Below are 144,179 nucleotides of genomic sequence, written 5' to 3'. Positions count from 1 at the left end.
GTGACATGTCTACAGTATGTCTCCATCCTCTATGCTGAAGCTGGATCTGCGGCTGGAGTCCACCGACTCTTCCGGGGACATTGCGGAGAGCAGTGGGTCTCCTCCCATAGGGGACAAGGGCTCATCCATCATCAGGAAGCCCAGCTCGCCTCTCCTGCCCTGGACGTCCAACCCGCCCAGGTCGCCCAGCCCCGACATGCCGTCTGAGAAGCCGGGTATCCCATCACACAAGTCCAGCGACTGGGTAAAGTCAAAGGGCTGGGAGCTGCCTACGGCCGGGTACTGGATGGGTGGCTGAGGCTGCTGCAGGTGATGGGGAAGCGGGGGCAGCAGCTGCTGCTGCTGCTGCTGCTGCTGCTGAACCTGGCCCTGGGGGTGAAGGTGGTTCTGTGGGAGGAAGTGGTGCTGCTGGGCCAGGGGGTGACCCTGGTTCTGGGGCATGTGCTGGGGCTGGTGGTGGGCTTGTGCCATTGTGTGAGCGAGGTTCTCCACGGGGCTGGTCTCTTGTTTTATATAAGAAGACATCAGGTCGGTGGGGTTCAGGGCTGATGGAGAGTTGTTGGGCAGGCCATGTAAACGAGCCTGCATCTCCAACTCCTGCAGACAGCGGGCGGAAGGCAATGTCATCAGTATCAACGTAGGTGCTATGATTGTGTTTCTTTGCATGTGTTTGTGGTTGTGTTACCTGAATGCGTAGCATCATTTGTTTGTTGGCCATCTCCATCCTTTTGAAGTTGTTCTCCACCTCTCTGGACCTGTGTGCGTCCTTCTGCATGCGTTTGATGTACTCGACAGACGCCCGCAGTATCGTGCCTTTATTCCAGCGCACGTCACTATGCACACAGTAGAGTATACACAGGCCATTTCCATAGATAAGTATCGGGCAGTAACAGATTTCATTCAAGACATTTGATCCATACTGAAAATACAGCATTATAAAAGCAACTCACAGGTCATTGGTTTTGGGGATCATTGTGCCCAGCTCTTTGATACGATCATTGATGTTGAATCTCCTCCTCCTTTCAACTATCAAGGAGAAAGAGAGAAATGTAAATACATGATGTAGATAATAGTACAGAGAAATCAAAAGCATGACACAAGTAGAACTTGTTCAAAGCTGTTTTAACCTATGACACTACAAGATTTGATATTAAGCGTGTCTCAAATCAACAAATACATGAATTAGGGTTGGTATTGTAGTGTTTATGAGAGAATAGATCAATGCATTATGGGTATATAAGATAAAAGGTCTAAAAAGGGACAATTGTTTAGGCACACAAACACGGTCACAGGTGATTACACTTAAGTGCCAGGACAGCAGAAATTACCAGGTTAACCATCCACCCGCTATGTCAGCTTAATCAGTGAGAGGTTTTATAAAACTGTTTTTGCAAGAGAGAAAATGATGGTGCGTGTGTGTATAAATATATGTGTGTGTGTGTGTGTGTGTGTGTGTGTGTGTGTGTGTGTGTGTGTGTGTGTGTGTGTGTGTGTGTGTGTGTGTGTGTGTGTGTGTGTGTGTGTGTGTGTGTGTGTGTGTGTGTGTGTGTGTGTGTGTGTGTGTGTGTGTGTGTGTGTGTGTGTGTGTGTGTGTGTGTGTGTGTGTGTGTGTGTCTTAGGGCAAGTGCAGTTTTGTCTATGAGAAAAAAGCAGGTATATCATATTAGATTTGGGTAGAGAGCATGCTAGGGAAAGACTTACTCAGATTGTGGTTGTCTTTCTTCTGTCTCTCCTTGGCCATCGCACGGGATTCTGTGTCTTTGCAAAAACAAAAAGCAATGAACTAGGGGCTAATATTCAACAATTTATCAGTGATCAGTCTTCTATATAATCTTCTACTAAAATGATTAGTTTAGAAAGTTTATGTATAACTTTGCCTTTCGCACCTGTCATTTCTCGTTTGACAGCGAGGTTGGCAGGACAGGAGTTGCTGGTCATAGCAATGGCTGGACCCTTCATTCCCGGCCCTGTATACACATCCAGGTGGCTGCTAGACAGGGGGAGCTGGGGAGGACACACATAATACACAGTTACACATTAACAACAATTATACACATTGAGAAAACCAACAGTCTACATAGTATCTTTTTGAAATCCCTTCATTATGAGAGCTGTGCAGAATGAATTAGCCAGTAGAGTGGAAATAAATGCTTTGGTGTCCAAGAACAGAGTAGTTGTGAATGAAAATTCCTCAAAAGCACTCAATTGATAAATTACTTATGTTTTAGTTCTGCTCGACTCAAAAGGAAAACCGTAAAAACACTTTAATCACTTTAAGACATCTTTGCCTGTTCCAAAGTCCACAATTTAACACAATGTCAGATTCCATAAAACTAGAAGGGCACACGGAGGGCACTGAATGTTTTGCAGCATTGACAAAAGTGAAAAATAATTGATGTATATGCTCCAAAGTTAAATGGCTTCCTCTATGCTCCATGCTTTACCGTTGACCAAGTTTCATGAAAATAGGGCAATAGGGTATCCTGGAAACAAACAAACCAATAAACCAAACCGAAAAACCTCCATGGGGAATGAATGTTGAACCTAATCAAAGTCAAATAGTAATTGTAGTAGCTCTAAAAGGACCACCTATTTAAAGCTCCTTACACCTAGTAAGTATCCTTATAAAGTTAGTGTTAACGTTTAGGGCGATGTAAAGAACAGATAGCAGGAGATAATGCAATAATATCACACCTCAGAGCAGCCTGCCAAACACACAGCAATGATTGACCATCATCCCATCTCCCTTATCTCTCTTTATGGCTTGATTCTCTCCTTTGCCTCAAGCAGCTCCTGAACTCACACTTGTCGTGGTCTCCTAACTCTTGAACTTTAGACGTGGCATAAAAGCTGAGATTTTGTTTTGCATGGTCTCCTAAAAAGACGTGATTTCCTTTTAATTGTTCCATATAGTTTGAGTGCGAAGGACTCGTTACAAATCGTGTACTACTCCCTGAAGTGAGGGCAAATGTGAACACTGCTAACGAGGGCTGGGAGATAAAGAACTTGAAGGAGAAGATACGTTATCTGCTGGCTACCGTGTGAGATGTGAGATTAAACACATTCACGTATAAACACACACACCTCCACAGGCTCACTTCTGTATGTAAATGATATGCTTCATTAAAAATCTAATCAAGTATAAGGAAATGGGTTGCTAAGTGTAATTGTATGTTAAGCTGTTTAGATATGAAAACGACATCTTCATTTGTCTTGTTGATTTTCATCATTTAAAATGATATAATACAGTTGGGAAAACATATTAACTGCTTCCTACTTAACTTAAACTGTGCATCAAGTCAATAGTCAGATTTGAACACCACAATGTCTTGTGCTTTATAGAGAAAACATGTATTCCCAGCATCCTCCGTGCTTCTGCCCTGACCTCCCATGTTCCTGGCAGCCTCACTCTCACAATAAGAGACCATCTAACTCAATTGAACAAGCAAGCGTGACTGAGACTCAGTATGGCTCAGTTTAACCACCCATACACACTCACACACACTTAGGAGTTGAACTGCTCACTTGTGCCTGGTATTCAGTGGTGTTCCCGGCTTTTACTAAACTTTGAGATTCCAAGAATTCCATGGATTTTGCCGCTTTAATCCCCATCAGGATTAGCAGGTGAGTTTTGCTCACTGGTCTGTCAATTGGGAACAAGGCTCTGAGCTTTGTCTCCAGTATTTTAACACAAAAACACTTTACACAAGAGCAGTGATTATGCTGTGAAGAGGCAGCACTACCAACATATTGATCTGAGTTTCGAGTTGCTCTCTGACTTTACACACTGATCCTGCTCAGGGTTGATCAATCGCCTAATCTAATCAATCAGTGTGAGGTTACAAAAACAAAAACACATACATAAGCATGCAGACCTAATTAAAAGAGTTACTAATACTAACTCATCAAACACAGAGAACATATAAGATAAAACTACAGGAGGCTGTAGTTTTCTCTCTCACACATTCACACACACATAGTTGTGAAGCAGGGAGTTAGATAGACGACCACACAGTGAGCTGAGCCTGCGTTAGTTTAACCTGCTAATATGTATACCCTAATTACACGGTTAACCTCAACATGGCGCTTAATATTAAATTGAACGTGCAAGAGTTCTGATTTCAGTCTTGCAGAAACACCCATCACGAGCACCAAAAACAAAATCGTAAACCTCACCCACCCTACTGCCTTGCTGCGTCTCATTTTATAATCAGGGACCCGAGGCTGAGAGTTAGAGCCCTCACTGCATCCTGTGGTTCTCTCAATGGGAAAGATAAACTCGAAACGCACCCAATTCATGTTAAACAGACTGACATACAACTGCGCTTCTGTGTCTTACCAGCTGAATCTGTTCTTCAAAAACGTCCACAATGGCATACGTTTTATTCATCTCCTTCATCCTCTACACCTTCCCACACTAGGCGTTTCTTCTTCTTCTTCTTCTTCTTCTCTCTCAGCCAGCAGTAGTACTCACAGCTCTCTCTGGCTCTGCCGCCCCTGTCCTGGCAGACTGACCTCAGCAGCACCGATCCTGTCTTTCTTCTACCTCCGCTCCCCACCAAACAAGAGTGAACTTTCCCCTAACTGGACTTTCAGCCTGTTTTCCCCTTGCACAAATTGCCCTTATCCCCCTCTCCCTCCTCCCCTCCCCCTCTCCTTCTCCACCTCCCTCTCTCTCTTTCTCCAAATATCTTGTAAACAAGTTGAACTGTAACTGCTGGCAGTTTAATTGTTAATTTTCTGAATTTGTTCCATCAGACACAAAGCACTGTACATGTCCTCTCTTTGGTTTCTAACTATGTTCAGCAAAGTCTAAAGATGGAATGTTTAGTGCTTAAGTCAATTATACACTTAAAATGTGTATAATGTGTATGTATGTTTGTGTGGTGCATGAAGACATATGAGGAAATACAGAAACAACTGACAACTCAAAAAAGCAGGTTCAAAGCAGATTCATTAAGACTTGTTGAGGTTTAACACAAGTTGCAACACCATCCCAATAACAGCAAAAAAGACAAATAACCACAAAAGGAAAGCAGTGACAGAGACAGAGAAAGACGGTACAGATGCAGGAACAGCAATACTGATGACTGCATTTCCAACCCCATAACTCTCTCAGAGCAGACTGGGCCCGAAGTATAGTGGGCCAGGGTTTCAGAGGACTTCCTACCCCGTGAATACTGTACAACCTTAGAGGATTCTAGTTCTGCATTTTTTTAAGGGTAAAACATTAAAGGTGTATGATCCATTTGGCCAGCAATAGGCTTACAGTATGCTGCACTGCAAATGTATTCCTTATTCCTTCCTAAATGTCATTATCCTACAAAAAATTGCAAAAGGAAAAGGTCTAATTTAGATAATTTGTATGTAACTAAATCTAATCTATATTTAATTAATGACCCAGAATAAGGTCAGGGGCTCCAATCCAGAGTTCAGTGCAAAAGCTTTTTTGTATATGGACAATAAAACTGCTATTGGAACACGATTCTAGAAATATTTGACTTAATAATAACAATAATAAATAATAATAACTTTATAAAGTTGCCATTAGGGTACCCATGTCAAGTCAAATCACTCATCTTTACATAATATAACTCACAATTACCTTTGCCTTTAAAGATTGTTTTATCTGTACGGCAAATGATATCCTCTATTCTTAGATCTCCGGTTCAAATAAGTTAAAACTGCCAACAACATGGGGTCAGTTAGTTTGCGAAAATACATAAAAATAGAGGATTACTGTAAACACACACGGTGTTGGTTGGTTGGTTGTACTCACTGTGTTTGGCATCTGGATTGGGTCAATGTAGGCCTGAATATCATCGTAATTGGACTGCATGCTGATGATGTCATCAATGACCTCATCCATCTGGAAAAACCAAACTGGGTGTCACTGTTGTGATTTTGATAAGCTTAATGACCCGTCTTGCTTAACTTTAAGACAAACACTGCAACTATGTCTACATCTCATCTTCATGTTTAGCAAATACCGTGCATGCTCGTTTGGTTGTTAGAGCACCTGAAACCTGCTCGATGTAGGCCTGCAGGAGAACTCACCAGCAGGTGCATGCCTCCCTCAAGAGAAGACCTTAAAGAGAACTTCTTTGTCATGAAGGCTAACTAGTAATAGTATATTTTTTTCCAGAGACACTCAAAGAAGCAAGAGGGTCAAGAGTTTGAGGAGGAGGAGGGTGGGTCAAAGTCTGCCAGGTTCAAAGGGCCCTACATTCTGCTGTCACTTGTTAAGCTGTAATTACTGTTGCTGGGCCATAATGGAGCATTTAAATTCCAATGATAGCCAGTCTCAGTTATTGCCAGTTAACCAACTCATTCACCCACACACCAACTGTACGCATGACACATTAACACCAATGCATTTGCTAACGCTGCTCCTGCCTACCAAAGAGCAAATAAATCATTACGATGCTTTCATAAAAGGTGGAGATAATGTCACTTTGGGGGCAATATTCAATCCTCATAAGGTATACAAGACTGTAATTAAGTCATATTTCAAGGATATTTGTTCAATCTGGGCTGCTGTAAACCCTACTTTAGGACATGTTTAATGTTCATTGCCACTTGAGGAACGCCTACCTCTGTCTCGTGGCTGGAGCCGATGTTGAGCATGGCCATGGGGCTGTTTGGGGCGCTGTTCCCTGACATGAGCTGCTCTGTGCGCATGTGTGGGGAGCATAGGGGTGGGGGGGCGGACGCTGAGCCACCTGTAGGACCCATGTTTGTGGGAGGAGAGGGCTGCACTGGCCCCACTACTGCGTGGACCATCTAGAGAGAGAGAGAGAGAAGGAGAGGGTGATGCTGTTAATGACTCAGATTGGCTTAGTGCAACACTGAGTGGATTGTTGGACAAACAAAACAAAAACTCAGGAACAGGCGAAACATACAGTGGATCAAGTGAGATAAACAGTGCACAGGAAAGGCATCCAGAAACGTACCTGTTTGGTGGCATAGGTGGTGGAGAGGTATTCTTTCACCTGTTGCCTCCGAGACTGACGGATGTGGTAATCCGTAGGGTTCTCCAGGTGGGTCTGTACCTGTATTAAGAGTAGGCAGTTAAATGTGAATGTGATCAAATCTCTCAACCCATTATTCATTTTGCACATTGGTCCAATTCTTTGTTGATCCTGTTAAGGTTTCTTTTTTGACTAAATTATAGGCAAAAACATTGTCTATGCATGATATAAAGTCGTCATTTAGCAATGTTTAGAGGCATGATCTCTCAACCAAATATAAACACAAGGGTTGAAAACTGCTGAAAACCCTTTATATACAAATATGAATCCTACAGAATTTGCTAGCTAAATCTGCATATATTACAAAGTGCACTTGTAAAATACCTCCTATTTTGGACTATTTTGTAACGTATACCAGGGCCAAACAACAACAAAGCAGACAGTGATGGCACTTGCGTAATACCCATCACCAGAATTAGATTTGAATTAAACACAAATGTGTTGTGAGTGATATAAGCTCAGCATGGTTTAACAATCACATTTAAAAAGGTAAAACATTGAGTATGTGCTTCAGATGTACACCTCATTATCCCTGTCCCATATAATGTGATGGCACATAGGAGCATTAAGTCAGTAGTAAAGCCTGCAGGAGTAAAGCCACTAAATCCTCTGGTGTGGCTACATAAAGCAAAGGGCTGGCCTCATTCCTTCACATCAAAGAGTAAAGCTCAGTAGAAAGCAGGCCTGCTCCCCATTACTACAGAAAAAGACTCAGCTCTCCAAACCCCCTCTGCTTTATAACCAACATCAGGATTATATCAAATGACCCAGAAACATTGCCGTAAATTCATGTTTTTTTCACCTTCGAGCTAATTTGCGTATGTTTTTTTTTTTACAGCAAATCTTGACATACTTGATGAACACACGTGATTGGTTGTCAACTTTAAGCGGCTCTGGGTCTCGTGAACAGCTATTCAGCCGTAGCTATTCAACCTTTTGTGGCTGAATGCTGTCAGCACAGAGGAAATCCAAACAAACACAGCAGCTCTGACGGCTCTGTGAGACTGATGGACAGACAGAAAGAAGTCCTTATCAGAAACATGAAAGGAAAGTCACTGACAACTCTAAACACTGAGATTTCATAAACACCATTCGACACGCGCATGCACAGAGTAAACTGTCGATACAGCAAATTGCCCCATACAGTTACTGGTTTACAGCTCAAAATACCATAAAGTCACACAAACACACACGCACATAATGGAGTATTGTGCAATCCAATATACACACAAACACACATCGTCAAAGATAAGGAACCACACAAGCATCTTTGGAATCCGGCAAAATGTCACTTCAGCTTTATCAGTCTCTGTCAGACTATCTACATCCTCCTGTCTGTCCTATCACTAAACACGTCAAACGTCTCTTATCGGCCCGTCCTTCTCCCCCCTCTGTCTCCCTACCTGCTTGCTGCTCCACCGCATTTTTCTTTCTCTGCCTTTTTTTCAAAATCTGTCCCTGTTTTCCCCTGCTGCTGCTGCTGCTGCTGCTGCTGCTGTGTGGAGGCCACAACGCCCAGTGAAGTCCTGAGCACCTTGGCTGCACACTGCTGCCCTGTCTGCTGCTCAGCAACATGTGAGTGGATTAATGGAAGTGCCACAGCCCCCTGGCCATTTGTAACCCCCCTTAACCAACATCTTTACTCTCTCCTGCCAATCCTCTCAATGAGATCTGTTTAGGGCTTTGTCTTTGTAGTTTGCTGGCATTTTGACCGGAGGTCTTACTACACTAATTATGTTTTGATCACTCGGTGGTCTAATACTAGTCTTAAAAGACAGTGGAGAGAAAGCATTCTGCGTTCAATAAATACTTTATCAAATCAAAACTTAAAATGTTATTTTAGTTTCTTTTCCTCTCAAATACTAAATTCCTTCTCATAAATAATTTTCAACTTTCAGATTATAATTGAGTCATTATCAAAAGCATAGACTCCATTCACAAACTAAAACAGTAATTCAATTAAGTGATGTCTGTCGAAAATAACTTAATTTGATCCTATTCATTGTTGTGAATTGTCATAATAATGATATATAGACTTTTTGCACTACTTTTTATTTTGTATTTTATATATGTCGTATTGTTGGAGGAACTCAGGTCAGAAGAACTCATTGCCATTTCTACACTGTAGCTTTGTGCATATGACAATAAAACCTTTGAATCTTTGAATATGAATAACATATTAATTTTGGACCTGTGGACTAACACTTGTTTTATGATGTCACAGTGACCCTGACGTTTAATCTCTAACCACTTTAATCTAATCAGTTCATCACTGACACCAAGTGGACGTTTGTGCCAAATTAAAATAAATTCTCCAGGCTAAGATATCAAGTTTACAAGAATGAAACGGACGGATACAATTCATAAAATAACCAACATTTACTTGTTCAATTTTCTCAAATAGTAAGGAATTGTTTTTTATCTGTTTTCATATCAATGTAAATGAAATACCTTTTTCTTTTTGACAAACAAAGTCAAACAAGCAACTTAGAGTCTTCACCATGAACTCTGAGAACCAGAAATTGTGATATGTCTGTTACAAATGTTTCCTACATGTTACTGGCTTATTAACCCTTGTGTGGTGTTCGGGTCAAATTGACCCGATTTCCATTTTCAATGAATAACAAAATATATAAGGATATTTCCGTTCAACCTGAAACTCAATGGCCGGGGTTTGTGGAATTGTTTTTATTTTTTTCCACTTATGAAAAAATGCCCACCCGCATTTATGTCCTTCATAAGAGGCTCGGGTCAATCTGATCCGGATACAATACCAGGACAGACAGACAGAGAGAAAAACACACACACACACACACACACACACACACACACACACACACACACACACACACACACACACACACACACACACACACACACACACACACACACACACACACACACACACACACACACACACACACACACACACACACACACACACACACACACACACACACACACACACACACACACACACACACACACACACACACACACACACACACACACACACACACACACACACACACACACACACACACACACACACACACACACACACACACACACACACACACACACACACACACACACACACACACACAGAAGCTGTTTGATCCTGTTTTCCCTTGATCTTTACCCTTTGTAGTGTGTACACAAAACTATCCTAGAACATTATAAACATTTTAGATCTTCCAGAGATGTATAAACATTTTACATTTTCTCGCACTGTCTCCCCTCGCACCTGCATGCCGGAGGAGGGACTAAACAGAGACATAACCTCAGTGTAGTAACAGTGTAGTGCAGAACTACAATTATCTACCAACAAAATGGCCAAAAGATATTCTGCCCAGAGCCTTGGAGCTAATAATGGATGAGAGTGAGTGGAATGCATTAGAAGAACACGGTGAAGTGGGACAGGAAGACATTTCTGAAGAAATATGTCCCGGGTCAATTTGACCCGAACATTACCAAAGGGTGTGAACATAACACAAGGGCAGTTGATTAGCAGTTGATTTGATAATAAATCAGTACAAGTAAAATCAATAAACACATTCATGTTGATCATTGTATTTCAGCCCTACTGACCTTAAGAACCTCCACAGGGACCTGCATGCTTTGGTGATGCTGCGGGGCGTTGATGGCTGGTGTGGGTGCAGGAGGCACAGCCATGCACTGCTGCATGTATTGCATTGCTGCATTCTGCTGCTGCTGCTGATGCTGCTGCTGTATCTGCTGTATCTGCTGCCTCTCCCGCTGCTCCTCTTGCTGCAGCTGGTCTCGCATCAGCTGGACACACAAACAACACACACACATAAACACAGAAATAATCATTAAAGCATTGTGACACATGAGTGGACTCAAAGAGCTGATAGGATGCAACAACTGGTGACTCCCATTCTATTCTATCTATTTAACTGGCCTTAATGGGAAGTATGTATGATACATGTGCTAATATATGCAACGGATGCGAAGCACGGCCAAGTGTATCAGTGGTTAGTGCGTGTACATGTCCTTCAATTAAATGGCACGTCCACAAAGCTCTGACATTGACCAGAATACCTTTGTCTCCAGGGGCCACTCGATCATACAACACTCCAGAAAGACATTGATATCCATAGCTATTAAAAGGCTTGCATATCGGATGGTGGCGTTGTACCTGCATCCGCATGCCAATGCGTGAGGCCATGGCTGGGGGGCGAGGGGGCAGGGGAGGGCGAGCCGACGTCAAGGCACCGCAGTCCAGCCCGAGAGGTAGAGGAAGCTGTGGAAGACAAAGGAAGAGAGGACAGTGAGAGTTGGGCCCAGAGGAAAGGAAAAGTGAAAACATAGACATCAGATTTGTATATGGATTCAAGTTTGAGGCAGCTTTTAAATAACCAAACCATTGAGCTTTTTGCAAACAATCAAGTGTATGTGAATAAACATTTATAAAGCAAATGTTATTATTTATATAAAGTGGTTGAACATTAATAGCAATGACTCCTCTATTCAAATTATGGTCAAAAATAATGTTGATATTACAGGGTATATGCAGGAATCCTGAAGTCAAATTGAATACATTTTAAGACCTCATCGCCACTTCGAGTTTTAACCGGTTACATTGGCGACACATTGACTATATACAGTATTGATCGTCCTTCCTCCTTATCTTCCAACCATTTGGACGCAGACTTGCAGTTCCCCATAACGATGTTGTTTAACAACCGGCGTAAACGGAGCTTCGCGCGCTATCAAGCAGTGAGCGTGCGATGTCCCGTTCAGATGATGTCAAATCCAACGGGATGCCATAAATAAACTACACAGAATCACACCACACACCTACGCAATGATTACATTCAGGCACACTGTAGGATACAACCTCTTTGGACCATTTATATACTTATTGAAAACAAGCTACAAAATGTAATACCTTGGAAAATGCCGTTTAATCCTTTTTAATAGCCTTAATTTTCACTAAATTGATTGATCAACTTTTAATACTTTTTAAGACCCCGCGGGCACCCTGTATAATTATCTTTGAAATCACAATCCAGATCATATTCTGAACCCTAACTACCCGTTGACATCCATTTCCTTAATTAAAAATAACGGCGAGTTAAATACTGTAGATAACCGTGGATTAAGCCAACTATAACAGTACTATGTCAACTCAAGCTATGCTAAATACATCCTGGTCCTTTCATTTTCGACAGAGAGGTGTCCGCTCAAAGACCTTGGCCTTTCCACTGGTGCCACTCTACCGACAGATATGGCTGCAAACATTGTCTTGTTGCATGACCAGTTTTCCACTCACATGCACTCTATTTGACAACTGAATCAAAGGCACCCAGTCGTCTTTACAAGTTGTTCAGAGACATGTTGTCAGACCCCTAACCTTATGTAACTATATACAGTGTTAATATCTTAGCATTTGCTACAGTGTCTCCTTCATGTCTGTCTGAGTCCTCACATAAATGGCTCTAGAATACATCTTGCTCTTTAAAGGATGTAAGTACTCGTCTATCTTGTATACGATAAACAAACCATAAGACTTTTCATCTCAAGGCATCACAATAGTTTGCAGCTTCTAATTTTCTTTTTGTGAAATAAGAACCCTGCCAATATAAAATACAGCGTATCATTGTAAAGTTATATGAAATAATACCTAATAAAGAAAAAATAGCAAACTAATAATCCTCCCAACCATTCACATGGTCTCATTCACACATCACAGGAAGCTGTTTTCACATTTCAATGGAGGGTTTTGTCTTGATGTAAAATCTTTAAACATGCAAAGAAATCCACAAATCAAGAATAAAGCAACATCGATACAGAATGTAATGTTCATCTTAATTAGCAAACCTATTTGTGTGATTTGACTTTGCTGAGTATTGCATTAGGCCCTGTAGAGCAAACTGAAACAAAACAAAGCACATCTCCAGGCCATCTAAGCTTGTTTATGTATTCTCATTTCGGTTTTAAGTGTATTCTCATGTTTAAAAGAGGGCACAGGGAAGGAGATAAGTGAGCACTAACACTTTCTGCCCAAACTCTTTCCCTCAAAAAAAGGGTGTATTGTAAGGTACTTCCTCGATTACCGTGGGGAAGTCATGTGAGAGTCATGTGGTCTTGTTGTTCTTGGGTGATCATGTGAGCAGAAGGACGATGGGGAACACCCATAAACCCCTTACAAAACCTCTGTCTTATTTCTCTCACGCAGACACACACACACACACACACACACACACACACACACACTCACAAATATTTAAGCATGCACACTCAGCGGGGAGTCCCAGGACTGACAGTTCCCCTTCTGCAATGACTTGTGTTCATCCCCTGCATGACTAAGCCCGACTGATCTCGCAAAGTTGTACAAAAACAGGTTTCAAATGAATTCAAAAGTCTCTGCTGATGGTAACGCAATGCGAGACAACTACATACAGACGAGTAGTGACAGAGACATCAGGGTCTAAACAACCAATCAAAATCCGATTCCTCCAGTCTCTCATCAGTAACACTGTCTGTATATGGTTATGAAGAGAGAAGGACACAGAAAGAAAGACAGAGGGAGAGAGAAAAGCTCATTGTGCATGAGGTACAATAAGAAGGGCAGCTCCTATTGAGGACTGAAGCCGCCTGTTGTCCGAAGTGTACATTTCAGCACCCGAGGGGGCACACACTGCCCGCTTTGTGCCCATTGGATGGCCCACAGGAAAAACACACTCCCATGCAGAGATACACATCGAAACACACACATTCCAACACAAACATGAACCAGAACTTAGATTCCAGGAGACCACAATGCAAAAATACTAAAATACTCTCCATGAACAAAAATGAAGGTAGAGGCACACTACTCACAGGACAGATAATCCTATAACGCCAACAACTACTGATGCCGTTTCATACCTACTGCTAACATCTGGAGCTGTGGACAGGCCCTCTAAAGATGTAGCATTAGTAGTTCTCTATTTTAACGTTACACAGACAAACAAGTGTGTTTGCACAGATACACACACACACACACACACAGAGGTGGAATGCTGCAAAGTGTATTTATAAAGTCTGACAAATGGGGTGATTACATCTCCAAACTCAATCGAGAAGGTATACTGCCAACCCCAGGAAGATGGCCTAAGGATAGACCTTCAGGCTGTATATACTGTAAAGGCCCTTGAGACTAAATTGAAAATGCTCATTAGTCAGCAACCTCCAAAATGCCTCCGGACACAACTGGATAGACCAACCAATGACACAAAGCAATGACACATGTGACATAGCCCTGAATGATGGAAAAAGGTATTATCACTTTGCTTGACAGACAGATCTGCGAGTTCATGTGTCATATTCCTTGGAAGATGCAAATCAATTTGGTCAGGTGATATTAGAAAACGCGATAGACTTCAACAGAAAATTCCACATCAGCTTCAGCCATCTTCGAAAGTGCATAAATGTCGCTCCTCTTGAAAGTCTTTTTTTCGAACCTGCAACATATCTCATAAACCAGGGGTGTCAAACTCAATTTCATCGCGGGCCACATCAGCATTATGGTTGCACTCAAAGGGCCGGTTGTAACTTTAAGACTATATAAAAATACATATATAAATATATCATATATAAAATAATGTACATCATTGCCTCTGCATTGGATTATCATCGGATAGGGTAATAACTTCATAATTAACTACGTCTGAAAGCAGAAGTCTTTTCAGTGCGTATGTCCCAAAATGATTTAAAAAGAAAAGCCAAATTCTGGAGAAAAAATAAATAGAAGTGACATTTTGAAATAAAAATCTAATTCTGAGAAAAAGGAATTCTATGAAAAAATGCATATTTTGAAGAAAAAAAGGCAAATTCGGAGAAAAAAGTCATATTTGAGATGCATTGTGGGACATGTAGTTTAAGGGCAACGTGCTTCTGCAGCATGTAAACGTATAATAAACATATTATATTCTTTGCAAGCTCTTGTGGGGCCACATAAGATGAAGTCGCGGGCCGAATGTGGCCCCCGGGCCTTGAGTTTGACACCCCTGTCATAAACAGTTGTGATTGGTCCGTCAGATCTTAAGTTGAGGGGGAATGTGTTGTTGCAAGGCAGATAAAATGTTTACTGTACATGCTAAGATTCAACACGACTTACACGTATCCTTATCTCCTCCTAACAACACAATAAAAAATGTTTTAAAAACACAGCAAAAGTGTGTTTTTCTGTTTGTAGGACACATACTGTATGTGTCACTCACAGTTTGACAGGAGACGTTGTGGCTACATTAGCACCATCTAACTTTCCAACACATCTGAAACTATAAGTGGCTATAAGTGGCTATATGTGTATCACACAGCCTCCAAGTGTCACTAAGCCATGATCCACAAATAATCACAGTGACAGGATATCACTTCTACATATCATATGGTGACACACTGCTACCAGGCAGCATGATCTCCCACATGGGCCTTCCCATTGCCTGGCATCCACCGGGGTAAGCAGCAGGCATCTGTGACGCAGTAAGAGCACACAGCGGTCATTGTGTTTCCAACGCTGTGATGTCACAGCCCCTTCACTTCAAACACCGACAGCCAGTGGGAGGATGTAGAGCGGAGGATGCCCGGGTTACAGGTCACCTCTGGATTGTGCAACAGATTAGTCACATCATCATATGTGCCAACAATATGACCACAATGGAAACATGGAATACATTAAACACGCTGTGCTTTGCAACGTTTCTATACCTACATGTGCAAAGTGTGACATAGAGAAGATCAAAGACCCAAACACACAAGTACCCACACTTGGGGGCAGTGTGGGGCCATAACACCTGTGCTCAGAGACATGGTGTTAATTTGTGGAGTGTTTATTTTTAGAGTGGACTGCGCCATGCCAGGAAAGGCCTTTTCAACGGGCAACTGTGAGCAGCTACATGTGGGATGTGAACATACACGCATGTACTGAGATGCTCTCTCACAACAAAGCATGTGTATATCCACATGCATGTGTATATCCACATGAATGTGTATATCCACATGAATGTGGCCACAGCTGCTTTACAGATTTCAAAGATAATTTACAGTCTTCATTGAAAAAAAAGTCTGCCTGCACTAAAGTTTGAACAAGTGTAAAGAAGACCCACAAGAGCATTTGCAGGGATTATTACCTACCTCTATCATTACAAGTATTGACTATGACTTTAGAATTTCACTTTGAAATAGCCATCTGCTTTTTTACTTTTTATGTATGTCTAACATAACTGCGTTACTTTATTTGAACAATTCACAGTCATATTGAAAAGGTGTGCGGGAAGTACAGAAACAAATATCATGCATGTAGCATTTCGGCACGGCAAGTAAGCATTGAAATAAATCCCTCAAGGTCACACAGGTGCTTTTACATTTGGAATAAAGTGCGTTTAACCTGGCTTGGCCTGCTCTGAGACGCAAACACATCAAAAAACTGTTCAAGAACTTAAACCTCGGGCATGGCTGGGTAAAGATGTGCAAGTAAAAAAGAAAGCCTTTGAATAAATCACTTTGGCTGCTTTACTACCTCTAAGTTTCAGGTTATTAAATGATAATTCAAGCTTCCTGGTAATATCATAACTTTCACAAGTGACACTGCTTTTGCACGTTACAAGCCATGTCATCACTGCACATGCGCACTCACACAACACACACCCTTCCCGCATTAAGCTGTCTGTCTGCCTCCTCTAATGACTAAAATAACCCCCTCGGCTCTCTGTTCTCCTTTTCAGGAACACCCTGTTCCCCTGAGCCACGGTGTGTTTTACTTGTTTTATTTTTGTGCGTGTTTGTGTGTATGTGAGTAGTTAGGGATGAAAGCAGGACATGAACAAAAAAGGTGTGCATGTGGGTTACCGCTCTACAGCGTCTGTCGGCTTTTGAGTAGAGCATGTAAACAGACCTCAAGTATCAATATTCCTAAACCAGCGCACACACTTACCGGGGAAGGTTGTCGGGATTATGTGACATGGCTGGCATGGCAAGTATGGAGTCCTTTACCCCTTCCTCTTTAAACTCACACACATGCACACACACACACTCACACGTGCACAGCTGTATCCCTTGGCGACAGAACACACCAAACTATTCGGACATGCAGACTGGTAGACGGACAGAAAGTCAGATCATTTTCAACACTCAGGATTGGAATTCTGCAGGGTCATTTGCTGCTTTAAATATATAAACGGTCAAGTTGACCATCTAACATCTGTACTAATTGCAAAAAACCACACAAGATTCAGTAACATCACACAGGGGTTGTGTTTGCACACCAGTGTATAAGGTTACTAGAAATTAAATAGAAAAGATTCCCATTTCTATTCACTTATAACATGCTGTGTGAATGCAGGGCTCCACAATCAGTATTTTGACATTATAATATAGCAGCACATTGGTGCACAGAGACAGACACACACAGACACATGTTGAATTACCTTTTTTAGAGGAAAAATAGTTCCCAACGGGGTGAATACACTCTGCTTATGCTGCCGACTACATGTCTTGATGCTGGAGAAAGGGGATTGCAATCTGCAGGGGAGGTCAGGGACGGCGGAGAGTGATGAAGAAAGGCGATGGAGGTGGAATGAAGATGATACAAACAAAACAGACAAAAAGAAAGAAAGAAAGGGTGGTTGGTTATCAAATGTAACAGTGCAAAATGGATGAATGGAATGAATAGCTTGAACACAAAATATAACGATGTGTAGAGTGGGGAAGTACAACAGAGGAGGCAGTGAAGTGTTCAATGGGGGCAGCAGCAGGTGTGCAACACACACTGAAGAACTTTGAGAATAGGAGTTTCCACAGCGGAAACGAAGGGAGCAACAGACCATGGTTAGACCTTAGTACGAACTCACTAGATGGTCGAAATAGAAGATACTCTCAAAAAGGAAAAAAGCTTATTCTTTAGATGGAGACAGCTTTGACTGTTGCAATTCTTTAACATCATGGTGTCAATTTTGTGGGCAAGTGTTAAAGCATTCTATGTGGTTTCTATATGTTTTTACACCTTCATTTGTCGGACAACGAGTACCCTCAAGTAATACATTACAAAGAATGACTCTTCTTGTTAGTAGCATGGTTGAGGTAAAGAGTCGGATGTATAGCAGCTGCTGTGCAATGACTGGTGTCCTTAGATTTCTGGTAAAACGTGTGAGTAATTGACAGGCATAAAGAGTCCACAGAGTAACATTTCTACACAGTCATTAACTTTCTGAAGGTCATCAGGATACATCACCATACCTTATCAACAATGTGTGTGAATCACTATGCCTGTTACATTGTAAACACTATCTAAAAATAGCTGACCAAGATAGACCCTTGCCCAGTGTGAATGTGTCCACTCTGCTTTCCTCAGGTCACTTTGCTCCACAGATCAGAGAAGAGAGCGATGTGAAATCAGTGCGGAAAGCAAAACAAAACATTGTCAGCACTAAAACACTTAGCCATATCCAATCAAAGTACAACACAATGAGATTGCAGGAAAGACAATAGACCTGCATCATCAATAATGACCACAATGCATCACTTCCCCTTTGTGTCCATACGTTTTCACAACTCCTAGTTTTGTCAGTGATGAAGAAACTTCCTCTGCAGGAAACCCAAGGAAAGAACCTAGCTGTTTCCCTTACATCATTTTCTTTAAATGCAAATTCATTGCTTTTTCATTCATCGATCATACAATACGTGAATAATTAAAAGTAAATGTTAAAGTACGCGAGGTTAACAGATCATAAGATGTAATCACATTCGGTCATCCTGTTTTGCCAGGTGTAGTGCTAATTCTGTCCTAAGGTAGCGGCACTCCAAACATCTCTCAACAATCTAACCTCAGTTTACATTTTCTATTCCTTAAATAGATGCATTATGTCCTACAACATGTGAACATTGGAGAACTGTTGTATTTCATGTCTTCACTTTTATTGTCTCCCCTCCAGACCGGCACACAATCAGTACCATCACTCTGACATTAGGCCTCCACTTAGCTGCGCATAATAAACAATTATCACATTGCTAAACAATGCAATGATGACTCGAGATCTCTGGATCCTATTTCTGTTTTTGAAAGGTCAAAACGCAACACTGTCAAAATCAATTCAAACAATACTGCGTCTGTTGCTGCTACTGCATTAGTTTGTGATTAAAAGGTACTACATGTTACTAAAACACATTATGCCCAGACATGTTTACTTTAATTTCTGATCTAACAAGTCGGTCTGAATTGAGCAGTGAGAAACACTCATACTTATACATAAAGTATAAAGAGACAGTATAAACAAAGATCCTTACCAGCAACTCTCCAACTATCCCAAAGACAACATAGTGTACCCAAGCGAGATCGGCTCCTCCACGTGTTAATACACACACTCTCTGACAAGGACACAGTTGTTTGCTGGCAGGGCTGAGTAACGAGAGCACTCAAATGCCGTTTCACTGGTTGTGAGGACACTCCTCCCTCCACGGGCAGAGCTGCAGTAAGCTTGGTGACAGACACTATTAGTCACCTTCCTTCCCTTCCTATAACCACCAGCTCAGCTTCCTCCTCCTCCTCCTCCTCCTCCTCCTCCTCCTCCTCCTCCTCCTCCTCCTCCTCCTCCTCCTCCTCCTCTAAATTAGCCTGAATGCCATGGTCTGGGGAAACAACAACAGGAGCCCTGTGTCCAGTGAACTCATCTCTCTCCTTTTACCCTCTTTCGTTTTAATGTGGAACTCCTCCTTCAGTCCAGTTCCCTTCTTAAAGCAGTGACCACAATTTAAATACAGGAACACACATGCATGCATAACCACCAATAGATAGGGGCAATTCCTGCATTTTTTTGCTAGGTCATTGTGCACGTGTTATCCTAAACGTTACGGCAGTGAATCAACATATTTACTTCTTTAAGTGCACACCCACACAGTCTGTCACTCAACCTTTCAACACACGCAACGCAAATACAAACCTGCATGCGTAGATGGTTATGTTATGAGACTCAACAGATAACCAAGTCTTCATACAATCCTAAGAACAGGAAATGGCTATTTATTATCTTCCATATTCAATGTAAATATTGTTATGTTTACTTCAATTTATTTTTGATCACCGTTTCATTTTGATGTATGTATGTTAATGTGAAAGGCACATTCCTCGTATGTGTTGCCTTGACAATTGACCGGTTTCTGATTCTGATCTGTATCTGTTCAGTATTAGTTGTAACACTCTTATGCCAAATCGTAATAAAAAGAGAGGTTTCGCACTAAGATATTTGTTATCGGATACTGAAAACCACGGTCCCTGGATTGGAGATTATTCAGCGGGCGTTTAAAATCACAGCATAAATAAAATGACTAACAGAAACAGATTTTAGTGAATTTCAAAAGTCACCGATTAGTTTCAACAAGGTGCAAGTGATTACATACGAGATTTAACTTTGGAACAATTTAGATGTTACAATGCAGTGTAGGTCACATTTAGAACTTAGTTTTACTTTAAGTATAATATTATATTAATAATAGAATATTTGTACAACTGTTATGAATCCAAGCTGTTCTAACATTCAAACAAAAAGTGACATCTTTATGCAGGTAACTACCGATTTCTAAGTGTGTTATATCCATCTGATGGTGTCTCTGAATCATTTTATAGTCACTGATGACAAGTTTTTACTCCTATATAAATTGTCATTTGCATCTAAAGTGGAGCTTCAGTAATGTGCGTTTACTTCTCAGAGATTTCCAGAGATTTCCTTTTGACCGGGTACTTGTGAGTTGATTGAAGTAAATCTTTCTCTGTGCTCACATCATTGACAGCATGAATCACTTCTCCCTATGATCTGCTCCATGCTTGTGCATCTATTTCTTATATAAGCACAGGCACAAACTCATACAAACACAGGTCAACATTCAACATACAATAAAGGTTTCAGAAGAGAAAAACACCCAGCAATTTCACAGGTTTCCTTATCATGTGTCATAATGCAAAAGCACACTGACTTCTACTGTTGGGCCAAACACTGTAAAACTGCAAAGCCATCGCCACTACGTCACAGTTGGCTAACTAAACCAGAACAAGGTGCCCAGCTAAAAAAAATGTACTTGCAAATCAATCTGCCTCGGGTTGGGTTGGCACACATGAAGGCCAAATGCAGAGCGTATGTGCAGCTGCTTGTTAGATGGATCGTTCGTGTGCAATCACTTAATAAAACTCTTCCATCACTATATCTAACCCAAGTATAAGATCCCTTCTAATTAGTTCCCTACCATCTAAACTCCCCTACACCATCCTGGATCTCTGAATGCAGGAACACAAACACTGGTATCAAAGTGCCACTCAGCTGGTTGTGCCTATCACAACAGAGGAGAACACTGACCAGCATGGTTCAGCAGCACCCGGCTCACAAGCTTTCCTTGTTTATACACAAAGCATTCAGAAGCGGGCCAGCTCCAGTTCTCATAGTGGCCGCAGTGTATTTACGGTGTTATTTTGGTCCAGGGGTAGGACTCCCCCCGGGCCCTCGTCTTATTGGTTGAAAAAGATGCGTTCCTGTGGCGTCAGGCCAATTATAAGGCATATGTGTAGGAGGGGAGATCATCGACCAAGACAGCCTTGTACTCTTTTGACAATGGCTTACCAAGACTCAAACACACACATACGTCCACAATCCACATGCACATTGCACACACACACACACTTCACCCAACACCCTCTTCAACTTGTCTGTAGGACACGTTTTCCTCAATTGACTCCCTATGGCTGCAAAGAGGTTGCACACAAACATAGACAGTTGTTGGGCGACTGTGATGATATGACTTAGTGAGGTTTAATCCAGCTGTGCTAAGGACAAACAGCAGCGTCGATATACCAAACACCTACAGTAAGAGTTCCTAAAGTTGCAGGAAAATTGTTCTACAATTTATATTATATTATACAGTATGTTTACCAAAAATGTTGTCTGTATAATAATTATACATATTGCAAATCATTTTATACACATTATCCTCTATATCAAACATATATATGTGCACCTTTTTAAAAGTTATTTAAGCTAAATCAACCCTTGGCCGTAAAATGACTATTAAACTTTCCTAAGTGCATCATGATATGACCTTAGGTGACCTCAAGTTGTGTGCTTGAGAATAAAGCCTGCTTCTGATTACATCAATCATAAACAAATACATTAACCTAAATATATAAACCATTTTTACATAAATCAAAATAAATATGTTATTTTTTCAAATGAGTTGGATCTTCTCATTGCATATGTTTTTATTAAACTTTGCATATATGTGTAGTTGATTAAACAAAACAAAAACACAAAAGTATCAAAAGGCTGCTGTGGCCGGATGCTTCAATCATAATGCACTGAGCCATTCGGTGTTTCTTTTTAGATAACATTAGTTCTATGTCATTAATACTGAGTAAACAAATGTGAGAATATATGTGTGTTTGCGTGCAATAGAGAGAAAGTAGAGCAATAACCAGCCAACCAGAAGTACAGCATTTCTGTTTTTGCATGAGTGAGAGTCGCCATGTGTGAAACGGAATGAAAGGCATTCGGGAGATAAGGTACACATCCACACAAAAATGTATTTCACTACGGCCGCCACACACCATAACCTGTTCTTAACTAAGCACACTCCTCGTCCCTCTTTCTGTCTCTGTCCTGTTTTCATTCTCAACTGGTAGGCAAGTTGAAAACTAATTACCATCAGTATGAAGAATGCGAATGTCTTTTAGCCCTTCAGACCTTTGAGTAGAAGCAAGTGAGAAAGAACTGCGCAGAGAGCGAGAGAGAGAGCGAGAGAGAGAGAGAGGAAATAAACAAGAAAACAAGAAAACAAAACAAAACAAGAAAACATGGCTGCCAAAAGAGGAGCGATCATGCCAACAATGTGTAGGAACTCACACAATGCCCAACTTTTTAACCTGTACGGAAACAATTCTTCCCAAAACTCAAACATAAGCATCCTCAATTATTTAAAAATGAAAAACTAAAACTACTTCTCGGGGAACATAAAGAGAGCTGCATTGTGGCAGGACAGTTTGTCTCTGCCTGCCACAGTATGAGGGAACCGGAATGAGCAGATACACCAGGTCTCACATCTTATATATCTTAAGTATATATATCATATTCTATTTTATATTAATGTATTATATGAATGAAATTAATCTGCATTCCTTGTTCTTTGAAGTTTGTTTATAACTGTTTATTTGTGTATAGATGTTACAACTATACAGAGCTTTGGCAATACTGTATGTAAATATGGTCATGCTAATAAAGCTATTGAATTGAATTGAGAGAGAGGGAGGCAAGAAGGTAAGAAACAATTGAAAACACGTGAAGCAAGAGTTCGAGGAGAGGTCAAGTGGACGTGTATCAATAAGATAAGTTTACAGGATACCTTCCTCTGTGATGTGTGTGTCTTTTTGTGTGATTGTGTGTCAGATCAGCATCCATTACTTGTCCTCTGACCAAATATGGGGCCATTTTTTGATTAAGCAGCGCAGACAAAGGAATGCTGTGTCTCTATACACAGACACACACATACAACCTTATACAGTAGATCACTACATTTCCTCCGAGAGGATTCTTCCACGGACTACAGCTAACACTAACAGAGAGGAGGAAGAGATTATCCAATAAATATGTCAATAGACTCGGGCAGGGGACAGTGCTGCTACTGAAGTTGCTTTGCATTTCAGCCCTTTAAAAATAAAGACGGCGCCAGCTATGGATTTTAGAAGGAGCATCCATTAAGTTCCTCAGCTATGCAGTTATATCACACCGGTTTATATAAGAGATCTCCACTAAGACCGCTTGAATCCTGAACTTATAATGTTACGATTGATCAATTAGTCACCTCTGGAAATAACTTATCTGAGCAAGATCACCAAATGAGTCATGCCACTTAATTCAAGAAGTATTACAACAGCACTAGTTGATTTTGAAAGTGCAAAAGTTCCTCTTTTTATACACAAAGACTTTATTGAAATGAATACCTGTTTAAATCACATGAATTCAAAGTAGAAAACAATATGGATTCTGGATTATTGACTAGATCCTGGGACGCTGCAGAGGGACCCTCAAATATGTCCTATTTCATCTTAAAACAAAAACAAGTGACAGAAATGTGATTCTTAAAAATAAGAATAATCTACAAGCTTTGGAGATATTGTGAAAGGTTGACAAATTGAAAATCCTGGCAGCTCAGTTAAGGCACAAAAATATGCATATTTCTAAATTCACCAGTGTGAACTAAAGGTAGAGGCATGTCGAGAGACTGGATTCAAGAGAGTAAATATTGTAGTCAGACTTAAAAAGGCCACAGCGAAGGTCTGATCTCCAGTTACCTTCAGCAAACAAACAGCTTCAGGATTAACTACATCCTGTAACATTAAGGGAACTTGGTGGTATAAGGCTTATGAGTCATAGGAAGGAGCCAACATTTTAAGAATCTTGTAAATGAATATTTAATTGCAAAATCAAAGACAAGTTTCATCAGCATAAATGGAAGAAAACACTGTCCTTTTGAATTATCATCAGGAAACACTTGTGACCTTCAATATGCCCAAGCTAGCTACTAGCAATGTGAAGTAGAACAATGGTCCATCTTAAAGGTAGGGTAGGTAATTCACTTCAGATACACTTTGTATTATATTCCATGGAATGCTCTTAACATCCCGATAGCAATGAATACATGAAATGCTTTGACAATAAATACAAAAAAAAAACATACAAAAATGTCATCTGTGGAAGCCGTAGCGATGTAAAAAGCACGACCAATTATCTGAGCCGGCCTGGCTAAAGTAACTGGCCTACCTGCCTGTCAGCCTTCCATCTGTGCACAAATTTATCTCGTGCCCCCATTGGTCATGTGCACGTTCGTGTGTGTTGGAGGAGGGGCTCTGTAAGGAAGTCTGAAGGAAGGGGCAGATTTTTTTCGGCTGCATACTTTCAAATTCCAGCGCACTCAAGCTGGTTTCTCCATTCTTACCTACCCTTTAACTGAATAGCTTGATGTTATAACAGGTACAAAACAAGTCTGAATATGCAACCAAAGACATCACATAGTCATGACATGAGTCATCAGTGGGTTTCTTTTAAATATCAACATATTAAACCAGACGAGATGTATCAATACTGAAATGTAATGTTGAAACAACCTTTCTGTTTTTATTCCCATTAGTCTACAACCACTGGAAAGAATACTAGGAATAAGCATAATGGGAAACCTGTTTGAGGAGCCCAGGGGGCATATTATTGAGGGAGCGCAGAGTTCATACAAGAGTGAGAGGCAGTGTTCAGTCGAACAACAGCAATGCCGACTGTTGAAAATACAAATCCTGTGGTTTGGGCGGTATTAAAAGCAGACAAAGAAATCAATCTTAAAATCTTCAACGCTGTATTGAGCCTTGAAAACACATTTTCCTGAAGCAAATCAGAATTATCTTAGGATATTCCACAAACCACAGGAACACTATCTTAAAAAGATGTGAAACTGCAAGTGAAGAGTGAGATTATTATATATATTATATTTGGTTTATATATGCTTATTTCGAAGAAAATCTTTTAAAAGGCAATTACAATACAATTTGAAAGCTTTGTTACACTATAGTCATACTTTCAACTTTAAGTGTGTTAATGTGGGAACAGTCGGGTCTTAAAAACATAGCTGAGATGATGAACATCTTTATACAGAGATAGCTATGAAATCACTGTGGGCCCCTGTTAGAGCTAAAGTTCCACAAAGCTACAACTGCCCACTGCGAGCTTCACCCCTGCAGTTCACACTAACAAGCAAATTGTCCAGCTGCACACAACAGGCCAGCTGCAGTTTGTTCACACAGATGCAGCAGACGCCATTCTTCAACAGAAAAGCGAGACTGCGTAAGACCCTCACTACTGTCTGTCAGTCAAAAGAGGATATGAAACAGTGGAGTGGAGATAAGATGAGGAAGTGGAGTCACACACTCAGCAGATGCCCCACCCACGCTCACATCTGATAAATCATGGGTCATGTTGTCATAATAACACATGCTAATTGTCCATCCTGTGGTTCAAAAGGTCTGAGCTTAAAAACGTATTCACTTTCAGTAATTCCTTAGGTCTTTTTTATTTTTCAGAGAAAACCAAAACACCATAAAGACACTTCCCCTATTCTTCTTTTCCTGCTCCAGACACAAAGTGGTGAAAACATTGTCCGGGTCACGGGAGATCTGTCCATAGGGCGTATGGAGGAAGCTGCATTTACACACACACCTGATGCTATATCCATTGCGCCTCCTCAGTGCGCCTGTGTGTGTCCCACTGCCTTTGTTTACCTGAAGAGAATGAAACCCATCTCCAACACTTTCAAGCGGGCTGAGTCCAATGAAGCTGAAAATATAACACGGACACAAGCACACTTTTCCATACACACAGGATGTAAAGCTTGTGCTTACGTGTGCATTTGTGGGACAAGATTGTTCACCTTCAAACACAGAAAGGTTACACAAGCTATGGAAAAGTTATGCACAAATCCAACCAGTAGTTTGGTTACGGCCCGTCCACACAGTGGCGTGCGTTGTCGCTTGCCGGCGGGCATGTCTGAAGCTAGACCAACAACCAATCACCTGAATCTCCCGCCCCGGACACACAAGCAGCAGTTTGATTGGCTAGAGCTTGGACTGGCATATGATTCGATTGGCTGACGCTTCCGTTGAAGCTTCAAAAGTTGAACATTGCTCAACTTTTACGCTTCGCTCCCACAATGCAGTTCGGCGAAGCGTGACGTCGCCCCATTCAAAGTGAATGGGCTGAAGCGTTGAAGCTTTAACGCACGCCGCTGTGTGGACGGGCCGTTATTCCAATATTTTAGATGGACAAAACGGTCCCCTCTGCGGACGGTTGTATTGCTTGAAACTGGACTCTCTTTTCCTTGCTTGTAATCTGAGCAGGTTGCTACTGTTCTTTTGGAGAGAGTGTGATTAGTCTGCCAGGCATCACTGCTGCTCAACATAGTGGCTGGTCACCTCTGACCTTGCTAACAATGACCTCACCGCTCAGTGTGTTAACTAACCCCTGACCCTTCGTACTTTGTGTGCACTCAATAACCCTAACGACTCCTCTATATGCATGTGTCCCATTTTCCCCTGTTTCTATTCTGTTCACATGCTTGTGTTGGCAAAGAGGGAGAGAGTGAGCAGGTAAATGTCTCAACAGCTACACAGACACCCTGCTTTATCATTTGTTCTCAACACAACTGGTTTTGACGTCCAACGTTTGTTTTATAAAGATGTTCTGATACTGTGTTGCAGGCAGCTTTTATTGTAAGTTATCTTCTGTGATCTTTTTAACAAGATTTTAGTTTAGAGGCATTCTTAAGAATATTATATAATTACCCCAAGAGGCACATGATAGAATAACGAGGATATAGTTAACTTGTTAATTGTTTTATTGATATGAAGCAGCACTACATTAGTGTCACAATAGAGTAGATTTATCTTTTTTACACAACGGAAATGTTTTCATTCATTCATGGATTCGCTGAAACGAGGAGAGGCTGCTAAAGGAGGTGAAAAGGAGAGACAGAGACAACCAAACAAAGATAGCTTGAGAAAGTTATTTTATCTGTCCAGGAGAACGATAATTCCAGTTTAAACCATGGGACTACATAACTGCTGAACTTCATTTTTATGTGGAACAAAATACACTCCGGTACTATGGCTTTAACTCACACCAACAACTCATTCACTCAGTGTCTGTGTGTGTTTATATTCATGAATGTTAATATGCATTTACTGTGGTTGCCTGAGCCAAATAAACTACTCTCATGCATCAAAAAACACATTATTTCCTGAGACCTGCAGCTGAACATGCCCCCATGCAGGGGCGCCGTATGGGGGTGAAAAGTTAGGACGATTCTAAGGGCCCGTGACTGACAGGGGCCCAAACTATTTTAGAACATTAAGAAAAAAAAATGTAAGTAACCAATTTGATATCTTTTCATGGGGCCCAAAATCCCTGGCGGCGCCCCTGACCCCATGCATGTGGATACCCATCTGTGTCTCCGTTACAGTGAACAACAAAGTGCTGGAAGTTCTTGTTTCCTTCAGTGTCACTATCTGTTTTGCTTTTATATCGAAACACATTAAGGAAAATGCACATGCCACCAATAAACTATATTTGTGAGTGTGGTTGACCTCAGTGATCCAGCGCAACTTCCCTGAAACACTTATTTTCCTAGAATCACCTGAAAGCAGAATTTAAAGGAACACCTTACTGTACCTAACAGGCATATTTCTACTAAGTCATTAAAAGGATTATTAATTGCTGATTGTTTGATTCGTGCCCTTTTTTTAAATGGTTATTGTGTGGTTTTCCATGGCTTCAGTTCCTTCAAAGCCCTATTTAACAATCTATGTCATAAATAATCATATACATAGTTTAATGGGATTGCTGTGCTCGAGATGTTCTATTTTGGGTATCTCACTTTATGAGCTGTCATCATAGCATCTCCTAACACAACATGGTCTCTAGATTAGCGCTCTCGCTAAAAGCTAAAGGGACATTTCTTAAGAAGTAAAAACAAAAGTACTCAAGTCATGAATATAAGTAGAAACTTAACAGTTAGAAACTATATTCAGACCTATTGAGGCTGTTCTGCTCTGACCATGATTTGGTTCCGTTAAGAGCTTAAGATGATCACAGAGGCCGATCGGAGAGGTCAGGGTGAAGTGTCAAACACTTGGTTGGTATGATTTAGATGGTACACATATCTAGAGCAGTGGTCCTTTTAAAGCCCAAGATCCCCGACCTTGGCCTTGGTGAAAGGCGATATCTACCTATTGCAGAATTGAGTGAAAAAGACGGCCCAGACAGTGCTTCCAATTACAGGCCTTTTATGCATCTGAATTACATCAAATCATTTGGTGCAACTTCCAATTTGATTAAACCAAGAACACAACATAACTAACATGTCAAAAAGGATAAATATATATATTTATATCATACCTATCATTTTAAGTTTCACATTCCTTCATTACAATCCTAAATATAAATGTATGTAGCTTATTTTCCATTTGTTAGAGTGAATGTATATTATTTTGTTGACAGCAACAACAACAAAGAAAAAAACACCATCTTGCAGTGAGCAGATAACATAAAGTGCCATTTTAACCAGGGACGTGCACAGGTACGGACTAATGTTGCCCGGGCTATGGCCCGTTTGGCCTTTTTGGCTGACCTGCCCCTCTGGAGAGAGCGAGAGTTTGTTTTTCTTTTTTCTGTTGTGGCCGAATCAACATGATAAGCCCACAATTAGTATTGTAGCGTCTCGCTGCGGGAAACACACTTTGTCAGCGCTGTCATCTGCCGATGCGTTAAGACCACCTCAGTGTCGGATTTTGGAAACTTGATTTTGAGTTGTCTCATGGGCATGGCAGTTAGGGTATAAGGGACAAACCAGGGGACTTTGTAGGATTTCTGCCATGTCTCTACTTTAGTTTGACCTTCGCTGTTATTAAGTTATGGAATACTAAATAAATAAGTAATTAGATACCTTACCGTTACAACGCTCATAAAGAATGTTAAGAATAATGCGTATTGAACTGGACTGCACAGCAGTTACAATGGTCTGGCAAACTACATTAGAACAGAATTGTCCCCATTTTGTCTTTAATAGTTAGCCTACTAACATTAGATATTTTAATGATATGGACCGCAAAACAAAAAATGTCCCTGGTCGCCCTAGCTTATTTTGTTATGAGATGATAATGTGAATTACTCTTCAAATTAGTTAATGTAAAAATCGTTTGGTTTCTTTTACATCAAAAACAAGTTAACATTTTCAAAAAGGTCTTGTGTTTTTTTCCGGGGGGAGGCCCTTTTTCCAGTTTAGAGCAATTGCCCCTCCAAATGTCTGTGCACGTCCCTGATTTTAACTGTGAGGCTTATCCACTGAAGCTGCATGCAGGTGCAACATTTAACACCTGCAAACGGGGTGGTGGATGATAGGCTTACATCTAAAAACGTTATTAAAATAAAAAACATTATTTTTGAACTTTTATTTTTTTTGTTACTCTTGTTTTTTTAACGGTGCGCGTTCTACCCGCATCACACTGGTTGTTGACCACTGAGACAGGCAATCGGACCTACAGACTTCCGACAGACGATGGAGGGGTTCAAGTTAGACCGTGGTAAATCTTCATATTTATATTTATCATGGGAGGTCATTATATATTGTAAGCGAGGGAAAAACACATAATATTGAGTTGGATTAATACACGTCACACTTTAATGCAGCAACTTTTGCTGAAATGGTTTGTCCATATTCTACAATAAAACGAGTAAGGTTCCTTTTAAAATAACAGCTAAACTCCCGGTATATGTAATGTAAAACATTAAAACTGGAATAAAACTTTGACATTGCATTACTGGAAAGCATCAGGCTAAATACATAATTCACTCTGCATGCAGGCACACTACAAATAAACACACAGTATGTAAATTATGCTGCAGAGGGGATGAAGGGAGCATAAATAGTCAGTGCTGCCTCCATTATTTTTATGTTTGCACCATGCAGGACTTTAAAGCAAATCACTTGAATACGCAGCAGAGTATGTCTGTACAGTTTACAGTCACAGCTTATACATAGAATCATACCCCGGGGCTGAGGTGTTGTTACTGATACCGGCTGGCCACTGCTTATAAATGGCAAGAGCTTTCTACTGATGACAGTATAAAGGGGAAAGTGGTGCATTAGTGTCTAACCTAGTGGGTCCAAAAGTGGTAGCAGTGTCCTCTTCCAAAAAGGCTAACAGCTAAATGTGAATGTGTGCTATTCTCATACTATTATGTGAGTTACTTTGTGCAATTCTTCATTTTTTTGTATTTTAAATAAACTTTTGAATGTCCAACAATTATTCAATTTGGATTCATAATAACATAACCATGACCTGTAAGCAAAGACTTGACGAATGATGCACTTTGATTTGTGATGCTCTGTTAAGTTTAAGGACAGTAGCTGTCAGCATGTTGCTAGCGTTACACGTCTAGTCTACAAAGCCTGAAGTGTTGTTTAACTATTTGTGTGATGATTTAGCAGAAAGACAGTGATGCCTTCAATTGCCTAAGGACTTACATTAGATCATTTTCATTTTAAACTAAATTATTCTCGATAGGCTATCGCTCTATTTTGCATTTCAATCTGGAAATACGCAATTTGAATTAATGCTCGCCGGGGTTTCTAGAGTTAGTAGTGTATTTGCAGAAGCTATTTTTCAGTTGTGGTGGTAAAATATCACTTACCAGCTCTGAAGGTCAGACAGACCGAAGTAAAGAAGTCAGGTTCACCAAAAGTGCGTGCCCACTTCTCTCATGCGCTCTGACAATACCGAACCCGGCCGCGACTATCGGGAGAGAAACACGTGTTAAAGAGGACAAGAAGCTCCTAAGAGTTTCAAGTTTCTATGTATTTCCACTGACTGCTACGGCGTGTACCACCCACCACCACTGGCACTTCGGAGGCTAATTTGTTTTCGTTTTGTCCGTCGAGATGTTGTCATAACTCAAAGCGTCTGCGGTCACCTGTGCCACCACCAATGGCAAAGCGCAGACGGGATTGTGGGAAATGTAGTTTTTCCTCATATCTTCGACAGTGGTATTTCGAGGCGATGACGTTGTGCCTGTTGACTGCAGAGTTTTATGAGGTCCTCTAACTTTAGCTGGAGTTCCAAGAACAACTCGGACGGAGACAACTTTATTGTTTTTAAACCGCCTGCAATTGAGACGCTTCTTTCAGTGATATTGTTTCATATTTATGACGCATTTTAGTTTAATTCCCGTTTCAGTGTGATGTGTCAGTGTTAGGATGCAGGGATGTGATGGAAACCATTTAAAATACATTAGTATCTCTTCAAATTCTTAAGTGTTCAACAATTTAGTGGAAACTGTCTTATTGACAGTATCTTTGTTTATTTGAGGCTAATTTGTTTATTATGTTAAACCTCTTAATAGGTCCCATATTCTGTTGATCCATGTCCAACTCCAAAACTCACATTTCTGTCTGTTTTATATATCCAGCATGTTGACAGGAGGCATGAGTTTATTTGTGGAGTTGTAAATACCATCTTGACGTCCCACAGCTGTAGTTCAGGAAATGTGCAGTCCAGGTTTCTGTATAAAGTGCTGTTTTGTTTCTGAAGGAAATATAGCATGTTACAGTGCAAGTACAATAATATTCTTAGAGCAATGTGAAGGAGAGCCTTATTTCATTCAGTTAATGTTAGAGCACACCGGTAGTACCCAATAGGACAACAAGAGGGAAGCAGATTCTAAAAAGAAATTGAATGTTTAGTTAATCAACATTTCCTAAAACATATGACTGAATGCATTTTGAATGGGCAGTTTGAGTTTTTATTTCAGTGTAGTTTATTTATCAATGCAACTCATGATAAAACAAACAACTGCTGCTAATCAGAACATTCAGCTATCTTGATTTTGTTTCCATCAGTGTGAAATGTTTGTGGTTAATTTTATATGTTTTCATGCACAAATAGATGCAAATCAATCCAGGTTAAATAGCTTCCACTATGCCTGATCCATGGATAGATGAATATAAAGGATAGCTCTCTCCCAATACAATTCAAGAATGTGATTGGTATGATTCAACTCGCATACAAGACTCATAAGACAGACCACTTCAAACTATTTGAGAACGTGATTCTACAAGAGACAGTACATGGCTCATAGTCAGCAAGATATTTTACAAGCCAAAAAACACAAGAAATCAAACATTGCCCAGATCAGGAGATAAGTAGATGACGACATCAGAGGTAAATCATCTCTTTGTCCCCTTGTGTGAAATGCAGTGTCATTAATATTTACATAATACTAAGTGTGGCTGCCTTTAATTACATACATCAACAAAACACATGATCTTAAAAGAATACAACTTTCTTGCTGCAACTTTGCCAAAATGCAAAATAAAGATGTTGTAAGCATAACAAAAGGGAGGGCAGAACAAATGTTTGAACCCATTCATTCACTTGTTAAAAATAAAACTTGTGTGACACATGTAGATTCAATATGCAACATGTTCTCGAATGTAAAATAACACCAGATTTTGAGTTTTTGAATGCAACCGGGAGCTCAAATGTACATGTTCCTCTGGCATATCTGTAGGGCTGGGCAATAAATCAATATGTATCATCTATCAAATACCACTGTGATCATGTCACAGTTAATTTTGAGATAACAATGCAAAGCAATTTGACGAATGAGAAACTACTACTAATCTTTTGTAATTGTTCTTTATAAATTGTCGAGAGTACTGCCAATGTTCCTCTGTGGAGGTGGCAGATTTGTTTTGTATGCATAACAAGCCCTAATATTATTAAGAGTAATGTTCACAGTGGACAATTCTGCAGGACATGATTTACATCTGGGATAAATGATGATGTTTAAATAACACTAAACGCTGGGTGTGGAGGTTGCCGTGGTGGATAGGCATGTAACAACGTTTGATTTCGAAAATGGGAGTGGGGTTTCCATCCCATCTATGGCCATCAAATGTTGACTTTCTTTAACAACAATTTTATCGATTAAAAAATGTTGATGATGGAAATGTTGATGGGGATAGTAAATTCCAAAAGAGGTAAATAAACCTAATCCCTGGTTCAGCAGTCAGGCTGAGATATCTGAAGACTTCTCATTGAATTGACGTCCTGCCAGAAGGGCATGGCTCCTATATAAAGGCTGAGGAGGGGTACTGTGGGTGCCACCACTCCATGATCTTTACACTCTGTACGGGATCCAACACCACCTGGGTGCCGCCTTGATCCCCCCTCTTCTTCCCCCACCGGAGCGGAGAGTCCTGGAACAGCAGGCGGACACGGTGGTGGCGCATGTCTGTGCTAACGTTGATTGTGAACTACAAGAAGAGAAACAAACAAGTTTGGATTTGAAGAGGAGATAAGAATACCTGGTACACCAGCCATTATCCAAAACGGTATTATATCCTTTGTGCGGAAGATAATATAGGCCAAAGCAGATTAATTTGGCAAAAATAAAAATACAGTTGAAAGCATAACATGACAAATAGGGGAAGATATTCTGAATGTTTTGAAGGAGATTTACCCATGTCTGTCTGTCTTTATCCATTCTGATCTTTTATGTGGCCTCAATAAACCGATAAACTCTGATAGTCTCAGTCATAAACATTATGTCCTAATCCTTAGGCCTCATACATTTTTTTTTAAAAATCATATTTGAGTTACTCACGAGGGATAGCGACATGCCCATGACCACAGGGGTGAAGATGAAGTTGAGGGTGGTGACCTGAAGCATGTAGCAGTCAGAGTCTGGGTTCAGGTGGACATCTTCGTATTGTCTTGGCAGACACAAGGACTTGGCACAACCATTCTTACTGTGTCCCTGCTGCGAGGGAGATGATCACAGAAAGACACGAAAATAAACATGACAGCAGAAACAACGACTGACTATGTAAAAGGTTATCAAAACAAAAAGAAGTTAATTTGGTTTTTGAAATGTTTTTCTTACATGCTTAAGAAACTTGAAGTTGAACTCCCATAATGCCTCGGGCCGGGTCCCTGAAACCTTTCTGACCCAGGACAGTAAACACTGCAACAGGGAACATTAAGCATATAAGATCAACATTTGCACAGTGAGAGGAATAAAAATGAAATATCGAGACATAATGTATACATATAAATAATTTAGGTTCTATAATACCTGGCTTTAGCCTAAGGCCCCGGCCACACAAGGACGATAACGGTCGTATCTGCTACAGTTCACTATCAGATAGATAGACGATAGCGATAACGGGTCCCAAGGTGGTTAGATCTGCAAAGAAAACGCTCTGGGGGGGCAAACGGCTCCGTGTTTACGCCAATACGATCATTTCCTTGAAAATGTTGAAGCAATAGCCCCGCCTCTCCTGCTCAGAGATCAGCTGCTGGGCTGTCAGAAGAGGGGGAGGAAAAGAGAGGCTCCGTTTTTTTAATTCTTATATTATTATTATAATATGGAGTCGTTATCTAGACCCTCCAGAAAAACGCGGGAAAAAAATCCTTGATTATGCGATTAAACATGCAGGGTTTTTATGTAATTTTATGCGGTGAAATTGCGGAAAGTTGCGAAATATGCTAAATATGTTTTGGGAAATATTGGGCTGTCTTATTTATTCTCTCTCACACACAACCTGCCACTAACGTTAAACCCCTTTACTATTCAATTAAACACATTCAATGTTTATTTATTGTAAAAGCAATTGGGCTATTTTAATCACACACACACACACACACTTCTCCGCCTCATTCTGTTTTCATTTACTCGTTCGTTATCTGACCAGCTTCAATCTTGTAGGCTTCTCACCTCGTTTCTTGTTGCCCTCGAAAGGGTTTTGGAGGTCGATGCCTCGGTGGACGTGAGTTGTTTGGCTTTCTTGTCCGCAGCAGCAGAAAGCATTTTCGAATGTTTGAATGAATCAAAGTGGGTCGTCACCGTCGAATTTCTCTTATGCTCCAACACAGTTGCACGGGGTGCAGAATAGTTTCCCCCCACTTTTGTGCAAGACATCGGGGTACTGCTTTGCCCGGTCTTTAGCAGAAATGTTCGTCGGTAAATGAGATGGATTAGATTTTTTCATCTTGGTGTTTTCTCTCTCGTGTGAGTTCCACACGTTCACTCTACGGTGTTGTTTACCTTCTGTGATGTGCGAGCTGATGACGTTGCGTCATCATCATCACTACTTCACGTCAAGAGGAGTTAACTTTTTTTCCCTCAACTTTGTGTGGCAAAATGCGGGGATTATGCGGCCTTTTGATAAATATGCGGCCTTTCAAAAATCTGCGCCATTTTGCGGTAAATTCTGCGATCGCAGAATCGCGTTTTTCTGGAGGGTCTAGTTATCAATTTGTTTTAAAGCTCAATAAATAACAAAGAAGACCTTTGACCGGCACTTTTCTAATTTTGTCCGGAAGATTTCAACTTTAACGGACATGTTGACCAGCGGAAAAAAATCTAACTGAAACTCTGCCGCGCGGTTCCCTCGTTCCTTGGAAGAGGCGGAGAGGTGGGTGTTTTTCATCTGCTGGTGGACTACCGGAGAGATATACAGCAGGAGCACACGCTTGCCTCGGGGAGGGAGAAAAAGAGCCATAGCGCCCACAGCAGAGAATAAACAGAAGGGCAACCATGCGTGGGAAGTGTTCTTCGCTGCTTTTGTGGCAGGAGTACAGCGCCACTTACAGGCCCGGCATATGTACTACAGCGTCTCCAGCGCTTTCGAGCGGTCTCGTGTGAACGGACACGTTTCTGGTGCCTATTGCGTGTGGACGGAAGACTTTTTTGATATCGATTTCAGTCCATTTGCGTTATCGTCCTCGTGTGGCTCCAGCCTAACATGGGTGGTCGTGGATAGCCTGGTTGGCCATGAGCAATTTCCATGAAAAAGTCGGATCTATTAATTACAAGCACTAACAATACTTTAGCTCCATGTCTGTATAGTAAAGTGACTGATTGCAAATAAACTAATTTACCTTGGAGTTAAACAAGGTTGTGGGCGTGGATTCTGGCAGGGAAGGAAGTTTTGAGACACGCAAGCTGAACGGCTCATAGAAATGGAAAAGGGAGCGAATCACACGTGCACGTAAAGAGCCCATCCTGTCAATACAGTCAGGCTGGAGACGTAACGGCAGGTCAGTATTAATCTTGTAGTGCCTGGAGATGGAAGGTGAAAGGGAGAGAAAATATGTTAATTAAACAAAGTGTCAGTTTACTCGATTTCTTCTGCTAACTTATTTTTACCACATTCAAAAATGTATCTTGTCAACATGTCATTTAATACTAAAAAATGTGTAAATGAAAGCCTGGAGGTTTTTTTGGTTCACTATAAAGTAACCTGTACACAAATATTGGCTGGTGTCCACTGACTTGATCAATAAAACCACCTCACCTTCTGTAAATCCTGGTCCAAAAAGCTCCAGTGCAAGTGACAGTCCAGGCATTCTTGCAGATCAGAGCGAATCTGCACACATCCTCAGGCCGAATGTAGGAGGCAAGCATTAACCAAATATCCACTGGATACTGCCCGCCATCACCGCTCTCACTGCTTTCTGTGAAAAAAATAAGCATGTAAACCTTTGGTCCTGCATTTTCATCTCATACATTTTCTCAGTAAACTTTAAACAAATAATACCCTTTCTCCTCTTGTTTTTCTTTTTGCTGGCATCTTTAGTTTCGTTTTCTTCATCTTCTTCGGGATCGAGGTCATCACTGCTGTCCAAAGCGTTGGCTGCGACACTCACTGAAGACGAGAGGACCTCCTCTACAGCACCATGAGATGCTTCCAGGCCGCACAGTAATTTTACTGAAACACGGAAAAACGCACTTAAATGATCTGTCCAGGCATTTATTTAGCTAAAAATGTGATATTTAGACAACAAGCAAACATTTCCAGCATCACAAATGTAAGTTATATAGGGCGCTTGAAAACATTTGTAGGTGCTAGCTGAAAAATGAGGTGCTGTGTTGCCAGATCTTGCAAGTCTGTGTTGCTGAGATCAGAAAATGTTGTCTCAAGCAAAGTACATTTTTTTCCAGATGTGTCGTCTGAAGAATGTAATTTGGGGGAAAGTCCGGAAGATATGTGGCTTGCGGAAATAGGTGAACTATTTAATCTGGTGACTATGTGGCGAAAGGATCGGTCCTAATCATACAGTCTATATGTTTTCCCGTTCACTTCTCCCAAAATATTTAATGGATTGTAACCTGTCGCTAGTCATTTAAAAACCCCCCATCCCAACGAGGAGGGGCGAAACCCACGTGACACAGATACAGGATATTAGGCTTGTTTGAGATGAGCAAGACCGACGCAGACCTGTGCAATTGCGATCGCCGTCTTGCTAGTGCGTTGCATGATGGTTAGTCATTTTGTCCGACTTGGGCTGCATTTCAGGTCGGTTAAATGGAATCCTTGCGTCCTTCACTTGCGTCCTTTTCCTACGTTTGGTCCCTCCCACCAGGGAAGCATGGAGGGACGCAAGGAAACCACGAGAAGCAGGGAAATGAGTTTAAGAGCAATGGGACGTCCTTTCCTCCGGAGCGTCACGTGAAGCGGCGTCCGTTTGTGATGACGCCACACAGCTGTTCGTCTGACAGCAGCTCTATCCCCGTTGTGTTCACAAACACCCCCGCCTCTGTTAGTACACATTTACTGACAAACATTTGTATCATCTGTTGTAGACCCAAATACATTAAATTAAATAAGAACTCATTCTCAAAAAGATAAACGCCATTCTTAAAATGTATAAACGAACAATAGTTAGATTAATATTGATTAGAGTGCACAATATAAATAAAAATAATTCAGAGAAGAAAAAGAGATATATTATCTATCAAAACCCAGTTAGATTAACATTAACTGCACACTTTGTTTGTTTGTGTGGATATGTAGCAAATTAACATTTTAAATAGTACTTAATGACTGACTGAATGGAAATGACAATAAATGAAAATGTAACCAATAAATGAATACAATTATTTTTGACCACTTTGTTGTTCAGATATAATCACATATTTGTAACTAAATGATACATTAATTGAAACAAAACACAGTAAACTCAGGGTTGCCAACTTTGGGTACCTGGCTGGAGTGAGATTTTGATATCATGGGTTTAATTACACATATGCGCACTAAATGACTGCTATTGTGTCAGCAGCGGGACCTTAGCATATATATACACAATATATACAAATACAAAATATTGGACACAGACTATAAAGGGCACAAAGTTTCATTCACTAATGAAAGTCAAACACATGTTTGTTTCCACTGTTTTATTGTGTGCCTGTCGCGATAAGCAATTAATTGACTTATTGTAGGATAAATAAAAATGAACTCGATAAATTGCCATTTACATGAGGATGTGACTAGCAGTTTGAAAGGATGTACTTGAATTATTATTATTATTATATATTATCATTATGTCAGGGGTCTAAAATGGTCATACAACGGTGCCGACAATATTATCGTTTATCGCAATAATTTCCGGGAAAATGTATCCAACAAAATTAATTATCATGAGATGCCTATACATGAAACACACACACAAACAAATCTACAGACTTACTCCAAACTGCCAAATATTTTAATTAACACACTCATATAGTCTTTGACTCTATTTTGGCCTAGTAGAACAATAAGCAGCAGACTTTTACTTTTTTATAATTTCTACTGGATCTTAGATCTGCGCATGCGCTATACGGGTCAGGGATTGACCAATGGGACGCTACTCAAGATGGCGCTGACAAATTAACGAGGAAATGAAAATAACCGACTTGAGATGCAGCCTTGCTCTGGAGGCTCGACTAAATGAGACGTTGAACTCTCGCGGGACAAATACGCCGGGCAGCCTTGAGAGCGAGGCGGAGCAGTTTCTCTCCACGAGCTGCAGAAGCGAAATGCTTGATGGGAAACGACTCCCTGGTATCTCAAGCTGAGCGCTCATTGGTGGTTTGTTCCCCGTGCTGGTGATGAAACTCTCCATTGGCTGGCAAAAGTTTGTTGTTGTTTTGTGTCAGTTTTACGTCGCTACTTCCATTCACATTTTTCATCATTGTCCCAAAATGTTTATCATCATGAAATTAATATCTATATATGTTATACTATACTTGCACTGCTTACCGTTTTCATACTTTATATATCTTAGCATATTCATACACACTGTTAATACTGTTCATACTGCTCATAGGCTACTGTGTATATCTAGTGTATTCATACCCCTCACTGTTTATTCATCATTCAATTAATTCTATATTTTATTCTGTAGATTGTGTACATTACTTTTCACTTTACTGCTTTTTGCACTCCTGGTTAGAAGCTAAACTGCATTTCGTTGTCTCAGTACCTGTAATATGTGCAATAACAATAAAGTTGAATCTAATCTTGAGCAGGAACAAATGTATTTACTTAGTACATATCTGACATTAATGATTAAACACATTAGTGCATTCTTTATAAATGCAAACCGAGTCAAGCCGACTCCGATATGTCCGACTTCAGGCGAGAATTTTGAGAACTCCCCCGGCTGCAATCGGCTATTCTCGTCTACTTTCGAGGCGAGCCGCAGCTCATATCCAGGGCCGTCGCTCCCTACAGGCCGATCATGCAGGCTGCATGGGGCCTCACATTGCGCAGGGGGCCTCGGCTTATGAGCTCGGCTTGTGCTGCACACAAAAAGTGTGCAACACAAAAAAGTAATATATTACATATTACATATTACTTTAAAAAAAAGTAATATATCACACTACTTCGTTACTCTCTACATAAAGTAACTCGTTACTTTACTCGTTACTTTACTCGCAGGGCCGGCCCGCCCCTCCCTGCAGGCAGATCACGCAGACTGCTAAAGTTTCAAATGTTCTCTTTAGTTCAGTTTCCATTGTCGCATAAGACTGATCCAGATAGCTCCTGAATGTTTTCCTATCTGACCATGGCTGTCCTCTGTCTCCTGCTATCTGTATATTTTGTGCAGTCTATCTCTGCTCACGCTGTTGCGTCGGCGTGTTCTCCTGCGTGTTGGCCATGTGTTGCACTCATGCGTTGCACTGGAACCAGACTGCAGCACACCGCAAAGACTTCAGCCGAGCACGTACGAACTGCGCATACGTGAGTGGCAATAACTCTCCTTACCAGCAGGCGGCGGTAGTGTGTATTCGTCATTCAAAACAGGCAACAACCGGAAGACAGAGAAGAAGAACAGACTACGTGATATAAACAAACAAATAGCTGTGCGTTAGCTTCACCTTAGCATGTGTTCTTTGAAGGTGTTTGTTGAGGTTTGATGATGACTGATTTTAGAAAGTAACGAAGTAACGCGTGTCGGGGCAATGTTAGTAACTGTAGTGTGATTACTGAATTATAAAAGTAGCACGTTACACTACTCCGTTACCGACAAAAGTAATATTGTTACTTTGTAACGCATTACACCCAACTCTGTTCACGACATGAAGAAGGTAGTCTCTGCATAGCATACAGGCTAATGGAGATGCAGTTATTTCCAGCATTATTTATTTAACATTCATTCAAGTATGTTATGCCTTTTATCTGCTAATGTATAGGAGGAAGAGTGATAAACTGTCTGTCTAGTTGGCTTACATAACAGTTCAAGTTTACAGCCTAAAAAACATGGAGCATTTTCTCCCCTTTTATGTCAATTTGCACATTTCATGGTGATGCTCAGCCTCTCCCCTTAACTCCTAACAGTCATCATCATGTCAACCACAACACAGAGAAATACTGATAGAAATGTGTGTGTAGTTGTTGATACATTGCTGACAGAGGGAACTACATTTGAATACAGATTTAAGAAATATCAGTTTTTGAGCATGTAATAAGCATGTTTTGTCTTGACTATATTACAACTATATTATAATAAAATATAGTATTTATATTATTGAATTGATTATGATTATTAGTAGAAGTAGTTTATTTGCATTAATTATATTTTAATCTTTTTGAGGCTAGTATTTGGCAGGAAATGCAGACGTATTCACCTGTAGAGGCATACATGCACATTTACCATTTACCTCACTGTATAAAAAAGTAACTGTGTTAATAATAATAATAATAATAATAAACAGGAATTATATATTTGCAAAGTAGCCTACTTTGTTTCCAAAAAAAAATAAGTTCACTCCTGTCGGTGGGGGGGGGGGGCCTCATCTATTGTCGCTTGAGGTTGTCCAGGGATGGCCCTGCTCATCTCAAACAAGCCTATAGACAGGGGTGCACATCACTTTTTTAGTGAGTTACTCAGATGAGTACCAGGAGACAGCGTTTGGTACTCACCCCACACGAAGCGTGGTCCTCCTCAGTGTCTCCTTCACTGTCCTCTATTTACACTTCTTGCATGCTAGATGATGATGATGAAGATGCACCTCCCTGTCTCTTTTTAAGCCTCCGATTTGCTTTCTCCAAAATGTGTTGCCATAACTGTGAAGTACTTGCATTTCATGAGGCCAAGTTGGAGGATCAAATACTAAGACATCACATGACTTGAAGTCATATCTGATTTCAGATGTGGGAAGTTACTAAGTACACTTCTTCAAGTACTCTACTTAAGTACAATTTTGAGATATTTGTACTTTACTTGACTTTGATCTAATTTGTAAAATTAGCTGCACCTTTACCAGCTTTGAGAACACTTTAATGATCAATCATTACAAAACATATCATATATATTATTCTGAAATGGACCAATCTGCACAACGACTACTTTTACTTTTGGTACTTTAACTATATTTTGATGATAATACTTTTCTAATTTTACTTGAGTAATATTTTGAGTGCAGGACTTTTATTGTAACAGAGTAACACTCTGGTACTTCTACTTTTACTCAAGTACAATATCTGAGTACTTCTTCCACCTCTGTCTGATTTCAAACTCTTCCATACCACCCTGAGGAAGTTTGCAACTGTGTGTTTTACTCCACTTTGTTGTAAATAAAACTGCAGCAGCTTGACCACTGAGCGTGAACGTTGTGATCAGCTGATTTTGTGCAGTTCTCCAGTGTGTGCGCGGGGCACAGAATGTGCACAGGGGAGTCTCCCACTGCAGCCAGTTGACGGACTTTTGGCACAATTCTGTTGTTCATACCGACGTTAACCCTGTCTGTGCACACGGCGACCAACTCTGTCGTCCGGTGATCTAAGCCTCTGCCTCCTGTAAGCTTCACAGGTCCGTCGGTTATGTCCTGCGCGGCTCGGCCGGCACCCAGTTTAGTCAGTCACAGAAAGTCTGAAGAGTTTTTGCAGGGAGCGAAACGGCAACGTAGCTGCTTAATGTCTTTGTTTTTTTTTACATGTCTCGTAGTTTACTCCATTGACTGTTGACAAGAAACACGTGTAGACGAAATATGTGTTTTGTTTAGATGTTTTGAGGTACGCAAAGGCGCGTAGTGACACAAGTGACGTTACGCAATTCAGATTTTATCAAGCCACACTTATTTTTTTACTTCGGCTGTGAGTGTGTGTGCTCAGGATGAGTTTTGCTTGTTCTAGCTGTATCGCTAAGCCTGCTCCTGCAGCAGCCCGCTCCTGCAGCAGCCCGCAGCAATGTGTGTGTCTGTGTGTGTGCGAGCAGCAACGAGCCTGTCAGCTTCTCGACCAATCAGAGCACACTAAGCTCACAGGGAGGGGGGGCAGGAGCTCGAACAAGCCGTTTAGGACAGAGTGAATACGCATACTTTACAGAGATAATGTATGAGAAACCAATGTGAGTTTGGAAAATTGCACAGTATAAATCTATTTTAGTATACCTCAACAATGGAATTATGATCAGTAGAAATGGCCTTGACATGGGACCTTTAATGCACATCAGCTTACCTTCTTTTTCAACTGCATTTGCAACAGCCTTTTTCAGCCTCCCTGACTTCACAACGGCTGGGTCGGCATCAGCATAATCAGCAACGGTCACTAGCAAGAACACAATTATTTCCTTATGATTATACTGTTAAAAGTGATATGTATTGATAAAATGACATGACCACTGCAGACCGTAGCATGACCACTAGTGGCGGTAAATTAGGTAACAGCCATAGGCAACAGCCCACCTGTCATACGAGTTACATGTACAGTTATATTCCTTTCGGCCCTTGCTAATAACCTTACTGGAAAAGAAACACTGAAGTTGATCTTGGCAAGTCCTCGTATTTAACTATAATGCATTTAACACTGAACACATACTTACAACTCGATTATGTAAACAGAAGAAGGAAGCCGGCCGGGGAGTGCTAACAGTGGGCGGGCTAAAGTTAGCTTGCTTGCTAATGAAAAAGTAACCTACCTGATTCCGAACAAACGTCCCCTGCCTTACATTTCAGCCGTTTTCTGTTCCCTTTCTTGGGCATATCGACACAAATGATCTGTGGACGCTTAACGGGCCTGCTGGTTCTGCCATGTCGCTATGGCAAGCCGGGGTAGAAAGAAAGAAAGAAAAATGAGAGAGAAATTGAAAAATGTTCCGCCAGGATCTTCAGCCATCATGGAATGACGTGACGCTACAAATAACGCGAGATTATCGTTGACGTTTTCTCGATCTCCTGCTTTACTGCCACCAGCTGGTCATTGCAAGCATTACACGGACTTCTCGTGACCAACCGTTTAGAAAAGAGGGGTAAATCCAAGGATTTCACTGTGTTAAAAAAAAGTGGTGGGGGCATTTCTCCAGATTTAACGTCAGCATAGCAGAAGACAAAATATGTCCCACTCCTGTGGGTGTTGAACCAAGAGCACCTGCATGAAAAACCAATTCATAGACCTCTGGACCACCAATGTGTTTTTAGAGCAATGAACGCCCAACTATAGATCTTGCTGTGATGTTATTTTGAGTGAATTTGTACCTTTATGCACACAACGAGCACACAGGTTTGGAGGACAGAACATGACATGAGTAAAAAAAAAAAAGCATAAATACAGCAATAAATAAATGTGGAAATAAATACAGGAATAAATAAACACAAGACACAATAGATAAATATGGAAATAAATGTATAAATAAAAGGATATAAGTTGAGAATAAAACAGAACACACATATATTGAATGTATTTCTACATTTATTTTCTTATATATTTATTAATGTAAGTTTGTGCGTGTTTCACACAATGTTGTTTTGCTATAGCCTTGTATTCTGTGGATACGACAACCTTTATAACAATTGTACTTTCAACCATATCTTTGAGTTGCTGTTATATTTAATTTCACTTCCTCTGACCAGTACCATTTTAATTTGGAAGCTTCGTGTCAAGTTGTACACAGTCAGTGCAAGGAGAAACACAGTGACTCTTCCCTCTTCAACACATATTTTTAAAAGCCTCTTTAGTTTCTCACCTGCTTAGCCAGAGTTGTACACTTGTGTGTGCACAAACTAGAGGGGGACAGCAAACACCAGTGTGATTTTGGTGGGAGTAAGACTACCCTGGACAAAGTTACAGTGGGGTGCCAAATCCGGCAGCACCAACACCTGGTCTGCCACATGTGGAAGTCCCAACCCAGTCTCATAAAAAAACGTGTAATAACTACGTTGGTCCACAACGTAGGACGTAGTATTTCTACGAAAACGCCTCTGAAATTGTAAAATGCCTACGTTTTTTTTCACCATTCATTCCAATGGCTGGCGTCTATGTCACGTGATCTTCACATTTCTCCCTGGCCGACATTCGTTTTATTCTCGGTGGAAAATGCCTATTTTAAGGTTAGTTTGGCGATTAAAATGCCCTTTGATGTCATTTGATGCGAGAAATATGAGTTGTTATTTCAGATTATGTGTGCAGTGGATGTACATGATCTTTCGTTTGCTAGTTATTACGAAGATTACTTCAAGAAATTGTGTCTATACAACGACACGTTTTTTTATGAGACTGGGTTGGGACTTCCACATGTGGCAGACCAGGTGTTGGTGCTGCCGGATTTGGCACCCCCACTGTAACTTTGTCCAGGGTAGTCGTACTCCCACCAAAATCACACTGGTGTTTGCTGTCCCCCTCTAGTTTGTGCACACACAAGTGTTTTACTCTGGCTAAGCAGGTGAGAAACTAAAGAGGCGTTTACAAATATTTGTTGAAGAGGGAAGAATCACTGTGTTTCTCCTTGCACTGACTGTGTACAACTTGACACGAAGCTTCCAAATTAAAATGGTACTGGTCAGAGGAAGTGAAATAAAATATAACAGCAACTCAAAGATATGGTTAAAGACACTTGCACTTGTTGAAACGTTCAGAGCAATTGAAAGTACAATTGTTATAAAGGTTGTCGTATCCACAGAATACAAGGTGGGGGGGACGGGGAGGGGGGGACGCGGTGCAAATGCAGACATTGATGCCACCAAATGTCACAATAAAAATAGAAAGTACTACAAATAAACTGGAATTCATTTACATCTTAAATTATGAATATATATACACAAAAAAGGTTTACAAATATCCAACCTTCAAATTGCTTTTTTAAATCAACACTGCTCTGCACACTTGCTAAAGAACATTTGTCTGGAAATCTCAATTCATTTGTAGGGCTGCGTGAGTATGGCCAAAAGTATGGGAGTAAATCTCACTGTAAACTATTTAATCATCACCAAATTCTGTGTTATTATAACCGATCATAACTCAGCTTTATGCAGACATATTTAGCATGGTGTACAGGGCCGCTTCTTGGCATAGGCGACATACTGTAGGCGCTGGCAGCTCTGGGAGGGAATTTTTTTTTTTTACTGTTTGCGCTCATCCTAATTTTCGGCCTTGATGTAACAACATTCATAATTAAGTCAAGATAACACCCTTTTCACCCCGGTTACACTTTTAATTTGCCCTGTACGATGGGCGCTGTAAGTGATGAAAGTGGGGGGTGTTGGCTTATCAGGCGTCCACAGCCAAAGTGGGTGTGGGATCGAGCGAGAGAGATAAATGCAATTTATGTAAACAAATATTTCCAAGGCACTCTTTTATAATTATTGGGATAAACAGGTAATTTCAATGTATACTATAGGACAGTAAACCAAAATTATCGTTTAAAACTTGAGAGATACAAAAATATGCATAAATAAATGTTAACTAGGTAAAATAAGATATGAATGAACAACAAAAATAAAATAAGTTGCATTTATTTGCTATTGGCTATGGTAGGTTATTGGTTATGTTCACATACTTATTTGATTATTAAAATGTAAACCAATCTTTTTCATATGGGTGTTTAGAGTTGTACCCCCTAGGTCAGGTCTCTAGTAATGTGTGCTCAAAGTGCACCCGATTTAAGCATTTTACTTTAAATGTTCAAACATTTCTTCCTGGGGGAGCATACCCCCGGTCCCCCCTAGAGGATGTGACGTCCACACCCCAATTCAAACATGTTCATACAATACCGAATACATTTGAAGCCTTTTTGATGTATATTACCAACATGTCAATACGTTTCTGTTTTTGTAGTATATTGGTCTTTTGTAGAGATTTTTCATTTATTCTTTATATATTCTATTGTGTATTCCTTGGGTACTTTTATCTTTTCTATTGTAAGATTGAAGTAAATGTGGGAAGCGTTTAACAACAGCCATTTACTTCAAAGATAGTTCGCAATGTTATTCTTATTTTTGTTAATCCTGGAAGAATGCCAGAAAAAAAGACATTCTCTTCAAGAATAAAAAAATACATGACACTAGTAATTGTGAAAACAAATTAAATAAGTTGTTAGGTTAAGTCAGGGCCGGTTTTTGGCATAGGCGACATCGGTGGTCGCCTAGGGCGCCAGATCTGGAGGGGGCGCTGCGCTGGCAGCTCTGGGAGGGAAAAAAACATTTTGACTGTTTGCGCTCATCCTAATTTTCGGCCTTGATGTAACAACATTCATAATTAAGTCAAGGTAACACCCTTTTCACCCCGGGTTACACTTTTCATTTGCCCTGTACGATGGGCGCTGTAAGTGATGAAAGTGGGGGGTGTTGGCTTATCAGGCATCCGCAGCTCACAGCCAAAGTGGGTGTGGGATCGACCGAGAGAGATAAATGCAATTTATGTAAACAAATATTTCCAAGGCACTCTTTTATAATTATTGGGATAAACAGGTTTGAAATCATTTCAATGTATACTATAGGACAGTAAACCAAAATTATCGTTTAAAACTTGAGAGATACAAAAATATGCATAAATAAATATTAACTAGGTAAAATAAGATATGAATGAACAACAAAAATAAAATAAGTTGCATTTATTTGCTATTGGCTATGGTAGGTTATTGGTTATGTTCACATACTTATTTGATTATTAAAATGTAAACCAATCTTTTTCATATGGGTGTTTAGAGTTGTACCCCCTAGGTCAGGTCTCTAGTAATGTGTGCTCAAAGTGCACCCGATTTAAGCATTTTACTTTAAATGTTCAAACATTTCTTCCTGGGGGAGCATACCCCCGGTCCCCCCTAGAGGATGTGACGTCCACACCCCAATTCAAACATGTTCATACAATACAGAATACATTTGAAGCCTTTTTGATGTATATTACCAACATGTCAATACGTTTCTGTTTTTGTAGTATATTGGTCTTTTGTAGAGATTTTTCATTTATTCTTTATATATTCTATTGTGTATTCCTTGGGTACTTTTATCTTTTCTATTGTACGATTGAAGTAAATGTGGGAAGCGTTTAACAACAGCCATTTACTTCAAAGATAGTTCGCAATGTTATTCTTATTTTTGTTAATCCTGGAAGAATGCCAGAAAAAAAGACATTCTCTTCAAGAATAAAAAAATACATGACACTAGTAATTGTGAAAACAAATTAAATAAGTTGTTAGGTTAAGTCAGGGCCGGTTTTTGGCATAGGCGACATCGGTGGTCGCCTAGGGCGCCAGATCTGGGGGGGGTGCTGCGCTGGCAGCTCTGGGAGGGAAAAAAACATTTTGACTGTTTGCGCTCATCCTAATTTTCGGCCTTGATGTAACAACATTCATAATTAAGTCAAGGTAACACCCTTTTCACCCCGGGTTACACTTTTCATTTGCCCTGTACGATGGGCGCTGTAAGTGATGAAAGTGGGGGGTGTTGGCTTATCAGGCATCCGCAGCTCACAGCCAAAGTGGGTGTGGGATCGAGCGAGAGAGATAAATGCAATTTATGTAAACAAATATTTCCAAGGCACTCTTTTATAATTATTGGGGTAAACAGGTTTGAAATCATTTCAATGTATACTATAGGACAGTAAACCAAACATATTGTTTAAAACTTGAGATACAAAAAAATGCATAAATAAATGTTAACTAGGTAAAATAAGATATGAATGAACAACAGAAATAAAATAAGTTGCATTGTTTTGCTATTGGCTATGTTCACATACTTATTTGATTATTAAAATGTAAACCAATCTTTTTGATATGGGTGTTTTACGGCCCGTCCACACAGCAGCGTGCGTTGAAAGCTTCACCATTAACTTTGAATGGGGTGACGTCAGCAGAAGCGTCAGCCAATCGAATCATATGCCAGTACAAGCTCTAGCCAATCAAACCGCTGCTTGTATGTCAGGGGCGGGAGATTCATGTGATTGGTTGTTGGTCGAGTTTCAGACACGCCCGCCGGCAAGCATCAACGCACGCCGCTGTGTGGACGGGCCATTCGAGTTGTACACCCTAGATCAGGTCTCTAGTAATGTGTGCTCTAAGTGCACCAGATTGAAGTATTTTACTTTAAATGTTCAAACATTTCTTCTCGGGGGGGCATACCCCCGGACCCCCCTAGAGGATGTGATGTCCTCACCCCAATTAAAACATGTTCATATAATACTGAATACATTTGAAGCCTTTGATGTATATGACTTATGTCAATACATTTCTGTTTTTGTAGTGCATTGGTCTTTTGTAGAGATTTTTCATTTATTCTTTATATATTCTATTGTGTATTCCTTGGGTACTTTTATCTTTTCTATTGTAAGATTGAAGTAAATGTGGGAAGCGTTTAACAACAGCCATTTACTTCAAAGATAGTTCGCAATGTTATTCTTATTTTTGTTAATCCTGGAAGAATGCCAGAAAAAAAGACATTCTCTTCAAGAATAAAAAAATACATGACACTAGTAATTGTGAAAACAAATTAAATAAGTTGTTAGGTTAAGTCAGGGCCGGTTTTTGGCATAGGCGACATCGGTGGTCGCCTAGGGCGCCAGATCTGGGGGGGGCGCTGCGCTGGCAGCTCTGGGAGGGAAAAAAACATTTTGACTGTTTGCGCTCATCCTAATTTTCGGCCTTGATGTAACAACATTCATAATTAAGTCAAGGTAACACCCTTTTCACCCCGGGTTACACTTTTCATTTGCCCTGTACGATGGGCGCTGTAAGTGATGAAAGTGGGGGGTGTTGGCTTATCAGGCATCCGCAGCTCACAGCCAAAGTGGGTGTGGGATCGACCGAGAGAGATAAATGTAATTTATGTAAACAAATATTTCCAAGGCACTCTTTTATAATTATTGGGATAAACAGGTTTGAAATCATTTCAATGTATACTATAGGACAGTAAACCAAAATTATCGTTTAAAACTTGAGAGATACAAAAATATGCATAAATAAATGTTAACTAGGTAAAATAAGATATGAATGAACAACAAAAATAAAATAAGTTGCATTTATTTGCTATTGGCTATGGTAGGTTATTGGTTATGTTCACATACTTATTTGATTATTAAAATGTAAACCAATCTTTTTCATATGGGTGTTTAGAGTTGTACCCCCTAGGTCAGGTCTCTAGTAATGTGTGCTCAAAGTGCACCCGATTTAAGCATTTTACTTTAAATGTTCAAACATTTCTTCCTGGGGGAGCATACCCCCGGTCCCCCCTAGAGGATGTGACGTCCACACCCCAATTCAAACATGTTCATACAATACAGAATACATTTGAAGCCTTTTTGATGTATATTACCAACATGTCAATACGTTTCTGTTTTTGTAGTATATTGGTCTTTTGTAGAGATTTTTCATTTATTCTTTATATATTCTATTGTGTATTCCTTGGGTACTTTTATCTTTTCTATTGTACGATTGAAGTAAATGTGGGAAGCGTTTAACAACAGCCATTTACTTCAAAGATAGTTCGCAATGTTATTCTTATTTTTGTTAATCCTGGAAGAATGCCAGAAAAAAAGACATTGTCTTCAAGAATAAGAAAATACATGACACTAGTAATTGTGAAAACAAATTAAATAAGTTGTTAGGTTAAGTCAGGGCCGGTTTTTGGCATAGGCGACATCGGTGGTCGCCTAGGGCGCCAGATCTGGGGGGGGGCGCTGCGCTGGCAGCTCTGGGAGGGAAAAAAACATTTTGACTGTTTGCGCTCATCCTAATTTTCGGCCTTGATGTAACAACATTCATAATTAAGTCAAGGTAACACCCTTTTCACCCCGGGTTACACTTTTCATTTGCCCTGTACGATGGGCACTGTAAGTGATGAAAGTGGGGGGTGTTGGCTTATCAGGCATCCGCAGCTCACAGCCAAAGTGGGTGTGGGATCGAGCGAGAGAGATAAATGCAATTTATGTAAACAAATATTTCCAAGGCACTCTTTTATAATTATTGGGGTAAACAGGTTTGAAATCATTTCAATGTATACTATAGGACAGTAAACCAAACATATTGTTTAAAACTTGAGATACAAAAAAATGCATAAATAAATGTTAACTAGGTCAAATAAGATATGAATGAACAACAGAAATAAAATAAGTTGCATTGTTTTGCTATTGGCTATGTTCACATACTTATTTGATTATTAAAATGTAAACCAATCTTTTTCATATGGGTGTTTTACGGCCCGTCCACACAGCAGCGTGCGTTGAAAGCTTCACCATTAACTTTGAATGGGGTGACGTCAGCAGAAGCGTCAGCCAATCGAATCATATGCCAGTACAAGCTCTAGCCAATCAAACCGCTGCTTGTATGTCAGGGGCGGGAGATTCATGTGATTGGTTGTTGGTCGAGTTTCAGACACGCCCGCCGGCAAGCATCAACGCACGCCGCTGTGTGGACGGGCCATTAGAGTTGTACACCCTAGATCAGGTCTCTAGTAATGTGTGCTCTAAGTGCACCAGATTGAAGTATTTTACTTTAAATGTTCAAACATTTCTTCTCGGGGGGGCATACCCCCGGACCCCCCTAGAGGATGTGATGTCCTCACCCCAATTAAAACATGTTCATATAATACTGAATACATTTGAAGCCTTTGATGTATATGACTTATGTCAATACATTTCTGTTTTTGTAGTGCATTGGTCTTTTGTAGAGATTTTTCATTTATTTTTTATATATTCTATTGTGTATTCCTTGGATACTTTTATTTGTTCTACTGAACGATTTTCTGGCAGGGGGGGCGCCAGCTAAAATCTCGCCTAGGGCAGCAAATTGGTTAGAACCGGCCCTGATGGTGTAGGAAATGGGCTCCGTGTTACAAGACGGGACGGGGGTTTGGCGGTACCACTGCAGACTCTCTGCACACACACACCGCTGCAGACTCTCTGCACGAAGGAGCCACGGTGCTGCAGCTCCTGATCGGAGCAGAGACACACCTTCACTAAGCCGAAAAACGATATCCTGTCACAGAGATCTGCTATTTTAAATTTTAAAGTCAACACATATCGACCCTAAATAAAGTCTATATTAAGAACGAGAGATGTTTTGACATTATGGCTTAAACAAATGACAAATGAGCGAGGGCGATGACGTCAGAGCATCGTCCTATGTGCCGGAGCTGAGCCCCGGACAGCCCCGGACAGCCCCGGCCCAATTTAACCCCTGGTTAGAGGCCCTATTTTATCAGTATGTCTGGACTGCACAGCAGTTACAATGGTCAAACTACATTAGAACAGAATTGTCCCCATGTTGTCTTTAATAGTTACTAACATTAGATATTTTAATGAGATATGGACCGCAAAACAAAAAATGTCCCTAATTTTCATTTTTGAAATTAAGTCACCGAATGCAAGTAGTCGCCTTAGCTTATTTTGTTATGAGATGTGAATTACTGTTCAATTTAGTTGATGTAATAATCATTTGGTTTCTTTTACATTAAAAAAAGGTCTTGTTTTTTTTTTCGGGGGAGGCCCTTTTTCCAGTTTAGAGCAATAGCCCCTCCAAATGTCTGTGCACGTCCCTGGATAGGTGTGTGGGCTGTCTTTCATTTTGACACACAGAACAATGGGGGCTCAATATCCACCCTTATCCACAATGTACAGTAATTCACACAGCCTCTTCCCTCTTCTCTCTGTGAGGAGCAGCAGGTTCAGCTTTCAGAACAAAGTAACAAAAAACTAAAATGGCATTAATTTTTTAAACATGTCGTGTAGTAATAGATTTATTTATTTTTCTTCTCAAGAGAGTACCAGAATGTGTATTTTATGTTAGTAGCCTATTTCAAAACTAACACAAAATAAATCTCCTGGGGGAGAATCCCAGACCCCCCTGCAGGGGTTGGGTTTTCAGCATGTCAACTCTTTCACCTGTGGAGAAATTGCAGGATTGGCTCCAGGTCGCCCTTTTTATTTACTACAAGACAAATGTGAATTTTTTATTTCATACAGTTCAATTTGGATTGAGACAGGGAAATAATCTAAACCTCACACGTGGCGTTTCACTGTCAAGGGGAGCGTGTATGTAATTACATTGCAAATACTGACATGAGCCCCACCACTGTATGGGTTAGCCCTACCATAGATTACCCAACAAAAATACTCTCTCGCAACTGCCGACGCGTATTGCGCATGCTCAGATCTAAGAACCAGTAGAAATGATAAAAAAGTAAAAGTCTGCTGCTTATTGTTCTAGGCCAAAATAGAGTCAAAGAGGATATGAGAGTGAGAGTGTGTTACTTAATATATTTGGCAGTTTGGAGTAAGTCTGTAGATTTGTTTGTGTGTGTGTGTTTCATGTATAGCTCTCACGATAATTAATTTTGTTGGATACATTTTCCCGGAAATTATTGCGATAAACGATAATATTGTCGGCACCGTTGTATGACCATTTTAGACCACTGACATAATGATAATATATACTATAATTCAAGTACATCCTTTCAAACTGCTAGTCACATCCTCATGTAAATGGGAATTTATCGATTTCATTTTTATTTATCGTACGATAAGTCAATTAATTGCTTATCGCGACAGGCACACAATAAAACAGTGGAAACAAACATGTGTTTGACTTTCATTAGTGAATGAAACGTTGTGCCCTTTATAGTCTGTGTCCAATATTGTGTATTTGTATATATATCCTATATATATATATATATATATATAGGCTATGCTAAGGTCCCGCTGCTGACACGATAGCAGTCATTTCGTGTGCATATGTAATTAAACCCATGATATCAAAATCTCACTCCAGCCAGGTACCCAAAGTTGGCAACCCTGATCTATTGTGGTGATTGACATTATTCACCCACGGATCTATGGGTTAGGGACGGGTATTGTTCTGCACGGACATTTTAGTGAGCCGGACTTCCTGTCTCCGCCGGTCTTCGCTTCCCGGGCATGAAGCTGTTTACATGTGTTTTGAGAAATGCTAAATAAAAGTCTAGCTTGTACCTTTGATACCCCGCCTCCGACTCCCATCTCTCGGCACCACACTATAGCCGCGTTCACACTGCGGTAATTTTCCCACAAAGGTTCATGCGAACTTAGTTCATGATCGCGTTCACACCAAAAAGAGCCGGTACTAAAAGTAGTTCATGCGAACCTTTTTACCCGCTCGAAAGTCCCTGCTAGAGAGCAGGGACTTTGGGCGTCAGTATACGCCGTGAAGTGATTTGAACCTTTGTGGGAAAAGTACCGCAGTGTGAACGCGGCTTATGCCACAATTTTAGATGCGGATTTTGTTAAACTAATACGTTTGCACTGTGGACCAACACTATACATTGACGGGGAAGGGGGTAGCAATAAAGATAACACCATTAAACAGTTACACAACATAACAGAAATAATATCGATAGCAGCGTCCCTAGCAACCACCTTGGTAACAATGAAAACGTTGTTTTGACACAATTTCTTGAAGTAATCTTCGTAATAACTAGCAAACTAAAGATCATGTACATCCACTGCACACATAATCTGAAATAACAACTCATATTTCTCGCATCAAATGACATCAAAAGGCATTTTAATCGCCAAACTAATCTTAAAATAGGCATTTTCCACCGAGAATAAAACGAATGTCGGCCATGTTTTTTTTTTCTGCAGGGAGAAATGTGAAGATCACGTGACATAGACGCCAGCCATTGGAATGAATGGTGAAAAAAAACATAGGGATCCTACAATTTCAGAGGCGTTTTTGTAGAAATACTACGTCCTACGTTGTGGACCAACGTAGTTATTACACGTTTTTTGTGAGACTGGGTTGGGTTACACGTGGTCTGCGGTTGTGAGACCGGTTGGATGTACTGCCAAATTCTCTGAAACGCCTTTGGAGACGGCTTATGGTAGAGAAATGAACATTCAATTCACGGGCAACAGCTCTGGTGGACATTCCTGCTGTCAGCGTGCCAATTGCACGCTCCCTCAAAACTTGCGACATCTGTGGCATTGTGCTGTGTGATAACACTGAACATTTCAGAGTGGCCTTTTATTGTGGCCAGCCTAAGGCACACCTGTGCAATAATCATGCTGTCTAATCAGCATCTTGATATGCCACACCTGTGAGGTGGGATGGATTATCTCGGCAAAGGAGAAGTGCTCACTATCACAGATTTTTTCAGATTTGTGAACAATATTTGAGATAAATGGTTATTTTGTGTATATAGAAAATGTTTAAGATCTTTGAGTTCATCTCATGAAAAATGGGAGCAAAAACAAAAGTGTTGCACATTTATATTTGTGTTCAGTGTAGATAAGTGTGCACATTCATTATACACTACACATTTTTCTTGGATTTGTTAACACTATAGTCCCTAATACATTTGTAGAAAGGCAGGAAATGGAATTAAATTGAGAAAATGTTTCATTGCGGAGGACCCCCTGTTTTGTGTCCCCCCCACTTCTCAAACCAAAGTTACACCCTTGCATACAGAGATGCTGTATGAGAAATCAATGCGATTTTAGAAAATTGCACAATTTAAATCTATTTTAGTATACCTCAACAATGGTTATGATCAGTAGAAATGGCCATGACATGGGAACTTTAACATTTAAACTACGCATTCTAGTACTCTCTGAAAAGAAAAGAAAGCAAACAGACCACTTTTACTTCAGGGAAACAGGCCAAACAACATTGCCGCAAGCATGTTTTTGGGTCATTTTAGAGTCAGTAGAGTAATGAGGAATTATTTTTTGTTTTTTTAAGTGCAGTGCCTGCGCCCTGCTGCTGCAAAGCGGGAGCAAAGTAGGCCTACGTTCTTACATTTTCTATTAAAAGTGTACCAACATGTCCAAATTGCACATCTTGACACTAAACCAGTGTTATTGTTTATTACATTTCTTTGTGCACTCTTTTTTTCAGAACACGTATAAGTTATACTTATAGTGGTGGTGACACAAATGGCCATTCCAAAAAGTGGTGGGGACATGTCCCCAGCACAAATGACGCCTATGGGTAAGTCCTATTATTTTATCAGCCAGTTACAACATGTGCAAGTTCAATTATGTTATAATTCCATTTTTTTAATCATGCCAAATGCAAGCATTGTTGAAAGTTCTGCCTGTTTGATGTGAAAGTATAACTCGGAAAGGTGTTTCTTGTCGTATTCTGGCTTTACTGAAGACCAGACCGATGAGATGGTTCGTTTGATATTTGTTTGCATACACTTTTCACTCAACAGCAATGTCAAAAAGGAACTGCAATACAAGTTTCTAACAAGTTTACATTATGCACTTAATGCATACCATTAAAGCTGCCCCGATATCACTGAGCCAGGTAGACTTACAACAACCATTTGCCAGAGAAATGACACATTGGCAGATATCACTTAAATGTTTATCAGACCAAAGAGTCAAAATGCTGAAAGATCCACAGTGCTATGTTCATTGTTAGTCTTGTGTGATAGTGCTGCAGGCCATGGCATCCTATAATGACTTTTACAACATTATTGTCAAGGCCTTTAAAACCAAACTTCAGAGAGCCACAAGTTCTAGAGCAACTCAAATTAAATTAATTGATTCCAGGAAGCACTGTTGAAATTCAAAGAAGACTCAGGTTATTATCCTCTATAGCAAGAGCTGTTATCAAGACCTTTAACTGTCTGCATCTCAGGTATGTTGCTCTATTACTGTCTTATATCTTAATACTATGCATTTGAGACATACTGATTTCACCTTTAAGGACATCAAACCAATATAGTTTTCTCCAGGTAAAACAGTTATTTCCTCTTATCAACATATCTTGTTTCAATAACAAGATATATTCTCAAGTTAGTTACCAAACCTTCAACTGCACCTACCAGCCAATAAAAAAGTGTACTGCACAAGTGTACTTGCTCTTCAACAATTTGACCCAAAACTTTAAAAAAAAACCTCTGTCACATAAACCTTTCTCTATCCATCTCAACCCGGTATCACGGCAAGACGTGAAAATGTGACGATTTACCACGCTGGGAGATGTGAAGATGTTACGATTTTGTCCCTTCAAACGTGACAGTTACACGGTATTTCCCGTGTTAATACTGTGTTCACGCCGAGAGATGACGATAACTTCACATGGACACTGGCCGATCTAAAACCTCTTTTGTCACATATATATACATTTCCTTGACAAGAACTGAAAAAATATTCGTATTCTCCACAAAAATGTGTGTTATAGTGAACCAAAAGTCATGATAGAGGCTTGCTTGTCAACATTCAGGTATGTCTGCACTGGTGGGCCATGTTAACAATACCGTGTAACTGTCTGTCACGTTTGAAGGAACGACATCGTAACATCTTCACGTATCCCAGCATGGTAAATCATCACGTTTTCACAGTATTGCCATGTATTTTATCTATGGCACATTACACTCTGCACTCTGCAGCATCTAACCCAGACTAATGACTGAACTGTTGTAAGTCTGCTCATCAATTTCCCATGAACGTTATTCATTACTTTGTCTTTGCACTAAGATTGTCATTTAATCGAAATGTTACGAACTTTTGTTTTTAACAATTCAAAACAGTAACTTTGAGCTAAGAAGAAAGGTGGGGGGAAACATTTCTTATTCCATACTGCCACAGCAGCATTCTTATAATTTTGTTTAATATGTTATTCAATAGCTACAAATCCTTTGAAGCTTTTATATTGTTCACACCTTCACACTTACTGGCAAACAACACTGTTGTTTGAGGATTTGTTTTCTATCTGGTAGTATACTTGTATTGTCAAACAACGTCTCAAAAAAGAAATTGTCAGGACCCACACCATCTTTTTGACATTTCACTGAAAAGAAAGCTACATGTCCGTTCTGCAATGTATGTTAGTTAGTTATCATTACTGTAGCACAACATTGCAAACTGTGAAACAACAAAAAGGTGCTATGCGTCACTGGCACATGTGTATGGTTATATTTCAGGGCCTTTGTGTTGTGGAATGGATGGCAATCAAACACTTTATTGCACAGCCACAAATAGTGTAAGAGGTGTCTGTTAATATTTATAATCTTCAACTTCTTCTCAGTTCCTGCAGGGTGCGCTGCTCACTTTTAACACACAGTCTGCCTGTGTGGCTTGGTAAAACGATGCCTCAGAACGTGCATCATGTCTCAGGAGCATGAACGCGTTTAGTGGTGCTGATGTGAAAAGTTAATTACCTGATTTTACCAGCTAAGGGTCAAGTGTGTGCTAACTGCAGAAGCATGATACTAGTGCAGCGCAGGGTTTAGAGATTATGCTGTGACACTTGTGAGTTTATTCCAGTTCTCTCTTTTATGCATGTGGTGCAAACTGAGTTGGTCCCATATTTCCAGGGCTGTAGCCTGGTAGTGACAACTGCAGTGTGTGTGTGTGTGTGTGTGTGTGTGTGTGTGTGTGTGTGTGTGTGTGTGTGTGTGTGTGTGTGTGTGTGTGTGTGTGTGTGTGTGTGTGCGCGCGCGCGTGCGTGCGTGTGTGTGTGTCTGGGCAACTGTGTGTGGGAGGGGGAGTGAGCGTCGGTTCGGTGGCGGTGTGTGGAGAGATGGAAGCAGAGAAGGCGGATGCAGATAAGACTCTCTCACTCTCACTGTCCCCAAGACTAAGGACGCAGATAAAAACGTTTTCTCTTGGATGTTTTCCCTGATTTTTTTATTTACATGACAATATGCTATGATCGTCGTGTTGCGGGCACCACCCCTTCAAACGTACCCGTCTATCTCTGAGCTGTCAATCATATCACGCCGGGATTTCTACATGTGAGTGCATGGCGCGCCGGGCAGGGCGGATCTGCTCACGGGGTGGAAACAACGCCGGTTAATATGGATGAAAGGTCAACCATCATCTCATCATTTCAATCACTCTGATTAGGTAAGGCGATGTAAAGCTTAAGGATGCACGTTTGCTGCACGAGAGATGTAATGCACTGAGAGTAAGGCGCGTTTACGGTTGCATTGGCTGACGGTTGCTATGGGGCGTTAATAGGCCCTCTTATCAGTTATTGTAAGTCTGTTTATCAGGCTTGTAACCCGCGTTTATCCCCTTCTTAATCCCGACAGCGACAGTGTCCTATAGCGTTGCCCAGACCACAGTGCTGGGAAGATGATGTGCGAGGTGATGCCGACCATCAGCGAGGGAGACTCGGCCGGTCCTCCCAGAGGCACCGGCGGCGTCCCGAACGGCTCGGACCAGGAGGCCAACTTCGAGCAGCTGATGGTCAACATGCTGGACGAGAGGGACAAGCTGCTGGAGTCCCTCAGGGAGACTCAGGAGACCCTCATCCAGTCTCAGACCAAGCTGCAGGGGGCGCTGCACGAGAGGGACGTGCTCCAGCGGCAGATCAACGCCGCGCTGCCTCAGGTGAGGAGCTCTCGGCCTCTGGAGGGGGAGGAAGGGTCGGGCTGTGGATGAGACGAATACGACGATTGTGTCCAAGGGTAGCCTACATAGTATTAACGATATATGATGTAGGCCTATGTCAGGAGAGGAAAGATCAGTGGTGATCTTGAAACATCTGGTGATGCTGCTGACTGTCAGTCCCCCTGAACCCCATGACCCAAAAAGCTTGTGCTGATGTCATTGCAACTGATTTGGGATAGTTACAAAATGCCCTAAAAAGAGCACCAAGGGTCTCTGTGTTGAAATCTAATTGTAAGTCTTTCATTATTTCAGTGGTGTGCTTATTTATTGCATTATAACGATTACCAGTTCAGTTTCCAACGTAAATTTAGAGCCAGATAATGTTCTAGTAAGGCAAGGAAAAAGGCACATTTATTTGTACTGCACATCTCATACCCAGAGGCAACTCTAATTGCTTTACAGATTACACAGGCAGAGGCACAAGATATAATGATGAAAGAAAACAATAAAACAACCATAAGCACACATAGTAAAACCTTTTTTAATTAATTAAAAGGAACTTTAGTTAAAAGCAATGTTGAATCTGATATGAACTATTTTATACTAGTCTGCATTGTTTTAAGTCTTAGCAATTTGTTCCACATTTGAGCTGCAAAGAAGCTAAAGGCAGCTTCACCATAAAATAAACTTAGATTGTACATAAAGTGGGCGGTTAATACTATGTGAGCAGCTTGCCTCAGGGCTGTCTAGCAGGTTAATGTGGCGGCCATGGCGATATTGATGCTGACTGATTTGGAGCAAATTAAATTACACTACTGCTTGATAATAGTGCTGTTTGGTTGATACATGGTAACACATCAAATGCACCTCTGTGAGAGCTAGATCTGAAAAGGTTGAAAATGACAATTTAATTTAAAAGGCAGACGTCAAAGCAGCTTTTTATTTAGTAAGCTTGGATTTACTCTTCTTCTGGGGAATCTCGCTAAAACTCCTGCATGGGATATCACCACAAGAATAAGTGTAAAGATGAAAAGGGTTTTACTGGCTACTTACATACGACTTCAAAAGCTCATGAGTGGCAGTGAACCGAAAGGAGGATCTAAATGTCCAGTAGAGAGGTAATGCAGTAGCTAGAAAGGTGAATAGGAGGTTGATGGAGTTTTTTTACTAACTGGAATAATGATGCCGCTGACTGTAGAGTCAGTTGTTGAGAGCTCTGCTGGTCAGAGAGGAGGGCAGGGCCTCGCTATCATTATCTGGATTGCAACAGCCTCACCTCTGTATGTGGTGACCTGCCTGTCAGTGGTAATGTGAGTGAAAGAAGCTGAAGATATCTTGGTCATGTGTAGCCTATGTTTGTGTGTGTTTGAGAGAAAGAGAGTTGAATAAGGGCTGCCGCAGTCACCGAGCGTGACGACAATGAAGCCTCAGCACATAAAGCTGTGTTACCCTCTGACCCTAGTCTAAATGCATTGCATGATGTCACCGAACGGTGTGTCTGAGTGTGTGTGAGAGAGCGAGGGAGAGAACCATGCTGATGATGACAGTCTCACTGCAGCCTCTTGTGAAAGAAACATGGCCGCTTTAGTGTACATTGCCCTGGGCTGCTTGCTTGCACACATGCCTACATGTGTGTGTGTGTCAGAGAGAGAGAGAGAGAGAGAGAGAGAGAGAGAGAGAGAGTGGGTAGAGTCTGTCATGCTTGTTTTTAATCCTGCTTGGTTCAGCGTAATGTTTTATTCTACCAATAATACAAGTATTAGTTATACAGTCAGAGACCTCAGGGACATTATGCAGACATTATGACTGGCGCGCACATGCATACGCTGTCTCTCTTTCTCTCTCTCAGAATGACTACTTACACTCATCCACAAAAAACAGCAGTGGTCATATCCACAGTAGCCACAGAGCAGAGAGATGATGCAATGGACAGTAGGTGACATACCAAGAAATTAGAGAATCTTACTCTCAATTGATTTCAGTTTTGTCTGCTGAAATGATGACGAATAACCTGATGCATTTTTGGAAAGTGCAGAATGCATCTTGTCATGGTGAGGATAAATTGTGGAAAAATTAACTGTATCTATTATCTCAAGTTTGGGTGTGAGGAAAGAGCAATGTTGTAGCATTTGGCGATGCTTCTTTTTTATTTTTTATTTAGTCAGGCACAATGAGTTTACATTTATACAGTCAATATATATATTTTTTTTCCTTTCCCCCCCTCCCGGTCCTAGCTAGTAAATTAAATAACTAAATAAATAGATACATGTATAGATAAAAGTAAAGTAATGTAGAAGATAATATTAAAGGAAAACTAATAGATAAGGAAATAAAGAATAGTAACAATAATACATGTACCCATATACTCACATATGTATACCCACACATACACATACATGTGTGTACATACCTACACACTTGTACACATGCACATACATACACGTACATACATACATGTATACAAAGACAGAAAAACAAACAAACATACACATACATTCGTAGTTCCCCCCCTTTCTTCTTAATTTAGTGTCTTAAGTTCAGCTATGTAGGCTATCATAGAGCCCCAGACAGATTCAAATAGTTTTGAGGAGCCCCTCGGGTTATATTTAATCTTCTCCAAGTTCAGGTACATCATTACATCTTTAAGCCATAGAGATGCTTTAGGTGGTATAGAAGATTTCCATTCTAGGAGTATTCTTCTACGTGCTAAGATAGATGCAAAGGCTATACTGTCTTTTCCTCCGCATTTGGCGATGCTTCTGCTGACCCCACCATGCTATATGAGTCAGTGGTAATTAGGCTGACTTGCGGCTGTGCTCCACGTGACCAGGGTTAGTGTTTTCATGCCCTGGACTACAATACAATATCACAGCTTTCTGTTTGCTCCTGCCGCCTTTCCTGTGTAGCCCTCCAGTCAGCAGTGTCTGTGTGTTTCTGGCTATGTGAGATGTATTTTTCTGTGTGTGTGTTCAGTTCTCTCTGCTCCCAAGGTGTAGGCTGATGTATGACTGTTGGCATGGCAAGGCAGCCTTTTTTGCCCAAATCACACCACTGTTCTATTGCCGCTTGCCTAAAAAACATTTGTCATCTTCACATACGTAAATAGCATGCACGTGTGTGTGTGTGTGTGTGTGTGTGTGTGTGTGTGTGTGTGTGTGTGTGTGTGTGTGTGTGTGTGTGTGTGTGTGTGTGTGTGTGTGTGTGTGTGTGTGTGTGTGTGTGTGTGTGTGTGTGTGTGTGTGTGTGTGTGTGTGTGTTTGTGTTTGTGTTTGTGTATTTTAGTTTTGGTTAGGTCTTCTGGTTCCCTGACTCCATGGGACTGGTCTGACCCAGAACTGTCAGATCTATGTCTCTCCTCCACACGCACTCACTCACTCACTCAAACACACACACTCACTCAAACACGCACACACACACACACACACACACACACACACACACACACACACACACACACACACACACACACACACACACACACACACACACACACACACACACACACACACACACACACACACAAGCATGCACGCACATAAACAAACTGTGGATTCAAAATTCAATTCCCTCCAATGTCGTCATTGTTAAAAATACATATCCAAAATCACCCTGCATCACTGCTCTAAATGTATGTTTGCCTCAGCGGCACCGTACAAAATGGGACGCTGTTGCCATTTTACAACACATACACACACAGACACAAATACAGAGACTAGGATTGATATGTTAATTAGTAACAGAGAATAGAGTTTCAGATTAACATGTCAGCCCATTACAGTGCAAAATGCTTCTAATACAGCCCTCAGAGATGGGTTTGCCCATAGACAAATTAGGTCTTTAATGCACACAAAGACTCAGGCACACACACACATGCTACAGTATACGCACACACACACACACACACACACACACACACACACACACACACACACACACACACACACACACACACACACACACACACACATAATGCCTGTTACTTTTCTGTGTGAGAAAAATTGTTCCGACACGGTCAAGTAGAATGTGTGCGGTTAGACTGTGTGTATGTCTGCTTGTGCATGCATGGCGTACATGCGTGTGTTTAATGCAGACAGCGGGGGAACACTGTGTGTCAAACAAAGCAGGTCACCGTTCCTCTTCCATTTCTGTATTTTTGTGCAATATATTTGTGTATTATTACTATTTTCTATTATTCATTTTGTATTATTATGACTCATAAAGGTACCATATTCAAATGGAAGCTCCAATGATAGAGTATAATTAATTCCTGTTGGTTGACTCTCAAGAGACAGACTGGGAAATGAACTTATTTTTAGTAAAGAGCCCCAAGGTTGTTAGCTTAGCTAAGCATAACAACTGGAAGCTAATGGGAAACTAGCTAGCATAGCACGCAGCACCAGGTGTGTTGGGTTTAACTTGCACACAAACACATACAAACACAACAAAAAAAGTCACACAATAACACAAACATACTAACTAACCGAGGCAAGGGTAAATCAGCAACAACAATGTTCTGAGAGGTCAAATAACAGCTTTTTTTCACCTCCAAACGGGCAGTCTGAAGGCAAGGTCTGTAGTGAAAATACAGCATACAATTAAAATGATTTCGATTTTGAAGGGTGGGCTTTCTCTTACAGTAGGTTGCCAAAATCATCAACAGCAGTGCTGATTATTACTTTGATTCTGTGCAATAACTCCTGTCTGGTTCTTCAAACTGGGGCGTGCCTGAATGTCAGCCACCATAATGCACTGACTATGGTAACAAATACAACCCCTCTTCAAAAGATCCAAACTTTCCCTTCAAAGGGAACTCCACCAATTCCGCTGTATAATAACTTGTGTTGCATGGAAGCAAGCTTTCCGAAGTCTGAGAAATTCTCCCTGCGAGATAACAGCATAGCCTCTAATCAAAGAGGTGCGTGCCTTCATAGTGTGATGATGTGAGTTTCATGTTGTGTTTGATTAGTGGATGTGTGACTGAGTGTTGTGATGTTTGGACACCTGTGTGAGTCAGAGAAAACACTGGCTATTTTTGCCAGCATACAAATACTGAGAGACAGAAAAACACACTACAAACACACAGCACGCCCAAAACAACTCCTGACTCCAGTTCTAAATTCTAACCCGTCCGTCCACACTGAAACAATTCTACACATGCATAACCTGCTTGTTGGTCTATTTTCTTCCTTTCGCCCCAAATCATTCTTCCTTTCTTGTTCTCTCTTTCTATATCCGTCTGATTCTTTCCCACTCTGTTTATCCAACTCATCAATAACCCAGTAGTCCGTTATCTGGTCCCTCAGACAGTTCTTGTCCCTTCCTGCAGCTGACCTTAGCTCACAGCCAACACAGTCTAATGTGGGAAGGAAGGTTATACACATTTCTCACAGTTTTAAGCTCTGCAAAGCACCCTGTCTCTGTGTGACAACATAACAGTCTGGCAGCAGTTAACTTATTATTTGGTGTAAATGGAGGTTGGAGTTACACATATACCGAAATGAGACGTACTGTAGTGTGATATGTCGATGTGGTGAAGTAATCATGAATACAAAGTTTGCAACCTTATTCAATTAAACCTAGCCAATATTAAGTTAAAATATTGCACACTACTCATTGGATGACAGCGTGCAACACAAAAACCATTTATGAATCCATATGTTTTCTCTGTTTATTTAGGATTCATGAAGTGTGCCATTTAAATGTATGTCACAGCAGTTTCAAGCAGCGTCGCTCCAGCAATCAGCTGTTCCCCCGACATACACCGAGGGGGTACTGTCTGCCGTGAAAAATATAATAGAAAAAAGCAACTACTAAGGAAAGTAAGTGGGGCCGAGCAGAACCTTACCATGCAGTGGAAACACAGCAGAACATTGGAGAACTATGAGGAATACAGTTTATTTACTGCTTAACGATATAACCCTAAAGAGGTGTAATCTGGGTTTAAATGTACTAATGTAGGCCTAACAACAGACACAGAAACAGTTCATACACCTTAATCAACCCACAGTTTAAAAAAAAAAAGAAGAGATATATGGGCCAACTTTAATATCCCCATTGCTATCCCATGGTAACAGTTTTCTTATCTAATGGAGAGCAGAATATGTCATGCTATTTGAATGAGGGCCAGCAGAAGTGAGCCTTGCAGGCTTGGTACTCAGCCATCATAGTAACTGTACTGGAGGTGTGTTTTGCTTACAGGTATAGTGTGTGTTCACAGAGATAATGTACCACACTGCAGAGGAAGGAAGTAGAGCTCCATGCCCCCTCTGCGTTGTTGAGGTGACCTGATCTTATCCTGACACAAACACAGTCCTTCAGTATGGTACAAACAAAACTCTTCCTCACGTCTTTATCCATCCACAACAAATAATTACTCACTCACACACACACTTCCCGTGTTTTCTTAAATGTCAACATGCTGTGTCTACTTGTCGTCCTGAGTCTGTGTGTTTTTATGTGTGCTAGCTAGCATGCCCATGGTGCGTGTTGCTTATGCATGGATGCCTGAGGCAGATGTTTGCTTGATAGGAGAATATTGAGGAGGGTGGGCAAAGTCAGTTTAAAATGACCTCATCTCATTGCTCTGCTGCTGAAGTCCACATCTTATTCTGCATGTTAGGTAAGCAAAACATACTGGAATTTGGGTTGATGTGGCAGAAAGTGGAGCATGAATTTAGCTGCTGAATGTCACCAAGTAACCCCGGAACACAAATGGGAGAGAGTATGAGACTGAAAGAAAAGGAGAAGGACTCAACCAAGGGGGTTGTCCAGTCCATGTTCTTAGTCATTACTGCAACAAACCGTTGCTTAGCCCCAACCATCTTTCCTTTACAGGATGTTTTAGGCCAAGTGGAAATGTAAAGACAGGAAGAAATAACCAAAGCCCTCGGTTATTGCTTCAACTTATCTGTCTGATTTTTCATTGATTACCTTATTGCTTGTTGCTACATTTTCTGTTGATGTTGATCATGGAATTTTGCAACATTGCTAAAAAGAAAAAAAAACGGAGAAAGAAACACAAGCCGTTGGACAGAACAGGGCCGGATGTAAACAAGCCAAACTTTTTAATACATTTTCTCAATCACTTTATATTTAGGTAAACACAATTTTACAAGTTGGAAAACACAAATGACATGATTTATCAGAAAGTTTGGTTTCACCCTTTCATCCCCTCAGTTAGCTAACCTTGGGGTTTGTTTAAATCCAGTATGACGGTGTATCTGCTTGTGCTATACCTTTTTTACTATTTTGCTACATTCTCAGATTTTGGAAATTGACGTTATACTCGTCATGACTAACTAATGCATAACCCATCGTTTTGTTAGATCACTCAAAGATCTTCTGCACCTAACTTTGAGCAGACAGATCCCATAATCGTCCAAGAGAGAAAGAGGGAAACTCAAATGACCTCAGAAAGAAGTGAGATCTAAATCCAATTAACAAGATATCTTCCTGCCAGCAGCTGACTGACATCACACCTCTCTGTTTCTTCCTTTCCCCTCTTCGGCTCCTGCTGCATCCAGACAGCTTTACCTCACTTTCCCTCTACTCTGAAGTTCACTCATCTATGTTGTCCTGTCTTGATTCAAGCACAAGCTCCTGGCAATGGCTTGTGCACAGCTTTCAGGCCCTGAGCACTAATGGATTATTAGTGTGCAAAGCTAGCTCCCCCACACTGCCCTGCCACACCATGGCTTCTGCGCTACATCTCTTAGAGCATCCATCCTTCGCTCCCTCCATCACTCTGCCAGTACCATCTGGCTCTCAGCACCAGGCACATTTAGCTCAGCCGGGCGCCAATTTGTCCCCCTGGCTACCCGGGAAAGAGGAAGAGAGTGAGGGAAGGAAGAGGCAGAGTAAAAGAGAGAGACACATATAGAGTTAGATTTAGCAAAAAGAGACAGAAGGAGTCAGGAAAAAAAGCAGAATCAAGCATACCTGACTGTACCCGGCAGCGAGGGACATGCTCTGGTGATGGGGAGTATGAACAGTCAGTGTGTGTGTGTGTGTGTGTGTGTGTGTGTGTGTGTGTGTGTGTGTGTGTGTGTGTGTGTGTGTGTGTGTGTGTGTGTGTGTGTGTGTGTGTGTGTGTGTGTGTGTGTGTGTGTGTGTGTGTGTGTGTGTGTGTGTGTGTGTTCCCTCTCCCTGGTAATAAGAGCAGAGTGATTGGAGTTGCAGGACCACCCAAGGGGATAGCGAGAGTAATGAAGGAGGGGGGTTGGAAAGGACCGAATGAGAGAAAGGAGGAAGAGGAGTAGGAGCAAGGGGATGTGAGAAGAAGTTTTCCAGCCTGCAGATAAGCCCACAGCAGCCCTGCCATGTCTAACAACTACACTATTGGAACTCTGTCAGTTCACTTTCCGTGCTGCGACTCCCCCAGAATGGAAGATAAGGCATCTGAGGAAATGATTATTGGACTTTGGGTGTAGAGGTGAGGAAGGCCAAATGTGTGTCTTAGTAGGACAGGGTCTCAAAGCTCAAGGTTATGAACATCAAGGGCATACACTCTAATGTGACCATCATATGCATATACACAGAAGGAAAAAACTATTAAACATGAAAACAGCCGGATCCTCAAAAACACTAAATCGCACACAAATTCAAACACACACGCATGCACACACGCACACACACACTGGAGGGACTTAAGCAGCAGCAGCACAGGCGGCAGCATCAGAAGCTAAGTCCCCTGCTGGACCCTTAAAGGGATTTAAAGAAAATGTAAATGCTTCATCCGCTCCATGAAATACAGCTTGTCAGTGTCTCACAACATCGCACATACCCCCCCGCTGCTGACTGTCAATACCACCCACAAACACACTCTTAAAAGAGAGAGATTTGTGAGAGTTGTGTAAATTAATTGCAGTATTTGATAAAAGAACACACTGGTGGGACAATTATGTCAGTACTGTATTTACCTAATGGCTCGAGTGAAGCATATCTGTCTCTATGCGCATAAGCATTTGATGTGCATAGAGCACAATTATACTTTTATTTATTTTTGTTTATTTGGTTTACAGGGTAGGCCTATGGATCATACATTTGTGTTTGACATTTAACCATTCTAGAATAATGTTGATATTATATAATATGTTATATACTGTATAGAGAGTTTGTGCCATGTTTTACTGTCCCCAGGTAGGATTGAAGTCATGACGACCCATGTTTCGAGAAGGAGATAGAAAATGACTGGATCTGAGTCACATCACTCTTAGACACATTTTTTTAAATGTAACTGTATGTTATTTTGCTAGTAAAGCTATACGATTTATAACATACATTTTTAAAAAGGCATTCAATTATCTAAACAACAACAAATAGATAGATTTTCTAATTCTATGTATTACATTATTCCACAAAGTCTTAGTAAAGGTACGGTGAAACAACAGAAACACACTCATCAACATGAGCACAAGTCTCTCCACTCTACTTGGCGCTGTTTTGCACTTCACTGACTCCTGTGGGTGCTGTTTGTGTATTTAGCTGCTAAACGCTACATGTTTACCAGTTATTTGCTAGCTTCATCTTTTGTTTGGTTATTAAGGAAGTGTACTGTGAGCTTGTCAGGGTGTTTTACTGAACATACTGTCGGGGTGAGCTGAAACAAAGATTGAAGAGGGGCCTGAGATGTTCAACCTAAAAAGTAAAGTTGTGGTCCGTTAAACTAAAACTAGCTTAAACATTCTTAAATGCTCTGTACCTACACAGTCTCATAATAATTATCTCTGTTTAGCTTTCATCTTCATATCCAAACCACCCATTTGGAAGTGAAAACATGAGTCAATAAAACAAAGTGCTATGAACCCTATAGCAAAGCAATAGATTTAGGGCTCAATTCATATTAACTTCTGATTTCACTTTGGTCTATGTGCTGCTGGTTGAACTGGATTGTCATTCCTGTGTTCAAATACAGGTATACAGAAAGGACATTTGCATAGAGTTCTGTGTAATGATAAATAACTCTGCACAACATTTTAAAAAGGGAACCAGGCTGTAAAACATAGAATATTATCATTGCCACAAACTCAAATAGTTACTCCTGGTAAACAGACGATAGAGCTATTGATTTCTTGCATAAGAAAATGGTCCAAGTGATGAATTGCCCACACAAAGTCAGCACTTAACGGTTTTCTAAGTATCCAACTGTGCTGATAAGACACACACAAACACACACACACACACACACACACACACACACACACACACACACACACACACACACACACACACACACACACGCACGCACACACACACACACACACACACACACACACACACACACACACACACACACACACACACACACACACACACACACACACACACACACTGGACATCAGATTTGGAGGTGTCTCGCAGAGAAAGATGTATGTTGTGAATAAGATGTTAGCCAGCTCAGAGTGCTATCATGGCTAGCCAGACACCAGAATACGTTCTGTTCTGATGATAGGCATTAATTCATGTTGACATACACTGACTTCCCACTAATGAGTAGAGCCAATCTGAGGCAGTCTAAGTACATACTGGAGAAACTAATAAGTATTTTTTTGGTACATCTACAGAAAGCTCTCAGATCTTCTTGTCTCTGTATTAAATCACGACCCGTTTATAACACTTCTCAGCCGCAGTCTGTTATTCATTTACTCCCAGCTCCATTCACTGATGTGTGGGTTGGTGCAGATACTCAAACTTTTTCACAGACACACAAGCTCTATCCCTGTGTCTTTGAGTTCTGGGACGAAGTTGCTCTGCCGCTTCTCTTTATCATCTTTGGATTGATTAGTTTTCCTGTTTACTTGTTTGCCTGCTGAGGACAAGAACCTGTTGTTTTAAATCACTTCAAGACTACCCTCGAGTTGACTCAGTGAAGCCATATTAACATTACCAACACAGCGAGCTGTTCCCTCTCTTCAAAGTCCCGCTCCCCGCCCTTTCTTCCTTTCCTCAGTCTCACTTACTCTCTATCTCTTGCGCTCACTCGCTGTCTGTCTTAGCAGTGCTGATGGCTTTAAGCGTGTGTGCTGAGAGGTCTATTAGTTAGCTATCGTTCCGTCAGATAATGCTTCATATCTCCCAGCCAGTTCACTGTACTTGCCGCTTTGCTCTGACTGCATGAGGGGCGATCACAGGCGCCAGGATGTGGGACTTTACCACAAACCTTGACATTCTTTAAAACATTTTATATTTATGTTTGAATGGAATATGTGATTTCAGTCTCTTGTTGTTAGGTTTGATGAAAAAGAGCTGGAGGAGTCTCAAAATGTTGGGCAGGGTGATTAGCATATCAAGTGGAAGTGTATGTGTCTATATGTCCTATAGCAATTGTGTGTGTGAATTGAATCTAAATCAGCTCATTGAACTAGCTCCATATATAGTAGCCTGAGAATATGTTTATATGTGCATGTATGTGAGTACGTGTGTGAGTCTCAGTATTGCACTTTAATTGGTTCCAAGCAGACATTTTGCGTTGTAAAATCCATATAGTTCATCTAATTACAACGCTAATAGCCTGGACTGCTCCCACATCGTGTAATTGTATGAATAACTGAGCAGCAAACACTCACTGTCATCTGCCTGGCTAGCTCTGTCTGTCGATGATGAAGGTCAGTAAGCATTGTGGTGACCCATTAGAATAATGGGGGCTGTGAAGTGGCCCGACCCAGCGCAAGAAGAACATCATTCACACTTAGCTGCTTTCTTTTCTCTCTCTCTCTGTTGCCTTATGCCCTGCACCGTCTCTTCTTGCCCTCAATTCCACACTCCAATAGCCCTTTCATTTACTCATGCTAACACTCACCCACTCCTCCAAGTAAGCACTCCAAGTAGACCTAAAATATACAAACACAGGCTCAGGTGTCAGTGACATCATTTTTATCTAAGATGTTTTCAAACTCTTCAAACTTGGTTTAAACCTCAGTCAGTGCACTCATTGTATGTATACATACATCGACAGTAGGCCATATAAACAAAGAATATTAGTGCTCATGACTATTTAATTGGAAGAGGCCGCTGGTATATGCAATTGGAAATGGCCTAGATCTGGATAATTGGACATCTGTAGTCAACAGCATTATGTTTGTCTTTAGAATGATGGTAGCTCTGTCTATTTGCTATTAATATCTATAACATAGGGTATGCTTACAGCCCTTCTTTTTCTAGATGTAATATTGGAGTGTATAGCACAGCTCTTTTGGCTGTTTCTGTAAGACACAGTGCCAGGAAGCATAGCCAATCCTTACAAGTAGAGAAACGTTTAATTTGCTCACAGAGAAGCTTTACGTTTTGAGTTTATTTATTTTGTTAGTGATGTATAGTGTTCATCTACTACTAGAACAATTATGTTTGCTCAATAAGCAATGTAGTTAGTTTGGTCTATGAATATTTATTGTATGTTTTCCTACAAATTCAGATAAAATAATAAGAATGTTTTGTTCATGCTTATATTTAATAACACGGGATCTGTGTTTTTTTAAATTTTATTTGGAAACTTGTTATTCATGTTGCTCTGTCTATTTGCTATTAATATCTATAACATAGGGTATGCTTATAGCCCTTCTTTTTCTAGATGAATTTAATATTGGAGTGTATAGCACAGCTCTTTTGGCTGTTTCTGTAAGACACACAGTGCCAGGAAGCATAGCCAATCCTTACAAGTTTAAGTTGTTATTCATGTTGCCATTAGTAGACTCTGAACATGTCGAGAAAGGTCTTTTGAGATTTTTAGAAACCTCTCAGATCCTAATGTGGCTCTCAGTTAATGCTTTGTTACAGGTGCAAAGGAAAGGGCAAACACTAAAGTATATGCAGAGTATGGGTAAAGTACTCAACCAAAATTCTGCTAGGAAGTCCTGGTGGTCCTCGAATATTTGTATGCACACAGGTATTTGAATTTTCAACGTTACAAAAAGGAGTTGTTTACTAACATTGCTGCTCATCCTTTCCAGCTGATAGAGTTTCAACTGCCTAACTCCACTCAGTTAGAATTTATAATCCCACAAACATTTTCCAGTTCTATGATTCCTTTTTTGGTTCAACTAATATTTTATGAAACAGGGAAGATTGTTGTTGTTGTGCAGTTAATGTGGGTCTGATGCAATTTACTCAATGTGGTCTTTCGCCAAGTAGATTACATTACATTACATTACATTGCATTTAGCTGACGCTTTTATCCAAAGCGACTTACAATAAGTACATTCGACCAGGAAGACACAACCTTGAAGAAAACAGAATCATATAAGTACATCAGGTTTCATAGAGCCAAGCATTTCAAGTGCTACTCAACTGGCTATAGATAAGCCAGTCCTTTATTAGTATATAAGTACTCTGTTAGCAGTTCTTTGTTAGTAATTCTATCGCTCGAGGTGGAGTCGAAAGAGATGAGATAAATATTAGTCTAACAATGCCAAACAACAATGCATGCATAATCTTGGCAAAATAATGAAACACTTGCCAATCACTCCTGCTTTACTAGTGAGGAAGCTGGGAGCTAGCACACCAGATATATATTGAAGAAAATGTAAATATTGAATCAAAATGGAATTGGGACTACTGTTTACAATAGTAACCATTACTGGCGCAACTTCCCTTTTGCTCAAGTTTAGTGCACACTGCTAAAAGCCCCTGTGGTAAGCTGTTTTAATTTAGACACCATTAAGCAAGTATCCTCTTGCAAATATGAGAGAGGGAACGAGGCAAGACAATGTGAATGAGAGATAGACGGAGACAGAGAGGAAGTGCCTGTAGTTGAGTTACAGAAAGGTCATATGAAGCTCCGCAGCTCGCATCAGACAGTGCCATCTCTCCTGCCATCCCCCTTCTTCACTTCCGCCACCATCCTCCCTTACTCCTCTCCATCCTTTGCCTCTCCAGTTTCAGTCACATCCTTTTGTCATTGCGATCTGTTCATTTTTGCCTTCTCCTATCTGATCCTCAGTTTCCTCTCTTCACGTCTTGTTCTCTCAGCTCTGGCATGTCAGCATCTTCTGTCAGCATCATCTTCTCTTCTTTTCTAATCTCTCCTCTTCTTCCTCTCTTCTTTTGGTTCTTTTTTCCACTCCCTGCCATCTTGCGTGAGCCGAGTAATGGGGGGGGGGGGTGTACCCTGGAGGGAACACACACATACAGATCTGAGCTTTAATTGGTCCAGATTGGCTGTGGACTTATTGCTAGGGCGGTGGGTTCACTGTGGCACGTGGCACACACACACACACACACACACCCACACACACACAGACTCCACTAACTTTCTTTTACAGTTTTTCTCGATTGCTAACACACTTTTTTTTTTTTAATTGCTCAGTTTTGCAGAACACTAAACACAATTCACAAAACCACACACCCAAAGTGCAAAACACCTAATTTCTCCTGCTAAATGAAGAACTGCACTCAAAACTATATAAACACTTACCAAATGCAAACTTTTGCACCAGATAGAACACACTTCATTCATAATACTAGATAGTTTGACCACCCAACTACACACTGCTGAGCATACTCTAAAGCACTTTCATCTGTTATGGGCTATGCTCGTACATAGAGGTTTCTGCAGAGAAAGATTGCTTGAGTTTACAGAAATACAGTAAATGAAGAAATACAAATGAGTTGTTGAAAAAAAATCATATTTTATTCAAATATAACATTGTGCAACATGCATCTCATTCTCAGCACATTGTTACTATGCTTCGGATCTCTCTAAGTGTGATGGCATTGTTTGCCAAAACCCAGTTTGTAGCTGCTGCTTCCTGCCTCATTGAACATCCTTGGCCTTCCACCTCCTTGTTTCTCAGTCCTTCAGATAAATAACAAAGATATAGTGGTCGGTCAGTGTCTGTGTTGCATAAAAGTAAGTTTACCACAGTCCATTGTGCAGGATGTTTGTACAGTTATAGTCTGCAACATGCCAACAATTCAATTACAGTAATGAAGTAAATATGTTTCACACAACAGATATAAGCACTGATATATCATGAATTATGCAGAGCTAAAAACTGGTAACCTGTTTTCAAGTCTAAGTGTCCGGATTACAGAGGCGACAGTAAATCGGCTTAGATTAGGCTGAACCCTCTGTCCAGCCTCTCTCATCGTCAAACCATGGTTGATAACATTTCATTAGAGTACTCTTCCTCCTCCTCTCACTCTCAGCCCAGCCCAGCTCTTCCTCTTTCTCTTGCTCTTGCTCATGCTTCCATGTTGGCTTCCATTGTTGCTGTAAGAAAGTACTCACCTGTGGTCTTTTTATAGTGCAAACATCCTGATTGATGAGCCAACAATTATGCTATCAGGTGTTTGGTCAGGTGGAACGTGTTTCTTGATCATTGGTCCATGTGTGAGGCATTTTGAATATCAGTGTTCTAAACCTGCTCACACGTGACTTTATGTCAGATTCCTGTGTTTTACGTGGAGAAACGTGTGCAGTGGTTTGCAAAAAGTGCCATGTTGATTTGCAAATTGTGTGAAAAGCTGAAAACGTGTTTAGAGTTTTGGAGATTTGAGCCGATGTTTTGCTCTTTGAGTGTCAGTTAAAATAATTGTGCTTTTTGTATAAGTGTGTTAGCAATCGAGAAAAACTGGAAAACATTTCTTTCCTGTTCCCACTCTTTGCAAAAACATATCATCCTCAGTTGGCTTGTTCTGTAACTCTCTACTGTTGCCATGGTTGCTAAATTACTGCTCGTAAACAACTCAACATATTGAAGAGCAAGGTTAAGTGATAATAAGAGAATGCAGAAAGAAGGATATACATGGACAGTGATGAATTAACAATTAAATGGAGCCCCTGATTATGCTGCAATATCCGTATCATCATGTGATCAACTATTTATTTAATGGACGCATTGTATTTTTTTTATTCATCAGTAGGGTTTAATATTCCTACTGTTTAACAAGCCATCCATCTTTACAGCCAGTTACAGATTAACAGTTAATGCAGCTCAACTGCACTTGCTCTTGACTGGCAAACCTCCATTAACAGCTGCTTAAATCCTTCCAGTCTGGCTGATTTAGAGCATTTTAACTGACTCACCCTGAGGAATGCCTCCGCAGTTCTACAAGAGGGAATTCACTATCTATTTTCATTCTTGAAAATAAGCAATTTATTTGAAATATTAGCATACTATTTTTGTCCAGATTCTTGAGAATTATAAAAGCTGAAGTCCTTGCTTCCAATGTCAAATAACGGGCATTTGGTATTACTGCAAGATCATCACAATCGGTTGTCACGTTATTTTTATCCCTGTCATTTGTGAAAACCCTTCCCTCCCTGTTATAAAGGACATTTCATACCTGCATTGCATCGTCATCACACACGTTCACACTTACACACACAAACATGAAGACTACACACAACACCCCGGTGGGAATACACCACAGTTCCAGTTGGCGCTTGTTTATTGCTGACCCAACGGAATATATGTCCGTCCCTCCGGTGTTCCCCCTCACCCTGAGGGCACGCTGCCAAGAAGTCCCACAATTACCCACATACATCATTCTACACACAACATATATACACTGAACAAAAATATAAATGCAACACTTTTGTTTTTGCTCCCATTTTTCATGAGATGAACTCAAAGATCTAAAACATTTTCTATATACACAAAATAACCATTTCTCTCAAATATTGTTCACAAATCTGAAAAAATCTGTGACAGTGAGCACTTCATCTTTGCCGAGATAATCCATCCCACCTCACAGGTGTGGCATATCAAGATACTGATTAGACAGCATGATTATTGCACAGGTGTGCCTTAGGCTGGCCACAATAAAAGGCCACTCTAAAATGTTCAGTGTTATCACACAGCACAATGCCACATATGTCGCAATTGGCATGCTGACAGCAGGAATGTCCAGCAGAGCTGTTGCCCGTGAATTGAATGTTCATTTCTCTACCATAAGCCGTCTCCAAAGACGTTTCAGAGAATTTGGCAGTACATCCAACCGGCCTCACAACCGCAGACCACGTGTAACCACACCAGCCCAGGACCTCCACATCCAACCACTCGGACAGCTGCTGCAACAATCGGTTTGCATAACCAAAGAATTTCTGCACAAACTGTCAGAAACCGTCTCAGGGAAGCTCATCTGCATGCTCGTCGTCCTCATCGGGGTCTCGACCTGACTCCGGTTCGTCGTCGTAACCGACTTGAGTGGGCAAATGCTCACATTCGATGGCGTCTGGCACGTTGGAGAGGTGTTCCCTTCACGGATGAATCCCGGTTTTCACTGTTCAGGGCAGATGGCAGACAGCGTGTGTGGCGTCGTGTGTGTGAGCGGTTTTCTGATGTCAATGTTGTGAATCGAGTAGCCCATGGTGGTGGTGGGGTTATGGTATGGGCAGGCGTATGTTATGGACGACGAACACAGGTGCATTTTATTGATGGCATTGTGAATGCACAGAGATACCGTGACGAGATCCTGAGGCCCATTGTTGTGCCATTCATCCACGACCATCACCTCATGTTGCAGCATGATAATGCACGGCCCCATGTTGCAAGGATCTGTACACAATTCCTGGAGGCTGAAAACATCCCAGTTCTTGCATGGCCAGCATACTCACCGGACATGTCACCCATTGAGCATGTTTGGGATGCTCTGGATCGGCGTTTACGACAGCGTGTTCCAGTTCCTGCCAATATCCAGCAACTTCGCACAGCCATTGAAGAGGAGTGGACCAACATTCCATAGGCCACAATCAACAACCTGATCAACTCTATGTGAAGGAGATGTGTTGCACTGCGTGAGGCAAATGGTGGTCACACCAGATACTGACTGGTTTTCGGACCCCCCCAATAAAGCAAAACTGCACGTTTCAGAGTGGCCTTTTATTGTGGCCAGCCTAAGGCACACCTGTGCAATAATCATGCTGTCTAATCAGCATATTGATATGCCACACCTGTGAGGTGGGATGGATTATCTCGGCAAAGGAGAAGTGCTCACTCTCACAGATTTGTTCAGATTTGTGAACAATATTTGAGAGAAATGGTTATAGGGATGCACGATATTGTTTTGTTTTTTTAAACCGATACCGATAACTTCCTGCTTCTCAAGACCGATACCGATAACCGATAATAATATAATATATGTATATATTAAATGTACCTGTAGTTTTTGCACACCTGGTGGTAAAAAAAAGACTAGTAGTGAGCAAATGACATGAGCATTACTACTATGAACAAAACAAAGCCAAGAACAGTTTTGACTCTTCAAAGTGACCATATTTATTTTCCTTAAATAATAAATATATAAATATTATATTTATATAATAAATATATAAATATTTCCTTTGGATTCGCCGCTAGTTTAGCAGCGCAGGCGTCTTCGTACGCTTTTAACACACCATCGTAGCGATGGCGATGTTTCAGGTGACTAATCAGGTTGGAAGTATTATAGCTCGTTGCCTTTTTCCCTCCTCGTGGAACTTCTGCATTGCATTTGTTAATACAAATAGCAAGCGAACTATCTATCTCTGAAACTTTGAAATAGTCCCATACTACGGACGACATGTTTGTTTACTGTCCTGGCTTTACGGCCGCACACCATTTACGTCACAGCCAGGCATGAGTTAGGGAGCACTGGATTTGTGAAGAACTCCCCTCTTCCTAAACCACTAATACCACAGTACTGGCAAAACGGGAGGAGCCGAGTGAAAAACAAGCGCCCCTCATCCCAATCCACCCACACCGCAGTATTTTTATTTATTTTTTTACCCAAAAAATATATTGTATATTATCGGGGCTATTAATACTTTTATCGGGTTTATCGGGATGACGTCATAATTCCTAATATCGGACCGATAATTATCGGGCCGATAATTATCGTGCAACACTAGTTATTTTGTCTATATAGAAAATGTTTTAGATCTTTGAGTTCATCTCATGAAAAATGGAAGCAAAAACAAAAGTGTTGCATTTATACATTCATCATTGTCCTGCAGAACATCTGTCTGTCCTTTAACCTACTTAACATCTCTGCTTGTTGTCTGTCGGACACCATTTACAGTATGATTTATGTCTGTGTGTGTGTGTGTGTGTGTGTGTGTGTGTGTGTGTGTGTGTGTGTGTGTGTGTGTGTGTGTGTGTGTGTGTGTGTGTGTGTGTGTGTGTGTGTGTGTGTGTGTGTGTGTGTGTGTGTGTGTGTGTGTGTGTGTGTGTGTGTGTGTGTGTGTGTGTGTGTGTGTGTTTTTGTCCGTTAGTGTTCACGTGCAGACTCAAGGTTTTCTCTCTCCTCACCTCTCAAAGCCCTGCAAATTTGGTCTCCATGGAAACGGGGAGAGGGAGGGGATGATGTTGACTTCCTGACACCTTCTGTCCCATGGGACACCAACTGTCAGCAACTCTCCGTATGCGTGTGTGTGACTGTGTGTCTGTGTGTATGAGTGTGTGAGTGGCTGTGTGCAGTGTAAACATATTTTCTAACATGTAATTAACATGATGTATAAACTTGACCTGCCTGCTCTGCAAGGACCTTCAAATCGTAATACTGCTAGTTGGTACATTTGTAAGAGGCAATTTGCCACTTTAAGGCTAAGGCTGTTTCTTTCGATGTGTGTGTCTGTGTGTTTTCATTTGGCTGTGAAGCTCCAACCTTGATAGCTGCTTCTGATCATCTGCCAAAGCTGAACAGCTCAGTGTGTTAGTGGGTCTGGCGGAAGGACTAAGTGGAGGAATCCCCTTTTGACTGGGACAGGATGGTACAAGCAGATGGACCAGGAGAGAACCAATCCCAGCACCAATCGACTTCCTGATGACGATTTAGCCTTTGGGAGCAATGGATTATATAATTATTATTATATGATTATATATAGACTACTACACAAAGTAGTCATACTTAAAACTAACACTTCCGATACAAAAATGATTGTCCCGTTGCCTACATTCATATGAAGATATCTGTTTATAGGGATTAGTAGGGAACAAACAGGAAGTAGCAGGTAGACCTTGTAATGGATGTAATGCATGTCTCATCCTCTGCTCACTTTGTCCCATCACCTTGGGCTGGGCAGTTATAATTAAATATGTATAGCAGTCCTGCGAAGCAAGGCACAACACGAATCACAACTAACCATAAGTATAAACACCAGAAAGTGTCAGGCAGCTGCACTTTGTTGTACATTCACTATAATGTATTGTATAATTTGATGCCAAAAATGTCACAGAGAGATGGTTAACAGGATGTAAAGAAAGTATGACAGGAAGAATGGGAAGAGGAAACAATGGGAAATAAATGTTGAGGGAAAAGAGGAAATATAGAAATGTTAAGATGTTGGTTTTTGAGCTGCTGCATTCATTAAACAGCCGTGGGCTCTGCATCCCTACCTACCACACCCCAACGTTGCCATGGATATAAGGCTTTGGCAGCACAACTGTGTGTGTGTGTGTGTGTGTGTGTGTGTGTGTGTGTGTGTGTGTGTGTGTGTGTGTGTGTGTGTGTGTGTGTGTGTGTGTGTGTGTGTGTGTGTGTGTGTGTGTGTGTGTGTGTGTGTGTGTGTGTGTTGTGTGTGTGTGTGTGTGTGTGTGTGTGTGTGTGTGTGTGTGTGTGTGTGTGTGTGTGTGTGTGTGTGTGTGTGTGTGTGTGTGTGTGTGTGTGTGTGTGTGTGTGTGTGTGTGTGCGTGTGTGTCAGTTAGAGGTGTGCCAGGATGACATCATACAGAAGCTTGCTGAGAAGGTCCACTGCAGGCACATGGCATCTACAATATTTATAGACCCCCAGAACAGATGAGCTCACTCAGTCACTCAGTGTGACTTGCTTCACTTCTCTCACTCACACACACACACACACACACACACACACACACACACACACACACACACACACACACGCACACACACACACACACACACACACACACACACACACACACACACACTCACACTCACACTCACACTCACACTGACACACAAAGGGCAAAGAAGTGGCAGAGAAGTTACTCACGCAATCCGTGCCACACCCACTCACATAAATATTTCCTCCTCTTTCCATTTTTCCCCACTGGCCTTGAGGAGTGCACTGCATACCAGTTGACCATACAGATATTAAAAACCATGCAGCTATTATTGAACTACATTCAGAACGTCCCTGTCACAGTTCAGGATTATTGTTATTATTAAAATGTGATAAAAACACACACGCACACTGTGACATAAAAAGCCTCCATATACTCAGTGAAAATGAGATGCCACTGTATGAGTCATAAGGAGGGGGAATGGTACTTTGTGAGGGATTATACTGGTGGAAAAAATAAGGGGACTGGATGTATACACACACAGTCACACAAACACAATATACCGTAGGCACAAACACACACACTAAATGACCCGAGCCCCGGAACATGTACATACACACACAGGATTAAAATCCTCATATCCCAAAATAAACAAAATCATTTCTTGGTAGAGCAAATACTGTACATCAGGCTAACAGCAAAGTATGATTGAGAGTGACCTCTGTGTGTGTGTGTGTGTGTGTGTGTGTGTGTGTGTGTGTGTGTGTGTGCGTGCGTGCGCGCGCGTGCGTGCGCGTGCGTGCGTGCGCGTGTGTGTGTTGTGTGGGTGGGTGGGTGGGTGGGTGTGTGTGTGTGTGTGTGTGTGTGTGTGTGTGTGTGTGTGTGTGTGTGTGTGTGTGTGTGTGTGTGTTTGAGTGAGTGAGTGAGTGTGTGTGTTTGAGTGACTGAGCAATGAGCGTGTGAGCTTGAGTTACAAGGCAGGAGAGCTCCAGAAAGAAAAATCACATTTCATAAATAAATCATCCAGGGCCTTGCGACAGATGAACACACACGCACACACACACACACACACACACACACACACACACACACACACACACACACACACACACACACACACACACACACACACACACTGCAATACTTCATACCATGGCCATCATAGTATGGGCCAGATTAGAGTCAAATCACTTTGTGTGTGTGTGTGTGTGTGTGTGTGTGTGTGTGTGTGTGTGTGTGTGTGTGTGTGTGTGTGTGTGTGTGTGTGTGTGTGTGTGTGTGTGTGTGTGTGTGTGTGTGTGTGTGTGTGTGTGTGTGTGTGTGTGTGTGTGTGTGTGTGTGTGTGTGTGTGTGTGTGTGTGTGTGTGCTTGTGTGCGTGTTCATGCTCCTACGCCTACCCCTGCGGCAGAGCCTTAATATATCCTGTTGTACCGTGCTCTATAGAACCCCCCATCCGAAAACACATAATGGAGTTATAGCAGAAGATCCACACTATTATAATCCATGTCAAACAATATTGCAATTGCCTCTACATTTATGTGTGTGTCACTTTTCATCAGCTCATAGCTTAGATTTCATTTTAAACCTGATATATTGGTTTATATGTTTTGCTATATGAATAAACATCAGGCAGGGTGCCATTATGTGTGTGTGTGTGTGTGTGTGTGTGTGTGTGTGTGTGTGTGTGTGTGTGTGTGTGTGTGTGTGTGTGTGTGTGTGTGTGTGTGTGTGTGTGTGTGTGTGTGTGTGTGTGTGTGTGTGTGTGTGTGTGTGTGTGTGTGTGTGTGTGTGTGTGTGTTTGTTTGTGTGTGTGTGTGTGTGTGTGTGTGCCCTTGTGTGTGAGCTAGGAAAAGAGGAGTATTTTAGGAACCTGCGTAAGAGTAAGTAATTCATGCTACATTCTCCGTGCTCCTCTCTCTGTGTCCTCGTCCATCTCTACTCATGCAACCATCACAAATACTGTGTAGACACTCCCGAAGGCTGGTGTTCACTGAGCAGTTCTATCAATTGATATTGCTGGTAGACTTGATTTGAGATTTGGGGGTACCCGGTTCAATCAATGAGTGAGGACCTAGTATTAAACAATAAAATCAATTTTTTTCTACCTTGCCACTGCTCACAAAAACCGGTCACACCCGGGTGAGCAGATGTGGAGTGAACAGGAAATAGCATCACTAAATAATTTGATTCAAGAAATTAGATTATTTTGTGGGAAGTAGTTATAGCCTTTTTCCCCGTGGTGGTTGCAGCTTTAAAGACATTATCTATGTACACATAGGTCTTTCTTCATACGGTTGGTATTATTTATTTGTCTTTGTTCCGACCATTTTGTCGAGTAGATTCATCTTAATTTTGTAACGAGAACTCAAAAAGTCTACTTGAAGAAGCTGAGAAATACATGGACACATTCATTTAATTGAACCTGGTGTAATCCATACTGTAGCTATATATATACCGCTGTGTTTTGGTTTTTATTTTTCATCTGCTCTACTTATTATATGTTTTATTGTCCTATCCCAGTCAGTGTGGGTTTAATAATATGTGTAATTATTCCATAAAATGATTATGCAGATTTGACTGCATGCTAGGCATAAATGGCCCTAAAATGTCTGTCATGACTAGGGTTGCAAAATTCCGGGAATTTTCAAAGATGGAAACTTTTCATGGGAATAAACGGGAATTTATGGGAATAAACTGGGAATTTTCCAAATTGAAGGTTGACTCTTCATAGGGAACTTAAATGTAGTTGGGGAAAATATATTTTAGCATAAACAAAACAGAATATCCATGCCATAGCACACTGTTTACTGCATGGCTATTGAGACCACACCCCCCCCATTCCTCCGTCCATCACATGCACAGATGAGTAATATTTAACTCAACATTCCTGTTTTCGTTCTTCAATGAAACAAATAATTGTTGAATAAAATAATTAAAAGTTGTTCTGTTCTACTTTAAAAAAAAAAAAAAAGATCTGTTGAAATGTCATGTTTTTTGTTTAATTTTGCATCGAATATTTCCAAAATTCCCCAGCTTAACTTCCCATGGAAACTTTCTGGGAAATGTACCGGAAACTTTCCGCCCCTTTGCAACCCTAGTCATGACAGTAAGTAGTACTATACTAAAGGTATATTCTTGGCACTGGTGTCTTTCTTTACAGTCATTTAAAGACAACAGGTATCTTTCAAACCTCAACCTTTAACTAGAGTGCTGATGTCACTGTAAAGCCACAATACCACACCACAGATCCCCTGCTCCTCGTTGTATTAATAGTACAGGTAGATGTGGCTGTGAGCAACATAATGTGATTGTTGTCTGGTTCAAAACTAAACAGAATCATTTTCAGAAAACAAAACTCAGCTGAACTCTTAGGATTCCCACATTTTCAATGCCTCATGATGGGGAAAGTACTGTGAATGAAAGGAGTGAATATGATTGGCCATCGTTGTCACAGCCTGTTAGTAACCCACATGTAATATGTGTAGCTGCTGATAACAAATCTCACAAAGAAGGAATTGCACAATGTATAGGTCTCGCCTTACCTTGCTAAGTCCAACTATCATTCTGTGAAACACCTTCTTTTGTATCACTTGCCATTGTCTAAACAGTAAACACTGTATTGTGATTATACATGTGTTCAGTCCCACGGATCCTCAATGTTTCCATCCATGTGTTTCTCAGTCTAAAAAGGACAGAGGCTGGTGTAGAGTTACATCCTGCCGCTGCAGTTTGCACTCTGAAGGGCAAGAGCAGCGTTCCTGACCTCCACACACAAATAACACCTAGGCTACTCATTACTCAGAGCCATTTTTAGCTACATGAAGGATTGGGAAGAGATTATTTAAAATTATGCAGGAGGTACCCTTGGAGCAGTTTGTTTACTCTGAAAATGAAGATTAATATTAATAGAGCTGTGTTTAGTGCATCTCCTGCTTTCCTCTAGACACTTTCATCTGCAAATCAGAGCAGCTAGCTGGGATGGACTGAGTGTGTGTGTGTGTGTGTGTGTGTGTGTGTGTGTGTGTGTGTGTGTGTGTGTGTGTGTGTGTGTGTGTGTGTGTGTGTGTGTGTGTGTGTGTGTGTGTGTGTGTGTGTGTGTGTGTGTGTGTGTGTGTGTGTGTGTGTGTGTGTGTGTGTGTGTGTGTGTGTGTGTGTGTGTGTGTGTGTGTGTGTGTGTGTGTGTGTGTGTGTGTGTGTGTGTGTGTGTGTGTGTGTGTGTGTGTGTGTGTGTGTGTGTGTGGTTAAGTGAATGACTGAGCTAGTAGTAGCAGTGTGTTTGTTATCAGCCAGAACATACATTGGTTTTTCTTTGTTTTTATGTAGCCCTGATATTTTTATTTTAGGTACAATATGACATGTTTTTCTATGAATATGTGAAAATAAAATATCCTCAAATGGATGGAAAATGAACAGTAGGTGCTGCATGTAGAGTTGAGATGTCAATTGGGATACAAACTGCCTGTTATTTGCAATGATTGTGTGCACTGTGGTAGTAATAGGTTTCCCTCTGGGCTGACTGGGAGCTTGAGGAGGACACAGTGAAGGAGACAGGGAGAGAGGTAAGCCGTGCTCTCCGACTGAGTGATGAGGACAGCAGGGGGGAGAGGCAGAGCTGACACAGGTGCTTTACACAGGGCTAGAAGAGGGGAGGCGACACAAGAGACTGGGGGAAAATGAGGAGAGGAGGAGGAGGAGGAGCAAGAGAATGAGGTGATGAGGAAGGTGGGAAGGACAGATACATTTTCCCAGAGTGATGACTGAGTCTGATATCTGGGAAACAGCAATATGATTTTATACAAAGGTGTAACTTCAGTCAGTTTTACAGTTGCAATTTGAGTTGAAATGTGCTCTGTTCACCCCTTATAATGAAGAGGATAGAAATGCAGATATGTTCATCTAAGTCGCTCAATTTTAGCAGTGCTTTAACAAGCAAGAAGTTTGGAGTTTTTGCCCGGTTTGACTCTCAGCCTCCCCATCTTTATGGTGGAGCTGCTGGGAAATGCCTGAGAGGAGGCTCTAGACATTATTAAGGGCTTACAAAAAAACAAACATCCTCCTCTTCATGTTCTGACATGTTTAGCCACTTTTCTTTTATTTAGGCTTCCCGCAAAACAAATGTCATTGCCATCTGTCTCAGTTTTACGCTATCATTGTTTTAATGCTAATTAGCAAATGTAAGTATGCTGAACCAAGGCAACAATGAACATGTTATAATTGCAAAAAATCAGCATATGAGAATTGTTGTTTGAGCATGTTAGCATTTTGATGGTAACATTTAGCTTAAAGTTCTGCTGGGCTTTGTATAGCCTCAAAGACCTGCCGGCCTATACTATTTGCCTTATCAGGTAAACACGCCAAACCTTTGCTGGTTCCAGCTCCTAAAAGTAGAATATTTGGTGGTGTTCTTTATCTTTTATGATTATTAACTATTTAGATGTTGTATTGTAACACGTACTTTCAAACAAACCAAGCAAATTGAAGGAGTCACTGAAGGTTTTTTAGAGACACTGATGGACATTTTACTGAGAGACAAGAATTACATTTTTCAGTCAAATGTTTGCATGAGGCATTTCATTTATTTGTTGTGGTTAAAGATACAGTCTTATCTTTGTTGTAGTTTGACATGAATCAGGAAACACAGTTTGCAGTTAGGTAAGTGGTAGACCATAATTATTTTTGTTGTTTGTTTGTTTGTTAAACCAAACCTAAGGCCCCGGCCACACGAGGACGAAAACGGCTAAACGCATAGGATTAACGCAAACGCAATCGCAAAAAAGCTTCCGTCCACACGCAATATTGACCGGATAGTGTCTGTCCACACGAGACCGCTCCGTTTAGCTCCAACCGCTGGAGAAGCTGCAGTACATATGCAGGAGCCTGTACGTGGTGCTGTAACTTCCTCCACAAAAGCAGTGAAGAAGCATGGTTGTCATGGTTGCCCTTCTGTTTATTCTCCGCGGTGGGGGCCGAGGGAACCGGGCAGAGTTTTTCGCCAGTCAGCGTGTATTAAAGTTTAAATCTTCCGACAAAATTATAAAAGTGCCGGTCAAAGATCTTCTTTGTTATTTATTGAGCTTTAAAACAAATGAATAACGACTCTATATAATATAATAATAAAATACATGGAGCCTCTCTTTTTCCTCCCTCTCTTCGGACAGCGTCAGTGTCTGTCTCATGCAGCAGCTGATCCAGTAATGAGTGACCCGGCCGACAGTAAAAATAAACATATTTATAACTAGTTTAGGTAGTTTGAGAGGTGTCTCCGTCCTGTCAGATTGGACTTCACTCGCGTTTAGGTCCATATCGAGAGAAAGATAAATAATCTGAATTCAGTGTGCAGTTTACTTTGACGCGGGGTGAGCAGCAGAGGTGGGGAGAGGCGGGGCTATTGCCTCATCATTATCAGAAAATGACCGTATAGGGCGTACACACGGAGCCGTTGGACCCCCCAGAGCGTTTCGTATGCCGTTCTATCCACCTTGGAACCCGTTATCGTTTCCGCAGTCGTTTAGTGCCGTATTCGGTCGTCCTCGTGTGGCCGAACGGTCTATATGACACTAAACAGTAACGCAAACGACCCTTTTCGTCCTCATGTGGCCGGGGCCTAAGCCTTTTTGTATTTATGTGTTTGCATTTGTGGATGTGTATTGGTTGTGATAGTTGGAGCTGGTGGGACGGGGGGGGGCTTGCCCTTGCCCTCTGCTCCATGTTATGTTATGATGTAAAATGGCTGCTCTCCGTTGAGGGAAGGTTCAGCTGAGATTAGCAACGCTTGACAAAAATAGGCAAGAGAGAGGAAGAGAGAGGAAGGGGGGAAAGAGGATGAGAGAGAAAGCATGGCGGTGCTCGAGTGGATAGCGTGTTAAAGAAGTAATCAAGTAGTTAGGCAGCAAGAGAAGAGAGAATGAGGTGCAAGAAAGAGAGAATGAAACTGTGAGAGGCTGTCAGATAAAACAAATGGTCACAGGTCTCCCAGACTTCTGTGAATTCTGTTATGGAAAATGCTGCTTCAATTGTGTCCAGGTTTTGGGACTTTTTCAAGTAGTGCTGATGAGCATGTGTGTTTTAAGGTCTGTTTCTGCATCTGTGTGTTCAGTTTGTGTTTGAATGTGTTATTTGTTTGAACTCTGACAATCAGGATCTGCCAAGTTTGGCTCCCACTGATGTCAGGGATGAGGCGTTATCTCCATACATGAATACAAAAGTCCTACTGGCTCCTCTTGTTTCCCTGCTGTTCCTTCTACTTAATCCTGGAACATGTACAATCTGTCAAACTAATTTCAAAGCTTCCTCTCTCTTTGGAAACCACTAGATACCTCCTCACTGGCATATTTCTGCCTGTTTCTGTATGGAGAAAATGTACATATGACAAGTTGGATTGTTACTTCTTTGTGTGAGCACCATGAGCTGCCAGAAGAGGTCTCTGTCCTACCACTTAATCAGCTGGTGTAGTGACCGCTGTGTTCGGCTACTCAGTTGAAGTATCGCTCAGATTAATGCTGGAAGTCACCACACACTCACAGAAAGATATTTTGATGTATAGGGACTTGTCTGTCTCACTGTATATCTTCTGCTCTCTCCCTCTCCCGTGAACCCAGTTTCCTTGACAACCAGGTGCATGAAAGTAGACCTGTGGGCAGGAATCATTTTCACTCTCTTTTTCTACATTGATGCACTGCCACTCCCAATAGTTGTGATGTTGAAGAAGCATTCTAATATGTTTTTTTACCGACTGCAGAGCACAGAGCTGGTGTGTGGGTGAGCGCTGCGAGTGATGAAGCACAGGAGAATAGAGGGATGAGAATGAATAAAGAGGGGAAATGAATGAACAGTCAAATCAGCTGTAACTAATTAGACACAGGCTCATATCTTAATCATAGAGATACACTATTGCACCCCTGCTAAACCACTTTAGCTGAGTCGTATTTTGAGTCAACTTTATCCGTGGGCTAATACAGGGTCAGGTACTGTATCAATAATAAGTTAAAGTGGGCAAATGTGCATATTTTCATAGTGTTTTGTCTGTTAAGTATGCATACAAAGAGTCAAATATGTACCAAAGATAAAGCTTGCAAGTTTCCCTTATTTGTTTTAAATGTTGTTGTTTCTTACCGAATAAAAATATGTCGTCAATCAAACTATTTATATAGTACAAGTTATACATAATTTCTGGTGTATTATAGCTTCATAATAATGTATCCACATCTTAAGTAGCACATCAGAACCAGAAACAGTGCATGGTGCCATTGTGAGAAGCACTGTCAGAGAACAAAATAAAATGCATTGATAATACTCAAATCAGAATGAAAGGGAAACGCAGTCATTATGTCTTTTCTTTTGAGGTTCAGGGACCCCCATGAGACACATTTAAAAAGAATGGTCAAAACCAAACTAACAGTGGTCGAGACAATAAGTGGCTCATATGGGTCAAGCTTAAAAACTATTCCCATGATGCAATTCGAAAAACCTCTTGAGTTAGATGCCCATGTCTTTGAAAATCAAAACAATAAATGTAATGCAGGTTTTCTGTTGCAAAGCATTAGTTTTAAACCTTCAATCCTAGATCACTGAAGTGACATCCTTAGAATGTAATTTATTACAACCAATCATCTGTAGTAGAGTCCCCTTGTTGAGTTAGAGTGAACTATATGTGTGTTTTGAAACAAAAAAAAGGAGAGGTTAAGAATGAGGAGTTAAATGACATCCATTGCAGTGCTCTGGTCAAGTGCATGCCCTGTGAAATCCTACTGAGAGAGGAGGGACGAAACATACTGCCATTTATAAATAGAAAGAATCACCGCGCACAATGTCATGCTCGAGGAAAAATGGGTCTCTTGAATTTGTGTTGAGTAAGCATTGACTGGGTTTTTTTTATTAGGAGGAAATAGAGCGTTTAATTTCATGCTAATTCTTGGCATTAGTTCCAAATGGTACTTTAAAACTCCCTCTGAGTGCCTGAACGTTCATGTGCCGTTGCCTGTGTGTGTGTGTGTGTGTGTGTGTGTGTGTGTGTGTGTGTGTGTGCGTGCGTGCGTGCGTGCGTGTGTGTGTGTGTGTGTGTGTGTGTGTGTGTGTGTGTGTGTGTGTGTGGCTTTAGCCCCCAGCAGGTCCTCATCTAAACCCAGCCTCTTCCTTCCTCCATCAGCTGATCACTACGAGCCGCTCCTCCTCCTCCTCCTCCTCCCCGCTTCTTCATCATTTCTGTCTCATCCTGTCCTCCTCTCTGATCAAAATCATCCTTTTACCTCAACCCCCGCTGTCTCCCTTTTATTCTGCCTGTCCCTGTTTATCCACCTCCCTACCCTCTCTTTACTCTCTCTCTCTCCTTACCCTTGTCCCTGCTGTCTCTCGTCCCGGCTGCAGTTAGAGAAGACTGCGTAGGCAGCAGCAGAGGATTCAGCCAGCCCTGCTACACTCTCAGTGAGGACCAGGACTCAGAGGAGCTAGCCCTCCTTTTCTATCGTCATCACCCTCTCTTCCTCGTCCTCTCTACCTGTTTCTGTCTCTCTTTTCATGGGGGATCTGTTTGAGGGATCTGGTATGTTTAACCTTCAACATGAACCCAACAGTGAAGATCCACCTTCAGAATGGGACCCACTTTAACACCTACATGTACCAGGTAGGGACTCAGCAGCAGCAGCAGCCGTTTGAAGATGTTACCGGTGAAGGATTGTCTCAGCTCTGACAGTCTCTCTGTGGTCTCCATGTGTCCTTGCCTGAGTATTGATTTTAGTGCTGATGACTCTTTTCTAGGACTGAGATATGGCCTTCTCTCCACCTCTTCCTCCTCCTGTCTCCTCATTCAACTTGTGAGTGATTGATGCTTTGTAGTGATGCAAATTGCATATCGGTTTAGACTATGGTCCAAGAGAACACAAGATATGCACGTTGTTATGCACTGATGGGAATGTTCTGTATTTCTGTATCTGGTGTGCGTGCTTGGTTAACTGTATGTTTATTGCAGCATGCTTGCAGACATACTCTGCTGATGCACAACAAAAACTCTTTATGCATCTCCTTTGATCCGAGCAGAGGATGTATCCCCCTATCTTCTTTCCTCTCTTTCTTAGTCTCTCTTCCTGGTGCAGGTTTTGTTTTTCTTTAATGAAGAATACAGCGATGCATGAATGGATACTATTCTGGGCCTTCAATGAGCAGAGGAGGCGAGAAAGTTGAAAGACTTGCAAGGAGGATTTGACAATTGTTTTTGCTGAACCATAAGAAAATGATATTTGAAAATCAGAAAGAGAGAGAGTGAGACAGTTGACGTGTCAGCTGTGCAGTATAAAATCATTTTGCTGCGTCAATCAACTTTATGGCCAAAAGACAGGGTATTAAATAACTTTTGATATGCATGTTTTTACATTGTTATTGGGTTTTTGACCAGGTTTCATTTGAATTCCTTCCAAAGTGGTAAGAACTCTTTGACTCTCACTTATGAAGAAGTTTTCACGTAGAAATCCTCTCTTTTCCAGGTGTTCAGAGTGGGATTTACCAAATTGTATTCACGCCAATCGCATTTGCTGTTGTGTTATCATCGCTTCACTAGTGAGTCCAGAGCTGGTGCGGTTTCAGTCAGTTATGCATGATCACTAATGTGTGTCACTTAGGCTGATTTGACTCACAATGAATCACTGGTGTAAACTAAGTACATTTACTCAAGTACAATACTTCAGTACAATTTTGAGGTACTTAAACTTTACTTGAGTATTTCCATTTTATGTGTAATTGTACTTCACCCCTTTTATGTTCAGTTTCTTTACAGATAATGGATTAATGATAAACAATATGAACAACACTTAAAGGGGACCTATCATGCAAAATGCACTTTTGTATGTCTTTTATACATGAACATGTGTCCCTGGTGTGTCAGGGAACTCACCAAGTGTCAGAAAACACAACCCTCTATTTTTTCCTCCATACCCAAATCTCTAAAAACGGGGCTGCAACGGATCTGATACAGACCGATACAGATTTGAAATATCTCTGACGTCAGAAACAAGGAGCTCCACCTATATGGGCAATTCTCCACCTATCAGGGGAATGGGGGGTTGGGCCACGAACGTGTCCGTTCACACGAGACCGCTCGAAAGCACTGGAGACGCTGTAGTACATATGCCAGGCCGGTAAGTGGCGCTGTAGTCACAGAATCAGCCCCTGCAAAAACAGGGCTGGAATAGAGCAAATAGAGCGAAATGAGGCATGGCTAAAATGCATGATCTGTTTGGTATTTTGAAAAAAAAACTTCACAGACATGTTTTATATAGGTATGGCCCTACAATATATTATTCAAATATAGCATGATAGGTCCACTTTAAATAGGAGTTTAGTTACACCTGGATTAAATTCCCAAGCTACACTGCAGTAAAGTAAGTAATCAAAATTAGTTCCACCTTTACCAGCGTTGATAAACACATCAATAATTATAATCAAAACATAAAATATATATGATTGTGAAATGGGCAAATCTGCATAATGAGTATTTTGACTTTCGCTACTTTGAGTATATTTTGATGCAAATACTTTAATACTTTTACTTGAGTACCATTTTGAATACAGGATATTTACCTGTCCACTTTGATATTTCTACTTTTACTTAAGTACAACATCTGAGTACTTCTTCCACCTTTACAATGATTATGCAGATGTCTACATTTACAACACCTATCTCAACCATAAAGATGTTTTTTTCTTATTTACTTTCTATGTTTTGCATTCTAAAAGGAGATGCTCTAAGAAAAGTTTGCATGGAGAGTAAATCCTGCAGTCAGGGCGGAGACTGCCCCCCCCCCCCCCCCCCCCCCCCCCCCCGCTGGCCTCGAGAGCTGTCACACCCTCACACAGACGGAACATCCCTCAGCAGCTTTGTGCACATGCGTGTATTTCAGCGTGTGGATGTGCATCTGTGTTCACCTGATGAGAAGTTTGCATGCTGCTCAAACACTTCACTTCCCTAATGAGCAGTCGCCATGGCTACAACCGCAGTGTGCGGGGTGGTGTCATGGCAACAGATTACTCACTGCCTACTTGGGGCCAACACCCAGGCAAGGTGTTGTGGTGGTGGTGGTGGTGGTGGTGTGTGTGTGTGTGTGTGTGTGTGTGTGTGTGTGTGTGTGTGTGTGTGTGTGTGTGTGTGTGTGTGTGTGTGTGTGTGTGTGTGTGTGTGTGTGTGTGTGTGTGTGTGTGTGTGTGTGTGTAAGGTTTGTCAGAGGAAGGTCGAGTCCACCTCTCTGCTGTTCTCCGCCTTCGCTCTCTCTGCAGTAGTGAAGAGCTACAGAGCTGTGATATCTGACTCTCCCCGGGGACCCACTCATTCTCCGCTCCCCGGCCCTGCATTCATCTTCACTTTGGCACTCCTTAGTGAATTACAGAGATTTGTATCAGAGTTCATTTACTGTCTTTTGGTGGGCTCAAGTGAAAAGAAGTTCAGTCATTGTATGAGATCTCTGATGAGGTTACTCCTCCTTCTCTGCCTCTCCACAGTAACGGATCATTTCTGTGGGTTCATTGGTGAAGTCTTTTTTATTTTTTAAAGAATTCCCTGTTTGAATCTGCATTGTCAAAACTGCACCACCCTCCTGCACTTGTTTTCTGGGTCACAATATAATATGGAGTTAAATCTGTCAAACTCTGCTGAGGTACCCGAGTGAAAGTCTCAACTTAGTACTTCCTATAACTGACTTGTTTTTTGGTATTATTTCTGGATGACAGAAGGAAAGACAGGAAGCAGTACTTCTAGTAAGCCAGCACTGCTAATTAACGCCTACTTCTGTGCTCAAGGAACATGCTGAATTCACTTTAGCAGAGAGACTGCTGGCCTTTCCAAAATGCAAAATACTGTCTCACTGCTGGTGCATTTGGGCCGTAAGCATCCTCAGATTACCATAAATGATATCACGTACCACAACCCTGTCCTGTGAATCATACAATGTGTGAATTAGTTAAAAGCCATGTTTACAGTTTCCTTTTCTTTGCTCTCTTGCTTAGTCACATATTGTCCTCTCCTCACACCAACTGATGCTTGCAGAGACGCTGTCACTGTCACTTTTCCCGGGCTTTAGCAGACATCGATTGATATTTGTTATGGCTTTAGTATCCTGTCTTGTTGATCTACACAGACATTGGAGAAGTTGCCATGACGTTAGGGCTGTGTGTTGCTCAGTGGGTTCTTTTAAATGTAGGATCTGTTATCTTCAATGCATCCGTTTGGTTGTTGGTGAGTAAGGGTAGTAAATCTGTAACATCACCCTGCATTGTGTGGATCTATTTTTGTGAGTGCGTTCCTGTTTTTTCCCAAATGACCTTCAGCATGCTGTAGTGTAGAGAACAAAATGTAAGCTCCTGCTAAGAGTTATACGGCGTGTGAAAGCAAACAGAAAGTTGATGAAAGAAAGTGTGACAAAAAGTGTTTATAACACAACAGATTGTGTGGTAACATGTACAGTACACCTAATGGTTCTCTTTGGAGTACACTTTAAAGGTAATTGTGCAGTAACACTGTCATGTTGCACATTTTATCTGAGATACCTGTCTTATAAAAGAGACACTGATCACAGTTTGTTTACAACACTTTAAGTTTTAAAGAGGGATTATTTGATTGATGCTTTAAATGATTATTGACACAATGCAACACTGTCTTCACAGCAATAATTTAGTAACTCAGTGTATTCATTAAAAGAGATGCTTTTTTCTGTGCAGTTTTCTAATTAAGTTTTGTAGTTTTGTCATTCAGATCATTTGAAAGAAATTCCTGAGAACATTTAAAAAGAGATAAGACCAACAACAAAACACAGCCACTACCTCAGAAACACAAACAAACTGTATCAAATTGAATACCAGATATAACTCAAAAGATCCAAAAATGTTACTATTTAAATTCATTCATATTCAGTGTTTATGTATTTCTAATCCTGAGCGTTGGTCTCTTGACCAGCAGTTTTACCGTTGAGGAGAGATGTGATATACTGCGGCAGCTTCAGCAGGATACATTAGGAAAGAATTCTGCATGGCATGCTCTTTCCACTGCTGCATGTTGCGCTGGAGCTTTTAGAGGAACTGTAGGCGGATAAATTAAGGAACAAGGTCCTCAAAGTACTCACAGTTAGTTTCTTCACCAACAGCTTTACTGCTGAAAGACAAACAGGAAATAACTGGCAAACTCAAAAAGGATGACGTGCTTTGTGATGACTGCTAAAGCACCTGCCTTCGGCGTACCCACACATTCACATAGAAATTCACACTTAGTGTTTATTTGCATCAAACTGTACAGCAGTATTGTTGGAATAAAAGGTGGGGTTATGCTGCTGTACAATGTATAGTTTCTACCTTTTGCATAAATGCATTTCCCATCATGTATCTTAGTGTTCGTATTAATACGCTACACTTTCATACGTAATTAAGTTGTGGGATAGGTACCATGAATCTTATGCAGAATGATAAGCACACGCACAATGAACTTTTTTGGACTGTGTTTTGGACTTTTTTGTATTCGACTGCACTCCAATCTGTATGCCTCACTCTCTCTACTCACAGACACACACACACACACACACACACACACACACACACACACACACACACACACACACACACACACACACACACACACACACACACTCACAGCATTTTTCCATCCCTTAATCCCAAACTGCTTAAAGAAGCGAAGGGGAGAAATCCCTTTACAATGTCTGGGCTCAGCACTGTTTGGTAACCACTTGCTATCTCACATTATGGTTGGAGGCAGAGGAGCAGCAATACTCCAGACGCCCCAGAACCTTCTCTCCGCTCTATGTGATACACTCTCTGACAGATGTTGACGTTGTGCTGTCAGAGCTGCTCTCTGTATCTGACTGTTGTATGAGGTTCAATAAGTATCCTGGGAGTTCTTATGGCTCATACGAATTTGGTGGGGGTTACAATTGCAGGATTTAATTGTACATAGTACAGTGATTTTGTGTGTGTGTGTGTGTGTGTGTGTGTGTGTGTGTGTGTGTGTGTGTGTGTGTGTGTGTGTGTGTGTGTGCGTGCGTGCGTGCGTGCGTGCGTGCGTGCGTGCGTGTGCGTGCGTGCGTGTGTGTGTGTGTGTGTGTGTGTGTGTGCGTGCGTGTGTGTGTGTGTGTGTGGAGAAGACAATAAAAGCAGAAGACACTGCCAGGAGGAATGGGTTAGACCTCATGAGAAATTAAAGAGACATTTATTTTGTCTCGACAGTGATATGTTAAACGTTCTATATATCACTTGTCTGTCCTGTTATAAAAGACTCTAAAGCTGCTTTCACATGATACGAGTTAAAACGCCTCTGTGCTGGCATTGCCGTTCCCAAGAAAGCGCTGCCGCCCGACTAGATCGGAGCACTACCATCAGCCACTGCTCCAAAAAGTTGCAGATGAAGTTCAAATGATTTCCACTTTGACTTAGTTACCGTTTATCTTTTGGGCAACAAATCAGATCACAGCTGTATTTAGCGACGCGAGCTGGCAGAGGAAGTAACAGTAGAAAACGTAATGTGAATGCAGCTTAAAAAAGGTTATGTATTCATACCTCTTAGCTATTCTGACTAAGTTGGCATGTATTTCCATTTTGTTTCTAGCAGTGAAGCAGTTATAGGGGAGATGCAGAGAGATCCTGAAAGGCAGCGGGATGAAGGGATGAAAGGATGAACTAGAGAGCGTGAGAGGTGGCCTGTTGAGGCTCTTTGCCTGATTGAAAGAGACAGTGAGCTCTAACATCTGTTGGTGGATTTGGGCTGAGCTCCTGTCTGTTGGAGCGCCCCTGTGGAATAAGGGAAAGTAAAATGAACACGCTGACCCATTTTCCCCCTTCCCTCCCGATGCTCCTTCCCTCTCTCTTCCCTCTTCAGCCGCCCCCTCCCACTCCACTGACTGTTCTTTCCCTGTGATGGGCAGAGTCAACAGAGACCCAGTTTGTTTTGTGTCAGTTGTGTGTGTAAAGTAAGTCTGTAAGAGTGTGTGTTTGTCTGCTTTCTAGTGTGCTGTGTATGTGTTTGGCCTGTCCCACTTGATGCAATGTTGGTTTATACCTATAAAGTAAAACACCTGCACACAGGTGAGTTTACCGGACACATATCAAAAGCACAGGGCAAATTAAGAGGGACACTGAGCATTTTCAAAATGCTGTCCATATAACATGGTTAGTTCCTGATCCTGAATATTCTTAGAAAAATGTCATGGATGGTTTAAAAAGCTTTGTGTGTGTGTGTGTGTGTGTGTGTGTGTGTGTGTGTGTGTGTGTGTGTGTGTGTGTGTGTGTGTGTGTGTGTGTGTGTGTGTGTGTGTGTGTGTGTGTGTGTGTGTGTGTGTGTGTGTGTGTGGTGTGTGTGTGTGTGTGTGTGTGTGTGTGTGTGTGTGTGTGTCTTTGCGGGTGTGTGTGAGTGTGTGTGTATTTATGTGTGTGCCTGTGTGCGTTTGAGACTCATAGAGAGCATGCCACTGGGTATTAGTTTGATCTAAAGCCAAGCCTACAGGAAATGCTAACAAAGCACAAAGAGATGTTCAAACAATATGCACACACACACCACCTTCAAACTCTCACACACACTGGCACAAGTTCCGATATACACCAATCTCTGCTACAGTATGATCACACCGCAGATCATATTTAAAGAATGCAGCAGACGCTGTGTGACTCTGGCCTGGTCTCTGACGTACACAGCAGCACTGTGGGCCTCTCACCGTCAATCTGATCAATGGTAGAAAGAACCGAATAAAATGGGCATGTGGATTAAGAAAGGGGCTGGGACAGCGAAACATTCTCCAACAGAAGATATGACTGCTCAGAGAGCTGCAAGATTTTGAAATATTAGCTTTACAAGAAGGACAGAAGCAGGGAGTGACATTTCACCTCCTTTCTTCCACTGATATGAGGAGACTTCTGTCAGGACATGTGTAGGCTGCTGTGATTTCTCTGAGTGAGGCAGAATGTGGAGACCAGGGCTGAAGCTTATCATTTTCAGCAGAAGACATCTGACATGGTCAGGATTTCACAAAATCTTTACAAATGCATTGAACGTTATCGTGCAGTAATGGTGCATGTATGGTGTATGTATTGCATTAGGTTAATAGATATCAGATATCCAGTCAATACATTGTCAAATACAGAAAAGCTACTGCAACATTTTTAATTCAATTTTAGGATAACTTGCTTTTTGTAAGAACTATACACCTTAAAATATGTTTTTTTTTAACCTGGGGGTCCCAACCCAAGATTATTTATGGAGCTAGCAACATGGTTCTGGAGAAGAAATGATATAACATAATACATATGAAATAATATATTGTACTCTGGGGAAGGCTTTTTACATTACTCTGCCTATAATTTGCCTTAGAATTAGTTTTATTGATCGGGAGTCAAATTGTGCATGCAGTTTATAACAAGGTATTTTAGGGCGGGTCACGTTGAGAGAAAACAAACACATCAGCCTGATTATTCTGCGGGGTCTCAACTTTGAAAATGTTGATAACCGCTGCCTTAAGGCCTCGTTCACTCCAAAATGACAAACTGCCAGGCAAAAGCTATTAAAGTTTATTTACTGTAAAAACCAAACACGCAGCAGGTTAGTGCTGCAGTTCCATCACAGCCTTCTCCCAAATCTATTAAAGTTAATGGAGCCTCCTCTTTACAGCTCTCTAAGAGCATAACATGTCTATCAATTTGCAATCCCTGGTTGTTTGTGGAGCTGTGAAAGGGTGCTGCTGCTATCTTGAAAAGTGTGGAACACAGCTGAGATGAAAATAGATGTCAAACACTGCACATTCAACAGTCTTGGGCATGTAGATAATGACTTGAAATGTGAAAAGCCTGTCCTTGAACCATAAGGCCTTAGAGCTTATTGTATATATTCACTGTGCTGTAAAACTGCTTGATGTTTTATTTGTTTCAACCTCAACATGGCACTGTTACAGATGATATTGCGTAACATGGAAGTCAAAGGTATCTCACAATTACGTCTGCACCCAATACCTTGCCACCGGTTGGTACAAAATGAGTAGATGCTAGACTGAAGATTGCTTTAAACATGTTATTGATGACACTGAGTGGTTCTCAACCAACCAGAAACCATTCATCGATCATGTTTTTCAAATATAAAGGCTTTAAAGTCTGGAGTGCTTAAAAGCTTCAGTTAAGTGCATAGTCATCTGTCAAAATTAAGGAGGGTGCAGAATGAATATCAATAAATCAAATGACTCTCAAGTGAAATACACGTTTTCTTACACAGCTATTGTATTATTATTACTGTATTATCTTTTCAATTTACACACGGCATCTATTGCACGTCTGTCCGTACTGGGAGAGGGATCCCTCCTCTGTTGCTCTCCCTCCTCTGTTGCTCTCCCTGAGGTTTCTCCCATTTTTCCCTTTAAACTGTGGGTTTTCTCCGGAAGTGTTTCCTTGTACGATGTGAGGGTCTAAGGACAGAGGGTGTCGTATGTCAACAAATGTAACATTTGTGATATTGGGCTATATAAATAAACATTTTTTGATTGATTGATTGAGCTATTCATTTTGAATTATCTATTATAAGTATAATTGTTATGAACTGAGACACAGGACCCAAAAGCAGGACTCGGAGACAGTTGTCCAAAAATAGAATGTTCTTTAATAACAAAAACTAAATCGTACTTTCAAAAAATAGAAAGTAGTTAAACAGCCAAAACTAAGTTGTACAGCAACACAAAAACTCACTTGGCAAAAAGTCTAAATCTCAAGGTAGGTATCAGGAGTCAAAAGGCCTAGGTGCTCACGACATGAAACATAACAAACTGACAAAGGAACAAAGAAACACCAGGGCTATATATAGGTGAGGGGGATGGGCACAGGCAGGGGCGGACTGGGGGGAAAAAGTGGCCCGGGATTAATTGACAGACAGGCCCACTTAATGCGCGGCATGTATCGGCCGGCCGGCGACGAAAGTATGTTACTTAACAAAAAACCCTATGCCTTTAATGTTATTTTGGACAATTATTCATATAGTAATCACATTACCTGAGCCCTTGAGTTGCCTACACCAAAATAGTTACGGCATATATTTAGTGATTTTAATGTTAACAGATCATTGATGCAATAACATGTGGACCCAATTTGCCTGACTTGACACATGGAATAAAACATGGGCGACGTACGAAGCTTCCTCAATGTGGGTGAGACAATTTAACAGGGGGTGTGGGTAGGTGATGGACCTCACCTTCTTTAGGGGGGTCCGGGGGCAAGCTCCCCCGGGAAGATTTATTTTTTTAAATGTCGAAGTTAAATGCATCAATCTGGTCCATTTTGAGAGCAAAATTAGGGACTAAATCTATGGCAGTCAGTAGGGGCTTGGACTGTGAGCCGTAGGGTCGCCGGTTCAAGTCCCCGACCAGACCTATTTGGAGTGTGGACTTCTACTTGGAGAGGTCCCAGTTCACCTCCTGCCATGCCGTGGTGCCCTTGAGCAAGAAACCAGACACGGCTGTACCTTTAGTAATGAATATTACATGTTGTGAGGAAATCTTTCCACCAATAATTCCAATAAGTAATCCAAAATGTATTCACTTCAGGTTTACGAAAGTAACTGTAATCAGATTACTCGTTTTTCAAATGTAACACGAGCTGAATACAGTTACTTGATTTTGTATTCTGATTACGTAACACCGTTACATGTATTCCGTTACAACCCAACCCTGGCCACACCCCACTGGGCTGGGCTGGGCCGGAACACTTACAAATGTGGGCCGGTAGGATTTAGGTAAGCAAAAAAAAAAAAGGGAGTGGCCGGAACACTTACAAATATGGGCCGGTAGGATTTAGGCAAACTCCCGGTATTCCCGATGGCCAGTCCGCCCCTGGGCACAGGTGAAAACAATCAGGGCAGGGCCAAGCAATCTCACGGGCGGGAAACACACAAAGGCAGGAAATGTGGGATCTGGAATGACAGGAAAGATTACTTTCAAAATAAAAACAGGAAGTGACAAGATCAAAACACAAAACTAGAGTAAAAACATAACTAAACCTAACATATCTGTCGAGTCACAACATTAATAATGAAAAGTCCCTCTTCTATCTACACCGGAGACAGGATTTTAGGATGTGTTTGATAATCAGAGAGAGTAAGATGACATTGTGTTCTTGTCATTTTAATTTCTGTTTGGAGAATATGATGAAATGGGTCATAGCTTTTTGAACAGCTCATAATGTTATTTGTTACCATCAAAAGATATATTTATTTAAACATTCATAATCAGTGCTGCATGTTTGGTATAGGAATAGAAGTCACAGGCTGTTGATTTTTCTTCTACAATTACATCATGTCCAATGTAATTTGCATAGTTTTGTCACATTAAGGCTGTATTGTTGTCCTTTAATCACAGTTAACACACTGTGGATATGTCTTAGAACCAGCGAAGTCAAAACCCTGACCCTTTTTCTGTTGTACTTTGCACAAGTGTAAATTAGATCTTGACCATTTGCCTACTTAGACACACCGCCACTTCTTTTTGCACTTGCTACTGTAATGTTATGTCTCCCAAAAAGACTATAGGCGGACACTGAGGTGGGCAGAGCTGAGGTTGTATTTATGCAGATCCGATAGCACAGTCGGTCCTCTCCTCTTATCGCAGGTGGACAGAGAGCTTTTCCCCAGACAGCTTCCCTTGGACAACAAATGTTCTTTTAGGAGAAGCCAGCCTGAACTGTCCATTATTTAAGCCTGTCCTCACCTCACCTGCTGATAAAGTATTCCTCCTGCAGGTCCTAGCATCCTGTGCGTCTCTGTTACTTCATTCACACCAACGCAACTCCGGTTCAAGCTCCGTGCTAGAGCTTTTCAGGTTCAGAACCGGTTCTTCGGTTTAGCTCCGGCTCTTTTCACACCGCCCAGAGTCCGACTGGTGCTGCGTCATTGCGTCATCGTTTGCGTCATGACGTAACCGTTTGCGTGACTGCTTACACCGACAACAACAACAATTGTGCTCCAGCTTCCTCTGTACCTCTTCGGAAGACCAGATTCCCAGTAGGTAGCTGGTCTCTTCAATGGACCACTGCTGCTTATTAAGTTTCTCCATCGTTGTGTACAAACTGGATAAAACGGCGGCTTTTTGTTGTTGTTCAGGAGTTGATCCCGCCCCTGCCCCCGCCTCGACGTAAGCGTGACGTATGTGGTGCTTTTGCTCTGGCCGGACAATTTTTTGGTGCTTGAAACGAACCGGATTCCGGAGCTAAGAGGCTGCTCCGCTGCGGTGTGAAGAGGAAAACCCGGTGCTTTGCAAGCTCCAGCTCCGAACCGGCCCTGAAACACCGTTGGTGTGAATGAGGTATTAGTCAAAGAGTGTGCTTGTGCCACCCTGACAACAAATCCCTGTCAGCCCCGCCCAGATGTGTATGCACCCTTAGATTAGAGATGCATAAGTGCTCAGTTTCACAAAACTAGAGCCCGTTATGTTGATCACTGATACAGTTTTAACCTGTGTGTGTGTGTGCGTGTGTGTGTGTGTGTGTGTGTGTGTGTGTGTGTGTGTGTGTGTGTGTGTGTGTGTGTGTGTGTGTGTGTGTGTGTGTGTGTGTGTGTGTGTGTGTGTGTGTGTGTGTGTGTGTGTGTGTGTGTGTGTGTGTGTGTGTGTGTGTGTGTGTGTGTGTGTGTGTGTGTGTGTGTGTGTGTGTGTGTGTGTGTGTGTGTGTGTGTTGTAGGAGTTTGCCACCCTGACGAAGGAGCTGAACATATGCCGGGAGCAGCTGCTTGAGAAGGAGGAAGAAATATCTGAGCTCAAAGCTGAAAGGAACAACACCAGGGTATGTGTGTGTTGTGATGCTGATTAAAACCAACAATGTTTCTTATCTCGATATTAAAATGATCTTTGCTGGTTGCATGCATTCATGTGTGTGTGTGTGTGTGTGTGTGTGTGTGTGTGTGTGTGTGTGTGTGTGTGTGTGTGTGTGTGTGTGTGTGTGTGTGTGTGTGTGTGTGTGTGTGTGTGTGTGTGTGTGTGTGTGTGTGTGTGTGTGTGTGTGTGTGTGTGTGTGTGTGTGTGTGTGTGTGTGTGTGTGTGTTGTAGCTGCTGTTGGAGCACCTGGAGTGTCTGGTGTCTCGTCACGAACGCAGTCTGAGGATGACAGTGGTGAAGAGACAGGCACCCCCACCATCTGGAGTCTCCAGTGAGGTGGAGGTCCTCAAAGCTCTGAAGTCGCTGTTTGAACACCACAAGGCTCTGGATGAAAAGGTGGATATATACACAAACATACACACATTGCATTATTTGGTGTTTTGATGACATGTGACTCCTACTCTATCAATAGACTTGCTGTCCTCCTTCAGAAATCTGATCAGTTTGGTTTAGTAGAGCTGTTCATAGAACTCAGCACATCATGAGTTTTTTTTAATGTGAAACACATGGAGGAAGTCTTGAGTTAGCATTGACAGCACACAGCAAATGAAGTCACAAATGGGAGTAGATGGAAAACTGAGAGATATTATGTTGTTTCTAAATGTTTCTAAATCATGCCCAGGATTGTGCTTCTACATAAGTCTGTGTGTGTATCCTCAAGGGTTTGGACTTTGTCTCGATGTGTGTGTTCTTGGTGTGTTTGCAGGTACGTGAAAGGCTTCGGGTGGCTCTGGAGAGGGTGTCCTCTCTGGAGGGACAGCTAACAGCTAGCACACAAGAGGTAAAGTGTGTGGATGTGTGTGAACAATCGTGTGGATGTGTGTGAACAATCGTGTGTGTGTGTGTGTGTGTGTGTGTGTGTGTGTGTGTGTGTGTGTGTGTGTGTGTGTGTGTGTGTGTGTGTGTGTGTGTGTGTGTGGTGTGTGTGTGTGTGTGTGTGTGTGTGTGTGTGTGTGTGTGTGTGTGTGTGTGTGTGTGTGTGTGTGTGTGTGTGTGTGTGTGTGTGTGTGTGTGTGTGTGTGTGTGTGTGACTGTGTGTGTCCGTGACTGTGTGTGGTTATTGGTGAGTGAAACATCTGTTCGGTCCCTTGTAGACATCTGTTGAGGCCTCCAGTCTGATTTGATCTATGCTTCAAGTGTTGCACTGGGTGACACAAAGCACCCACATCTTTCTGTCGTATTTTATTAAAACATGTCATTAAAGACATCATTATAAAGATAACAAATAATTGTAATATTCACAGCAGGCTCAGTTAAAGCAGACTCCCAGTGGGTTATGTAAGATGTAAAGTCAAAGCTGCCGCTGATCTCACAGTGTTATAAGAGGAGCAGACCCCCACAGAAGCCCCCCTCCCTCCTCTATTCTGAGCATAATTCACATTTATAGTTATGTGAAATATGTCATGTCTGGAGCATGCTGGCAGCCAGAAAGCCAGGCTTCCAGTTAATGAACTACGTTTTGTTCTTGGATTCATAGACAGTAAATGTGTGAGTTTGCTCATTGTGTGTTTTTCTTGTTAATTCACATTGCAGTTAAACACGGTGAGACAAAGGAAGGATGGTGACTCATTGGAGCGAACAGATGGATCCAAACCTACATGGAAGGTCTTCCTTGCTGTGTGATTGTTTTTCTGCTCTGTGCTTTATCTTATATCAGCCTAAACTATTCTGCCTGGCTGTCAGTAGTTGCCTTTTCATCATATTTCTGTCTTTCCGCCACACATGAACACAACTATTAACACACACACATACACACGTTAGGCTAGTGAAGCTAAATGTTTTATGAATCTTCCATCAACGTTCTTGTATTTCTAATAGCATTTAGACTCTTCGTGCGCTTTATTCAAGCCCATTCCTCCATGTTTTGAGGCCAGCCCTGAAAGGAGCACCCATTATGTAACTGTGTCTGAGTCCATCCTCAGGGAGTAACCAACCTCCCTGTGATTAAACAGCAGGGCCTGTTTGTATCTTGATGGAAATCGCCCTCCTCTGAAAAGGCCAGCAGCCCATGAAGAGCAGAACAAGACCCTCTTACTGTGGCTCCTTTTCTCTGGTCTGAGGATATAGAAAGCTACAAAAGCAGTGTCAATACAGTAGTCCTATTAAAGGAATAATCAATATCTACCATTAAGACAGTATGAGAGAAGACGAGTGAGGGATGAAGAAAGAATTGACTAAAGTGCAATATTTTGCAGGAAGAGTGTAGTTTAGATGTCCTAGAGTGTGAGCTGTGTGAACACACACTCTGTCCGGACATTTATCTGCAGCGCCTGCTGCCCTGCTGACAGTCACTGCCCCGGGATGTTGCAATTAGAGGGTATTTTAATTCAGATGTCTTTTTCAGCAGGAACCGTAACTAAAACCACCTTAGGCACATGTTGTACCTGATGTCAGCTACACATTGTCCGTCTGTACCATGCTATTTCCAGTCCTTAGGAGTACATTTAATGAGCGTTTCTATAGCCACACTGGAATTATGCACAATTGCACAAACCACCAGGTGTTTTTATTACACAGCCTCAGTCCATTCAGCGCTATTCCCCCGCAGTGTTTCTGTGTATGTTTATGTTTCTATAAGGTATTCATGAGCAGGCAAAAGTGGAACATGAGGGAACGTGGGGGAGGGGGGGTCCCACTAACTTTGGCTGCCCACTGTTTTGCCTGTCTGAATATTCGTCCCCGAAGGTTTGTTTAATTAAGGCCCTGGAATTAACTGCACTTTGAGATGTGAAGAGAAACAACTTCAAAACAACAACATGGCAGCCTAACCTCACACAACCCACTCTTGTATGCATAACATTCATCACTTTCAAATCTAGGTCATCCAACTCTATCGAACAACTTTCAATAATCTCCTCTCATAGTGGGCACACTTTTATGTGGCTCTTATTCATTATATAATGTTTTGAGAGAAGGTGCATATTTTGCAATTCATTCAGTGTGTCCACCTTACAGAGACTGCCCAACGGCTCCATAGACGCCCACGATGAAGGCAGCCGGGTGTCCGAACTTCAGGAGCTGCTGGAGCGGACCAACAAGGAGCTGGTCCAGAGCCGCGAGCACTCTGCCACTCTCAGCGGTCGCATGGCCGATCTCGAGGCAGAGCTCACAAATGCACGCAGAGAACTGTGCCGCAGCGAGGAACTGTCAATCAAACAACATAGGGAACAGAGAGAGGTGAGAGCAAAGGCAGCGTGCAAGAACCGAGAACAGCAGGTTACAGACACACAGATGTTACACTCTACTGTTTCGTGTGGAAAAACATGGTTCTAAAATTAGACTATATATTAAATATCGTCATTATTTAAACCATATAATATTCACTTGCATTTCTTACTATTGCAGAGAAATGGCATTATTGTGTTATTGCGTTTTACACTAGTAACTATTGACATGCTAAATTATTTAAAAAAGCAAAACATGTGATAAGAGTTTTGGAAAATGATTTTAATGCTTGATGGTAAAGCAAAATAACTATAAGTATTATCTGTTAGTGCAGATGCTTTCAGGCTATAATACAGGTGTAAAGTGACAGCTGTCAATAGTCACTTTTTCCACAGAATACAAAAATGAAAATGTGGACATTTCTCAGGGGAAAGGAATTGTTGCTGCTCTCTTCATTAAGTGACATACATGTTACTAATTTAAACATGTCTTGTATACTAACTTCAACATTCCATCATACTATGAAGGCTTATGTGTGTATCATAAATTGTAAAAGAGGGAAATTAAGTCATACATCTAGAGATAAAGTTCACTTGGTATGTCTTTTGGCCATACTTGTTGTAGTAGGCTTGTCTCTTATGGTTTCCCAATTTGTTTTGTTATTGTGTCTCTGCACCCACAGAGGGAGGATATGGAGGAGAGGATAACAACGCTAGAGAAACGCTACCTGGCTGCTCAGCGGGAGACCACACACATCCACGACCTCAACGACAAACTGGAGAATGAACTGGCCACCAAGGACTCGCTGCACCACCAGGTAACACACACACACACACACACACACACACACACACACCATCCACCAGCCACACTACACAGGGAACCAGTGTCAAAACAACAACACAGTGAGCGGCTTTTTCACAAATCAGTTAACGAAGCCTGACATTAAGGACTAAATCCTATTTAGAAAATGTGCCATGTCATTATTCTGCTAGGGTCAGGCTTCCTAGGATGTGTTGTAGTCCAAATGTGTTGTTAAGTGACACAACAATGGAGTTGTGTGAGATAGGAATTCAGGCATATGTGCTCCCTCTTTCTGTATCTCAACAATTTAATATTTCAGTTCTTGAAAAGGACTTCAATGTATATAAGGAATTGAAGAATATTGTAGTCCTTATGTGAGGCAGCATTAGAAACATCCTGCTGAAAGGTTCATGTGTAGTTCAGGGTCACTCTGCGTTTAGATCCACATGGATTCAAGAAAAACATCCTCCACTTGTGCCCCATGCCTTGTGCCCTTTCTACTCACTGGCTGCACTGCACTGATTAAACCTCTCGTGATTGCACTAATGTCCCTCTTGTTTCTTTGCGTGTGTGTGTGTGTGTGTGTGTGTGTGTGTGTGTGTGTGTGTGTGTGTGTGTGTGTGTGTGTGTGTGTGTGTGTGTGTGTGTGTGTGTGTGTGTGTGTGTGTGTGTGTGTGTGTGTGTGTGTGTGTGTGTGTGTGTGTGTGTGTGTGTGTGTGTGTGTGTGTGTGTGTGTGTGTGTGTGTGTGTGTGTGTGTGTGTGTGTGTGTGTGTGTCAGAGCGAGGAGAAGGTCCGTCAGTTGCAGGAGATGCTGGAGATGGCAGAGCAGAGGCTGGCTCAGACCATGAGGAAGGCTGAGACGCTGCCAGAGGTGGAAGCTGAACTGGCACAACGAGTGGCTGCACTTTCCAAGGCAATACACACACACACAGTCTCACACACACACACACACACACACACACACACACACACACACACACACACACACACACACACACACACACACACACACAGCTGTAGAAAGATGTAGAAACCATAGTCAAAGGATGCTGATACAATAAGATGAGCATCAGTTATTTACATACACAAAGCATTTATGCAGGTGGACATTGAGCACAGTAACAGAGCTTATTGTGGCAGTTGTCCTTCATGTAAGTGTCTCCCCCTGCAGGCTGAGGAGCGCCATGGCAACGTGGAGGAGCGGCTCAGACAGCTGGAGTCACAACTGGAGGAGAAGAACCAAGAACTGGGAAGGGTGTGTGTGTGTGTGTGTGTGTGTGTGTGTGTGTGTGTGTGTGTGTGTGTGTGTGTGTGTGTGTGTGTGTGTGTGTGTGTGTGTGTGTGTGTGTGTGTGTGTGTGTGTGTGTGTGTGTGTGTGTGTGTGTGTGTGTGTGTGTGTGTGTGTGTGTGCATGTGTGTGTGTGTGTGCGCGTGCACCAGCCCTGCAGGGATTCTCTGACCTCTCTGTGTGTGTGAGCTGATGCTTCACATTAGTTGGATGCCTTGACTCATGGCTCTGTGCTCCTTCATGCATATATGTAACGTAACACACACACACACACACACACACACACACACACACACACACACACAGGATGGACACACATGTGAAGAGCTCTCCATTTTCCCGGTGCATTGTTGCATGAATTTGAACTGAGTACACATTTCTTGCTGCAACTGACCGCCCCACAACACTGATTGGCTGCTATCTTTAGACTGAATAATTCACGCAAGGCAAATTTCTTTCACTTCCTGTGTGATATCATTTATTATCATTTGTTATATTTAGTCAGAAGGGCTTTTTGAGGTACATATGTGTGTAAGTGTGTGTTAATTTGATTAGAATGACTGTGGAATGCATATTTAAGCCCAGCACTTCTCATGTAAGGGAAGGCGTTTAACTCTTTTTCATCGTCACGTAAATTACTGTAATTAAATCATTCTGGCTGTGAGTTCCTTTGTTGGCCAAGAGGACCTATACCTGGCAGCTGATCTAGGGCTAAATACATCCTTTATCCTTTAATCCATGCTTGATTAGCTGCATAAATACATCCAAATGGAGTCTGTGTCAAAAGAGAGCATTTGTTGAAGTCATTCCGCCCCCTCGTCTGGTTCTCTCACCAGGCTCGTCAGAGAGAGAAGATGAATGAGGAGCACAACAAGCGCCTGTCTGACACCGTGGATCGTCTGCTCACCGAGTCCAACGAGAGACTGCAGCTCCATTTGAAAGAACGCATGGCTGCCCTGGAGGACAAGGCAAGGCCTGTGAACATACATTCATCTGAGCAGCAGCTCATATTGCAGATCTTATTGCCTCTCAGAATAAATGAATATACAGTGCAGCATATGTTGTACTTGGTAACACAGATTTGTTTTGACGCTCTTTCATGGTTTCCTTTGTCTAGAACTCCCTCATTCAGGATCTTGAGAACTGCCAGAAACAGCTTGAAGAATTCCACCACACCCGGGTCAGTACGACTCAAATGAATGAACTAATCATTGAAAAGTAGTATCTCCAGTATCTCCAGTTACTCCAAACCAATGCAGCATTGTAATACTGCCCTGTACGAGTGGGACACTCCTCGTTTTATTTTCTTATATTTTAATTAAAAAGTAGCATTTATTTAAGTTAAACGGCTCATTTTCTTTCAATAGCTTTCTTATCCCTTGATCCAATTATTTGAGAATAAATGAACCCTGAATCTTGCAAGACCAATTCTAAAATACATTTGACTGGTTGGTACTTGAAATGTATATCAGAAATGTATTTTAAGACCCTCTGATCAGAGGCGAGGATATGTTCTATAATTGAGCAACTCCTGGTTCAGCCCCCCCTCCCCCCTTTCATAAAAATAATGCAGTGGAGTGGAGTTTTGCTTAAGTTACACTTTAAGAAGGAAATTTGAATAAATGGCCCACAATGTCCATCTCTCCCTCAGGAGCGGCTGATTGGAGAGATTGAGAAGTTGAGAAATGAAATCGACCACTTGAAACGCCGCAGTGGAGCGTTTGGAGATGTGTCTCACTCTCGGTACACACACACACACACACACACACACACACACACACACACACACACACACACACACACACACACACACACACACACACACACAGTCCACTTCTTAGCATGCTCTCTCATATACACACTCTGAACAATGCCTCTGTGTACATTATTGATGGAAAGCTGTTGTGTGATTATCTCAGGTCTCACCTTGGAAGTGCCAGCGACCTTCGCTTCTCTGTGGTGGAGGGCCAAGATGGCCACTACAGCACAACTGTGATCAGGAGGGCTCAGAAGGGCAGAATGTCAGCGCTGAGAGACGACCCAAACAAGGTGTTACTGATGTCTTTATCAGGCCAAAACAACCCTGCACTTCCTCACATACACATACACTAATCAGATGACTTACATAAGATCATGTGTGAACTATTCTTCTTCTAACCACATGCTTTATCTAAGTTCATGTCCGCTTTGCTAATAAGTGCTTGGCTACCTAACTTGCCATTCTCTACTAACCTCTCTGTCTCTCTGTCTCTCTTTCACCTGCTGCCATGGACATGCTGTCTGATGTAAGTTTCCTATTCATCCATGTCTTCTCACATCTGGCCACATATTTCCTACCTTATGTCTATTTTTAAATGTATGCATTATTACATGTAGTCATGATCAATGTAGTGTAGGTGTATCTAAGACGGGGACTTCATCTACAGATGTTAAAGCTCACATGTGTTTGTTTTTCCAGGTGTGCGCTGTGTTTGAACAGGACTACCCGTCTCTCCGCGGCAGCGTCAGCCACCTCCTCGGCAGCGACATCGAGGCAGAGTCTGACATGGATGATGACGTCAGCTCCACCCTGCTTTCCCCCAGCGGGCAATCTGACGCTCAGACTCTGGCTCTCATGCTGCAGGAGCAGCTCGATGCTATCAATGAAGAGATAAGGTGACAAAGCACAGATATATTATATTACAGCACATGACAGTTTCATGATCCCCATGGGGAAAGTGGGTCAGTGCAGCAGCGAGAAACAGGATACAGATAAAGGGAGAACGAAGTATTCAAGATAGTACAACTAATAATTACAAGAAAAGGGAAATGTTGATACTGCAGCAATATAAAGACGGCCAACAGCTGATAGTGGCATTAGATCAGGATGATAGCACGTCGATACGACTCTTCATTCTTCAGTTTGATTGCTGCTGGAAGAGGATGCTGTTTATTGCAGTTTACAGTAATAAAGGTCCTCGTGTGACACCTCAGAATATGCTTCTGGTGAGGAGATGCAAATACATGCTGATTATGCTGCAGAGGAGCCAGACTCGCTGGGAGAAAGAAATACTGCTATAAATAGATATTTTTAAAAATGCAGTATTTCTCAAGAATAGTTTAATATAAAAAATACAATTTCTACAAGTGACAATTAAAAATCCAAACCAATCATTATTAATAAAAACACTTAAAAAAAAGAATAATAATCATGATTATTGGAAACATTAACAATTATAGGATGAATCCAGACATACAAAGTAACATTATCAAAATACAATAGAAAAATAATTATTGCTCCAAAGAAATATGCGTTCAATAATTTAACAATTGGAGATAAAAAAACACAAACATAGAAAATACATTTTATTCCACATAAGTAGTGTTATACGTATTCATTCATTATCACAGAAATGCAAGGGGTGTAGTTAAAGAGATGGGATGTCTGTTAACTGTGAATGTGTGTGTGCAGGATGATCCAGGTGGAGAGGGAGTCAGCAGACCTGCGCTCTGACGAGATTGAGTCTCGTGTGAACAGTGGCAGCATGGACGGCCTCAACGTGACGCTGCGACCCCGGGCGCTGCCCACCTCCGCCACCGCCCAGTCCCTGGCATCCTCCTCCTCCCCCCCCACCAGTGGCCACTCCACACCTAAACACCACTCGCGCAACGCCAGCCACCACCTAGGCATCATGACTCTGGTCAGAGCTCTGCATGTCATACAGCGGTGTGTTCATTGTAATCAAAAAGATGTATCAGTAACTGGATGTTGTTTTGTTTTTTACAGCCAAGCGACTTGAGGAAACACCGCAGGAAAGTAGCGGTGAGTTTGCAAATACAGCTGAAGTTTTTTTTGTCCAACTGTGGCTCTTTTGACTGAGCTGAGTTTCTTGTCTGACTCTTCTAGTCTCCGGTTGAAGTGGACAAAGCTACTATCAAGTGTGAGACATCGCCCCCCTCGTCCCCCCGAAGTTTACGGCTAGAAACCAATTTCGCCCAGTTCACCGGCAGTCTAGAGGACGGCAGAGGGTACACACACACACACACACACACACACATATATTATTTTGTGTGTCCACTTTTTAACAACACATTTGGAAGATTTTAGCGTTATACAACTTTATCTGTTTTAACTGTTTGCAGCAAGCAGAAGAAAGGCATCAAGTCATCTATTGGCCGACTGTTTGGGAAGAAGGAGAAGGGTCGAATGGAGCAGACTGCTGCTGTGTGCAGGGAGGTTCAGCCTCTACCGGCCTTAACAGGTACATTTCATAATACTAACGGTTTCCCATAGTCAAGCCGACATTCAGACAATGTGTGTTTTGTGTGTAGAGATACAATTGAACACTGTTGCGCTGTTTTCCAGACTTTGACATGGGCATCGGTGACACTATGACTTTGGGAAAACTGGGCACGCAGGCTGAGAGGGATCGCAGGATGAAGAAAAAGTAAAAGCATCCTTTCTTTCTGTGTTTTTGTTAATTTAGTTATGTTCACCAAACGCTTTCTCTCTTGTGTCTCACTTCTCTTGTTAGACACGAGCTTCTGGAAGACGCCAGGAAAAGAGGCCTGCCATTTGCTCATTGGGACGGCCCTACTGTCGTCTCCTGGCTAGAGGTACTCCTCCAATCTGCTTATATCTACTAACCATACATTTTTACAAAACCTGCCTCTGTCTTGCTTTCTTTATGTCAGGTATTATGCTACTACATCTAATAAGTAAGATAAATACAGTCATCACAGCCTGATCCGCAGCCCCTTCCCCTTTCTATCTGACCTTTTATGGTGACAATATTGGTGACGTTGAATATCTTGATGACTCTCACTAGCTGTGGGTGGGAATGCCAGCGTGGTATGTGGCAGCGTGTCGTGCCAACGTGAAGAGCGGAGCCGTGATGTCAGCTCTGTCTGACACAGAGATTCAGAGGGAGATTGGCATCAGCAACCCTCTGCACCGACTCAAACTGCGCTTGGCCATCCAGGAAATGGTTTCCCTCACCAGCCCCTCTGCACCCCTTACCTCCAGAACGGTAAAATGATATGATCAAATAAACATCTGCATACACAAACAGCTATAAAATAAATGAGCACATGGAGTTACACAAAAATGTAATCCAAAGATTGTGAATATGATCACATTCCCCTACACAAAACACTCAACACATCCTCCACTGTCAGCTTCACTCTGCACCCTGGGGTGAGGACTCTTCACTCTGTGTTGCTTTTTTTTGTTCAGACCACAGACTCTGCCGCTGCCATAAATTGCATGTGGATCTGTGGGAAACAGACACACACACAAAGTGCCACATATAGCTACAAGCTACCTGCCTGAAATACACTCCCTCCCTTGGCATCACTCAACACAATGTTTGTCTGTGTGTGTGTGTGTGTGTGTGTGTGTGTGTGTGTGTGTGTGTGTGTGTGTGTGTGTGTGTGTGTGTGTGTGTGTGTGTGTGTGTGTGTGTGTGTGTGTGTGTGTGTGTGTGTGTGTGTGTGTGTGTGTGTGTGTGTGTGTGTGTGTGTGTGTGTGTGTGTGTGTGTGTGTGTGTGTGTGTGTGTGTGTGTGTGTGTGTGTGTGTGTGTGTGTGTCTTTGCGGGTGTGTGTGCACATGGGGGACGGTTTGTGTGAAAATACACATTTGCTTTTGTACGCATGTGTGTGTTCGGGTGTGTGTTTTCGTCCTCTGAGCAGTCCTCCGGAAATGTGTGGGTGACTCATGAAGAGATGGAGAACCTGGCTTCCTCCACTAAAGCGGTCAGTACCATCTGGGTGCTCCCCTCCCATCCCCCCCATCCAACACTCTCTCACCCTCACACTGTCCCCACCGTGACACACATGTCATCTCCCAGAAGACCCCTTTATATACACACAATATCACACACTGACGCATTATTGTGCTCGTACTGGTATTTGTATGTGGTCGTCGGATTTAACTGTTATAACCGATTACTTATTGATATGAGTTTTGGAGATGTGCAATAAAGGTTAACTGCATTTTTTGTGTGGGTGTATTTCCTGAATGTGCAATACGTGTATCTTTAGGTATCCCCTCTCTCTCTCTCTGAACTTGTTATTGTCTCTAACCATGCTGCCACTCAGGACAATGAGGAGGGCAGCTGGGCACAGGTGAGGTCGCTGGTATGCCAACATCTATCTCCACAAACTCTACACGCGCACACACACACACACACATAACATGTATACATCACTTCAGGGGACATTACATTGACTTACATGCATTTCCTGGAGACTTATCCTAACCTTAACCATAACCAACATATGCCTAACCCTAACCCTTACCCTTAACCTTACCCTTACCCTAAACTTAACCAAGACTTCACCCTAAGATGAATGATTCCCTCCATTTTGTCCCCATAAGGGAGGCGAGTCCCCACACGTGACTGTGTAAACAGATTTAGGTCCTCACAAGTATAGTAATGCTAGGCCACACACACACACACACACACACACACACACACACACACACACACACACACACACAGATACACTCAAATGTGTTATTTAAATAAGAGAGAGCCGCCAACTCAGTCAATATTAGGCTCTGCACACAGCAAAGTGGAAACAGAGGCAGCAGAGGAGACAAAATATTGGTCGGAAACCAAAACAGTTTTAATGTTGGCCAAATTCTATTTATCTTAGTCATTATGTTTTTTTTCTCCAGTGAACTGAGCCTTTAATCAGGACAAACGCTGATCACTTTGTTTGATAGAGACATATTGCAATCCTTCTACATTTTGGCAGTTGTGTGTTTTATCCGTGTTAAAAAACCCTACGTAGTCACTTCACCTCACACAGACATTTTCTACCTGATAAGAGCTATTTTCAGGGCAGCAAATGTGTACAAACTGTGCTTAATAAACTTTAAATGTAATATGTGTACAAACATTTGAACAAACAGTGCTTGATCAACTTTAAAACGAATCTGTGCAGTGAGAACGGTCATTGGCTTATATTAAATGCTTTTGTATTTTAAGGGGGACATTTTCACAGCGCACATGTTGACCTTGACAATGAAACGGAAGCAACTAAATGGCATTAAGCCGTCTTTCATTTCATTGATTTAAGCCGTGTCTTCCTATTCTGACACGGCTAAATGTCGTCTGTGAAACGGTCCTATTGGTGCATAGAGTTATGTGACTTCCAACATAAATCTGAACAGAGGTCCAATGAGAGGGAATGACTGAAAGCACCCACTGTGCAAGGCCTTTAAAATGATGAGGTGCTCATGTTTTAATGTCCTATCCAGTAGTGATAATGTTCTGTTAAAAACAAAGAGAACCCCAAGGAAATGTATGTCAATCGTGCTGAAAAAGAAGTGTATACCTTGACCTGCAACACCAAAATAGAAAGTGTTTCCAATGTTATAATTCACACCTGTGCTTTTCCTGTCAAAGCTTTTCTAAAGCAATGGCTGTGTTACCACTTCAGTAGCTTTTAGCATCAAAGCATATTGTTTTTTATGTACAACAGTCCCACATCCATATACATATTTACAATACATATTGAAAGAGAGTAGTCTCTCTTCTCCTGTTTCACAAACAAGTAACTTGATGTCCTCCTCTCCCTGTAGACTCTGGCGTATGGCGACATGAATCATGAGTGGATAGGGAATGAATGGCTGCCCAGCCTCGGCCTGCCTCAGTACCGCTCCTACTTCATGGAGTGTCTGGTTGACGCACGCATGCTGGACCACCTGACCAAGAAGGACCTTAGGAGCCACCTCAAGATGGTGGACAGCTTCCATAGGTCTGTAGCTGAGCAGCCGTTTGATCAGCTTCCCTTTCATCTGCTAACTGGACACATTAGCAATGGAGATGAGAAGGCTAATGATGTGCTTGTGCTTTTTCTATGTTTGTGTGTGAGCTTGTTTGCTCCTTCATGTTTGTGTGTATTTCTATGTTCGTGTGTGTGCGTGCGTGTGTGTGTGTATACCAGGGCTAGTCTGCAGTATGGGATTATGTGCTTGAAGAGACTCAATTATGACAGGAAAGAACTGGATCGCCGGAGAGAGGACAGCCAACACGAGATGAAAGGTACATTTTACAAACACACTGTTACAAACAGTGACACAAATGCAAGCAGACACACTTATACAAATTCAAACACAGTGCAAAGGATCGCAAACATCCACAGTCTCATCGGGCCAGAGTACCACCTAGTGGCTTGGCCTGATATTGTCCATTTGGCCTAAGCATTGAAACAGCTGCACCACATACTGTCAAAACGCCAGCTGAAGCAAGCCTACAATCGTATGATCCAAAGCTCCACATACCAAGAGTGGTCCACACACACACACACACACACACACGCACGCACGCACACACACACACACACACACACACACACACACAAACACTTAGATCTATCTAGCGCTCTTGCCCTTTTGACCTTGAGTTCTGTTCATGAACTTGACTCAGCTGTCATTTAAAATCAGAGTCCTGCCCTGTTTACGCACACACACATAGACACACACACAACGACACAGACATGCACAAACACCGCCTGTTCCAACTTGGAAAGCTGGATGACAGCTGTGCTTTATGAACAAAGGGAGTGTGCCAGTGAGTTGACACCATGTGGACATGAACATTATCTCTTTATGTGTCTCTCTCTTTCTCTTTCTAGCTCCTTCACTCTAATAGAATTTGCTCTGATTTGCTGATAATAATGTGTGCTGACATTGTATAAACATTATTATACCTTGAGTATTAGCCCCTCTCTTTTCTTTAGATGTGTTGGTGTGGACCAATGAGCAGGTGATCCATTGGGTCCTGTCCATTGGTTTGAGGGAGTATAACGGCAACCTTTTGGAGAGCGGCATCCACGGAGCTCTCCTCTCTCTGGACGAGACCTTTGACTACAGCAGCCTCGCACTCATCCTGCAGATCCCTATGCAGAACACACAGGTGGTTATACAGGAACACTGTTGACACTCAACATGCAGTTAGAAAGTGATTCAAAAATCATTTCAAATGTTTAAGAAATATACCAATATGATAAATAGTTACATTTCAATGACAATAGACAGCTGTAATGATTTGTGTAGTCCCACAAGAAAGTTAGCATTGTCCAGGTTCCTTGACAATAAAGTCTGTTGGATTTTTTAGCAATTCTATTTTTGATAATTGTAGAAAATGATCTCTGTGGGGGACAAGAGTTTATGAATCACATTTTTTTAACAGGATAATCTTCACCAATTTCTAAGCGTAATTGCACCAGAATTGTCAACTAACCACCACTAAGCTAAAAGAAGACTTGTTTTAAGCGCAATGAAGTTTCGTAGTCTCATTAAACACTTATCAACACCCACTTTTAAATCTAAAAATGTAAAGATGATGGGGTTGTTTTTAGACATATTTTATTTCATAGAACAAAATGTTTGTGTTAACCTCTGACATTATTTCCGGCCTCTAACCAAAAAGCCTCTTGACTTAGAGATGGAAGTGAAAACTGCGTACTCAATCCTGGTCTTTGATTTAGCACTCTTTACCCTGCTTCCCATTCAACACTTCTAATTCCCAGGACTGTAACCTTATGGCTGCCTGTTGGGCTTTCTGCAACCAGTCCATCTTCCAACAGTCACAGTTGTTTTTATGAGATTGGTTGATTTATCTTTTGGTGACTCTGCAGTTTGTGTGCAGTCAGCATTTCTTCTCAGTGCTGGCCTCATGCTGCCAACTCTTCCTTCGGCCTCAGATTCTGTATCAGTCGTTCTCTGATAAAGAGGCCTCAGTTGTTTTCAATCGCTGTCAAAGGCTTCAGATTACTTGCCCAGAGGTTTCATAAGTACTGATCAACTAAAAACATGAAGGTACTTCAAGAGCTTTCATTGACATGTTGCCATTAGCTCGTGCTCATTACTGACCCTCTTTGATACGCTTACAGCGTCTCTGTCTCACAGAGGTTGTGTGTGCTTTTTTTCAGGCACGGCAGGTACTGGAGAGGGAGTTCAACAACCTGTTAGCCTTGGGGACCGACCGTCGACTAGAGGAGGTGACCTCTCAAGCTGCTGCTTTCATCAAATATTGTTGAAAAAGGTTGGAATGCTTGACCTTGCCTTTCTCCCTTTCCCTGTAGAGCGGAGATGACAAGTCTTTTCGACGCTCTCCATCGTGGCGCAAGAGGTTTCGGGCGCGTGAGGGAGGGGTGGGGATGGGCATGATGGCGGGCTCCATGGAAACGCTGCCTGCTGGCTTCCACATGCCGTCGATGTCCATGCCGCCCTCTGTGAACTTGATGCCCAAGAAACAGCTCCAGTCTGAAGGTGTGTTACAATACTAACAGCTCCTCTACCTCATTTATTTTTGCTATGTTGTGCTTCTTTGCACCTGTCCTGACTGACTAACTGCATGCTGGTTCCTCTCTGTCCAACTCTCTGTGCCACATCTGCTCAAGCTCCGCCACCGGCCTCACCGAGACTCGACCCCTCGGCCGTGCGGACCTACTCATGCTAACTTCTGTCTGCTTACTAACAGGAGCGCTAGTGCTAACAGGTAAGCTAACAAAACACTTTCTCAAACTGCTAAGCGTAAAGGTTAGTGTGCTTTTAACCAGCATTGCCCAGCGGTCTGGCATGACGCAGGAACACTAACTTTACTGACGCAGGCTTATGTACTGATTTTTGACGATGAAATATGTGAGTTTTTACACACAATCATGATTTTACAGGATATAGGTTTGTTCAAAGTCTATAAACGGTCATTCTGAATTACTGCTCAGCCCTGGTGTTCATCTCAGTAATTCCACTATACACTATTAGCATGTGCAGTGTTTTTATTGCTACATGGTATTAAAGCTGCAATGATTAGTTTATCTATCTATTCCTAATAACTATTAATCATTAATAATGTATCTTTCAAGTAAAAATCAAGGGGAAGAAGTTAGGATTGGTCTCAAAAAGCTCTGTTGCTTCTCAAACAAAATTAATCAAGAAAATATTTGGCATATTAATCAAATTGATAAAAGGATTTTTATTATATCTTTAATAACTGCGCAAAACCTTATATTGATTGCTGCTATACGATTTATTGAATTATATATATAAGATATAGATTTTTGGCATTAATCGGCTTCCAGCAATGTAATTAAGATTTCCAATCTTACTATAAACGGTCAAAGCAAACATTAAATCTTTCTCTCACGTTCTTTCATTCCTTCTTACTGTCCTTGTCTTTTTTTCTCTATCCAGTGCATTCTCATTACCTATATGGACACATGCTTGCGGCCTTTTGAGAGTGATATGCCAAATCTGGAGAGGGAGTCCCGGGTGCCACTGGGGAAGGGTCTTCACCCCTCTTGTCGCCCGGCCTCGCCTCCCATCTTTCACCTCTCACCTCTCCTTCGGACACGTGCAATACAGAGGCCAACTCTGACCTTTGAACTCTTGAGAGTGCTCATTGGCTGCGCTCGCTGCTGTAAAGGAGACTCGTCCCTGTCTCTCCCAGTTTACCCCAGTGCTCCCAGTAGCCTTGTTGTTGTGGTGTTGTGCTCCTGCTCCCCTGGTGTCAGCTGTGGGTTCTTGTCCTGGTTCTAATCTCTCAACATGGCCAAGTCCAAACCAATCTTCCAGTGTCATCGCCTCAAAGGCAAAACAAAAGTTGGTTAGTGTAAAAAGAAAATATTTAAAAGAAAGCTGATAAGTTATTGATTTGGACTCGGGAATGATGAATACTTGTATAAATGGCAGATCCCACTGCACCTTGCCCCTCTACCGGTTATGCAAGGTATTACTCATTTATCGTCTATGTACATAAAATGGATGACTTATGTTTTTTATAGAAATATTATATATATATATTGGAAATATATATGAAAAATAATATATAATTGCTGTATGAAACCCAATGCCCTGTATTCGATAGTGACTGTTCTCTTTCTCTTCCTCTTTCTTTCTCTCCGTGTCGGACCTTTGTGTGTCTTTTGCTGTAAGTGTGTGAATCGTTAGTGGGAGGGTCTCACTAAAGAGGCGGTGTGTTTCTACAAGGACTCTTCACAGGTTCATGGGTCCAATTCCAGACTTTTCTCTCTTTGCCTCTTCTTCTCCTGTTCTTTCCTTTTCCCTCCTCCTCCTCCTCCTCCTCCTCCTCCTCCTCCTCCTCCTCTTTTGACACTATGTAGCTGTTACCTCTCCTCTTTTCGCCTCTCTCGCCTTCAGTATGACACTATGTAGCCTAGAATAGAGAGAATCCTTTAATATGAAGAGTGTGTGTGTATGTGTGAGTGGGCAAATAAGTCTCTCTGTCGGAGACTTGAAGAGAAATTGTGTGTGAAAGGCCGACCCCAGCCATGTGACCATGACTTTTCTCTGTGGATGGGTAGTGTGAACACTGTAGCTCCTCTCTGTTGATTCCTTACTTTCTCTCAAATCAAACTGTAAACTGCTGCTCAACATCAGCCAATGACAAACACGTAAAACTGCTCAACGTGACGGACTCCTCTAACCCCGTCCCGTCACCTCCCCATTTAGTTGCCATGGAGACGTGCCAGTGGGCAGTCAGTACTCTCGGCTGACCAACTCCTCATCCAATGAGAACACAGCATATGAACCAGTGAACCGCTGGATGGGTGTACAATCTTTTATTTATTTTTATTTTAGAGTTTTTCAAGGTGTCTAAAAGGTGTAATGTGCTATGTGGCAGCTATGAGTACTGTGTCTTTATTCCAGGTGTGAAACAATGCTGACAAATCAAGATTTTATTATTTGGCTATTTAAAAAAGTGAACTGTATTTATGACACTATATAGACATAAGTAAAGCTGTTTTTTAAATATTTTGGTTGTTGTTTTCTTTCTATCCCGCTGACTAAAGTTACAATCTCCAAGATCTCCTTTCTTTCTACTAAAGCAATAAGCACCATTTTCTTAGCACCTGTCACTCAGCCTGTTTAAGACTGGACTGTTACGCCCTTCAAATGTACGGAAACATACCTTTTTTGCCCCACTGAATCGGGGGGACACTTTTAATAGTTTTTGAAGCCTTGTCATTTTTTGTGATCACCCTTTTTTTGCCTTAGTAACCTTCAAAACCAGTACGGCTTCAAACACGAGGAAGATAAACAGCGAGTCTGTTGCTATGGCTCCGCCTACCAAAACCTGGCAGACCGACCACAGCCAGGTGATTGAAAACGGTCACTAACCGCTTGTAATTTCTGGGAATGTCGCCACAATCATCCGAGGGCTTTCATGAGTGAGCCATGGGCTTGAACACCATTGTGCAACTACCTCTTTTGGCGATAGAGGCGACTCAACAGACCTTTTTTGTAATTAAAACCTCTGATATTATGACCTTAGGAAAGTGACAAATATTGTATTCAAAACAGTCTTTATTGCAAGAATTGAACAGGAAAATATCCCCTTTCAGAACATCTACAAATACACAACAATCTTAGTTATAAAAGTCAAAAATAAGTTAGCAAAAAATAAAATGGCAAAACCACTCTGTAGAAAAAGGGAACGTATTTACATCACTAGCATTCATAACCAGTTTAAATTAAGCAGATCTTGGTCAAAACTGCCATGGTACATATTGGCCCCACAAATAAACTCATGGTTTTTTAAGCATAACACACACAAAAAGAATGAAAGATCAGGGAAAGATTTCGAAAAGAGGAAAGACTTAAATTAAGTAAGGAGAAAACCAGGCTTTATCACTCCTCTGCGACTGTATCATGCTGAAGGTACGCCTGACAGAGGTCCACTCTAGTAACTAGTTGTTGGGTTCATGCAGTAAAGTCCTTGAATCTCTAGTTAGACTAAGCTCCCGCGGCTCTGGTAGACAGGTCTGGACCGCCGGATAAGCCAGGGAATAAAGGGAATAAGGCCTCATTGAGAAAAGAAGGAATTCAGTTTGGCTTGCAGACCCATTGATCAGCAGAGTAACAATTACAAAATATATATTTTAAAGTTTTAGCATAAGACACTTAGATCAATAGAGCTGGAAAATAAATTAAATTGAACCGGTTATCAGTTTGATTAGCCAATTATCTTTTTTTGTCAGTAGCTCGATGTGCACCTATGGGTCCGCAGTGTTGGAGGGTCTACTTGGAAAGTTCCACAGAAAAGGCCACCGAAGAGCCTGCTGCAGTGATGCTGTCCACAATGGAGGTCAGGGCGCGCATGTTCCCCTGCTCCGGAGAGTCAGCGGCACTCAGGAGATCTGAAAAAAACAACCCAGTCACACTTTTAGTATCTGAGACAAGATGGATCTGTTTGTTCTGTGTAATGAGAGTGTGTGTGAACAGGACTCACCCTCGCTGCTGTAGCTCTGCGTGCACTGCTCTGGAGTGCTGCTCCACTCGGGGCTGCTGCAGCAGGTGCTGCCTGAACTGGGCTCACTCGACGACACCTGTTACCATGGAGATGCACACGCAGAAGTCGCTGTCAGTCACTGTGTGTTATGACACGACACACCCCGCCCCAGACAAACACTACGATGCAATACCACACACACACACCCCTCAGAGGTAAATGTAAATAATGACTTTTCTGGGCTGGTATATACAGCAGAGGATAAACGAGATCCAACCATTAGCATCTCTCTTTTCAGTTTGGTATTATCATCTCCTTTAACCTTCAAAAAAATGAACATATACTACAGTGTGACACATATCGACTGGATGATAATCTTAAAAATGTTAAATGAATGCAACATGATGACAGGAAGTGTATCTGTTTGTACTATGACTGAACACATACATGGAAATATCCCACAAAGTCTCAAAACATCCACAGTGATCCATTCTGATAGAGGCAGTCTCACAACAGCCAACTTTTTTCCCAATATATATCTATGTGCTGTATCTCTTCATCTAAATGTAATCCTAACACCTTCTGCCTCTTCGTGTATTTTGCCAATTTGTTCTTTCTGTTTTCATTTTGGCTCCCATCTCATTCATGAACATGACTTTCCGCTTCATCCTCCTTCCTCTGGTGTACTCACTCTGGGCAGGGTGGTGCTGGGTCGGTAGTGTAGTCCCTGCTGTCCTGTCTCAGTGTCCTGCTGGTTGAGTGAAGACACCAGCGCCTGCAGCCTCTCGATGTACTGGATGGCGCTCCGCAGGATCTCCACCTTGGGCAGCCTCTGGTTTGGGTTCATCAGGGTGCTCCTCTTCAGAGCCTCAAAGGCCTCGTTCACCTTCTTCAGGCGCCTCTTCTCCCTCATTGTGGCCGCTCTCCGACGGTCCATGGTAACCGTCTTCCTTTTGCACAGCTTACAGGCCCAAGGCAGGCACTGACCCGGGCAGTGGGGCTCGGAGTGAGGGGACATGCTGTCTGGAGAGGCTTTGTCCTCTGTTCCTGTCACCCCAACTCCAACACCCCCAGACAGACTCCCACACATGCCCATCATGGAGTTCCTATCCTGGTAGGAAGTTTGGTCGTACCCCCCAGGCAGGCGAGAGGGGAAGTAGCTGTCTCCTCCCTCGTAGAAGCGCTGGTCGGGGTAGAAGTACGGGTTGGTCTCAAAAAGCTCCATGCTGGACAACGCTGTGGTCTGAAAGGGGACAAAGATTCCTGCTTCCCCTTGGACTGCTCTACGCTACGTGGTGTTTGGTTCTGTGCCTGGAGAGTGTGTGTCGGATGTACGTGTGTGCGCCTGTCTTCTTCCTGGCCTGAGTTTGTGATGAGTGGAAGACGTGTGGAGAACAACTGGTGTGGAGCAACTGTAGGCTGGCATTTAAACCCCTCTGCCTGCTGCAGGATCACAGGGTTAAATTTAGCACGAGCCCCCAGAAACCTGACACGACGTTTAGCTGTTGCTGCACATCTACACTTCACATCTTTGTTGGGCCCTGCTCTCTTGGGCTTTAGGGCCCGGGTGTGCGTGTATGCGCCCTTGTGTAGGTTTGTGCACTCGTGTGTGTCTTAAGAGGCCAGGATATGATCAAGTTGCCGTGGAAATGGGAGAGATAACCTGGGATCAAAGACGACCGTCTTAATGAGCTAATCCCAGACTCGCGTCTCCCTCCATGACACCATGCATAAAGTCCCCTGACATGGGGGTAGAGGAGGGGGAAGTGGGGACAGTCTGGAGGCAGCTGTCACTTCGACTAGGAGCCAATGATAACAAAATGACAACAAGTTGTTGGGCTCCTAGTTGTAGATGTAAAGGAAGTGATGCCAAAGTTGTTGTTTACTCTAAGCTCGGTCGCAGATAAACATTTATTGTGGTTGAAGGTTCAGAGATATGTCCTAAATCGATACTAAACATGCTTATTTGCATATTTGCCATGAACATTCTCGCCATTATTGGGCATTTGTTTTTATGGAACCACATTCATATCTTCTGACTTTCCTCCTAAGATGATTGCACAGGGTGTTCAGACAGGCCTGTGCAGGAATGGACGGACAGTCAGCCACAGTCATTTGAGAAACGAGTTGACACTGGATAGCATTACTCTCAGATAGCGAATGACAATAATCAGGACCACGCAGAGGTATGGCCTTCGTTGTCCTGACCTCTTTCAGTTAGTGGCGGTGTTAGCCTAGCCACCAGGTGTTAATCCTTCCAGGACGTGTCTCACCTCATAGCTCAGCAGCTAATTCAGACTTGCTTCCGCTAGTATAGACAAGCATCCAAAATACACACTTCTGTCAGCAGAGAAGTGGCCTGGAATGACAGGCATAGTGTGAGATGTGTTGCATCCCTGTGAATCCCATATTGCTACCATATGTTTATTTTCAAAATGTGTTTTCCGCCTCCGTGCCAGTGACAGCTGGGACCGGAGGCTTTATGTTTACTGTTTGTCTTTCCGTCCATCCCATTGAATGCAATATCTCAGAAAGGCCTGGAGGGACTTTCTTTAAATATGGCACACACACCCTCTTAGACTCAAGGATGAACTGATTAGATATATGTGGTTATAAGCCAAAATGCACAGGTCAAAGGTCAAGGTCACTTAAAAAAAATAAAAGTGTGGCCAGAATTCATACTTTAATTATGACCCTTTCACACAAATGTCTGACAGATAAAATGAAGAAGTGATGACATGCTGTGCAGACATGGAAGTAAACTTGATCTTGACTGGTATGTGGAGGCACACAACTGCTAAGAGGTTCTGTAGGCAGTAATAAATGTGGAGCCAGAAAACTGACAAAAGGCACTGATATATTTTAAGTAACATTTTGTAATGTAATGTTTAATTCTTAAAATTGAATGGAAAGTAATATATGAAGCTAACCTACCTTTAACCTCCAGTTGATCATTTAAAGTCTGAATTATTAACGAACTATTCGAATAATTTTCCCGAGCTAAACTCCAATATTTCCTGTCTTCCTCACCAGATTTTAAACTTTCCTTTATTCTTACACATAGATTAACATAATTAACCAGGCCTAGAGAGGAAGTAGATCCCCTGAAAACTCAAATACACACAAAGCACCAGCCTATACACTTAGCCTATCTAGCTACAACTTTGTTTTATAAATCTCCCAGTGTCAGTGTCGATAGTAAATAGTGTGGGTAATGCTATTCATCCATATACTGTACACTGTCGTATAATCACTACAGTCTCTTGGCAGTTGCTAAAGACAAAGTTGTCACGAGAACGGTAACAATGTTGTTGGTTTATGCAATTTTAAATTTCACAGTGAAATTAGAAAATGAACTTTAAGTACGTAATTATAAGTATAATGATATATTTGTGACTAACTTTCTTTTCTTTTTTGGGTGGGCATGAATATGCACCTGTGGCAAAACATTTACAATATTACTATTTCCCAATTACGAGCTGCACCTTTGAATACAGCACAGTGCCCTGTTTCTTCAGATGTTTCCTCTTTTCTTTGTATGACAAAATGTAGTTCCTCAGACTTAAAGTAATGGTATCTTGGGCTATTTTATCCAACAATCACAGCACCATATGATTATTAGTGTGTCATGGCAAGCATTTTGACATTAGAAATAGAGCAGGCGTAATTGATAACACTAATTATGGGTACATTGTGTTTAATACTTCAGTTCCTGGGTCATGGCGTGCTCTGGCTCAAGGGGAATAGCTTACTGGCACACCTACAGTACATGGAGCAGAGCTGTAATCATTCTAATTAATTACACCTGTGCTCTTCCTGCTTTCACAAGTGAACATGTCTGCTGGGAGAAAGGCCTTTTAGGAACCTGACTTGTAATTAGTGCTTTATGCAGATTCTCAAGAGACTTACATATATGTTATAGAAACACATACAAAGTTATAACAAGCAGGACAAGCGCACAGCATGTTGTACTGGAGCCTGGTTTGAGGGATCAAGCAGTAATTCACCACTTCCTTCTTTTATTGTACCTATTCCAGTACATTACTTATTATTAGTTTTATACGTTTAGGGTGTTAATATTAGATAGATAGATAGATAGATAGATAGATAGATAGATAGATAGATAGATAGATAGATAGATAGATAGCTAGATAGATAGATAGATAGATAGATAGATAGATAGATAGATAGATAGAATAAGGTACAAATATTATAAACAAATACAAATCAATATTAGCGTCAAGTAAGGGGAGTAAGAATATACATTTAAATTAAAAAAATGAACATTAGCAGCAAGTGTATACAAATGTACAATAGAAAAGATCAATATACAGTCTCACTAGGCTACAAAATATAAAGCAATATACAACAGACACATAATGGCATTGTATTAAGAATACATTAAATTATGCAAAGTAGCTGTTGTGTAAATTGTTCTGGTTTGAAAATGTAACATTTTCAAACCAAACTTATGTATTTTACTTTGCCTCTCAGCTATGAGTGAAAGTATCCCTCTGAATGTAAGATAAGATGATTTGTTGTACAGACAGGAGCCCTCTGGGACCCCCTCGGTCTGGCAGGACTGGCTCACGGTCTCGTCCTCGGCTCCGGGTCGGGTTGGGGTTGAGGCAGAGTGCAGAGTGGAGGCTTGGCGCAGGACTGCAGTGGGCTGTCAGGTTAGTCTGTGATGGATAGTCACTGATGGTGGAGCGAGCACAAAGACGCCTGTGTTGCTCTCAGGGGGACAGCAGGGAGGGGGTCTGCAGTGTGTCAGAGTCACTCATAACCCTCTGTCATCGTAAACCCATTGTCAGCAGAACTAGAGAACTTGCGCGTGTGAGTGTTTTGTAGTAGTTTTTGGCACACACTTGTGTCTTGTTTGAGGAACAAGTCCCCTCTCAACATTTTCAAGTGAGCACTTGAGATGGAGTAAACCAAAGGCCAGTGTTTATTTACTGTTTTCAGAAACTGTACCTGTCTTCAATCCTATATTCAGGGAGGAAGTCAAACTAACAAAATAAATATCAGACACAATTTAAGTGACAATTAAAGATTCCAGAAAAAACTAATAAAATAAAAAAATTAAAATGCTTTTAGGCCAGTTTGAGTGTGATTTACACACACAAAAAAAAGTTTACTCAAAATCCCCATAGCAAGCGTGCATGGGTCGTCCCTGTGTGTGTATGTGTGTGTGTATGCGTTTGTGTGCGTTTGTGTGTGTGTGCTTGCATGTGTGTGTGTAACAGGGATTGCCCTGTCACTGGCAACACTGTTCCACTTCTCCTCAGTGACAAGCAGCAGCACATTGTGGGACAGCTGAGCAGGGGGAGAAATGGGGGGGAAGGGGGGAGGGATCAGTCCTCCTAACCCCAGGTTAGCTTCAAGATCATCACTGACCTGGAGAACTGTCATCTGAGCGCAGTCGGGAAATCTCAGATATGTAAGAGGAGAATAACATAACAACAGTGAAGTAGTGTTGATTAAAGGGGGATGAACAAGGACCTCTACCCTGAGATCCAATATGATACACAGTACCCACAAAACATATACTACAGGAGTATGAGTGTTTGGTGATACATTGAACAGGTTTTCTATTTTCTTAATTATAACCTTGAAGTTTCAATGAAACATCTATATGATAGTAACACTTGTCTCTATTTGCTTTTTCTTTAAATATATGCTGAGACTTTTATTTGTTTGATTTTGAAGGTATAAGTTGTTGGTCTTCTCCAGAGAAAATACCGTAAGCTAATATTTGTAATGATATGGGGAAAAGAACAAGCAGGGTTTGGGTTCAACTCTACTTGAACCAAAATAAATATTAATTATCATCTGAAAAAACATATTTATGTTACAATGGTTGAATAGATGTCTTGCCTATAGACACATATTTACATTTTCCTGTAGGCAGTGTTGCCTGCAGTTTACTAACAAGAGAGCTCTTTGGATTAGTTGACAATTATTTTTTAATTAATTAATTGGAAGGGTGCCAATGAATAACTTCCCATTTCCCCTGAAATTACCATGAAAATACATTATATAATTTACAATGCATTGTAATATATATAAAGTTCCTTTCAAGCTAACTTATAAACAAGACTAACAAGACTTTTTGTATTTTGAATTAAATCTATTTTGTGCATTAACATAATGCAATTCATTGAAATCAATAACTTTTCTGTCAACATTAAAACCTGATCAACCATTATTCTATTATTAAATATCTAAGTACAGATGATGGTTGCTGTAGGAGCAACATGTACATACAGATTAGTGTACAGTACAATAAAAAATGGAAGGGGAAATGTGTTTTTGTATGAATGTATAATGAATGCATTGCTAGGTTTAAAGTCTGGACTCGTGCAACAATATTGTGGACTGGGTAAGTGCCTTTCAGAGGGGACATTGTCACCATAGTGACAACAAGAGATGCCCCACCGCGTCGTCCCGGGGGCTGTTACCACACTGTCGCCATGATAACTGCACATCCATTACTGGACCCTTTGATAACAGTCTTTCATACATAGCTCTCTTCTTTTAGATTCTGTTGATCTATACTGACGAATAATACAATTAAAATACACTAGACAACATTAATGGTGAAGTGGGTTGGGCAGTATACCCCGCCCATCAATACACAATGAAAGCTAATCAATCACTCTGAGGTAAATGAGTGGAAGCCTTTAGATACCTGCTTTACTATGCCCCACTGATGCTGCTGAGCAATAAACCTTACATAAGCCGCAGTGCTGTACCATATGACTGAACCCTGAAGGTGATGTGACACTATACGGCCTGGCTAATCAGCGGGAGAATACTCCCATTCATTGCAGTTCAGAATGAAGTGCCCACACCTGTGTTTTCACAGGGCTCTGGAGGCCTGCAGAAAGCTTTCTAAGTCAGGGGGAAAACAGTAGTTCTGTAGCCCAGCCATGCTGCTGCTCACTTGGGCTTTTATCGCAGGGTAATCCCCTACAACAAACAGAATGGCTGGCATGTGCATATGCAGCTGTCGCAGTCTTAGTGCAAGTGGTGTCATGTTAAATCACAGGAATGGACTGAGCCCCTGAGCCATCCGCTGCCCTTCCCCGCACTGGCATCCCGCTCACTGCGAGGCTCCAGCACACAAACACATACAGTATACATACTCATGCCTACGTACATAACCCACTTCCCACTGACATACTTTGCAGCACATACCCTTGGAGTTATTCAATGTAAATAACCTGTGCTCCACATACACCAGATTATTTACATGACATATATTCCAGTACTGCCACGGGTTCTATGATAACTCAAAGTACTCAGGTTCTACTGGAGGTAAATCAGAAAGGTGTCTGACAGGGTAAATCCAGGCTCTCATAACATCTATCTAGTTTAATTAGAAGGCAATTTACACCCTGATGTTGCACAAGTGTAAACCACAATCTGCATAGCTCCTTGAGGAGGCCCGCTGAAACCTGTCTAAGGCGAGTGATGTGTATATGAGCGCAATGTTGTGAGATCTGAGTAGCTATGCCGAAACTATGACCCAGATCAATTCAGCATAGCTCCCATATATCATTTTCTGTGTCAGACCTCCTGCTGTCGGTAAGATGAGACAACAGCTTGAATATGTTTCTACTCAAATGGACTTTTATTGTGTCACATCTCTATCATTAACCCGTTATGTGTTCTCTTATTCGTTTGTATCTCTGTCTTTATTGTTTGTTTTTTTATCTCTGGCTCCACTGACCTTCTCCCATGTCAGCAGCAAGATTAATTTAGCATCCTGTTTTCTGGAGCGACAAAATAGTCGGGACACAACAGAGAGAGAAAGTGTGTGTGTGTGTGTGTGTGTGTGTGTGTGTGTGTGTGTGTGTGTGTGTGTGTGTGTGTGTGTGTGTGTGTGTGTGTGTGTGTGTGTGTGTGTGTGTGGTGTGTGTGTGTGTGTGTGTGTGTGTGTGTGTGTGTGTGTGTGTGTGTGTGTGTGTGTGTGTGTGTGTGTGTGTGTGTGTGTGTGTGTGTGTGTGTGTGTGTGTGTGTGTGTGTGTGTGTAGGTGAGAGAGGATGAAGGTCCTGTCCACACATTCAGTTACAGATACCCAGACACACAATTAGAAGAAAGCAAAGGAGGGTAAACATGCTAGAGGTATGCAGACGAAGGACACCGGAAGAGGGTGACGTAGAAATACTTGTGTATATATAAAGCTGCTTTAAAAGTACATAAGAAAGCCAGAAAGAGCAATAAGATGATAAAAACCGGCAGAAGTATGAGAGCGATGTTTTACAGAGAGCTTCCATCCCAACTATGTTCCTCTAGGAAGTATTGCATACGCCATAGGGGATAAAGTGAGAATGTGTTAAGTTATTCTGGGGTGGAGATACTGTCACCATGGAAACATGCAGATCCCTTACCACTCCCTGGGCCGTGCCATTGTGAAGCTGCCATGTCACCATGCAGGGGTGTGATGCCATGCTTCGTGTCTACGCTCTGTGACGTTCGGACAAAGCAGTATGCTCTTCTTGATTTAGATGCAGGGTGAGAGGAAGCAAGTATGGCTGTCACAAGCATTTATTACTCAGGGGGAAATCACAGGGAGGACGGCAGCATGTAATGTCTGCCAGCGGTAGAATTTAACTAAGCATTTAAAGTACCACTGCATATTGAAGGACATTGTTTTATTCTAGTATTTCCATTTTATTATTCTTAATATTTCTACTCCACTACAACAGTTTCACCTTTATACTCAGAAACTAAACTAGCATGTTATGTCATAACTTATAATAAGGTATTGCTGTAGATGTAACTACCAGACAGTGTATTTAAGCAGAGCAGGATCAGTTGATCTATATAAAATCTAGGGTCAATAGAAATACTACATTATGTCAGTTCCAGCCTCTCAAATGTATAGATTCATTCTAAATGACTTATATTAAAAAAATAAGCGGACTAATCCATAATAGAAACAGTCATTAGTTACAGTCATATTTACAAATATTTAAAAATGAGTTCAATGATGGCTCCACGCAGTAAAATGCTGCTCACACATAAAACATGAAGAATAATTAGCTAATTATATATTATATAATAGTAACAGTCAAAAGCCCTACTGATAATATTCAAATTACTCTAATTTGCATATTTACAGGTATTGATACTTTTGGCCCAGTTCCAGAACAAAAGGACTCAGGGTGCATCTGAGATTAGAGAGGGTGCAGTGGTAAAGTGCTATTTTTATAAGTGGGGAGTGGACCTAACACCATATAGGGGGGTCTTCACCTCCTCTAGGGAGGTCAGGGGTTAAAAGCATCAATCTGGTGCACTTTGAGAGCAAAATGAAGAGATCTATGGATACATCTCAACACCCATATGAAACAGAACTGTAAACAGATTTACTTTTGGTGCTAAAAATCTTAGCAAGTTCTTTGTCCTTTTGAAGGGTGTAGTCCATCATTGCTAGAAAAATACCACAACTCCCCTCGCCTCTTGCATCCAACGCATCAACAGAGCCACGGAAAGGCAACTGGTTTACAGCTATAAATTGAATTATGTCCACAATAGTTGCTACATAGGTGCGGTTTCTCTCCAGTTGTGCTGCATTTACAAGAGTGGAAACCTTTGCAGTCTCACTTCTTGCACGCCTCTCCTTCCACAAAGCCACTGACTTCATGTGCTCTTTCCTTGATTCATGGCTTCAGTCCCTTATCACGTTGTTGTGGCCAGTTGTGGGGAAGGCACCTGACGTAGGCCTACTTGAACCGAAATGTCTACATGCATAGCAGAAGATGGCATCTTTTTTACATGAATATTCCAGCCAATCTCTGTTTTGAAACCATGAGCTGTAAAATGAGCGTCTTACCCCACTGTACAGGCAAGTTGGGTACTTTTTGTAATATACCTGGGCAGGCTCTGTTTTGCCGAGGTCCTCTGGCACCTGCGGGCAACGAAGACGGCTGCGGCTGGACGGGCGGGAGGATGTTAGTGTCCACGACTGTGGTCGCGGGTAACGTAATGTCCCCATGATCTGAACTCTTATTGCCTGCAGACAGTAGATGCAGTGTTATTGCTGTCGATAAGGGCTGGTTGTTTTAACCATTTGCTGATGTCCATCATTGACTGCTGTGTATACACCTTACAGATGACGAACTCGCAGCGGCACAGGTCACGCGCACCTGACATAATAACGTTAAATTGACCAAATAAATGCAGCAGACAATGTTATTTAACCACAATTACAATTAATTGTATTTGAACTATATTCTTCTTATTATTATTATTATTACTATTATTATTATATATTTTTCACTTTTAATTTTTCAAATGACGACTGCAATGCACCCTTATGCACCCCCGTAGAACCGGCCCGACTTGTACCCAAGTTCAAGGTCTACTTTAAAGCACTAAAAGTCAAATAACATTTTAAGAGTTTAATGTAATTACTAATTAAATATGTTTACTGAAACACCTCGTCAACCTTTTTGTGGTTTCAGAAGGTGGAGAGATTCAGAGAACACCCCTTTCTTCACACTCGGGGTATATTTATATTATTATTTAACTCCCAGGGGTAATATAGCTGAAGTATTTGTGCACGTTACAAAGCAGACAGCTACTGCAACACATAGTGGACTGGAGGATATGGTGTCTATCCCAAAAAGAAGGAAGCAGGACAGTGAGTAAGCAGAGGAGAGTTGCAGGTGCTGGAGAGCAGTCAAGAAGGAGAGGACACATGACAGCTGGCCTGTCATACAATGACTTATTCTTCAACCAAAACACACACACCCAGCTGCAGTGGGTACTGTAAATCAACGGTCTCTGGTCTGCAAGATAACTAAATAAATAAATCACTTTCAACTCGTTATTGCTTTATGAAACTTAATTTTATTCCATGACAGGTAGAAAAAAACAACTATATGAGCTGTACCATGTTAACCCTCATTACTCTTAGAACCAGTATCAACTCTATAATACGTGCATTTGTATACAGTCTTTATATAGACAAGAGTTTTATTTCCCTCGGTGGATAATTATGTAGATAAATACAACCGGTTACATTAATCTTTTTTAGCTTTATACAGCTAATATAGCTCTCAGAGCAGCTCAGTGCTGGCTCTAGTCACAACGGGAGGCATGCTCTATGAATGCATTACATGTTATTACCGTTACTGTACAGTGGCAGAGGGCACGAGTTAAATTATGAGACTTCCCCACCTGCTGGCTGAAAGATTAAGCGCAAGAAAAGAGCAGATCAAGAGCTACGACATTCCCTCTGCGCTGAGCAAAGTCAAGAATTAAATGCTTTCGGTCACTGGATATCCAACTGTTAGCGTTTTAGAGCATACTGGATGTGGAGGAAGCTCACACACTGATACAATCTTCAAATAATACAGATCCATACAAATAAAATATATACTATACAAATTAAAGTTCAGAGTCATTACCTGGCAGTGTAACGCTGAAATAAAACCTCCAAGAACAAATGTCATCGAGGGTACATTTAGTAACTAATCCTGTGTCCTAAAACTTTTCAAATATCTTCCAGAAAATTATTTTTGCTGTACAACACAATAGAGCTTCGTAACACATGCAGCCTTTCTGCTTCATTAGTGGTGATGGTCATCTGAATTAAAACTGAATCATAAATAGATTAAATACTGAATATACAGGAACTGTTCATTTATCAAACGTTCAGCAAGAGATGTTAAGTACCCTTTCTGAAAGATAAGTTAAACTTAACTGTCATCAGAGACTTGGCAACTGTAAATATGGTATTGAATACATATTAAACATCAAATTACTAGCCAGAGAGGAAATTACAGTAAATACTTCAACTGTGCATTCTCAAGCAGGTTAAATTCAATTTTACATTTTAAAACAATATGTTGAGAAACTTGACTTAAACCACCACATTTGTATTGTACATTCAAGTATGCTGAGAAGACAGAGAAGCGTAAGAGGATACTTTCATGGAGCTGCAAATGGTTTCAGGACTCTTTCCTTCAATCTTGTCTTCATAACTCAAATAAGAGCCACAATACCTAAAAGGACATAAAGAGGTGTTTTGATGTCTTCAAAATGGCCTATTAGATGCCTTATGAAATGTTCTTGTAGTTTAGTACCTGCACTGATCTTTCCATGTTGTCCAGATGAAGGCTCACGTGGATCTATGGGGAAAGAAATCAGACAAAACTAACAGAACTAAGGGAAGCAATAATAACCAGCATCATTCAATGCAAAAAACAAGAACATTCACAACCTGGAGAACAAGGCTTCATGAATTCAAATAAAAGCTCACACAAACTGTACACACCTAGCTGATCTTCACATAAATAAATACTTTTGCATGTCCCTTATTGAAGATGTGGCTCCAAAACAAACATTTGGTAGGACAAACTGTCATGTCCAAGATGTCTTCTAACAATACTTCAGAGGCACTGTGATGTAAAGTAAAGCATGCAACCAAGAGCAAGCTTCACCAAGTGCTATACTTATATACTAAATCTGTGTTGGTTTTAACGGTAAGGTGCACGTTTTGTGTGTGTGTGTGTGTGTGTGTGTGTGTGTGTGTGTGTGTGTGTGTGTGTGTGTGTGTGTGTGTGTGTGTGTGTGTGTGTGTGTGTGTGTGTGTGTGTGCGAGCAGAGTGTGTGCATCTGAACTGTCGAATGTGTGTTGTATTTGTATGTTGTCGTGTCCCTAGAAGCTAGCAGATGTGTGTGCACTGTTTAGTTGAAGAATATCTTGATAACTTTTTGAATGATTTCCCCACACCCAGGACAAGGAACATGGAACTTGTGAAGCCTCCTTGCACATGGGAAGCAGGTGAGCAGGTGAGCCGTACGTCCGTGTATTATGTTCCCGTTGCGTGGTCGCACTCGACACAGCTTGCAAGGCTCCAACAGGGCCTCAGGCCTAACTTCTTCAATCTCCATGCCCAGATTCTCCTGACTGTCCCCCCCTGAAAGCTGCCCATCACTGAGAAAGCTGGAGGGCCAGGGCTCCTTGCCTTTCCTTGAAATCATAGTGGGCAGTGGGCGGTCGGCTGTGGAGTGGGAGGGCAGGATGACGGGGTCCGACACCGTCCTGCTGCAGTCTGGGACGTCAATGCCCGCGTCACTGTCATCCTCCTCATCATCATCATGGGTGGTGAGAGAGCTGCATGCTGGGATGTCAGGAACGGAGAGGGAATGGGCGAGTCGGGGGACATCTTTGTACCAGTTCTTACGCAGAGCCCAGCAGCGCACACAGTACTTCTGGAAAGGAGTGTTGTACTTCCTGCACTCTGAGCACTGCCACGCATCCTGAAGGGGAAGGGACATCCAAAGTCACGCATGTAAACATTTTAAATTTGAATCAACAGCGTATTAAAAACCTACAACATAGAGTGAGAAAAGAAAACCATAGAAACCTGTGTGGAGATCTCTGTGTCAGTGTCATCGCTCAGACACTGAGAGTCCTCCTCTGGCTCTTCCTGCATCTTCAAAAATATATAAACAAGACTTTTAGTCAAACGTCTCATAGGATTTTTGGCGCATTTATTTCTATTATCAAAATATTTTAGGTTATATGAGCCTGACAATTAAAGATAAAACAAACGGCTACCTCTTTATCGGCTTTCTCCTCCTTCCCTCCTCCATCGTCATCCTCAGGTAGCACCTCCCCTTCTCCTGCGCTCCCTTCCTCCAGTGCAGCCTCTTTCATCTCCACGCTCACCTGTTCACTCCCACCCTCCGTCAGGAACCAGAGGTCGTCGGTGGTGTCCGACACGATGGCCGTGTCTTCCTCCTGTGCAGGAGACAGCTGACACATCAGTCAGACCACCACTGTTACACTCCAATTTGTGCAATTTGCCAACATGTGTCTCTTAAGGGCTGAACCAAAAGCTACTAATACGAGTTGAACTTTCTAACAACACATGAGGTTTCTTACTTGGTTGGTGTGGATGTCAGTGGAGCCGTTGCTCCTGCGGCTGTAGTTACTACGGAGATTACCCAGAAACCACCAGGGGAGGCCAGATAGGTCCCACTCGTCTAAAGTAACATCCAGTTTTGGACGTTTGCAGGCTGACCGTGGAAGGCCTTCAAGGGAGTCTGGAGAGGTTTAGAATCGTTACATTCAGCATTTTGAGCGGGTCTTCTCCAGGGAGAATTGCATTTTATAAACCGACTGTTTGTTTACCATCGTCGGGCTCCCGAGGTCTTCGCTGGGAGGGGGTCGGCAGGAGAGGCGCAGCACTGACAGCCTCCAGCCCTGCTTTGACCACACCTCCACATATCTGGGAGGGGACATGTGAAGGACAAAAGTTAGAAACAGAGCCGTAACTGGGTACTTGGAGGACTCGCAGATCCTTTTCAAGGTGGCCTCTGGGTAAAGGGAGCAAGGGGCAGGGCAATTAGGGTACGGGACAGTGGGGAGGGAGGTAAAAACACATTTTTAAGATAAAAAGGGGAAGCAAAACCATGTGGAGAATGAAAGAAAAAGGGAACGAGAAAGATGAGGTAGGAAAGCCAGTGTACTAATAAACACAGTGAAGAAACTAGTGAGTCAAGATTAAAAAAACAACTTTAAAAGTTCCATTCAAGTAGTGACTATAATATATACTGAACCAAATATCCATGGGAAAAATTATCAATCAGAAATTAAGATATGGAAATATATATGGACTTTTTAAAAAAATATTTAGGTCATCATCAGAATCAAACTTGGCAACAACCTCAGAGTATAATTTATTACATGTGTTTGGATTTGAAATGGAGTAAATTATTTCATTCATTAAGCCAGTGAGGAAAAACCAAGAACTGGCTTCAGCTCATCAGGGGTTAGACAGAGTCTTAGCCAGAAGTAGCTGCTTTAAGGTGGATTTTGAAAAGGGGTGGGAAAAGGGTGTTGGAACACGGGGGTTAGGGTAGGGCCTGTGGCTGGATCAGGAGCTGCGATCCTCCAGTTTCGGAGCAGAGAAGAGAACTCTGAGACAGACAGAGAGGGTGACTCTGCCCCCCCATCCACTGGGTGGTGCTGGTGGATCGCAAAAGAGTGCAGATATTACCACCAGACCAAAGCAAGGATGGGGTTGTACAGAGACGGTGCCACTCTGTACAAATTCACAGCAACGAAGACAGCAGCCCTTACCCCCCCCCTCCTCATTACACACAAGCAGTCTGCAGCTCGCTTTAGCTACACTTGCTACACTAAGGCCAACTGCTCTCAATCAAACATTGGCATCAGTGTGTGGCTGTGAATGATACAAATATATCATTTATTATTTATTTATTTTTTAACAAATGCTGTGTGTAGCGAGGTGAGAAAGGTTTGGGGTCTCTGTTTCTCCAGAGCACCATGTTTCGGTTTTACCTGACCACGATCCTCCACTCCGCCCTCTACACACTCACGGCCCACAGAAAGATTCACTGCAGCGTCTGCATTTCAGATAAGACACAGTAACAGAAAAAAAAAAGACAACCCCACCCTTTAATTATAGCATAACACACTCTCTCACTAAGGCCTTCTTTTGCTGCTTTTTAGAACAAGCTTGAATGCTGTTGCTCTGGTCCCTGCATGTCCAAGAGATGCATAAACTATCACAATCATTCATAATGTGTGCAAGAAGAAGGCTGAAACATGTTTAGATATCCTCCATATACCTCGGGATGTTTCCTTTTAAATAAGGCTAAAGAAGATGTTACAGAAATGAAATTTTAGGAAAAATAAATATTTGCGTTTCAAATCAACAGAAATGTTCTATAGGAAATATATTCATACATTCCGTGTCCTTTCATGAAGCCCCCTGACAGAAAATGCATTTCATATAACAACTGTATAAAGCCAAAAATGAATATGCGACTTACCAGAACCACCAAGCACAACTAAATATTTCTTGAGCATTTCATACACCGGGCTGAAAAAGGAGAATATAAGAGATTAGAATGACCCTCCTTTTCTAAGATGTATAATCAGTTATTAGTGTTGGCCAAGAGCTAAATTACGGTGTGGATAATTACCTCGGGTTCTTGACGGAGAAGCTCTCCACCTCCAGCAGCTCTCCCAAAGGGTCATCCTGGCAGTGGACTATGTGCTGCCTCTGTTTGTCATACAGTTGCTTTCCCATAATGTACTGACCCAAATAGTGCATCACCTACACACAATACTGAATATCAGATATCACAAGGCACCTACAGGGTAGATATTTACCTATAGGAACACAGTACTGAACATAGTCTGAATAACACTTGGTTATTAGCCAGTCGGACAGGCCGCACACTAACAAACATGCTTAAAATGTCTCCTGGCAGCTTACCTCTTTGAGCGTAAAGACTTCTTCCTGAGCTCCGGCAACACGCAGAATCTGCAGGAGAGGGGCTTTTGGTTGTACCTGGGCGGGAAGAGCAGTACCACCATTTAGCTTTCTATATGAAGTATACATGTGATGTTGGATAATTATACAGGCAAATAAACCAGTCATAGTTTTTGTTTAACCAGGGCTCGACATTAAGGACTGCCCGATGGCCCGGGGCCATCTAGTATTTAGCTCGGGCAATGAAGCCTCACCTGCTGGTTGCCCGACCGGGCAATCTATTATGCCAGTATCATGCAGCTCGCGGATCCAGTAATGAGTGACCCGACAGTAAAACTAAACATATCTATAACTAGTTTAGGTAGTTTGAGAGGCAATTAAAATAGCTACGTGTGATATTCTAACCTGGTGTGTGTTTTGTCCGCTCACCGCTGCATGTGATCATGCAAAGCTGCGTATCGACTCGTCAGCAGCAGCTGATCTCTCTCTCCCGTCAGATTAGACTTCACTCGCGTTTATGTCCATATCGATCAGATCCAGCTAGTTCTAGCTAATGATAGGACTACCTGCTTATTAAAAAACACCTAAACAATAAGCGTCGCTATGCAACTGGGTGAGGCCGCAAAGTATAGCGCAGCATTATGCATTTGTTTACATGCCCACCGGAACCGAGGCATTACCAACAGATCAACGCACAATCAACCCATCCAGGACATCTCTTTCTCCACATTAAGTGTTAGACATTAGAATTGACTATTCTTGTCTGTCACATAAGTGGCGCAACTGAGCGGTATTGCGCTAAAGGGAAATTATTTTGACCGAAGAGATTTAGATTTGCCGGCTAACGGGAACTCTGACGTCCCATTTTGTGTGCTTCGCGGATGCGCTCGGCTCCTCTCGGCTGCTGCTCGGGTCTGCTCGGTCAGCTTCCGGGTGAGGAAGCATTCGTTCGACCAACTTACAGTAGATAACATTACAAACATTTTTAACAGGGGCCATAATAGTGTAAATAATGTTTGTTTTGGCAGTTATAACTGAATGTAATGTTTTCTACTTTTTTTCCATCTGGGAAGGCATTTGCCTTCATCAGATGGAAAGTGTTTTGATCAACAACTTAAGTATTTCTTATAGCTATGCAGGGCATGCAAGCGAGCAAACACAAACAAGAACAAACAAACAAGTGAAATGAAGAATAAAATTGAACAATATAATATTGTGGTGGTTCATCTTATAATTCAGTCTAGAGAATGCACCAGACAGCATCTAAGACCTGCAAAAATCTAAATGTTCTCGGAGGAGGCCCCCCAAACCCTTCGTGTGTCATTTCGTCCGCAAGCATTTTTCAGGGCAATCTCTATTGGGCTCAGGGCCATCTGTAAATTAGCTTAGATGGCCCACAAAATCCTTAATGTCATGCACTGTTAACTGTACCTGATTTCCCTCTCCAGGCAGCGTTCTGCATGATGCCAGAGGCTCGGCCGACAGGGCGTTCATAGTAAACAAACAAAGTCTGGAACACAAAATGATAACATGTAAGATAAACCAGCCTTTAAATTCACATGCATTTTCCATACAATCACATATTGCTGATGTCAAAGTATTTCTATTTTGTACTTTCACTCCACAACAATTCAGAGGTAAATCGTGTACTTTTAGTCTACTACATTGATGTAATAGTTACCATTAGTTACTTTGCAGATTTGCATTAATAATTTGAAATAGAAACAATCCTTAAAAATAGGACTTTATTTACACGTGGATTAAAATACACAAGATACCCTGCAGCATACAAAGTAATAATTAAAATAGCTGGTAATAGCTGCACCATTACCAGCTTTGATAACACTTTAATGCATCAATAATTATAAACAAAACACATTATATATATTATTCTGTAATCTGCATAATGAGTACTTTAAGTATATTTGGATGCTATACTTTTCTTAAATAACATTGTGATAGCCTGACTTTTACTTGTAACAGAGTATTCCCACTTTTACTTAAATACAAGATCTGAGTACTTTTTCCACCTCTGGCTTCAATGTATTATTATGAAATGGTAACGCCACCAAGGCTTACATATTTTACCAAATGTTGTCGTTGTATGTGATCGAAGCTAAATAGACAGCAGTACCAAGGCTTACATATGTTACCAAATGTTGTCGTTGTATGTGATCGAAGCTAAATAGACAGCAGTAAAAACAATCTAGCGTAGCTGAGCGCGGCCTGGGTGGATCCTTACCCAAATGATAACGTGTTATATTTTTGCAAGAATTACGGTCTTTCAATAACAAGGCCAACATGATCGATTAGCCTAGCCAGCAGACGTCGGATAAATGGGTGAAATTAAAACAATGGCATCCCTTGCTAGCTACTGACATGTGAACTGTAACTATGTGAAGCAGTTACTAGTGAACGTGCCAGTTAGCTAACTAACGACAGGGCTAACGTTAGCTAGCTAGCAAGCTATATCCTGAACGTTGAAAATTATCTCACCGTGATGAGTTGACATTACTTCCCAGCTGCTAGTTACATTGTTCCTCACGCCTTAACAACTCGCCGATACTCTGTAAATATGTATATATATAACTAAAGAAAGCTGGCGGTTTTAACTCTAGCGCACTCTAACTAACAACACACAGTTAGCATAGTTAACTACAGATTCAAAACGATGAATGCGGATACAACTTCCGGGTGTTCAGAAAGATAGACCATGAGTATGGCGCCCCCTATTGTTTGATAAAAGCCTCATAGTTACACAATCGTCTGATATAACAACCAGTCTATGGAGAAAACACTAGAGCATTAATGCAAGTTATCCAAGAGCTTTAACAATAATGGGAACTAAGTATCTGGGGGGAAATGCAGGTAGGTAATGCTTAGGAGTCATAGATATGTTTGATAAAGTGGTACATTTATATTTCCATTATTTCAGTTGTTGAATAATGCTCAAGTACTGTACTTAAAGGTGGGGTAGGTCATTTTGAAGAAACCAGCTTGAGTGCGCTAGAATTTGAAAATACACCGCCGGAACAAATCTGCCACTTCCTCACAGAGCCCCTCCTCCAACACACACGAACGCGCACATGACCAATGCGGGCACGAGATAAATTTGTGCACAGATGGCAGGCTGACAGGCAAGTAGGCCATCCAGTTACTTTAGCCGGGCCGGCTAAAATGAGTGGTTGTGCTTTTTACAGTACTACGGCTTCCACAGATGACATTTTTTAATGGATTTTTTGTCAAAGTACTTAAGATATTCATTGCTATCGGGATGTTAAGAGCATTCCATGGAATATAACAAAAAGTGTATCTCTTTTCTCAAATGTACCTACCCCACCCCAACACATTTGTGGTACTTGTACTATCAGGGCTAATTTATAAATGTCTGTCTGAGGGATTGTGGTGGGAATCTGTTTATATATATATAGATAAATATTATATAGATTAGATATTATTAGATTGTTTATTATTATTTGTTTATTATCTTCAATATATCCAATCACAAACAAGCTAGAGTGATGAAACTCACTCTGCACATGCACAGTTATATTGTAAGATCGCTGAGAAAAAAAGGAGCCATGTTTGAATTTCTCGCGTAAGATATCAGCAAAAGTGTGTTTCTGAGGTAAAATATTAACTAAAATTATATGATGTATTTTTTGGATACTGTCTTGAGTTCAAATGTCTAGGAATCCAAACTAGTATTATTAGAATCACTGTTTTGTAAGCTACAAATATAACTAGCTAAATATGGGTCAAGCTAGCAACCAGGCAGGTTCACTGGGGGTGAAAGCAAGACTGGTGGTCCTGGCGGGACGGTTGTAACGGGACGGTTGTAACATGGCACATTTACAATGATGGCTCATTTGTTTGAATGATCTTGTTCATTCAAGCATAGTTGTATTGTTGGTTGGTGTGCATTGTCCCTGTAAAAATAAACAGAATATAATACTGTACAGTATAGGCCTAAAGTGTGTGCGTGTGTTTACAGTATGCTAAATGTCAGAAAGAGGAAGACAGACATGAGTGCCACTTGCTCTGCTGCAGAAGGCCTCAAATGAACTTGAGAAGGGCAAATCATTCAGGGAAGTGGCAAAGTCCCTGGATATATGCCATGGCAGTCACCCTGTACCGGTTCCATAAAAAGAGGCTGAGGTTGGAGAGTTAGGGATCACAAACACCCCCAAGAGTAGGCTACTAGACACCAAAGAAGGTGTTCTCAACAGAGCAGGAGATGCTTTTGAGAGACTACCTGATGGAGGCAGCTGATTTATATTATGGTCTCAGCTCAAATGAGGTAGGTCTACATAATTAAGGTAGAAGCACCAGAGAACAGTTTAATCCTTCACAGAGGATGTGTGTTATCTGTTATCCTGTTCATTGCTCATTGTTTGTTGGGAGATGTGTGAAACCCCATTCAAATCTTGTTGCCTTAGAATTTGACAGCTTTCCCTATTTGTTGTCATGTAGTGTGAACAAGGTAACCGTTATTAACATGTTACAACCGTGCCTGGCATGTGTTACAACTGTCCCTGTACACAAGGACAGTTGTAACAGTTGAGTTTAAAAAAAAACATTTTCCAACCTGTACTTATTTCATAAAAACATCTTAAATACATTGTTTCAGTAGCTGACATATTGATAATGTATACTATAGCAAAATGGCTATCCTATTGTATTGTCCTACTTATTGGGGAAAAACCCAAAAAGTGTTGCAACTGTCCCTGGTCTCCCCAACTTTCCACTTGCCCGCCCGGGCCACTAAAAATATTGCTTTAAAAAAAAATGTCCTGTGGTATTGGTATTTTGACTAGCAATTTAGTTAAATTGTTTCGTTTATCAACGCTACAACATAGCGTTCCGTGAGTCGGTTGTCGTTGTTGGGGGAAAAGCAAACAGCTGTTTGCTGCGGAGCACAGCGCGAGCAGGGTCCTGTGAGCGGGTGCGCGCTCCTTCACTACAGACTATCGCGCCACCTAACCATTCGCCAAAATGTTTTTAATACCAGCGGTAGGGGCAAAAAACAATCTTCAAATAAAAGAAAGTCACCGGAGGAGTTAAAGGAGAGTGACAGGGAGCATGAGAAGAAGAGGGAGAGAAAGTTTCAGCCAGCTTGATCGATGGAGTTGGCTTCTAGTGGTGCAGTGACGCGTCCTAAAACCCTTTTATAATCTATCGATTATTTATGATTCGAAAATTATAAAAGTAGGGTAGACTGACATGTGGAGATTATCCGGCTGAACAAAACGTGCATTTATCAAACAGGTTTGTTGTTGAGAGCTTGATTAATTAGTTATTATATTTTAAAATGTATTTTTCAATATGTAATTTTGTAGTTTTCTTGGCGATAAGTTAGTATTCATTATGAAGAAATAATGTCTCTGTTCAGTGCATTAAATGTGTAGAACTTCGATCCAATTAGAAAACCTATGGCTAAGACAATTATTTGTTTACCTTTGCTAGGCATTAGTTCAATGAAATCCATTTGCAGGTGATCCATTTTTTTTATCTTGGCCTAAAATTTTAGTTTTACAACCCGTATGGGGGTTTAAGTCCCCTACGTGTATTGGGGTTTAAGCCCCCCCCGTAGGTGGTTAAATATTATACTCACTTACTTTAATAATTCTTATTTGCTAATGTTTATTTATATTTACTACTTCTCACACATCTTAGCTAAGCTTGGGAACACTCCTTATTAAGAAGATTTGTTGCAGTCTATGTGCACCAACAGTATGACCTTCAACTCAGGTGAACTGACAACTTCCTGATATGGCCTCCCTAACTTCCAGAATGCTCCTTTCATTATCACCAAGCTCAACCCCTCCCTTTCGATATATTATACTTTTTACTTCACTTGATTTTACTGACGGTCAAGCTACACTAGAAATTAAGATCTCTGCATACTAAATATACTGTCTATGTACATCAAGTGTTTTATTATCACCCGACAGCCAATACATGTACAGCTTAAACTCTCTTAATAATTTAAGTCATCTTTCACATCTTTCCTTCTTATAATTTCCATTTATTTCTAACGATTGGGAATTTTACACTATTGCCTGGACACAATATTTGAAGGGTGACACATTGAGCTATGCGAACCTCTGGTTGTCTGATTATCTAACCAAACATTCTATTTATAGAGAAAATATTAAGCCTTAATAATGGAAATACCTAATAGGTCTGTTTTTAAATTCATAGGGGTTGTTCAATCATCTTTATTACCTTTTTGTAGCTAAAGTTTTGTTGTGTTGCATGAAGACATTATGTTAGCCATTCCATGTTACAATTACATCAGTAGTATTTTGAATAGAATGGCTAATTGTAATACTTCTCAC

The 144,179-nt window shown here is 41.5% G+C and overlaps 5 protein-coding genes across 23 annotated transcripts in view; 1 reads left to right on the top strand and 4 right to left on the bottom strand.

The window, feature by feature from the left end:
* The window catches only part of tfeb (transcription factor EB), a 34,277-nt gene extending 2,692 nt beyond the window's left edge, over positions 1-31,585 (bottom strand). Inside the window, exons 1-13 of one of the 7 annotated variants that reach the window (XM_034082517.1) lie at positions 31,500-31,585; positions 31,301-31,401; positions 17,468-17,561; positions 11,194-11,298; positions 10,623-10,823; positions 6,954-7,052; positions 6,595-6,783; positions 5,780-5,869; positions 1,887-2,004; positions 1,702-1,752; positions 951-1,026; positions 686-842; positions 1-597 (exon numbers count right to left, since the gene is read on the bottom strand). The exon at positions 1-597 is cut by the window's left edge and continues 2,692 nt beyond it. In XM_034082517.1, coding sequence (XP_033938408.1) covers positions 10-597; positions 686-842; positions 951-1,026; positions 1,702-1,752; positions 1,887-2,004; positions 5,780-5,869; positions 6,595-6,783; positions 6,954-7,052; positions 10,623-10,823; positions 11,194-11,223 — 1,599 coding nt within the window. In that variant the 5' untranslated portion in view covers positions 11,224-11,298; positions 17,468-17,561; positions 31,301-31,401; positions 31,500-31,585 and the 3' untranslated portion in view covers positions 1-9. Of the gene's footprint in view, positions 598-685; positions 843-950; positions 1,027-1,701; positions 1,753-1,886; positions 2,005-5,779; positions 5,870-6,594; positions 6,784-6,953; positions 7,053-10,622; positions 10,824-11,193; positions 11,299-16,974; positions 17,095-17,467; positions 17,562-19,322; positions 19,556-31,300 lie in introns of those variants that run through there. The other 6 variants (XM_034082516.2, XM_071203107.1, XM_034082515.1 and 3 more) reach the window with 6 other exon arrangements.
* An 813-nt stretch (positions 31,586-32,398) lies between these two features.
* On the bottom strand, positions 32,399-44,048 carry tmem183a (transmembrane protein 183A). The gene is made up of 8 exons (XM_034083668.2): positions 43,861-44,048; positions 43,401-43,490; positions 37,212-37,382; positions 36,969-37,128; positions 36,553-36,733; positions 34,553-34,633; positions 34,274-34,429; positions 32,399-33,923 (listed from the first exon to the last, which is right to left on the bottom strand). The coding sequence occupies exons 1-8, from the start codon at positions 43,922-43,924 to the stop codon at positions 33,738-33,740; spliced, it is 1,089 nt and encodes a 362-aa protein (XP_033939559.1). The 5' UTR covers positions 43,925-44,048; the 3' UTR covers positions 32,399-33,737.
* A 14,609-nt stretch (positions 44,049-58,657) lies between these two features.
* ppfia4 (PTPRF interacting protein alpha 4) lies at positions 58,658-120,092 on the top strand. 12 transcript variants are annotated; one of them, XM_034083250.2, is made up of 31 exons: positions 58,658-58,944; positions 59,171-59,471; positions 101,871-101,972; positions 102,236-102,400; positions 102,771-102,845; positions 103,598-103,669; positions 105,020-105,241; positions 105,912-106,046; positions 106,813-106,947; positions 107,206-107,289; positions 108,159-108,290; positions 108,440-108,502; positions 108,974-109,065; positions 109,242-109,371; positions 109,781-109,977; positions 110,774-111,002; positions 111,089-111,124; positions 111,209-111,330; positions 111,445-111,563; positions 111,668-111,749; positions 111,837-111,918; positions 112,131-112,331; positions 112,994-113,056; positions 113,345-113,440; positions 114,894-115,069; positions 115,259-115,356; positions 116,054-116,229; positions 117,248-117,316; positions 117,401-117,587; positions 117,719-117,816; positions 118,512-120,092. In XM_034083250.2, exons 2-30 carry the CDS (start codon positions 59,214-59,216, stop codon positions 117,775-117,777), a joined length of 3,657 nt encoding a protein of 1,218 aa, XP_033939141.1. In that variant the 5' UTR covers positions 58,658-58,944; positions 59,171-59,213; the 3' UTR covers positions 117,778-117,816; positions 118,512-120,092. The 12 variants fall into 12 exon arrangements, with proteins under 12 accessions (XP_033939141.1, XP_033939150.1, XP_033939144.1 ...); XM_034083259.2 differs by having other exon boundaries at positions 58,658-58,982; positions 109,802-109,977; positions 113,402-113,428; XM_034083253.2 differs by having other exon boundaries at positions 58,658-58,982; positions 109,802-109,977.
* Positions 120,093-120,656: 564 nt separating this feature from the next.
* myog (myogenin) lies at positions 120,657-122,975 on the bottom strand. Its single transcript, XM_034083361.1, has 3 exons — positions 122,261-122,975; positions 121,570-121,666; positions 120,657-121,477 (listed from the first exon to the last, which is right to left on the bottom strand). The coding sequence occupies exons 1-3, from the start codon at positions 122,792-122,794 to the stop codon at positions 121,359-121,361; spliced, it is 750 nt and encodes a 249-aa protein (XP_033939252.1). The 5' UTR covers positions 122,795-122,975; the 3' UTR covers positions 120,657-121,358.
* A 9,429-nt stretch (positions 122,976-132,404) lies between these two features.
* mdm4 (MDM4 regulator of p53) lies at positions 132,405-140,527 on the bottom strand. Of its 2 annotated transcripts, none has more exons than XM_034082608.2 (12): positions 140,335-140,527; positions 139,270-139,348; positions 137,842-137,916; positions 137,546-137,679; positions 137,393-137,442; positions 136,899-136,963; positions 135,726-135,822; positions 135,477-135,637; positions 135,150-135,347; positions 134,956-135,024; positions 133,669-134,848; positions 132,405-133,587 (listed from the first exon to the last, which is right to left on the bottom strand). In XM_034082608.2, the coding sequence occupies exons 2-11, from the start codon at positions 139,330-139,332 to the stop codon at positions 134,273-134,275; spliced, it is 1,488 nt and encodes a 495-aa protein (XP_033938499.1). In that variant the 5' UTR covers positions 139,333-139,348; positions 140,335-140,527; the 3' UTR covers positions 132,405-133,587; positions 133,669-134,272. The 2 variants fall into 2 exon arrangements, with proteins under 2 accessions (XP_033938499.1, XP_033938500.1); XM_034082609.2 differs by having other exon boundaries at positions 135,150-135,332.
* Between the last annotated feature and the right edge of the window lie 3,652 nt (positions 140,528-144,179).

This window comes from Pseudochaenichthys georgianus, chromosome 5, assembly GCF_902827115.2.
Source record: "Pseudochaenichthys georgianus chromosome 5, fPseGeo1.2, whole genome shotgun sequence".
Taxonomy (NCBI): domain Eukaryota; kingdom Metazoa; phylum Chordata; class Actinopteri; order Perciformes; family Channichthyidae; genus Pseudochaenichthys; species Pseudochaenichthys georgianus.
This window is presented reverse-complemented; position numbering and strand designations above follow the sequence as displayed.

Bases quoted from the DNA above. Each gene is read 5' to 3' on its own strand.
- mdm4 (XM_034082608.2), bottom strand. From the start codon at position 139,332: ATGAACGCCCTGTCGGCCGAGCCTCTGGCATCATGCAGAACGCTGCCT. The intron at 135,638-135,725 runs GTAAACAAACAG...AAACCTCTCCAG, and splicing joins ACCTCGGGAGCCCGACGATG to ACTCCCTTGAAGGCCTTCCA. The intron at 135,348-135,476 runs GTAAGAAACCTC...CTGATGTGTCAG, and splicing joins CTGACATCCACACCAACCAA to CTGTCTCCTGCACAGGAGGA.
- tmem183a (XM_034083668.2), bottom strand. From the start codon at position 43,924: ATGCCCAAGAAAGGGAACAGAAAACGGCTGAAATGTAAGGCAGGGGAC. The intron at 43,491-43,860 runs GTAGGTTACTTT...TGTTCTTGCTAG, and splicing joins GGACGTTTGTTCGGAATCAG to TGACCGTTGCTGATTATGCT. The intron at 34,634-36,552 runs GTAAATTAGTTT...TCCCTGTTGCAG, and splicing joins CAACCTTGTTTAACTCCAAG to TGTTTACTGTCCTGGGTCAG.
- ppfia4 (XM_034083250.2), top strand. From the start codon at position 59,214: ATGATGTGCGAGGTGATGCCGACCATCAGCGAGGGAGACTCGGCCGGT. The intron at 59,472-101,870 runs GTGAGGAGCTCT...TGTGTGTTGTAG, and splicing joins TCAACGCCGCGCTGCCTCAG to GAGTTTGCCACCCTGACGAA. The intron at 111,125-111,208 runs GTGAGTTTGCAA...TGACTCTTCTAG, and splicing joins AACACCGCAGGAAAGTAGCG to TCTCCGGTTGAAGTGGACAA.
- myog (XM_034083361.1), bottom strand. From the start codon at position 122,794: ATGGAGCTTTTTGAGACCAACCCGTACTTCTACCCCGACCAGCGCTTC. The intron at 121,667-122,260 runs GTGAGTACACCA...CCATGGTAACAG, and splicing joins CCAGCACCACCCTGCCCAGA to GTGTCGTCGAGTGAGCCCAG. The intron at 121,478-121,569 runs GTGAGTCCTGTT...TGTTTTTTTCAG, and splicing joins GCAGAGCTACAGCAGCGAGG to ATCTCCTGAGTGCCGCTGAC.